General features: G+C 39.9%; 1 protein-coding gene across 1 annotated transcript; it reads right to left on the minus strand.

The window, feature by feature from the left end:
• Nucleotides 1-31,019: 31,019 nt before the first annotated feature.
• Nucleotides 31,020-31,721, minus strand: LOC142550157 (uncharacterized). The gene has a single exon (XM_075659396.1). The coding sequence runs from the start codon at nt 31,719-31,721 to the stop codon at nt 31,020-31,022; it is 702 nt and encodes a 233-aa protein (XP_075515511.1).
• Nucleotides 31,722-144,179: the final 112,458 nt, after the last annotated feature.

Consider the following 144,179-nt stretch of genomic DNA (forward strand, 5'->3'; position numbering starts at 1 on the left):
ATGTTAAATTTGGAATGATTTGGGTCTTCCTTTCAAGGCCTAAGGATAAATAGCAAAGATAAGGTTTCAAGGGCAAAACGATCATTTTACACCTGAAAAATGTTTGACGTCATGACAGTAACTTGAATGCTGTAATAAATGTTAAAATATTTATTTTAAATATTTATGTAATTTTATGATGAAACGTTAATGCTAAAAGACATGTTGCATGCTTGGTTTAAAAGAAAAATGATTTATACATGCATGAATTTCTATAAGTGATGGGAATATGAAAAGTCAAAGGAGGTGAGTTGATTGTGACTAATACAATGATATGATGATATGTAAGGTCAAGGCTCAGTTGACGGCTGAGAGGGTCGCTAATGTCCTCGCCGCCCGGTACCGTGGTAATACGTAGATAGATCCATCGACCTTCAGCTAATACGAAAGTCATAATTGAGGATCTGGATTCAATAAAAATGGAAACATATACGTATATGATTAAAGGAAATATGATATGATATGTTGAAAGGAAAATATTATTTTATGTTCAAGAAAAGCTATTTTAATTAAAAGTATTTTCACTGTTGCTTGTGAATATATATGTATTATTTGTTCTCATGATTAAGGTTTGCTGAGTCAATAGACTCATTAGGTATGATCGATGTATGTGAGCATGAGATTGATGTTAATGGAGGTCTTGATGGTTGATCTTGCTAGATTGAAGGTGCACAAACCCGAGAACTGTCGCTAGTTTTTCGCAAATAAAATAAGTTTAGGATTTATGATTACTTAAAGATTTTATGATTATGATGTTTTTGAGAGATTTTCGAGAGGATTTTATAGTTAAGTTAATTTTTGAAATAATTTTAGTTTAGATTGACGTTTTACAACTTTATGCTTTAAATTACTGTTAAAAATTTTCAAGTTCGCAATCTTGATTTTGATGTTAACAAAATTTCTTATTGTGTTTCTAACATATTTACACAAGTGTGAAGTTATTAAAACAAGAAGCAAGCCGAAACTGAATTCTGCACAAACTGAATTTCTGGCGAGCTTCGGTATTTTGATGATATCTCTCAACTGGATGATCCAAATGACAATCCGCCAACTTAAGTGATTAGAAAACTCAATTTGGAAGAAATCGTATTCACGTCAGTTGGGCAAAATCGGATGTTATCATGGTCTAATGGATCGTTGAAGTACCGAACTATTCACACGAAAACAGCAATCAGTTGGGTTTGAGCAGTTGCGGTTTTTTTGTCATATCTCGCAGCTCAGTTATCCAAATGAGGCAATTCAGTATGCGTTGAAAAGATAAGAAGATGATCTACAAATCATCTTCAGAAGTCAAAGTCTGAATCGAAGTTTAAAATGATGATAAATGACGATGAAGTTACTGGTTTTGCACAAACTAAAATCAGCTAGGCTGATTTCAGCACACCAGCTGAAACTGAACCAACTGAACCAGCTGAAGACCAGTTGAACTAGACCAGCTGAACTGAACCAGCTGCCGACCAGTTGAACTGAACCAGTTGCTGATCAACTGAAACTGAACCAGTTGCTGACCAACTGAAACGAACCAGTTGAACTGAACCAGACCAGCTGAAACTAAACCGAACCAGTTGAACTGAACCAGACCAACAGAACCTGCTGAACTGAACTGAACCAACAGCTGACCAACTAAACTGAACTGAACCAGTTGCTGACCAGTTGAACTGAATGACCAGTTGAGTTGACCATAGTTGACTAGTCGGGAAAATGTCCAGCAAGACGAATGTCACCGTTGCAATTCCAGAAACAGTACAGAAAATTCCCAAACGATCATATTCTTGTGTCTAACGTATATATCAGTGTTAGAGCCTATAAATACAACATCTTGAAGATCAAACAAGAGCTTTGGAAGAGGATTCAAAGCATAGGCAGTTAGCATGAAGAAATCAGCTAGTTGAGAGCACAAGCCCTTGTGTGAAGATACACTTGAGATGTACACTGTAAATGATAAATTTCTCACACACAATCACTCACACATATACAGAGAGTTTGAGCTGAAAAGATTAGTTGAGTGAATCTTGCACAAAGACATTAAACTTGTGTATGTAGTCTTGGCATAAGAGACGTTAAACATTATGCTGATTGTGAGGTGATGCCTACAATCTTGAGTGCTAGGAGTTCAGTTTAGGCAGTGGGTAAGTCCAAGCTGAATGGGTTTGTACAAAGAATTATATAAATCAAAGTCTTCTAGTAAATCCTTCCCAAGGGAAAGAAGGGGTGACGTAGGAGCATTTGAAGTCTCCGAACATCCATAAACAAATTCGTGTCTATTTGTTTATTGCATTTACTTATCATTTTCATAATTTTAAAGAAGCATTGTTGAAGCATTTTATGTGTTCTTCAAATACCAAAATATTGCATCCCAAGTGTTTGAAAAAATGCTTCTACTAAAATATTTTTACTCATTCAACTTGCATATATTTTAAATGGTTTACAAAATATTTAATCGATTTCTACGAAGGATTATTTCGAGTATTTTCCGCTTGATGTGAACATCAAACTCGATTTAATTAATCGATGTTCAATATTTCAAAAACCGAGCTATTGTAGCTCAACGATTACCCCATCATTTGCCAGTTAGGATGACCTCATCAGTTGAGTCTCTGACTGAACACGAATGTTTGTCAAACTGAACTGAGAATCCATATTCGAAAAGAATACAAAATACGTAAGTGTTTATTCAACCCCCTTTCTAAACACTTATCACCTTATAATCGATCCTATCAATTGGTATCAGAGCGTGTGTTCTTGAAAGAACATTGAAACTGATTTTGATGTTTAAAATTCGAAAATTTCAGATTTTCAAACATATACATGCAAAACTGAATTTTCGTGCAACTTGCAGCGACTGTAGGAAAAATTGCATATCTACTTGCTCGATTGTCGAAACGACAAACGAATTTTTGCGTTGCAAACTAGACTTGTAGAGGTTTACAGCGGTATAAAATTTGCAGCCTAATTATGCCCGAGAAAATACAGTTTATTCATTGAAGACAGAGCATATGTGCTGCGGCAGAAAATGAGCCATGGAGAAAATTGGTTAGTTATCCCTCTTCTTTTATAAATTTCAAAATTGCAAAAATATAGGGGGAGAACTCATTATAATTTTAATTAGTTGATTATTTTTAAATATTGAGGGGGAAAAATTTTGTTTAAAATGTTTTGAAAATATGACTTTTTGATTCACACAAAAATGAGGAGAAATATGTTAGTTGATTTGATTGTTTATCCAAGTTTTGTGGTCATCAAAAAGGGGGAGATTGTTGAAACTTTTCAATTTTGCAATCTTGATTTAAATATTAACAAAACTTGTTATTGTATTTCTAATATATTTACTCAAGTATGAAGTTATTAAAACAAGAAGCAAGCCAAAACTGAATTCTGCACAAACTGAATTTCTGGCGAGCTTCGGTATTTTGATGATATCTCTCAATTTAATTATAAAACTCAATTTATAACAAATCATATTTCACGTCAGTTGGGCAAAATTGGATGTTATCATGGTCTAATTGATCGTTGAAGTACCAAACTGATCACACGAAAACAACAATCAGTTGGGTTTGAGCAGTTGCGGTATTTTGGTAATATCTCTCAGCCCAGTTATCCAAATGAGGAGATTTAGTATGCGTTGGAAAGATAAGACGATGATCTACAAATCATCTTGGAAAGTCAAAGTCTGAATAGAAGTTTAAAATGAAGATAAATGACGATAAAGTTACTGGTTCTGCACAAACTGAAATCAGCCTAGCTGATTTCACTACACCAGCTGAAACTGAACCAACTGAACCAGCTGAAGACTAGTTGAACCAGACCAACTGAACTGAACCAGCTGCTGACCAGTTAAGCTGAACCAGTTGCTGACCAACTGAAACTGAACCAGTTGAACTGAACAACTGAAACGAACCAATTGAACTGAACCAGACCAGCTGAAACTGAACCGAAACAGTTGAACTGAACTAGCTGAACTGAATCGAACCAGCAGCTGAACAACTGAACTGAATTGAACCAGCTGTTGACCAGTTGAACAGAATGACCAGTTGAGTTGACCAGAGTTGACCAGTCGAAAATTGTCCAGCAAGACGAATGTGACCGTTGCAATTCCAGAAACAGTACAGAAAATTTCCAAACGGTCATATTCTTGTGTCTGACGTATATATCAGTGTTGGAGCCTATAAATACAACATCTTGAAGATCAAACAAGAGCTTTGGAAGTGGATTCAAAGCATGGGCAGTTAGCATGAAGAAATCAGCTAGTTGATAGCACAAGCCCTTGTGTGCGGATATATTTGAAATGTACACTGTAAATGATAAATTCCTCACACACAATGACTCACACATATACAGAGAGTTTGAGCTGAAAAGATTAGTTGAGTGTGTCTTGCACAAAGACATTAAACTTGTGTATGTAGTCTTGGCATAAGAGACATTAAAACATTATGTTGATTGTGAGATGGCCTACAATCTTGAGTGTTAGGAGTTCAGTTTAGGCAGTGGGTAAGTCCTAGCTGAATGGGTTTGTACAAAGAATTGTATAAATCAAAGTCTTCTAGTGAATCTTTCCCAAGGAGAAGAAGGGGTGACGTAGGAGCATTTGAAGTCTCCGAACATCCATAAACAAATTCGTGTCTATTTGTTTATTGCATTTACTTATCATTTTTATAGTTTTAAAGAAGCATTGTTGAAGCATTTTATGTGTTCCTCAAATACCAAAATATTGCATCCCAAGTGTTTGATAAAATTCTTCAACTAAAATATTTTTACTCATTAAACATGCATATATTTTAAATGGTTTACAAAATATTAAATCGGTTTCTATGAAGGATTATTTCGAGTATTTTCCGCTTGGTTGAACACCAAACTCGATTTAATTCATCGATGTTCAATATTCCAAGAACCGAGCTATTATAGCTCAACGATTACCCCACCGTTTGCCAGTTAGGATGACCTCATCATTTGAGTCTCTGACTGAACACGAATATTTGTCAAACTGAAATGAGAATCCATATTCGAAAAGAATATAAAATACGTAAGTGTTTATTCAACCCCCCCTTCTAAACACTTATTACCTTATAATCGATCCTATCAATTTGTATGAGAGCGAGTGTTTTTGAAAGAACATTGAAACTGATTTTGATGTTTAAAATTCGAAAATTTCAGATTTTCAAACATATACATGCAAAACTGAATTTTCGTGCAGCTTGCAGCGACTGTAGAAAAAATGGCATATCTCCTTGCTCGAGTGTCCAAACGACAAACCGCTTTTTGCGTTGCAAAATAGACTTGTAGAGATTTACAGTGGTATAAAATTTGTAGCCTAGTTATGCTCGAGAAAATACAGTTTATTCGTTGAAAGCAGAGCATATGTGCTACGGCAGAAAATGAGCCATGGAGAAAATTGGATAGTTATCCCTCTTCTTTTATAAATTTCAAAATTGCAAAAATATAGGGGGAGCTCATTATAATTTTAATGAGTTGATTATTTTTAAATATTGAGGGGGAGAAAATTTTGTTTAAAATATTTTGAAAATATGACCTTTTGATTTACACAAAAAGGGGAGAAATATGTTAGTTGATTTGATTGTTTATCCAAGTTTTGTGATCATATAAAAGGGGGAGATTGTTGGAACATTTCAAGTTCGCAATCTTGATTTTGATGTTAACAAAACTTTTTATTGTGTTTCTAACATAATTACTCAAGTGTGAAGTTACTAAAACAAGAAGCAAGCCGAAACTTAATTCTGCACAAACTGAATTTCTGGCGAGCTTTGGTATGTTGATGATATCTCTCAACTGGATGATCCAAATGACAATCCGCCAGTTGAACTGATTAGAAAACTCAATTTGGAACAAATCGTATTTGACGTCGTAAAATCGGATGTTATCATGGTCTAACTGATCGTTGAAGTACCGAACTGATCACACGAAAACTGAAATCAGTTGGGTTTGAGCAGTTACGGTATTTTTGACATATCTCTCATCTCAATTATCCAAATGAGGCGATTCAGTATGCGTTGAAAAGATAAGACAATGATCTACAAATCATTTTCAGAAGTCAAAGTCTAGATCGAAGTTTAAAATGATGATAAATGACGATGAAGTTACTGGTTCTGCACAAACTGAAATCACCTAGGCTGATTTCAGCACACCAGCTGAAACTGAACCAACTGAACCAGACCAACTGAACTGAACCAGCTGCTGAACAGTTGAAGTGAACCAGTTGCTGAACAACTGAAACTGAACCAGTTGATGACTAACTGAAACAAACCAGTTGAACTGAACCAGACCAACTGAAACTGAACCGAACCAGTTGAACTGAACTAGACCAACTGAACCAGCTGAACTGAACCGAACCAGCAGCTGACCAACTGAACTGAACTGAACTAGCTGCTGACCAGTAGAGTTGACCAGAGTTGACCAGTCGGGAAAATGTTCAGCAAGACGAATGTCACCGTTGCAATTCCAGAAACCGTACAGAAAATTCCCAAACGATCATATTCTTGTGTCTAACGTATATATCAGTGTTAGAGCCTATAAATACAACATCTTGAAGATCAAACAAGAGCTTTGCAAGAGGATTCAAAGCATGGGCAGTTAGCATGAAGAAATCAGCTAGTTGAGAGCACAAACCCTTGGGTGAGGATACATTTGAGATGTACACTGTAAATGATAAATTTGTCACACTCAATCACTCACACATATACAGAGAGTTTGAGCTGAAAAGATTAGTTGAGTGAATCTTGCACAAAGACATTAAACTTGTGTATGTAGTCTTGGCATAAGAGACGTTAAACATTATGCTGATTGTGAGGTGATGCCTACAATCTTGAGTACTAGGAGTTCAAATACCAAAATATTGCATCCCAAGTGTTTGATAAAATGCTTCAACTAAAATATTTTTACTCATTCAACTTGCATATATTTTAAATGGTTTACAAAATATTTAATCGGTTTCTACGAAGGACTATTTTGAGTATTTTCCACTTGGTTTTAACACCAAACTCGATTTAATTCATCGGTATTCAATATTTCAAGAACCAAGCTATTGTAGCTTAATGATTACCTCACCTAATCGATCCTATCAATTACTTTATTTTGTATTTCAAATAATAGTCGGTTGATTTATTTTTAAATGGTGCAAATTATTCATATTTTAAATGCTTATTGTTTCGACCGAATAAATTGGAAAGAAAAAAAAATCTATTAATTTTTAAGAAAAACGAGTAGTGGACGTTTAAAAAAAATTCCTTAACAAACAACATTTCCTCAGGAATAGAACAACATGATTTTAGCAGAAAACTGCAACGTTAAAATATCAAACCGAAACACAATTTTTTAGGATAATATGGCATAAAATTAAAATAACAAACAAGACATTTGTCTTCGTAATTGAATTAAATAATTTTTTGGCATAATCCGCATTTGTCGGAATTTTGTAATTGTCCCAACGAAACACGAAGAATTTTCTTAAAATTTTTCTCAATAGAAAATAAAGATACATTTTGATACAACCATGCCTACATTTACAGATTATTAGAATAAGTAACGAATAACAAGTAAATGTTAGTGAATTAATAGATTAAAGACAATACATACTGACCATCAAACCCAATATACAAACATCTAGGTATTTCTTTCGTTCTACTTCAACTCGTCCATAACTGATATGTGCAGTAATTCGCTCGCAAAGGAATCGGTACACAACATCGCACCACGAGTAGTAAAAAAATGATCCATATCATCAAGATACAACATAATAAATCGAGGAGTAGAATAATTTGCAACCGGAAAAAGAACACAATTGGAAAAAAAGAAAGAAAAATAAACATACTCTCAAAGTCCTCAACATATTTTTTTTTCCTCTTTCGTGCTAGTTCAAGAAGTTTTAAACAAATTCTTGACAAGACCCTCTTATATTATCCAGAAAAAAAAACGATTTAAAAAAAGGTTCTATTTTCAAATTAATATTTACCGGTTGTTCAATAGCTTTCAGCCTCATCACAATGGAAAACTATGACGAATTAAAAAGAATTGATATATCATCTCCAAATTTGAATGACAAAAATTGGATGATGTGATCTCGCTGAAATAGATGAGCCGGGTAAGGAGCTCCAATAAATCAAATAAATAATTTTTAGTGTTTAAGAATTTGAGTGAAGATAATGGCTGCGATAACACCTGCGAACAAGAAAAGAAAACTCGTGAATGGGCGCCGGAGGAGTGTCCGGCGTAGCCACTCCGATGCTTAAGTCAGCAGGTGAAGAAGGAAGAACACAAGCAATAAACATGAGAATATATGTGTGCTTTAGAGTTCAAATATTCAGGCTCCATAAATGACATTAATACCTGCTATTTATAGAGTAGGAAAATGGAGTAGGTACCTCGATTCTTGTGCCACCTACAAAGTATGGCAAGTCGGCTGCCCATACTTGTAGCTTCTGATGATTTTTAGGACACTCCAAGCCCAAGTGGTTCTGACAGATTAGACGGCCTGTACCAATCGAACTCGAGTTTGGTGCAATTCTCGAGGTGGCCCGGGTAATAGGGTACCCGGATTTTTGCTTGAGAGCCCGGGCTATGATGATGATTGCCCGGGAAGAGACGTAGTGCCCGGGTATTTGAGGAGAGTACCCGGCACATTGACTTTAATTCGGGCTATCCAAGTAACAAAACAGGTAAAATGATGACCCGGATCCTTATGGTGGTATCACCACCCATCCCAAAAAAGTCGGGTTAGAGTCTTACTCGCTGTCCCGATCAATCATAATGTACTTTGTAATGAACATAATTAAGAATGTGTAAGAACCTCGGGGCTTTCATATATCCCATGGATGGGATGAGATACCTGGGTGTGATACCACCCGGGTTCAAGATAATATGCCGGGGCCTCCCATGGCTTGGGCCTCGAATAAGATGCCGGGGCCTCATATCTCCCGGGCTTTGCATATTTGTCGCTTAATATTCTCGGGCAATCCAAAGGGTGTCATTATGACGTATGCTTTAGCATTAAATTCCCATCGAAAAATCGTTTCATATTCCGAGAATCCGATAAGTCTGATATCTTGATATATGTGCACGTCCTTTCGTATGCCCGGTACAATTTACGAGGCGCATCTTGATCGTCCACGTGTACTTATATCAACGGCCATGCTCTCTCTTCACCGCCTATATATAATAGCCCCCATCTTTTTCGTAAATCACTTTCAAATTCAAAACTGCAGCGAAGCTCTTGCGAATTTTTCTCTCAGCTTTCCGGTGCATAATCTGTCCTATTCCGGCGATCTTCCACCGCTCTTTTCCCCACACTCGTAAGTTTTCTCTCCAATTTTTTTATAAATGTCGAACTCCACCTCTTCCACCTCAGGAGCTAAGGCGCGAGGCTCATCTGCGTATGAGTCCACCGCGCTGCGCTCAGATTCTCCTCCTTCTCCTCTTCGCCGTCGTAGTACCCAAACTTCTAAAAAGCCCTTAGCCCACCAAACCAAACCCTTTTCTCTGAAACCTTCTTCCTCGGGCAGTTCCCTAATCCTGAAAAAGGGTAAGGGCAAGGGCAAAGCCCGGGCTTCCGACCGTCCCCCTACCGAGGCCCCGGAAACTCCTTGGTTCTTCTCTATGAGCAGCACTCTGCGCTCGAGGGCAGACGAGAAAATTCGGGCCCTGGGAACCATTCTTTTTACCTCTTCTATCCTTGTACCCGGCCCCTCTGTCACCCCCTCCCGGGTACACCACCTTCTTCCGGGACCAAGTTAGGAATGGTCTCCGGTTCCCCATTCCTCTATTTTACATCGAGGTAGTCAAATTCTTTGGTGTTCCTATCAATCAACTTCACCCCAATTCTTTTCCTATTATGGCCTCTACCCATGTTTTATTCAAAATGAACAATCTTCTTATCAGCCCCCTCATTCTTCATTATTTATTTTCTTGCAGACTCGGGGATAATGCCTTTTCCCTGACTGCCCGCCTCAATTCCCGATTCCTTGATGATATTCCTTCTTCTCAGAAGAGGTGGAAAGGATGATTTTTCTTTATTCAACTCCCGGGTCCTCTTCCTTGTCTGACCGGGTTTCATCAATCTCTCCCACCACAACCTGCCCTTCCCCAAGCTTACAAATTTGAGGAACCATTCCTCATGAGTCAAGCTCTGGTGGAGGGCCATAAATACTCCTCCTCTGTTCTTATCTCCAACGAGAATTTATTCGCTTATGGGTTGAGTGCCCGGGCAGAGGACCCTTTGGACAGGGTGATTGACGAGGCTGCTGGCTCGAGTACTCAACCTGGTAACATTTTTATCCTTGCTCTTTACTTTATTCTTATTTAAATTTGCAACTTGTATTGATCTTTCCTTCTTCCTGTCTGTGCAGATAACTCGAAAATGCAGGAGGCCTTTGCTAGGAAATGGGCGGCCGATAAGGTAGCCAAAAAGAAAAAACTGGCAGCCCAGAAGGCTGCAGCCGAGAAGAAACAGGCCGAGGAGGAGGCAACCCGGCAAACTACGTCGACCCGGGTAGAAACTCGACAGGAGGAGGAGGCTACTCGAGACACATTCCGGGAGGATTCTGAAGATCATGTCCCTCTCACCCAAAGGAAGTTAAAGGCTGTCACAAGCCCGGAGTAGATCCTGGTCGAGGATAACCGGGAGGGGGGCCAAGGTTCGTCTCAGGCAACTCAATCAACCACCCCCCCTCGTCAACCATCCAACCAACAGCCCCTCCTCATCAAGCAATCTCCCCGAGTCAACATTTTTGAGGAGGGATCCTCGGCAAGGGGGCTTAAGATCTTTGAATAGCTCCTCAATCCTGATGAAGAGGCTTGTTTGAAGAACTCCCGGGCCTCTGCCAAACTTTTTGAAGGCTCGAACAAGCTTTTGGTGGTAAGTTTTTCCGTTAATCTTTCTTGCTCTATTTATCGTTTATTTTTTACTGACTTACTTTTGAACAGGCTGCTCAACTGCTAATCTCGGCCTTTGAGGAGGTTGCTGCAGCTGCCACCATTTCCGGTAACCGAGCCCGGCAATTTCAAGACACTCAGGCCAAGCTGCAAGATGAATTGTCCCGGGATCAAGCCACTCATGCAAAGGAAATGGCCGACTTACGCTCTGCGCTGGATAAAGACAGAGATGACCTTACTGAAGGCTCTATTCGGGAGGAAAATCTGAGAGGTGCCTTATCTGTTTCGAAGTCGAGAAATCACTCTTTATCCGAGCAGGTAGAAGTGCAGCAATCCCGAGTAGAGAAACCCGAGGGCGCCCTGGCCCTTGCTGAGTACAATAAAGGCAAGTGGCAGGCCTCCTTTCTTCAATCTCTCGAGTTCAAGAAAGCCGTTGAAGACCGGGCCTATCCCCTTTTCAAGACCGGTTTTGAAAAGTGCCGGGAACAATCTGAAGAAACCGGGTTTTTACCTGAGGATAGGGGAGACTTCCCGGACTTTGGACGTGCTATAGCATCCCTTCCCAAGGATGGGGAAGAAGAGAAGGAGGCTTCGAAAGAACAGCCAGGGTCAGATCACATAGATATAGATTAGGATTGTATTTTCTTTGTTTATTTCCTATAATTCCTGCCCTTGGGCCTTTTAATGAGATGATATTTCTTTCCATTGTTGTACCTTTAATGCCATTTCATAACTCGGCCAACAACACTACTTGTATGCAAACGATCATAAAAATTTCTAAGTGTTGAAATCTGATCGGTTAATTTCAAATAAATTCCCGGGATCTTGATCCCCATAATGCATAAAAATCACTTATTTAGCAAATGACCGAGATGTGAAAACCATAGAACTAGGTATAAAACCTTTGCATATATAACTAAGTGTGAAAAATGGGTAAAAGAGCATATCTCGGGATTTGGATTGGTCGAGGTGTGGTGCCCCGAGCCAAGGTGTAGTGCCGTGGGCTTTTTAAGAACCAATGTGCGGAGCCTTGGGTCGGGGAGCATGTCCCAGGACTTGGGAATGGTCGAGGTGTGTTGCCCCGAGCCAGTGTGTAGAGCCCTCGGCTTTTTAAGAACCAAGGTGCGGAGCCTTGGGCCAGGGAACAAGTCCCGGGACTTGAGAATGGTCGAGGTGTGGTTCCCTGAGCCAGGGTGTAGTGCCCTAGGCTTTTTAAGAACCAAGGTGCGGAGCCTTGGGCCGCGGATCATTTCCCGGGACTTGGGAATGGTAGAGGTGTGGTTCCCTGAGCTTGGGTGTAGTGCCCTGGGCTTTTTAAGAACCAAGGTGCGGAGTCTTGGGCCGGGGAACATGTCCCGGGACTTGGGAATGGTCGAGGTGTGGTTCCCCGAGCCAGGGTGTAGTGCCCTGGGCTTTTTTAAAACCAAGGTATGGAGCCTTGGGCCGGGGAACATGTCCCGTGACTTGGGAATGATCAAGGTGTGGTGCCCCGAGCCAGGGTGTAGAGCCCTGTGCTTTTTAAGAACCAAGGCGCGGAGCCTTGGGCCGGGGAACATATCCCTGGACTTGGGAATGGTTGAGGTGTGGTTCCCCGAGCCAGGGTGTAATGCATTGGGCTTTTTAAGAACCAAGGTACGGAGCCTTGGGCCGGGGAACATGTCCTGGGACTTGGGAATGGTCGAGGTGTGGTTCCACGAGCCAAGGTGTAGTGCTCTGGGCTTTTTAAGAACCAAGGTGCGGAGCCTTGGGCCAGGGAACATGTCCCGGGACTTGGGAATTGTCGAGATGTGGTTCCCCGAGCCAAGGTGTAGTGCCCTGCGCTTTTTAAGAACCAAGGTGCGGAGCCTTGGGCCGGGGAACATGTCCCGAGACTTTGGAATGATCGAGGTGTGGTTCCCCAAGTCAGGGTGTAGTGCCCTGGGCTTTTTATGTAACTGGGGCTTTGTACCCTCCGGGTTAAGATATAAGAAACATACATTACTCCTTGAGAAAAAAGATCTTTCATTATCTCTTCCATCAAATAATTACATCTGTCAAGCGTAATATTTGTTTAAATTAAATACATTCCAAGGCCTTTTGAGAAGACGGCCCTAGGCATCTTCTAGATAAAAAGATCCAGAACTGACCCTCTGGGTGATCTTGTAGGGTCCTTCCCATCGAGCTTCCAACTTCCCAACATCCCCGACAGGATTGACTTTCTTCATGACTAAATCCCCTACTTGGAAGTCTCGGATTCGGACCTTATTGTTATATGATTTCATAACCCGGCTCCGATATGCTTCCATTCGAATGAATTCTCGGCCTCTTTTTTCTTCTACCAAATCCAATTCCATGGCCCGGCTTTGATATTGTCATCCGGGTAAGATTCTACCCGGGAAGAAGTTTGCCTGATCTCCACTGGAAGGACTGCTTCAGAACCTGTACCAAATTTAAAGGAGTTTCTTGAGTAGGTTCCCGGGGAGTGGTTCTGTACGCCCAGAGAACACTGGATAATTCTTCCACCCAGTCCTTTCCTTTGCCTTGCAGCCTGGTTCTTAGTGCTTGTACAATAATTCTATTCACAACTTCTGTTTGGCCATTAGCTTGAGGGTAGGCAACATAGGTGAGAGATTGTGTGATCTTCATTTCCAGGCACCAGGATGTAATTTATTTGCCATGAAACTGTCTTCCATTATCTGAGATCAGTCTGGGTACTCCAAATCGGCACACTATTTTTTTCCATAGAAATTTCAAAACTTCCTGCTCAGTGATCTTGGCCAAGGGCTCAGCTTTCACCCACTTAGAAAAATAATCTACAGCCACCAGCAAGAATTTCTTCTGAGCCCGGGCAATTGGGAGGGGAACCACAATATCCATGCCCCACTCATCAAAGGGGCAAGATGCCCAAATAGGCTTCATAAGAGTGGCCGGGCTATGTTGAAAATTTGATTGATGTTGACATCCTCTCAAGCCTGGAGCACTCGCGCAGAATCTTGGCTAAAAGTTGGCCACCAGAACCCGGCAAACATTGTCTTCCGGCCAAAGAGATTCCTCCTAGATGCTCAGCTCAGCACCCTTCATGGATCTCTCGGAGGACGTAATCCACTTCTCCCTCAGATAAGCATTTTAATAATGGTCCCTGGAATGATCTCCTGTACAAGACATTATTTATGAGAACAAACCTGGGAGCTTGTCTCTTAATCTTTTGAGCTCGGGCTTTATCTTCGGGCAGTTCATTATTCATAATGAAATTGATCAGTGGTGTCATCCAAGAGTCCTTGGGAAATGATGGTATTTCTTCCTCGGTTGAAAGGACCAACCGAGCAACATGTAAGACTTCCCGGGTGCTAACTTCTGTCAAAGAAGCAGCCATTTTCGCCAGAGTATCTGCTTCTCCATTTTCCTCCCGGGGTATTTGTTCAACACTCCAATCCACAAAAATTTCCGCCTGGTCTTGGATGAGTTGTAAATATTTGATCATCCTGTCATCCTTAGCTTCATAAATGCCCTTTATCTGTTGAGTGATTAGCTGCGAATCAGAGTACAGAATAATCCGGAAGGCTCCAACCTCCTGGGCAGCTCGGATACCAGCAAGGGACAGCTTCATACTCGGCCTCATTATTGGTTACCCGAGAATCAATCCTTAGTGCCAATTTAATCTTTGTCAACACCCAGCAAGGCTAGACGCCCCATCCACAAAAAACTCTCCATACTTCCTTTTGTCAGGCTGAATCATTTCAGATAGAAAATATGACAGGGCTTGGGCTTTGATGGCAAGCCGGGGCTTATATTCAATGTCATACTCGCCCAATTCCACTGTCCACTTGATCATCAGCCCGGACACTTCTGAGTGAGTCATAATCCTCCCAAGAGGACTATTGGTGAGAACAATAATTTGATGCGACAGAAAGTAAGGTCGCAGCTTCCGGGCAGTCATGATCAAGGCCAAAGCAATCTTCTCTACTTCACTGTATCTAAGCTCGGGGCCTCTTAGAGCATGGCTGACATAATAGACAGGCTTTTGTTCAGAGCCTTCCTTTTTTATTAGAACTGAGCTGACAGCATACTCCGTAGTAGACAGATAAACGAATAGCTTCTCCCCGGGCTCCAGCTTCACCAATACAGGGAGCTCTGCAAGATGAATCTTCAAGTCTTGGAAGGCCTGTTCACGTTTCTCATCCCTCCAGAATTGTTGGGCCTTCCTTAGGACCTGAAAGAAAGGATAACTCCTGTGTGCTGACCGGGATATAAATCGAGAAAGGGAAGCAATCCTCTCGGTCAGCTTCTGTGTTTCTTTGACAGATCGGGGAGATGGCATGCATAACACAGATTTGACCTTCTCCTTATTCACCTCAATCCCCCGGTCTGTCACTATGAATCCCAAGAACTTACAACTCATGACGCCAAAAATACACTTGGCATGGTTAAGCTTGATCCCGTAATGCATTAGAGTGGCAAAGATTTCCTCCAAATCAGCAATGAAGTCCGCAACCTCTTTAGACTTGCCCAAAATATCATCTACATACACCTCCACATTCCGGCCCAATTGCTTCTCAAAGACTTTGTTCATGAGACGCTGGTAAGTGGCCCCTGCATTCTTCAACCCGAAAGGCATTACAACATAGCAAAATGTACCTCCCGAGGTGATGAAGCTGGCTTTATCTTGATCACTCTTGGCCAGGGGGATTTGATGATACCCCTGGTAAGCATCCATACAACTCAACAACTCAAAGCTCGAGGTGGAATCAACCAGTTGGTCAATCCTGGGCAGGTGGTAATGGTCTTTGGGGCAAGCTTTGTTGAGGTCGCGGAAATCCACGCACATTCTCCATTTCCCGGTGGACTTATGTACCAGCACAACATTCGAAAGCCACGTAGCAAATCGAATTTCCCTAATGTGGCCGGCCTTCAGCAGATCTTTCACCTGTTCATTAATAATTTTGTTCTTTTCAGGACCAAAGTGCCTTTTCTTCTGCTTCACCGGGTGAGATCTAGGGAGAATATTCAGTTAATCCTCCGATATAAGGGACGATATCCCTGTCAACTCCTGCTGGGACCAGGCAAACACATGAATATTAGCTTTTAAACAATTAATCAAACTAACCCGGGTGGATGCACTGAGGTCCCGAGCCACCCGGATTTGCTGCCCTGGTCCGACTTCTATCATCTCCTATTCTTCCTCTGCCACAAAATGTACTTCCCCCTTCTCCACTACTTCTACTCCCATTTCATCAATCCTTGCTTTTTGCCCCTCCCTCTTTGTTTTGGTTAGATCAGTCCGGACTGCTTCCACATAGCATTTTCGAGAAAATGGCTGGTCTCCCCAGACTTCTCCTACCCGGGCTCCCACAGAAAATTTGATCTTCTGGTGGTAGGTGGATGCCACGGCCTTTAATTCGTTCATAGCCGGCCTCCCCAAAATTATCATGTATGATGATGGGGAGTCCACCACTGTGAAAGAGGTCATCGCCATCTTATTAATATCTGTGAAGCCCAAGGTTAGTTGCAGGACAATCTCCCCTTTAGGGTAAACCACATGGCCAGCAAAGCCAAAAAGGGCAGTCTCTATAGCTTCCAAATGATAACCCTGCAAATCCATCTGTACAAAGGCATCTTTAAAGTTAACATTAACAGAGCTGCCTGAGTCCACGAAGACTCTCAAAATATCATAATTGGCTACCCGGGCTTGGATAACCAAGGCATCATTATGGGGTAAATTTACCCCCTATAAATCTTCCAGGCCGAAATTGATCACCGCCTCATTTCTCCTCACCCCCTCCACTTCCATACAATCCCTCCTACTCCTTGATTTCCTTGCCCGATTGGAGTCTCCATCAGTGGAGCCTCCGGATATCATTTTAATCAACCCCATGGCAGGGGGCGAATTCTTCTTTCTCTCAGGCTCGGGTTCTCTCCTTCTCCCAGGCTCACTCCTTGGATTACTCCTCAAACCTCCTCCCCTTGAACTGGATTCTGGTTACCAGGATGTCTAGAGTGGCAATCTCGGTCTTTTGTTGGTTTGACCAGGTCCCGGGGCGATAGGTAAGGCATAGTCTCCCTTCAATGTTTTGCAGTCCTCAGTGTTGTGATAACATACTTTGTGAAGGATGCAAAATCCTCTCTTCTCAGGCCGGGATAATTGATAATCTGGGGCCAGATCTCTACTGCATTCCTGCGCCTCCCTATCCCGGGCAATATTTAGAGGCACAGGGTGAGAAAAGTGCCCTGGATTACCCCTCATCTGTCCTTTCTCCTCGGGCTTAGACAGCCAGTCCCCTCTCTCCTTCCTTACGGCCTCCCTCTTCTGCTTCAGGGCTTTCTCCATATTGATATATTTTTCTGCCCGTGATAATAAATCCTCGAAGTCCCTGGGCACTTTCTTGGTCAGTGATTTGAAAAATTCACCCTCCCTCAAGCCTTGGGTGAATGCAGTCGTTTTTGTCTCAGTGGCACAAGTAGAAACATTCAGAGCCATTCTATTGAATCTTCTGTTGTAAGCCCTTAAACTCTCCTCCGGGCTCTGTTTTACCTCAAAAAGACTAAAATCAGTCTTCTTATACTTCTTGCTACTGCTGAAATGGTGTGAGAACACCTTCTGAAAATCTTTGAAAGAATGGATGCTTTGAGGAGCCAACCCTCGAACCATCTCTGAGCAGAATCTACTAATGTTTTCAAGAACACCTTACACTTGATTCGATCAGTGTAACAGTGTAACATGGCCATATTCTCAAACCTGGCCAGGTGTTCTTCAGGATCTGCATTGCCATCGTAATTCTTTATTTTGGCAGATTTGAAGTTCCCGGTAAGGGGCTCCCGGACAATAATATCAGCAAATGGGCATACTTTGGCGATTTCCCGGGAAGTACTCCGGCTCTCCAACTGCCTTTCCAGGACCTTCATCTTTTGCCTCAGTTCCAACAATTCTTCCGCCATGTCGGGGATTTGGACCCGGCATTAGACTCACCATCCTCCTCTCTTACTTCCTCCTCTTCCTCTCTTAACTCCTGCTGCTGCTCCTGCTCATTCTCCTACTCTTTTCTTGGAGGAGTGGCCCGACATGAATGATCTCTACGGGCCATAGCCTTATCCACCGCTTCAGAGATCATTCTAGCCAGATCCTCCGGGGACGTGGTAATTAGATTGGGTCCTGTGGGAGGAACACCACCACCTTGTCCCGAAGTACACGCATTGTCCCCATGTACCCGGGAATTATCCTAGTTAGTTCTTCGTGTATGAGCCATATCAACGTCTTAGTCTCAATTTCTCACAGACGGTGCCAATGATGTGATCTCGCTGAAATGGATGAGCTGGGTAAGGAGCTCCAACGGATCAAATCAATAATTTTTAGTGTTTAAGAATTTGAGTGAAGATAATGGCTGCGATAACGCCTGCGAACAAGAAAAGGAAACTCGTGAATGGGCGCCGGAGGAGTGTCCGGCGTAGCCACTCCGAACGTTCTATCATTAATCTCTGAAATACTGAAGCAGAGCAATGACTTGGTGACTTGTACGGCCTTCTGGTATGTAACGTCCAAAAATCCGGTTATGTAAACCGCATACATGAAAATTATTAAATTGCTAAAATATTTTAATTAAATGATTTTGGATGCATGAATGATATATATTTTGAGTGACTAAATGATTATTTATGTAATTTTTCTCGATTGCATAACTTAAATATTTTCAGGTGAATATCGGTAGTTGGCCAGGGACGGAGGATCGGGGATAATTAAGGTGCTAAATATTTAAAGGCTAATTTTTTTTTAGTTAAGAAAATATTTAGTTTTAATAATTTAAGAATTATTGCATTTTTAAGGTCAAATTTAAATTAATTAGTGGGAGCGAGAAAATTATGTATTTTATAAGGGATTTTTTTGAAAATAGATATTTTTAAATCTTTTAATTTGAGGCCTAATAATTTAATTAATCTTAATGGCCTAATTTATTAATTAAAAACTAACGTTAATTAAGCCTATTAATTAATTAATTAGAAAGCCTTTTTGTTTTTTATATATAATTAAAACCTAAACCTAAACTCAGACACACCTAAACACACACACACTTACGTGAAGAGTACAGTGGCGGAAAGAAGTGAAGAACAACGTCCATTCCAAGGGACTTTCAAGGGGAAGTTTTGAGTTTTTTTTCTCATTCGTTTTCGATTTTCTTTCTCATTCTTCCTTCCAACAGCGATCACCCGTCTCCCTTGCATCCCAAGGTGGGTTTCGTCGGGGTTCTGACGAGAAAAAAAGATAGAAATCGTCCTCCGTTCGTCACCGACATTCCGTCGCTTTGGTATTCGTATTTCGAGCGTTTTAAATGCAAAGACACGTTCTTAACCTTTTTTTTTGCTTCATTCAAACAATATTATGTATTTTAATGATACTATGAATGAAAAACATGATGATCAAATTTTATTAACATTTTGAATAATTTATTTTAATGTTTTGAAATTTTTAATGCACATTAGAGTCGCGTTATGATTCCTAGGTACTTGCTGCCATTAGTCAGTCATGGTTCGAGTTTGGGAAAAAAGTTATTAAGTGTTGAGTCAATTTGGGCTACAAACGAGATTACGGTTTAGCGATTAAGTTGAATAAATCGAAAGACGCGAGTTTACGTTGCAGAAAATTAGTAGAAGTAAAAAATAAAGTTATATGATGGTTTGGGATAGGTTGGAGTCAAGAAACGTAGGAAAAGGTAAAAAAACCAGAAAGGGTTTAGGGGTAAAATTGTCATTTTACGTCTCAGGTAGTTCAAATGTTCTGGCAGTGTCTCGAGGGGTCATAATACAGGTTAAATGATTTTAAAAATGATTATGGTGTGTAAGGCCCTAGAATATATTATCCGGTAATTTGACATAATTAGAATAATTATTGAATTGAAAAAATAAAATAATTATTTATGCAAATAATTTTTGAAGGTGTGTTAAAATATTTATTTTAGAATATCGGAGTTAGTACGATAAAAAAAATATAGATATTTAAATAACACACGAGATCAGTTAAATGCAAAACTGGGATAAAAAGGTCACGTGTTACTATTCTTATAAATTAAATAACTCTACATTAGATGCATATACATACACCCAAACTTACCCTATTGGAGAAAGAAGGAAGTAGATAGAAAAGAAGCAACTCTCATTCCCGTAAACCATCACCTTTCCCAATCCTCCTCGAAACCACTGTAGCAACCGTCAAAAAATCGTCGTAACTTCTTTGTCTAAAGTGGAATCTAGAAATTATTGATGGGTTTTGTTCCCCACATCCTAAGCTTCGATTCAAGCTATAAATAAGTCATTTTGAGCAAGGATTCGGTTAGATCAAAGCTGTTGTTATTGTGCTCTGTTCCTGCCCGATTTCTTGACCGATTTGGTGAGCTGTTCTTCTTGTTGCTGAGATTTTTACATATTGATTTTGTAGAAATTACATAAATAAATATTGTAGATCTTCGTGGTGGCTATCATCGAGCACATGAATCATCGAATTTTGGTTAGAAACAGATTTGATATGATTTTTCTACCAAAATGTGTCAACCAGATTTACAATTGAGTTGTGTAGAAAAGATATTGTAATTTGAGGTTATTACCTTCGTACACTTGGAGGGGTTCAAATAAAATGTGTAGATCTATGTGCTACCTTAGAAATCAAAATTGAATCGTTAAAATATATCAAAAATTGAGAGAGTTATGTATTTTTTTGTGAAACTGCTCAGCTACAATGTTATGTCCGAGGAACTTTAAAGTTGTGCATTGATCGTCGTTAGTTGGTACATGTATGTTACAGTTCAGTAACATACAACGGTAACACCTAAATTAAGTTTTAAACATAAATATGTGCTGTTATTGTTGTTTATGTGATTATATTGGTTATATATGTTGCTAAATACCTCGGTGTTTTATATGATCATTATGTGGCATATTCTATGGCATTTAGTATAGGGCATGATATTATGACATTCATGTTGAGCCCTATCGTTCTTGTTAGCCCGTTGTCGATATTCGTTGTTATCTTGCACTGTTGTTCATCTCGGGATCATGGTGTATCTGATATGCCTATATACATTGATACACATGAGACAGTAGATATGATTGAACAATACAGTTGTTAATGCAGCCTTTTGAGGTGAGCGCTGAGATTGTATCATCCAGTTTTTTTAGTCATTCCTGTTATATATCATTAAAGCTGTACGGAGGCTGATTTGGGGGGTGTTGATTTGCACAGCCTGGGATACCTCGTATACTTGGTAGGGCGGTTTAGCTGCATGACAATGTAGCTCCACTGTGTGTTGCTTGAGAATTATTCTTGTTGATCGTATCATTCGTTTGGTTCCGTTTACCCCATTCATATTGAGCCCCGTTCATGAATTTCACATTTCATCTACATATATATTGATGCATGATTTATGTTATTGTTATGTTTGTTGTACTGTTTCATACCCGAATCCTAACCTCAGTTATTTACTGGGGGATGCTGTGGTTGCTTTTGGGCACCATGGTAGATCTCTCGAGTGGTTTTGCAGCACCAAACAGAGGTTCCACTGGCAGAGCTCGTGGTTGAGGTTTGATTGTTTGGTTTTGGTTCATTGGAGTCTCCCATCTAGTCTTTTTGGTTGTCTTGGAGTTTGCATCAGTTCTATGTCATATTTTATTTGCCATGGAGATGGCCCGAGTATCTGTTTGGGGTGTTTGACTTGTTATTGTTTATTCTAGGATCCGTTTTAGTATGTTTAAAGCCTTGCTGGCTTAGTTGAATTGATGCTTAAGAATTGTTGACGTGTGCCTAGCCGATACTTTCATGTGATTGTTTATGATTATCGCAGTTTTAGTTTTGAGTCATTTTACTATTTTCTGATGCTTGAGTTTTTTGGGATGTTTTAATTATGGGGAGGTCATGTCAAAATTTTTCTAGGCCCTGAAATACATTTTAAAGTATTTTAAACCATTTTCCGACTGCAGAATTAAATCAAATCATTATTGTTTGATCGTTAATTGTCATTAGAATAAATGGGCCTTACATCTTGGTATCAGTGCGTGAACTGGGATACGCTCGAACTAAAGTCTAGGACACTTGAGTCTTGGCACTATAATAGTTGTTGCACCTGTGTTTGCTACTTGAAAGTGTGCTATGTGAATATAAAATTTTTTTAATTCTATTCTAATTGTTATATTGTATTGAATGGAAAGAGATGGTTAGATTCCTGTTGGTGAGATTCTTGTTATTAGAGGTCGTGGTCGTGGACTTGGTAGGCCTCGTACCCTTGTGGATGATACTAATTGAGTATCCTTCAGAGCATCGTTTTTACTAGACCGTGCTAAGATGTGGTGGTCAACTACCTTGATGACCTTAGATGCCTAGAGGATTGTTTCTTCGTGAGATATATTTATACTGATGTTTAATGAGAGTTACTGTCCTCCATCGTTTTATAGATCTAAGGCTTTGGAGTTTCATAAATTGAAACAGGGTGATATGTTGGTTGAAGAGTATGCTGATAAGTTCTATGCTAGGATGATATATTCTCCTCATGTTGCTGCAAGTCAGCTAGTTGTTGTTGAAAGTTTTATTGAAGGTTTGAACGACCGTTTGCATCCTTTTGTTTCTACCGGCAAGCCACTGAATTATCTTGAAGCAGTGGAAATAGTAAAAAAAGGCTGAGGCTAATCTAAAGAGGAGTGGTAACCGAGTTTCTACCCAACATCATCAGTCTGGGAGACAAGAATTTAGTTCATCTAGTTCTGCATCTCTTCGTCCGTGTGGCAAGAAATTTAAGAAGTCTGGTTCTACTTCTTCGACTTCAGGGAACCGTGATGGACATCGTTATAGTGGATCTTATTGTGATTACTGTGAGGGCAAGCACTTCAGTAATCAGTGTGTTGGAGTGCCAGTAGTTGTAATATCTGTGGTCGACCAGGTCATTTTGCCAGAGTTTGTCCTAGTCAGACTGGGAAATCAGCTCAACCAGCTAGTGGAACCCAAGGAAACAGATTCCCAGCAGCATCTCAATTTTCCCACCAGCCTAGTCGCTCTTCAATCAGTCCAGAGGGTAGGATGGTCAGCAGAATCAGCCACCTCTGTTCGTGTATTTGCATTGACTGAAGATGAGGCTCAGGCAGCTCCAGGTACTGTCACTACCGGTAACTGTAATTTGTGTGGTTTTACAGCACGAGTGTTATTTGATATTGGAGCATCTCATTCCTTTTTTTCTCATGCATTCGTTGTTTCGCACAATCTTCGCACCACTAATATGAATTACAATCTATCTGTTGCTACTCCGATGGGCAAATGATTATCACTGATAATGTCATGTTCAATGCGGTGTTGTTTCACGATGACAATGTATTGTATCTGAATCTCATAGTCCTATCTATGCATTACTTTGATTGTATCGTTGGTAAGGATGTTTTGACTAAAAATCTTTCCACTGTTGACTGTTATCGAGGAATTGTTCTCTAAGGTCTAGGAAATTCGAACTACATAACCTAACTGCATGCAATCTAGGGTTTTATTAAAAATATGTGTTTAATAATTTTTATGCATTTAATGCATTAATATTGCATGGCTAGCTGGTAATCTTAAAGTTTCATGCATTAGGATTTTAAGTTGTGTTTCGCGCTATAACGAGTAACGAAGATTAGGGATAATCAAGAAAAATATTTTTATTAAATAATTATTTTTAATTATTTAATATACGATGTATTTAAGTGTGATTTTTGAAAATGGATCTTGGTTGGGTATTTTTACTCGTCGGGTCATATTTTTAACATGTATGTAAATTCTAATGAATCGGAGGACTTTTTGAGGTCTCGGACAATATTTTCAAAAATGTATCTAAATGAATTATTTTTCGAGAGTGTTATTGGGCTTGATGAAATTATTTTAGTGCTTAATTGGATCAAAACCCTTTCAACCCCTCTAATTTTAATATTAGGCCCATTAATGAATTATATTATGACTAAAACCTAATAAACTAAACCCTAAACCTAGCTAAGTCACGGCCGCCACCTTCCCTCTCTTCAGCAGCACCAATTCGTATGGTTTTCAGTAGCGAACTCGAAAATCTCTCAAACCTTTCAAGAAAATTTCATCCTCCGCCTCTCCGGTGCACGTTCTACGCAAAGGTTCTTCAAGTTTTCGAGCACGTAAACGTTAAGACACACCTTGTATCTTTCTTCTTCTCATCATTCATGCTTTATATATGCTGATGTGTGTGCCGTGGTTGAAGATTTCATAGATTTTGCATGTTAAACTTTTATGCATTCGGTTTGTCATGAAATCCGCATGTTTTGCTTACAACTCACGTTTTCTTAATTATGTGTAAGGGGCTGTTATACCTAGGTTCTATTGGGCTGGACACATCAAGGTCTCAAAGGTAGAAGGGTCGAGTGCATGATGAGTCATGTCTAATTGAAGAACCGATCGGATCTTGCTTGTGTAGGGAAGCTAGGCTAGATCGGCTAAGGGGTTGAAGCGGCCATGAAAGGGGCTGATCAGGATTGTGGTACAGATCCTGGAGGGTCTAAGACGTGGTCCATAATGGCTGGAGAGTGGCTGTTCTGTGACGTACCGTACTTTTACTACTTAAAATTTGCGGAAAAATTAAAAATTTTCTTTAATATAAACATCCATACAGTCGTCAACCCATCGTTCATAAAAATTTATATCTTTGAAATCATCCATCACCAATAAAAATTTTGCTGAAAGAAAAGCTGGCTCAAAACATCTCGTACCAAAACATAAAATCAGAGTATCAATATTTTCATGCTTAAAATCTTAAAATAACGTGGGCGGTCCTCGTGTCTAGCCTTCCGCTCAGTCCAAGCCTGCTCCTTGGTCCCCACCCCTCGTCTCATCATGATCATCCTCACCTGCATCGATCAAGTCTAGTGAGTCTAAAGACTCAACACGTATAAACTGGAAGTAACGAGTAATACGTAATAAAACCACATGCAACTTCAAAATAGGGCGTACATATTTAAACTTGAACTTGTAATAAACTTGAACGTACATACATAACATAGCCGTGCCATATCGTGAAACTTTTCATGACATGCTTGCATACTTGAACATACATAACTTCATCATTTTGCGTAGAGAATGCTTCAAAGCTAGTGACCCATAACATAATTGCCTGATCAGACTAAACCACAGTACTGAGCTGACAGGGACGTATCCACTGCCACATACATGAGATCCCCGTTCATAATTTAACGGGCTGATTGGTCCACGTTCATGATTTAACGCTTTCCATCACGATCTAAACCCGTTCATGATTTAACGGGGTGGAGAGGTCCTCGGCCACGTTCACCGACTTCCAAACTCATTCATAATATGGTCACAAGACATTTAGCATATCTCAAAAATTTAAAATATTTTCTTTGCACGTCGAACATACTTACTTGGCGTTGAGGGATTCGTTGGACTTCGATCGGGGTCGTTGCAACATACTAACGTGAATTCATAAGCTTAACGGGTGTAACTTAAACGTAACAGTCAAGCTTACCCACGAGTTCATACATTTCCTTAGGACGTTCTAAAATTCCCGTGACTCGACATTGTTAAACATTGCACTAAACCAAGACATCAAACCTCAAAGCATACCATAATATTCCCCAAAACTCAAGTACACGGACCCCGTGCCCAGGTCCGGCTCCGGGTCCGTGTGGGTGCGGTGGAATGACTCGTGAAGAAAAGGGAAGGCACGGACCCCGTGCTGAGGTCCGGGTGGGGGTCCGTGTAGGTGCGCAAAAGTGAAACTCGGGAAGAAGTGAGGACACGGACCCCGTGCTAGGGTCCGTCTAGGGGTCCGTGTAGGCTCGGTTGGTTGACACTTCAAAGGAAGACAAAGGCACGGACTATGAATCGACACCCCGAGACCCATCCTAGCATGCTATAACATCAAACCAATTTCGTACAACATCCAAAGCAACGATGTTCACCCTATGGCACATACAATTCAAAAACGTGGTAATTGACACCAACTCGATTCCTACGACTACTAAGGTGCTCGAGTACCTATCGACACTAAACGACATACAAAATACCAACCCAACATCATAATAATCATAATTAGACGCAACAACGGTTGCTCGTCGATCCCCAACGAAGCCTGCAACAAACAAACTTCAAGAACGCATCAATATCATAATTTTCTGAAAACGCAGTTTGAGCAGTCCCACGAAAAACACCATAACTCACTCAATTTTTATCCAAAAATTTCTAATCTTATATCAAATCGAAGGTATCAAAAAGTTCTACATTTTTTATGTTGAAAGCTATCTCAGATTCTCGACTGAAAAATCACAGTAACTCAAAATACAGTAAAAATGGGATTTTAGATCTAAAAACTATTTCAATACGCATCGATAAATTTCCTGCTCAAACTTCTACACATCATACATGGATTTTACACATAAAAACAACGCAACACATACTATGACATGATCGACGCAGAAAAGAGAGATTATACGTGCCTTTTGATGTTTAACGTTACCGAAACAACGACTCCGACGCGGAACGAGTGCGAGGATTGATCCGGGATGAACATGACACTAATTTCTTGCAATAAAATCACTGAAATTTGCTGGAGAATATGGAGAGGGAGGGGGCGGCTGCTGTGTATCTTAGAACCCTAGGTTTCTTTCTCAAGAAAATGAGATGGAAGAATGTGTGTGTGAAAATGAAATATGTGTGTGTGACTTACATGAGTGGTGTGTGTAATAATGTGTGTGTGCGTGAGTTTAGTAAATTAGGGGAATATAATATGCTAAATTAACAATTAAAAATGCTAATTAAAAGATAATCCTCTCATTTACAAAATCCCCCAATTAAATAAAACACACAACCACTAAACTTTTAAAATTTTGAAGCTTCAAAATCACTTATTAAACAATTTAGGCTTTAAAAGGTTAAATACTAAATAAATTATTTAGAATGCCCCAAACCCAACTTAAAATGAAATACCGCATTGGAAATTTGCCAAACTCGTCACCGATCTCTTTTCCTCGATCCTGCATTGAATAATCGCCTGAAACATGAAACTTGAAAAACATTTTAACATGCATCACATAAACATGAATAATTTAAAATAATGCATTTAAATAATTCATACATGGCTAAAAGCTCATTTTAAACTTTGAATAAACAGATTTAACAATTAAATAAATGCATGGGTTATACGTGTACTGAATTTGGGCACTACAGTTCCTCCCCCACTTATAAAAATTTCGTCCTCGAAATTAAGTCTTACCGAACAACTCCGGGTACCGAGTTCTCATATCTGCCTCTGACTCCCAAGTGGCCTCTTCCACCGATTGGCTTAGCCACCGGACTTTGACTAGCTTAGTCACTTTGTTCCGGAGACTGCGCTCCTGTCTGTCCAGGATTTGAGTCGGTCGCTCCTCATAAGACAGGTTTGGAGCAAGCTGCAACGGCTCATAACTCAGAATATGCGAAGGATTGGCTAGATACTTCCTCAGCATAGAGACGTGGAACACATTGTGTACCCCGGCCAGATTCGGTGGAAGGGCTACACGATAAGCTAATGTTCCAACTCTGTCCAAAATCTCGAATGGTCCAATAAACCTCGGACTCAGCTTTCCACTCTTCCCAAATCTCATAACACCCTTCATGGGTGCAATCTTCACAAAAACGTGATAACCAACGGCGAACTCGAGATCTCTCCTCCTCTTATCAGCGTAGCTCTTCTGACGGCTTTGGGCAGTCTTCATTCTGTCTCGAATCTTGTCCACCACATCTGCTGTCTGCTGAACTATCTATGGACCAAGATCTGCTCTCTCACCGACTTCATCCCAATGAACTGGTGATCTGCACTTCCGTCCATACAACGCCTCATAGGGAGCCATACCAATAGATGATTGGAAACTGTTGTTGTAGGTAAACTCCACTAGCGGTAGCTTAGACTCCCAAGTCCCCTGAAAATCAATCATACAGGCTCTCAGCAAATCCTCTAAAATCTGAATCACTCGCTCAGACTGGCCATCTGTCTGCGGGTGAAAAGCTGTACTGAACAGCAACTTTGTCCCCATGGCTGCATGTAAGCTCTTCAAGAAGGACGACGTAAACCTCGGGTCCCTGTCGGACACAATCGAAACTGGGAACCCATGTAAACGGACTATCTCCCTGATATAAAGCTCCGCATACTGCGTCATGGAGAAAGTCGTCTTCACTGGCAAAAAGTGCGCTGACTTTGTGAGTCGATCCACAATAACCCAAATGGCATTAAAGCCTCTGACTGGTCTAGGCAATCCAACGACGAAGTCCATCGTGATGTTCTCCCATTTCCACTCTGGAATAGGGAGCGGCTTTAGCATTCCTGCTGGCCTCTGATGTTCAACTTTCACATGCTGACAAGTAAGACATTCTGATACGAATCTGCGGATGTCCCTCCTCATCCCTGGCCACCAATATAAAATCAGCAGGTCCTTGTACATCTTGGTACCTCATGGGTGAATTGAATACGGAGATGCATGTGCCTTTGACAAAATATCCTGTCTGATCAAATCAACACTAGGCACCCACATTCTGCCTCTGTATCTCACAATTCCATCTGCCATTGTGTAAAGAACACTGCCCTTGGCTTCGTCTTTCAGTCTCCATTTCAGTAATTGCTCATCTGAGAACTGACTTGTCCGGATACGGTCTAGTAAATCGGACTTGACTGTCAGATTAGATAGTATAGGAGCTCTGTCCTTACGATAAACCTCTAAATTAAACCTCTGAATCTCGGAATGAAGAGGTTTCTGCGTTGACAACTGTGCTACAACTGCCACTTTTCTGCTCAGGGCATCTGTGACAACATTAGCTTTTCCAGGGTGGTAGCTAATTTCGCAATCATAGTCTTTCACTAGCTCTAACCACCGTCTCTGTCTCATATTCAACTCTTTCTTCGTGAAGAAATATTTCAGACTTTTGTGATCAGTGAAAATCTGACACTTCTCGCCATACAAGTAGTGTCTCCAAATCGTCAGCGTAAAGACGACTGCGGCTAATTCAAGATCATGCGTCAGATAGTTCTTCTCATGCACTTTCAACTGCCTGGAAGCATAAGCTATAACCCGACCTTGCTGCATCAACACTGCGCCAAATTCGAGCTTAGATGCATCGGTATAAAGCACAAATTCACCCTGCCCTGTCGGCATCGCTAGCACTGGCGCCGAAATAAGAGCTTGCTTCAAAGTATCAAAGCTCTTCTGACATTCATCACTCCACACGAATTTAGCATTCTTCTTGGTCAGTGAAGTGAGTGGCACTGCTATGGATGAAAATCCCGGAATGAACTTACGGTAGTAACCGGCTAAACCCAGAAAACTGCGGATCTCTGATGCATTCTTTGGCTCAACCCATTCCTTAACGGCTGCTACCTTAGCTGGATCCACTTCAATACCATTGCTAGACACTATATGCCCCAAAAACGCTACTTTTTGCAACCAAAACTCGCACTTACTGAACTTCGCAAATAACTTGCGATTCTGTAAAACCTGCAATACTGTCCTCAAATGCTGGCTATGCTCCTCATTGCTCTTTGAGTATATGAGAATATCGTTAATGAATACTATGACGAACTGATCAAGATAAGGCTGAAATACTCGGTTCATGAGGTCCATGAAAATTGCTGGAGCATTCATCAATCCAAATGGCATTACTAAGAACTCGTAATGCCCATACCTGGTTCTGAAGGCCGTCTTGTAAACGTCTGCATCCTTAACCTTCAACTGGTGATACCCTAATCGAAGTTCTATCTTAGAGAACACTGTAGCTCCCTGCAACTGATCAAACAAGTCCTCGATTCTAGGTAGTGGGTACTTATTCTTGATCGTTACATTGTTCAACTCGCGGTAATCGATCCAGAGTCTCATGCATCCATCCTTCTTTTTCACAAAGAGTACTGGCGCGCCCCACGGTGAGAAACTAGGGCGAATGAATTCCTAGTCGAGAAGCTCCTGAATCTGTTGCTAGAGCCCTAACATCTCAGCTGGAGCTAATCGGTACAGTGCCTTAGAGATTGGCACTGTGCCTGGCAGGAGATCAATAGCAAACTTCACCTCTCTTTCTGGTGGAAGACCTGAAACATCGTCTGGAAAGACATCTGGGAATTCACTAACTACTGGCACATCGGATAAAGATGGAGTGGGCACATCAGGCGCTGAAATAATACTGGCCAAGAAGGCCTGACACCCCTTGGAAATCAGCCTCCTCGCCTGCATGCACGAAATCATGCGAGGGAAGTTTCTCCATCTGTCTGGCTCAAATAGAAACTGTTCCATGCCCAACGGTCTAACCAATACTGATCTTTTCTAGAAGTCAATCAGGACCCTGTTGTTTGTCAGCCAGTCCATTCCCAAAATAATGTCGAACTCTGGCATCGGCAGTATAATCAAATCCGCATATACTAGATGGCCCTGCAATTCTAGATCAATGTCTCTGATCACGCTAGTCGCTAACAGTTCTTCCCCGGATGGGACTGTCACCAAAAAATTCATATCTAGGCCAATGGACTTGATGTCCAGATGATTAGCGAAAGTCTCTGAGATAAAGGAGTGAGTGGCTCCTGAATCTATCAGTGCCGTTGTGGCTAATCTCTTAATGAAAATATTCCCTGAGAGACGTTAGCACAACACAAAACTTACATCCCAAATTACTAACATTAACCTCAGGAATAGAAGGAATCAATACTCCAAGTGACCCAAAAGTATAACTAGCACACTAATAACTCCAAATAAAATTCCACATGCAAGGCAAAATAATACTGAGCTTAGGTAGGAAAAAGGTTACCGATCAGTAGTGTAGTGTCTGGTTTCGCCTCCTGTGCATGCATAGGGAACACCCTGCCCTGAGTTGGTTGCTTCCACTATGGGCACTCTTTCAGCATATGGTCAGTAGCTCCACATTTAAAACATTTCCCAGATCCCCATAGGCACTGTCCGGGATGCTGGCGATTGCACTTCTGACACACTGGGAAGTTACCGGGCTTCTGAGGTGCCCCTTGATGCTGAATTGGACCCTTGCCCTTTAGCGGTCCCTGATATGGTTTCTTCCCTGGAGGCCCCTGAAACGGCCTCTTAAACTGGAGCCTCTGATGCTGCTGCTGTGGGTGTTGTGGTGGTGCCTAATAGGGCCTCTTGCCCTGCCTGTCAGCCTCTATATCCCTCAGATCTTGCTCTGGTGCCAATGCTCTTGACACGGCAATTGCGTAAGTAGTTGGATCAGCAACTCGAACGTCACGGCGCAATATCGGCCGCAACCCATCCATGAAGTGCCTCAGCTTACTCTGTGCATCATTAGCTATGAGGGGCACAAAGTAACAACCCCTCTCGAACTTCCTGACGAAGTCTGCTACGCTGTTGTCTCCCTGTCGAAGCGACATGAAATCTCTGATAAGACGGGATCGTACTTCTTCAGTGAAGTACTTGGCGAAGAACACTTCCTTGAATCCAGTCCTAGACAAAGTCGGCAAATTAATTGCCACTGATGCACTGTCCCACCAACGTCTGGCATCGTCTGCTAAAAGGAATATGGCACAACGGACTCGGTCTGCATCCTGCATCTCCATGTAGTCAAAAATCACTTCGATGAACTTAATCCATCCCTCTGCCACCATCGGGTCAGTAGATCCCGAAAACTCAACCGCCTCTAGTCTAGGCCTTGCCCCTGCATTTGCTGTAGCCTTGTTCCCCGCAAACTGCGTCATACCAGCGAGCATCTGAGCCTGCATATCCGGAGGTGGAGGTGTAGTATTGGCCCTCTCCTCATTTCGGGCCTCTCTGTCCTCTTCCCTCGCTTCATGGTCAACCACACGTCTAGGAGGCATTCTGTCCCAACAATTTACCCAACACGTAAACCCACTATGCAAGAATATAAAATAACAATAGCATAGATGCACGTACTCTGAACTCAAAAATGTAAACATGCTGAAATCATGACAATGCGCTTACTACATAACATACTTCAAAACTTTAGAACTTACAGACTTGAGGTGTGACTTCGTGAGCTTCTTGCGACTGGCAGTAGGCGTAGCCCTTTACAAGAACACCGCTCTGATACCAACTGTGACGTACCGTACTTTTACTACTTAACATTTGCGGAAAAATTAAATATTTTCTTAAATATAAACATCCATACGGTCGTCAACTCATCGTTCATAAAAATTTATATCTTTAAAATCATCCATCACCAATAAAAATTTTGCTGAAAGAAAAGCTGGATTAAAACATCTCGTACCAAAACATAAAATCAGCGTATCAATATTTTCATGCTTAAAATCTTAAAATAACGTGGGCGGTCCTTGGGTCTAGCCTTCCTCTCAGTCCAAGCCTGCTCCTTGGTCCCCACCCCTCGTCTCATCATGATCATCCTCACCTGCATCGATCAAGTCTAGTGAGTCTAAAGACTCAACACGTATAAACTGGAAGTAACGAGTAAAACGTAATAAAACCACATGCAACTTCAAAATAGGGCGTACATACTTAAACTTGAACTTGTAATAAAATTGAACGTACATACATAACATAGACGTGCCATATCGTGAAACTCTTTATGACATGCTTGCATACTTGAATATACTTGAACATACATAACTTTATCATTTTGCGTAGAGAATGTTTCAAAGCTAGTGACCCATAACATAATCGCCTGATCAGACTAAACCACAGTACTGGGCTAATAGGGACGTATCCACTGCCATATACATGAAATCCCCGTTCATAATTTATCGGGCTGATTAGTCCACGTTCATGATTTAACGCTTTCCAATCACGATCTAAACCCGTTCATGATTTAACGCGGTGGAGAGGTCCTCGGCCACGTTCACCGACTTCCAAACCCATTCATAAATTTGTCACAAGACATTTAGCATATCTCAAAAATTTAAAATATTTTCTTTGCACGTCGAACATACTTACTTGGCGTTGAGGGATTCGTTGGACTTCGATCGGGGTCGTTGCTGCAACAAACTAACGTGAATTCATAAGCTTAACGGGTGTAACTTAAACGTAACAGTCAAGCTTACCCACGAGTTCATACATTTCCTCAGGACGTCTAAAATTCCCGTGACTCGACATTGTTAAACATTGCACTAAACCAAGACATCAAACCTCAAAGCATACCATAATATTCACCAAAAATCTAGTACACGGACCCCGTGCCCAGGTCCGGCTCCGGGTCCGTGTGGGTGCGATGGAATGACTCGTGAAGAAAAGGGAAGGCACGGACCCCGTGCTGAGGTCTGGGTGGGGGTCCGTGTAGGTGCGCGAAAGTGAAACTCGAGAAGAAGTGAGGACACGGACCCCGTGCTAGGGTCCGTCTAGGGGTCCGTGTAGGCTCGGTTGGTTGACACTTCAAAGGAATACAAAGGCACGGACTATTAATCGCCACCCCGAGACCCATCCTAGCATGCTATAACATCAAACCAATTTCGTACAACATCCAAAGCAACGATGTTCACCCTATGGCACATACAATTCAAAAACGTGGTAATTGACACCAACTCGATTCCTACGACTACTAAGGTGCTCGAGCACCTATCGACACTAAACGAAATACAAAATACCAACCCATCATCATAATAATCATAACTAGATGCAACAACGATCGCCCGTCGATCCCCAACAAGGCCTGCAACAAATAAACTTCAAGAACGCATCAATATCATAAATTTTTGAAAACGCAGTTTGAGCAGTCCCACGAAAAACGCCATAACTCACCCAATTTTTATCTAAAAATTTTAAATCTTATATCAAATCGAAGGTATCGATAAGTTCTACATTTTTCGTGTTGAAAGCTATCTCAGATTCTCGACTGAAAAATCGCAGTAACTCAAAATACAGTGAAAAACGGGATTTTAAATCTAAAAACTATTTCAATACGTATCGATAAATTTCCTGCTCAAACTTCTACACATCATACATGGATTTTACACATAAAAATAACGCAACACATACTATGACATGATCGACACAGAAAAGAGAGATTATACGTGCCTTTTGATGTTTAACGTTACCGAAACAAAGACTCCGACGCGGAACGAGTGCGAGGATTGATCCGGGACGAACGTAAAACTAATTTCTTGCAATAAAATCACTGAAATTGTCTGGAGAATATGGAGTGGGAGGGGGCGGCTGCTGTGTATCTTAGAACCCTAGGTTTCTTTCTCAAGAAAATGAGATGGAAGAATGTGTGTGTGAAAATGAAATATGTGTGTGTGACTTACGTGAGTGGTGTGTGTAATAATGTGTGTGTGCGTGAGTTTAGTAAATTAGGGGAATATAATATGCTAAATTAACAAAAAAATGCTAATTAAAAGATAATCCCCTCATTTACAAAATCCGCCAATGAAATAAAATACACAACCACTAAACTTTTAAAATTTTGAAGCTTCAAAATCATTTAATAAACAATTTAGGCTTTAAAAGGTTAAATACTAAATAAATTATTTAGAATGCCCCAAATCCAACTTAAAATGAAATACCGCATCTGAAATTTGCCAAACTCGTCACCGGTCTCTTTTCCTCGGTCCCGCATCGAATAATCGCCTGAAACATGAAACTTGAAAAACATTTTAACGTGCATCACATAAACATGAATAATTTAAAATAATGCATTTATTTAATTCATACATGGCTAAAAGCTCATTTTAAACTTTGAATAAGAAGATTTAACAATTAAATAAATGCATGGGTTATACGTGTACTGAATTTGGGCACTACATGTTCAGTCTAGGATAGGATCGAAAGGCTTGGAGGCTAGTAGGCGCGCGAGGAGAGCACCTTGGGTCATGCACATGAAGTCGAGTGAATGGGGTTGTAGGCTTGGGTGAATGGTCTAGAGAAAGGGTCCTAGGCTCGGTCTTGGTCCAAGGTTATGCTGGTTCGAAGTTGGTCCGGCTTAGTGTGGGCCAGAGTTGAAGGTTTGTGGCTTGAAGTGCTAGGGTTTTGTAGTTGGCAAGAGTGGGAAAAATTCCAGCAAGGTTTCAGCGGCTTATGAGGGTCCTAATTGTTCTGGTTTAGGTTAATTAGGTGCTGTTAGGATGTGTTTAAAGTGAGGTAAAAAAATTGGTAATGTTTGGTCCAGTTTCGGGTTGATTCGGGTTAAAACAGAGACTCCGGTCCAAGTTTTAAAACGAATCGTATAAGTTTTACACGGGCTCGAGTTTACATCTAAGAAATGCTTATTATTATGTTTTGAGGTATTTTAAGGAGTTTGGTAGGCTTCGGGTCGAAATTTGAGGTCTAGGCGTAAAATGATCAATTAGAGTGTATAGGGGCAAAATGGAAATTTTGCACACGGGTCGATTTTTTAGTATTGGCAGAGCCCTAAAGTTGATCTTGAAATTTTTTAAATATTTATGTTATCATGTAGATGATTTTTTATGAAATGATGAAAAATACGTTGCATGAGTGATTTTAAGAAAAAATTTCGTATATGCATGATTTTTATAAGCGATGAAAATGATGACATGCTTTGAAGGAAGGTAATTGGTTGTAACTAATATGTATAGTATACGATGAGCTGTAAGGCCAAGGCTCAGTGGATGGGTAAAACTGTCGTCGATGTCCCCGTCGTCGGGTACCACTGTTACACGTAGATGGATCCATCGAATAGAGCCGATATGAAATTCACAACTAATGAACGGAATTCAATTGAAAGAGACGAACACGTATATAATGATATGTTGAGACATGTTTTGACACGTATGCTTTATTATGGTTACGTTTACGCTTTAAAATTCTTGAAATATATTTTTTACGGTATTTTTCACTGTTGCAGGCTATGTATATATACTTGATATAATGTTACAGGTGTGCTGAGTTTTTAGACTCACTAGGTGTGAATCATGCAGGTGAGCCTATTGATCAGGAGATTGGAGGTGCCGAAGACTAAGTAGGCGGAGTTGGTTGTGCGCACGCGAACCCGAAAACCGTATTTTCATCACATCACTTTTATGAGATGGAGTGATTTTGGATATTTTCATACTATGTCTTTTGTTGATGTTTGACAGGGTTTTTACACGTTTCATGTTTGTTTTATTTTTAAAAATGTATGCCGAGGGATGACGTTGTGTCATGAATTTTAACCCCATAGTTTTTACTGATAGTTGAAAACTTTTATTTTTAAAATATGAAATTTTCAACTTTTATCGCATGCATGCTTAAAGATGTATATTTTCGAAAATGAGTTTACAAAAAAAAAGTAATTCCTAGTAGTATTTTAAGTAGTGGACGTTTCATGTTCGTTTCAGACCTGTTTTTGCTCCTAAATGGAATTTTTATGGCCATGGTTCTCAAGCTAAAATTCCTCTAGTTTTTTTATAGAGACGACTAGATTGTTAGATTTTGATCATGAAGGTTTTCTTGTCTACGCTGTTGATCTATTGCAAGATGAACGACATATATTTGATATCCCTGTTGTCTGTGAATTTCCTAGCTTGTTCCAAGAGCAAATTTCTTGTTTTTTCTACTAGAGCGAGAGATTTTGAGTATAGAATTGATTTAATGCCAGGAACTGAGCCAATATCTCGAGAACCATATCGTTTAGCCCCAGTTGAGCTAAAAGAACTAAAAGAACAATTGCAGGATCTCTTGCGTAAATGTTATATCCGTCCGAGTTCTTCGCCGTGGGTACTCCTGTTCTATTTGTCAAGAAGAAAGATGGTACGATGCAGATGTGTATTGACTATCGACAATTGAATAAGTCTACTTGTAATAATAAAGATCCACTACTCACTACAACAATAAATGGCTATTGTGACACTTTTTTGTAGACACTTTTAATTAAATGTTGTTACAAATACTTAATAATGACACTTGTAAAAAATTAATAATGTGGAAAATAAAAAAAACATATTAGATTAGTTATCATGACATTTTTAATTGATGTTATCTTTTATATGGAGGGAAACAATTACTTTTCCCACATCGTAAAAAATCGTTAAAAAACTAAAAAATTTCACTATAAATAAGTGTGAGAATATTTGGGTTAGATAAATATTGGAGGAGGGAAAATAATTGTCTCCCTCCATATAAAAAATGACATCAATTAAAAATGTCAGGATAACTAATCTAATATGTTTTTTTATTATCACATTTATTTTATCTAATTTTCCCTCCTCCTATATTTATCCAACCCAAATATTCCCACATTTGTTATTGTCATTATACATAACATACACGACACTTTTAGTTGTCATTATAAATGATTTTAACTGACATATAAATTTGTCATTATTACTATAATAACAAGACATCTATAAATGTATTTAAACATGAGTTTTCCTGACATTTAAAATTGTCATTATATGAATAATTAGTAACACGTATGAAGTTGTCATTAACATCTTATAATGACATTAAAAAATGTCAGTAAGTTTAAGACGACATTGGAATAGATGACATTTGTTGGAGGTGTCACTAAAACTTAAATGTCACTAAATATTGAATATGATGAAATTTATGAATGTCACCATAAGCATTTATTCTTGTAGTGACTCAGGATTGATGACTTATTCGATCAGTTGCTAGCTTTTCGCACGAGATACAAACAATTTGAAGTTTTGGTTATGCCTTTTGGTTTGACCAATGCTCCTGCTGTGTTCATAGATTTGATGAATCATGTGTTTCGTAAGTATCTCGATCGTTTTGTGATTGTCTTCATCGATGATATTCTTGTTTATTCTAAGTCAGAGGAAGATCTTGCCAAACAAGTTAGGATAGTTCTTCGAATTCTTCAAAATAAGCAGTTGTACGCCAAGCTATCCAAGTGCAGGCTGTTCTGAACTGGCACGACCAACCAATGTGCCAGAGATTCGTAGCTTCATGCGTTTAGCTGGTTATTACCAGAGATTTATCGAGAATTTCTTAAATATTGCTAGACCTATCACTCGGTGGACTCAGAAAAATAAGATATTCATTTGGTATAATGAATGTGAGTCAATTTTTGTTGAGTTGAAGAAGAGATTGACCTCTGCACCAATTTTTACCATTCCAAGTGGTTCCAGTGGATTTTTTGTACTGACGCATCAAATCGAGGACTAGGTTGTGTACTGATGCATCATGGCAGAGTTGTGGCGTATGGTTCTCGTCAGTTGAAACTGCATGAGTCTAAGTATCTTATACATGACTTGGAATTGGCTGCTATCATTTTTGCTCTCAAGATTTAGAGATATTATTTCTTTGGTGAGGAATTTGTAATCTATTCAGATCACAAAAGCTTGAGGTATCTGTTATCTCAGTCAGATCTGAATATGAGACAAAGTCGTTGGATGCATCTTTTAAAAAATTATGATTGTTAGATCCAGTATCAAATGGGGAAAGTGAATGTCATTGCCGATGCTTTGAGTCGTAAGGTTGTTGATGTTAATTTATTCTCGATGCATGTTTTTAAGTTACGTGATGATATTTGTACTTCTGGTTGGGATTTTCAAATCCAAGGTAATGTTGTTTGTGTGTTACAGATTTCTGTTGATCCAGAGTTTATTCAGATTGTCAAATCAGCTCCAGAAACTGATGATCGAGTTTTGAAATCTTCTGAATTAGTATCTCAAGGACATCAATCTGGTGTCTCAATTCATTCAGATGATTTTTTTCGGCTGAATGGTAGATTGGTTGTCCCATATATTCCTGAATTGCGTACGCCATCCTTAAAAAATCTCATCGTACTCTATATAGTATCCATCCAGGAGGTAGAAAGATGTATCATATTCTACGGCCTCAGTTTTGGTGGAAGAATATGAAAAAGGATGTGGCTGAGTTTGTGTCTCGTTGTATGATCTGTTAGTAAGTCAAAGCGAAACATATGAGACCGGGAGGATTAGTGCACAGTCTTTAGGTTCCTCAGTGGAATTGGGAGCACGTGGCTATGGATTTTGTCACGTATTTGCCACGTACTTCTCGCCATTTTGATGCCATTTGGGTGATTGTCGATAGATTATCTAAATCGACACACTTTATTCCATATGAGAGGACGTATTCGTACAAGAAGATGACTCTTCTGTATATTGAAAATGTTGTGAGACTTCAGTTAGTTCCAGTTACAATAGTCTCAGATCGTGACCCTCGTTTTACATCAAAGTTTTGTACTAGTTTTCAAAAATAAATGGATACACGACTTGCGATGAGTACATCGTACCATCCTCAGACAGAGCGTGCGATCTAGACACTTGAAGATTTGCATCAAGCCGTGTTTATGGACTTCAAGGACAGTTGGCAAGAAACTTTACCATTAGTTGAGTTCTCTTATAATAGCAGTTTTCAGGTGACTATTGGTATGATTCCTTTTCAGGCTTTGTATTGACGACGATGTAGATCGCCTCTTTGTTTGGACGAGTTCGGTGAAAAGCAATTAACTGGACCTGAGATGGTTCATGTAATGCATGATAAAGTTCTGTTGATTTGTCAAAGAAGGAAAGCTGCCCAAGATCGGAAAGCTAGTTATGCTAACAATTTTCGTCAACCTTTGAAGTTGGTGATTTTGTGTTTTTTACAATCTCTTTGTTTAGAGGTGGTGTTCTTTTGGAATGAGAAGAAATTTTTCACCTCGTTTCGTTTGTCCCTATGAGATCGTTGAATGTATTGGGACTTTTGTTTATCGGCTAGAGTTGCCATAGTCATTGTCTGGCATCCACGTTTTTCATGTTTCTATGTTTCATAAGTATGAGCCCGATCCAACTCATTTGATTCAGCCTGATGAGGTTGAACTTGACCCTTATCTATGTATAATGAGTATCTTATTTGTATCTTGGATCGTAAAGATAAAGTTTTATGTAATAAATTTATACCACTTGTGCGAGCTCAGTGGTCGAGAGATGGTGTAGAAGAATCAACGTGGGAAATAGAAGAGAATATGAGAGCATCTTATCTATAACTGTTTGATTCTTAGTAATGTGTTGTTGTTTTCGTATCGTGTGTAAGATGTATGTGTATAAACAGGAATTTCAAGGACGAAATTTGTTAAGGGGTGGAGAAATGTAAGGCCCTAGAATATATTATCCGGTAATTTGGTATAATTAAAATAATTATTGAGTTGATAAATTAAAATAATTATTTATGTCAAAAAATTTTGAATGTGTTAAAAATATGTATCTAGAATATCGGAGTTAATACGATATAAAATAAATATAGAGATTTAAATAACACACAAGATCAATAAAATGCAAAACCGGGATAAAAAAGGCATGTATTACTATTATTATAAATTAAATTACTCTACATTATATACATATACATACACCCAAACTTACCCTATTAGAGAGAAAGAAGTAGATAGAAAGGAAACAACCCATTCTTGTAACCCATATCCTTTCCCAATCCTCCCCGAAGCCACTGTAGCAGCCGCCGAAAAATCATCGTAACTTCTTCGTCCAATGTCCAAATCTAGAAATTCTTGATGGGTTTTATTTCCCACATCCTAAAATTCGATTCAAGATATAAATCGGTCATTTTGAGCAACGATTCGGTTAGATCGAAGATGTTGTTCTTTTTCTCTGTTTCTGCATGATTTCTTGATCGATTTGGTGAGCTGTTCTTCTTGTTGCTGCGATTTTTACAGCTTGTGTTTGTATAAATGACATGAATAAATATTTTAGATCTTTGTGTTGACTATCATTGAGCACTAGAATCATTGAATTTTAGTTAGAAATGGATTTGAGATGATTTTTCTACCAAAATGTGTCAAAACCAGATTCGCAATTTAACTGTATTGTATTTCGAGGTTATGATTTTTGTACAGTTGGATTCTGAAATTTTGGTTCAAATAAAAATTTCTATGTGTTATCTTTGAAATGAGACTTGAATTGTTAAAATCTATCAAGAATTGAGAAAGTTATGATTTTTTTGTGAAACTGCTCAGCTGCCATGTTATGTCCGAGAACAGAGTGGATATAGTGTATTCAATGAAATGTTGGGCTTAGTCGATTGGGAATTTGAATATGGTTTCAACTGGACAACATCAAATAAGTGTGTTTCTTTCATTCCAATTGGCGAATATTGATTTGAGTCAATATTGAGGGATATATGAATTTTATGCTATGAAGTGTCGAATCTGGAACTATAACAGAACATAGTTTCATGGTTTTTGTTTTGGGGCATTTAATCACGTCGAAATAATAAAACATATTGTTGATTTTTTTCCGGTGAAATGTGAGATTATTCGGGTTACTGTTATGTGTTTTAGGCCGAGGAGCTTTAAAGTTGTGCATTGATCGTCGTTAGTTGGTACGTGTATGTTACAGTTTAGTAACATACAATGATCACAAAAATTAAGTTTTAAACATAAATACGTGTTCTTATTGTTGTTTACGTGCTTATATTGGTTATATGGTTGTTAAATGCCTAAGTGTTTTATATGATCATTATGTGGCATATTCTATGGCATTTAGTATAGTGTTGGAAACTTAATTTCGGTTGTTTGACAAACTAAGTGATTAATTTATTGAACTAACTGATCAAGTAGTTAACTGACAGTTGCCTAAATGAAGATTATTGCGCATTTTGTCGAAGGCAACTAAAACCAGCTGAACTAAACTATCGAATACAACTGACCGATCAGTTGGAAACTGATCATTTGACATATTCAGTTGTGAGTTTATCAGCTGATCATTCAGCCGTACACGTCATCAGTTGAAAAGGACATTCAACCGACAACAGTACAAAGCAGACTGCAACTCGTAGTGGAACGCCGCATTTCAGAGCTTACAGTGTACGAATGTCAGAAGAATATTGATGTGGAAATCAACGGATATATTGAGTTAAATTATATTTAATGTTACCGTTGAACAGAAGCCTATAAATAGGCGAGAAGAGCAGTTGAGCAAGAATCAATCGATCTATCTATTTTCAAGCTTGTTGTTACCCTGCTGAATTTATAGCTCTTACTCAAGAATCGAAAAGCTCACACTTATTTGATTTATTTTTAGCATTTGAGGCTAACTTTCGAGCTCACAAGCACAAATCGTTGTATTGTTTATTTGATCTTAACTAGATCAGTTGTGCTAAGTTCAGTCGAAGAACTGTGAGAAATTTAGTAAACTAAGAGTTTCAGTTTTGGCAGTGTTAAGTCCAAACTGAAGTGGGTCTGTACAATCTTTGTATTGATCAAAGTCTTTTAGTTCATATCATATCCTTGTGATAGAATGGGTGACGTAGGAGTTATTTCATTCTTGGAACATCCATAAATCTTCGTGTTACTACTTCAGCTATTTATTCTATCTTCCAGTCAGTTTATTTTCGCAACTGTCATCAGTTAAACTGATTGTCATTGACTTACAAGATTCCTAGTTTCAGTTTGTCACAAAACTGACACTTCATTCGAAAAGATTCAAATATCGTGAGTGTTTATTCAACCCTCCTTCTAAACACATCTCAACCTATCAACTAATCCTAACAAGTGGTTTCAGATCAGTTGAATCTTGTCTCGGAATACTCATATTCACAAAACCGATCAACATGTCTTGATTCAATAAAATACCGATGTTTTCCAGAGAATATTTTGACGACTGGAAAATCAGAATGCAGGCTCATTTAGCTGCACAAGATGACGACATGTGGTATGTCATTACTGATAGTCTCATGACTATCCTAAAAGAAAATACAGCAGTTGCCATTACTGTTGGGGCACCTCATCACATAGAAAAGCCAAGAGATGAATGGACAACTGAGGATAAAAGGAAAGCCAACTTAAACAATATGGCTAAGGATATCTTATATAAAATGCTGGATAAAGTCACCTTCAGTAAAATCAAGATGAGCAAAACTGGCAAAGAAATAAGGGAGAAACTGATCCAGCTGTGTGAAGGAAACGAGCAAACAAAAGAGAACAAACTATCAGTTGCTGTTCAGAAATTTGATAACATCAAGATGAAAGCTGGAGAATCCTTGCACGAATATGATGAGAGGATCAGTGGTATTATCAATGAGTTGAATGCACTTGGAAAAGTTTATTCGAACAAAGAAGTGGCACTGAAGGTGGTCAGAGGTCTTCCCAATGAATGAGATGTCAAGACCATGGCAATGAGAGAATCTAAGGACCAGAACAAGGTCGAACTTCATGACTTGTTTGCTGATCTAAAGCCTTACGAGTTTGAACTACAAACCAGAGAAGGAGAACCTTCTACACCTGCTGCCACAACTGCTTTAACTGCTGTCAGTCTGGAACCAACTGGTTCAGTTGAAAAATCTGCTGATCAACTGAGAAATGGTGCTATGTCATTGTTTGTGAAGAAATTTGGAAGGTTTATGAGGAGGAATCAAGGAAACTTCTAGAAGCAGTATCAGAAAAATAAGTCCAAAGAAGAATCCTATGCTTGCTACAACTGTGGCAAATCTATTCATTTCATAGCAGACTGTCCTAATCCAAATAAGGACAGTCGAGTATCAACTGAAAAGGGAAAGAAGCCCTATGAGCACAGGAGAAGGACCAAGGATGACAATAAATTTTTCAAAAAGAAACATGAAGTGCTTTTGGCTGAAGAGAGAAAATCTAAGTGGGCTGAAACTGACAGTGATGAGTCAGAATCAGAAAGCCAAATCAGTTCAAGTGAAGATGAAGAGGAAGTCAAGTGCTTAATGGCAGATGATGCTGAACTGGAGTCTGCAAGTGAACATGTATTTGACTTCAGCTCTTCTGATTTCACTCGTGAGGAACTCATTACCACATTGCATGACATGATAGATGAGTATCACAAACTTGATCAATCATTTCAGAAGGTTAGAACTGAGCAAACTGATCCCAATGACAACAAAACAGAAACTGATAAGTCAGTTGAACTGTTGAGTCTAAAAAGGGAGATTGCACAGCAAAAATCTGAAATGATTGAAAATCAAGCTTTGATATGTCAGTTAAAAACAGAAATTTCAAAACATACTGAACTGATTCAAGCTGGGAACAAGTCTCCAGTTGCACTGACTGAATTGCAGAATTCACAAAAATCAGTTGATGATAAAAATGGTTTAGGCTTTAACAATCATGTTGAAAATTCTGCAAGTGATACACAACCAAAATTGAAAGAAAACAAAGGAAAGTACATTATCTTTGTAAAATCAACCATGGTAAATGAATTCTTAGAACCTAGTAAACCAGCTGTTCAATTGACTGAAAGTAAGAACAAAGGCAAACTGTATGGAATTGGATATAGCTCTAAGAGTTCAACTAATACAAGAAACTGGTTACCTAAACGATTTAGTCACAAAAATCAGTAATCAAGGAATGACTATTACAATTACTACAACTGTAAGCCAGTTCAAACGATATCAAAAGAATAGTCAGTTGAAAAAGGATACAAATCATACTATTTCATCCTTACATCACACACATTGTAAAGGGCCTAAAACTCATTTCTTGAAAATTTGCGGAAAATTAAAAATTTTCTTTTTAAAAGAACTTAAATGGCCTCATTCATAAAATCATTGGTGAATCAAGTTCAATATTTCAAAATATTGCAGCGGAAGAAAATGAAGTTTGCAAAAAATCACAATTTAAAAATATCCAACGACTGATAAAATGTTTGCGGAATAAAATAACAACTGCTGCTCTGAGGTCCTCGGGTGCCACTACTGCCGACCCAAGCTGGCTCACTGGTCCCCGCCCTCGGCCCTGGCCTCATCAGTACCTACAACAATCAAGTCTAGTGAGCCTAAAGACTCAGCATGCATAAATCGCAAGTAACGAGTAAAAATCTGAATTTAAAATATGCATGAGTTAACATATCCTGTCCTGAGGCATACTGAAAATAATCTGTACTGGGCAATTATAATACGTGCATAACTGAACTGATAATCACAGTAAAAATGTTTGCTCCTTGGAGCCTGTACTGAAATAACTGATAAAATTTTCTGTTGAGATTATGTTTTACGCCTGTGGCCACTGCACTAAGCTGAACTGATCGGTAACTGGCTACCGGGGAGGCTGAAAATGAACTGAGGTGGCCGGTCACTGGCGACCGGGTGGTACCATACTGAACTGATCGGTCACTGGCGACCGTATAAAATAACACTCCCACATAGTGAATGAACCACAAGCCATATCGCATAAATCTCAAAAAAATAATCATTTTCTATTTAATGCACGTAAAATAATTAACTGACGTAATGAAAAATTCCTGTAATTTTACCAACTGGATTGGATTGGATCGTTCCCAGGCTCGCTGCAACCTAACTGTGCCATGAAAAATATGCAATAGCTTAAACTTGACCAACTATGCAATTTACGTTCAAAAGATGCGACTATGACGCCTAATGACTTCGCATTTAATCATGACTCCGAGCCAACCTGAACCGACACCGAACCGACGTATAGTCATGATTAAAATACGCTGAAAAATCATAAAATAATCCTCCTAAAAGATAGGGTCGAAATCTAGTTGGAATGGAGGCCAAAACACGAAACGCTCTTTCGAGAGTCAATTTGGCACATCGCACCGTAAATTCTCGTACGACCTCAAAAATGATCCAAATGACGAACGGTCAAAAACATGACCTTCCCATCTCAATGAGGCACTGTCCAATCCAAGGCCATGGGCTAAAAGCCAACCAAGAACTCGAACGAGCCTTCTAAACGACACAACAACTTGCTGTCAATTTCCAGCAGCTGCACACCCGTGTAACTTGTGTTGTTTTCGAGACTACCGGCCATTGGGGCATGAACCACCGACCAGAGACTCTTACCAACATCCCAAGGAATGATTTGAACCATGGCTAAGGGCCCTAGGCCAGCCACAATCCGCATCATACCAAAACTCAACCGAAGGGTCCAACCGAGAGCAACGTGCATGCGTGTGTAGTGTTTATGCTATGATCGATGTCTCGTGTCATTCCAATGGCCATTTGATTGACCATGGAACGATCTAGACATCTAGGAGCATGATATGAACCGTGGCTAAGGGCCATAGGCCAACCAAGATCCACACCAAGCAACCAAAAGAAACGAACCGAAAGCTGTCCAACCGAAGTAACCGAAGGGGTAAAGGGGCTGTTGTGATGTTTTTATTAAAAACCGATGAACCATGGACCAAGCCACCAAAAGGGCAACTTAGTCACGTCTTAGAAATGCTAGGGAGGTGGTCCAACTATGGCTATAGGCCCTTGGGGCAGCCAAGATCAGATCCTTCCTCCTTGACAACCAAACTGAAATTTCGAAACACAAATCTGCGCCTATAGGAACTTGCTGTCATTCTGAATTTCCAGCAAGCATGGGGCTGGTTTGAATGGACCAACATGGTCCTAATGCATCCTACTACATGTATATAAGCCGCCTTGGGAGCCTGGAGTCGATCCAATACCTGAAACTCACAAACCAAAAGAAACCGTGAAGCTTGCCAAGGAAAATCGAAAATTCTGCATGTGTTGTTTCAAAATGTTTTGACCTGGATCTCGATTTTTACTTGAATAAACATGATCATGTACTGAAAAATAAATGATAATATGACTTGATTGAGGTTTAGAAAGAATCTAGACATGCCTTGTTATCGTTTGAAATAGAAACGAAAAGAAAAGAAGAGACGGCGCGGAGGAGACGGAGTGGCTTCCTTTTCTACCTTGCCTAAGCTCTCGATTTTTTTCTTCCCTTCCCTCTAGCTAAGACTCATGATTTTTCTACTGAAAATGAGTGTGAATTCACTCTGAATTTTCGAAAAGGAGAGGGGGGAAAAATGGTTAGGAGGGTGAGGGAAGTGGGTGCAAGATATAAGGAAGATCCAAGACCAAGTCTTCCCATTTTGAATTTTTGAATTATGGTTTGATATCAAATGAGTTGGTGGATGCTTCTAGGAGGTAGTGGCCGATTTTTGCTTATTTTCTAGTCTAGGATATGTCCATTTATTTAATTAAATTGTGCTCCCAAAAATCCTAGAATTATCCTACTAATTACATGCAAAGAATTGGTCAAAGTTGATGAGTTGGAATGAATTGCTTAATAAATCCAAGGGGCCGAAATCATGCTAATAAAATGAGTGGGAAGTGTTGGTTATCTAGTCAACTAATAATCCTTGAAAGCCTTACTAATCCTTTAAATAATTTAGTGAGCTAACCCCTTAATTAAATAACTTAAATGAGTTCATTTCTTAATCACCTCAAATATTTAAATTAAATCCTCAAACCTCCTTTTTAACTTAATGAACTTACTTGCTAGCTAAATTAACTTCTGGAAATATTTCTTGAATCTTAAATTCTATCTCAAAACTCCAACTCCGGTCCGGCCTCACTGAAATAACTGAAATGCTAAAAATCAAACTACTGAACTGAAATAATGAATAATTAACTTCAAATAAATGCATTTAAAATAATTATGCAATGAAGTCAATTAAATTTAAAAAAATCTAGAATTATGCATGGCTTATACGTCTACTGATTTACGGGTTCTACAATCCTCCCCCCCTTAAAATAAATTTCGTCCTCGAAATTAGAACTCACCGAATAACTCAGGGTAACGCTCCCTCATCTCCGACTCAGACTCCCACGTAGCTTCCTCCTCTGAATGGTTGAGCCATTTGACTTTGACTCGCTTAACAAGCTTGTTCCGAAGCTTCTTCTCCTGTCTGTCTAGGATCTGCACGGGTCTCTCCTCATAAGATAAGTTCGGAGTAAGCTGCAACGGCTCGAAATTCAGTACATGCGAAGGATTTGCCAAATACTTCCTCAGCATGGAGACGTGAAAGACATTGTGTACTCCGGCCAGATTCGGCGGAAGAGCCACACGATAAGCAAGCGTCCCAACTCTGTCAAGGATCTCCAACGGTCCAATGAATCTCGGACTGAGCTTCCCTTTCTTGCCAAATCTCATGACACCCTTCATAGGTGCCACTTTCACGAAGACATGATCGCCCACTGCAAACTCTAACTCTCTCCTCCGCTAATCGGCATAACTCTTCTGTCGGCTCTGAGCAGTCCTCATCCTATCACGGATCTTGACTACTACATCTGCTGCCTGCTGAACAATCTCTGGACCCAACTCTGCTCTCTCTCCTACTTCATCCCAATGAACAGGAGATCTACACTTGCGGCCATACAGCGCCTCATACGGAGCCATACCTATAGACGACTGGAAACTGTTGTTATAGGTGAACTCTACCAATGGTAAGTTCGACTCCCAACTCCCAGAGAAATCAATGACGCAAGCACGGAGAAGATCCTCTAAGATCTGAATAACTCGCTCCGACTGTCCATCTGTCTGCGGATGGAAAGCTGTGCTAAACAGCAACTTCGTACCCATAGTCGAATGCAAACTCTTCCAAAACGAGGAAGTGAATCTGGGATCTCTGTCGGATACGATAGAAACTGGAATACCATGGAGTCGGACTATCTCTCAGATATACAGCTCTGCATACTAAACCATGGTGAAAGTCGTCTTAATAGGCAAGAAGTGCGCAGATTTGGTAAGACGATCTACAATCACCCAGATAGCATTCGATCCTCTGGCTGACCTCGGCAATCCGGTCACAAAGTCCATGGTAATGTTCTCCCACTTCCACTCGGGAATAGGAAGAGGCTTGAGCAAACCTGCTGGTCTCTGATGCTCGGCCTTCACTAACTGGCAAGTCAGGCACTCGGATACAAAACGCCTGATGTCCTTCTTCATCCCTGGCCACCAATACAATAGCTGCAGATCTTTGTACATCTTCGTACTCCCAGGGTGAATGGAGTACGGGGACGTATGGGCCTCTGATAAGATGTCTGCTCGGATAGAATCACTGCTAGGAACCCATAATCTTTCTCGGTATCTCACAATACCGTCGCTGACTGTATACAAAACACTGCCCTTGGCTTCATCTCTCTTCTTCCACTGTGCCAACTGCTCATCTGCTGCCTGACCGCTGCGAATACGGTCAATAAGAGATGACTGGATAGTCAAGGTAGATAAACGAGGAACTCTACCTCGAGGGTAAGTCTCAAGATCAAACCTCTGCATCTCAATCTGAAGAGGTTTCTGCCTCGTCAAATGAGCCATCACTGCGACTTTCCTGCTCAAAGCATCCGCAACTACATTAGCTTTACCCGGGTGGTAGCTAATGTCACAATCGTAGTCTTTCACAAGCTCCAACCAACGCCTCTGACGCATGTTCAGCTCCTTCTGCGTAAAGAAATACTTGAGGCTCTTATGGTCGGTAAAGATCTGGCACTTCTCTCCATACAGATAGTGCCTCCAAATCTTCAAAGAAAAAACTACGGCCGCTAACTCCAGATCATGGGTAGGGTAATTCTTCTCGTGGATTTTCAGCTGTCGAGAAGCATACGCTATCACTCTCCCATGCTGCATCAAAACTGCACATAAACCAAGCTTCGAAGCATCGGTATAAAGGACAAACTCGCCGGATCCTGACGGTACAGCCAAAACGGGTGCTGAGATAAGAGCTTGCTTCAAAGTATCGAAGCTCTTCTGACACTCCTTGCTCCACACAAACTTCACATTTTTCTTTGTCAGTGCTGTGAGTGGAACGGCGATAGAGGAAAATCCCTGGATGAATTTTCTGTAATATCCTGCTAGCCCAAGGAAACTGCGGATCTCGGATGCATTCTGAGGCACAACCCAATCTCTGACTGCTACAACTTTTGCGGGGTCTACCTCAATACCACTGCTAGAAACAATGTGGCCCAAGAACGCCACCTTCTCTAACAAGAATTCGCACTTACTGAACTTTGCGAATAATTTGTGCTTCTGCAATGTCTGCAACACTGTGGTCAGATGTCGGCTGTGCTCCTCCCGATTCTTGGAGTAGACGAGAATGTCATCTATGAACACCATCACAAACTGGTCGAGGTACGGCTGAAATACGCGATTCATTAGATCCATGAAGATCGCTGGCGCATTCGTCAGACCGAACGGCATCACAAAGAACTCGTAGTGACCATAACGAGTCCTGAAAGCTGTCTTCGAAACATCAGCATCTATCACCCTCAACTGGTGATAACCAGAACGCAGATCTATCTTGGAGAAAATCGAAGCTCCCTGCAACTGGTCAAACAGATCCTCAATCCTCGGCAGTGGGTATTTATTCTTCACTGTAACCCTGTTCAACTCCCGGTAGTCAATGCAAAGCCTCATCGTGCCATCCTTCTTTTTCACGAATAAGACTGGCGCGCCCCATGGAGAAAAGCTCGGGCGAATGAACTCCTTGTCGAGAAGTTCCTGGATCTGCTTCTTAAGCTCTGCCATCTCTGTCGGTGCTAGTCGGTACGGCGCTTTGGATATCGGAGCCGTACCTGGCATAAGCTCAATGGAAAACTCCACCTGTCTCTCGGGTGGCATACCAGAGACGTCTTAGGGAAAAACGTCTAAGAAATCTCTGACAATCGGAACATCTGAGGCTGACTGGCTGGGTTCCTCGGGGACAGATAAAAAGGTTGCTAGAAATGCCCGACACCCTCTATGCATCAGCTTCCTAGCCTGAACATAAGGAATAATGCGCGGTAAAGGAAAGTACCTGTCCGGCTCAAATAAGAACTGCTCCATTCCAGGCGGTCGGACAAGAACAGATCTCCGCTGGAAGTCTATCAATACTCTGTTCCTCAATAGCCAGTCTATCCCTAGGATGATGTCAAATTCCGGCATCGGTAGCACGATCAGATCTGCATAAACAAGATTACCGTGCAGCTCAAGGTCTATATCTCAGAAAACATTGGTAGCTGCCATCTCCTCGCCTGACGGCAACACTACTGAAAAGGCTGTATCTAGCCCAATGATCTGGATCTTGAGGAAGTTTGCAAAGACCTCCGAAATAAACGAGTGAGTGGCCCCTGAATCTATCAAGGCCTTGGTAGCGGAACCAGATATAAAAATTCTCCCTGAAAGATCGGAGCTCTAAGTTGAATCCCACTACAAGATCTAAACTTATAGACATGCAAAGGTCAAGGTTCCTCTAGCTTAATTTCCCCGAAATAAATCTAAGTAGAGCTTGCAATCCTATAACAGTTCTAAGTTCAAAATCTAAATCCCGATACCCAAAACACGGAAATTCAAATAATAGCTTAAAGTTTAAAGGTACCTGTCAACAACATAGTCTCCGGCTTGGTTTCCGCGGCATGGAGAGCAAAAACTCTGCCTTGGGTAGGCAGATTCCTCTGAGGGCACTGCAGCAACATGTGGTCTGGACTGCCACACTTAAAACACTTTCCTGAGCCCGCCATACATGCTCCAGGATGGCGACGTGAGCACCTGGGACAGACTGGGTGCTCCTGAGTCCTTGGGGCTGGGCGTCCCCGCTGCTGCTGCTGCTGGCCTCGGTTCCTGGGTGGTCCATGAAAAGGCCTCTTATTCTGCTGCTGATGCTGATGAAGAGGAGGGCGGTGCGGTGCCTGGACTGGGCGCTTGCCCTGGCGATCCCTCTCGATATCCTGCATATCCTCCTCTGCGGCTAAGGCCTTGGAGACGGCAACCTCATAAGTAGCAAGGTCAGATACTCTAACATCCCGGCGCAAGATCGGCCGTAAACCCACCAGGAAGTGCATCAGCTTGGCTCTGGCATCATTCGCTATCAGGGGCACAAAGTGACAGCCCCTCTCAAACTTACGGATAAACTCCGTAACCGTCATATCCCCCTGTCTCAGACTCATGAACTCGGTGGTCAGCCTGGTGCGAACCTCCTCAGCAAAATACTTGGAGTAGAAAACCTCCGTAAAGCGGGTCCAAGAAAGTGTAGCCAATGTCAGGGCTACCGAAGCTCCTTCCCACCATAAGCGGGCGTCTCCAGTGAACAGGTAGGTGGCACATCGGACTCTGTCTGCGTCTCCTAGCTCCATAAAATAGAAGATAACCTCGAGGGATTTGATCCATCCCTCGGCAACCATGGGGTCAGATGCCCCAGAGAATTCCTTCGGGCGCATCTTCATGAATCACTCATACACAGCCTCGGGCCCTGTCGGCCTGGCTGCGGCTGCGGCTACGGCTGCGGCATTGCCCCCCGCAAACTGTGCGAAGAACTGTGCCATCCCAGCTAACATCTGGGCACTCATGTCCGGTGGGGGCGGTGGAGGAGGTGGTAGGTCTCCCTCTGGTCTACGCTCCTCCCTGTCTTCTCGGCGAGGCTCCTCCTCTCTGTTGCGCTCTAAAATGTGTCTGGGGGGCATACTGTTCCAACATAACCCACACGTAACTAACATGCTTAATTCCATAATTTATTTTAAATGAACCCTGAAATACTGAAAATCTGGAAGCATGCTGACAAACTAATTCATGCTTTAACTAAAATGCTGAACAAAATGCTGAACTAAAAAACTTACAGACCAAAGGCGTGGCTTCGTGAGCTTCTCGCGGTCAGTAGTAGTGAAACCCTATACAGAACCACCGCTCTGATACCAACTGTAAAGGGCCTAAAACTCCTTTCTTGAAAATTTGCGGAAAATTAAAAATTTTCTTTTTAAAAGAACTTAAATGGCCTCATTCATAAAATCACTGGTGAATCAAGTTCAATATTTCAAAATATTGCAGCGGAAGAAAATGAAGTTTGCCAAAAATCACAATTTAAAAATATCCAACGACTGATAAAATGTTTGCGGAATAAAATAACAACTGCTGCTCTGAGGTCCTCGGGTGCCACTACTGCCGACCCAAGCTGGCTCACTGGTCCCCGCCCTCGGCCCTGGCCTCATCAGTACTTATAACAATCAAGTCTAGTGAGCCTAAAGACTCAGCATGCATAAATCGCAGGTAACGAGTAAAAATCTGAATTTAATATATGCATGATTTAACATATCCTATCCTGAGGCATACTGAAAATAATCTGTACTGAGCAATTATAATACGTGCATAACTGAACTGATAATCACAGTAAAAATGTTTGCTCCTTGGAGCCTGTACTGAAATAACTGATAAAATTTTCTGTTGAGATTATGTTTTACGCCTGTGGCCACTGCACTAAGCTGAACTGATCGGTAACTGGCTACCGGGGAGGCTGAAAATGAACTGAGGTGGCCGGTCACTGGCGACCGGGTGGTACCATACTGAACTGATCGATCACTGGCGACTGTATAAAATAACACTCCCACATAGTGAATGAACCACAAGCCATATCGCATAAATCTCAAAAAAATAATCATTTTCTATTTAATGCACGTAAAATAATTAACTGACGTAATGAAAAATTCCTGTAATTTTACCAACTGGATTGGATTGGATCGTTCCCAGGCTCGCTGCAACCTAACTGTGCCATGAAAAATATGCAATAGCTTAAACTTGACCAACTATGCAATTTACGTTCAAAAGATGCGACTATGACGCCTAATGACTTCGCATTTAATCATGACTCCGAGCCAACCTGAACCGACACCGAACCGGCGTATAGTCATGATTAAAATACGCTGAAAAATCATAAAATAATGCTCCTAAAATGATAGGGTCGAAATCTAGGTGGAATGGAGGCCAAAACACGAAACGCTCTTTCGAGAGTCAATTTGGCACATCGCACCGTAAATTCTCGTACGACATTAAAAAATGATCCAAATGACGAACGGTCAAAAACATGACCTTCCCATCTTAATGAGGCACTGTCCAGTCCAAGGCCATGGGCTAAAAGCCAACCAAGAACTCGAACGAGCCTTCTAAACGACACAGCAACTTGCTGTAAATTTCCAGCAGCTGCACACCCGTGTAACTTGTGTTGTTTTCGAGATTACCGGCCATTGGGGCGTGAACCACCGACCAGAGACTCTTAACAACATCCCAAGGAATGATTTGAACCATGGCTAAGGGCCCTAGGCCAGCCACAATCCACATCATACCAAAACTCAACCGAAGGGTCCAACCGAGAGCAACGTGCATGCGTGTGTAGTGTTTATGCTATGATCGATGTCTCGTGTCGTTCCAATGGCCATTTGATTGGCCATGGCACGATCTAGGCATCTAGAAGCATGATATGAACCGTGGCTAAGGGCCATAGGCCAACCAAGATCCACACCAAGCAACCAAAAGAAACGAACCGAAAGCTGTCCAACCGAAGTAACCGAAGGGGTAAAGGGGCTGTTGTGATATTTTTATTAAAAACCAAAGAACCATGAACCAAGCCACCAAAAGGGCAACTTAGTCACGTCTTAGAAATGCTAGGGAAGTGGTCCAACCATGGCTATAGGCCCTTGGGGCAGCCAAGATCAGATCCTTCCTCCTTGACAACCAAACTGAAATTTCGAAACACAAATCTGCGCCTATAGGAACTTGCTGTCATTCTGAATTTCCAGCAAGCATGGGGCTGGTTTGAATGGACCAACATGGTCCTAATGCATCCTACTACATGTATATAAGCCGCCTTGGGAGCCTGGAGTCGATCCAATACCTGAAACGCACAAACCAAAAGAAACCGTGAAGCTTGCCAAGGAAAATCGAAAATTCTGCATGTGTTGTTTCAAAATGTTTTGACCTGGATCTCGATTTTTACTTGAATAAACATGATCATGTACTGAAAAATAAATGATAATATGACTTGATTGAGGTTTAGAAAGAATCTAGACATGCCTTGTTATCGTTTGAAATAGAAACGAAAAGAAAAGACGAGACGGCGCGGAGGAGACGGAGTGGCTTCCTTTTCTACCTTGCCTAAGCTCTCGATTTTTTTCTTCCCTTCCCTCTAGCTAAGACTCACGATTTTTCTACTGAAAATGAGTGTGAATTCACTCTGAATTTTCGAAAAGGAGAGGGGGGAAAAATGGTTAGGAGGGTGAGGGAAGTGGGTGCAAGATATAAGGAAGATCCAAGACCAAGTCTTCCCATTTTGAATTTTTGAATTATGGTTTGATATCAAATGAGTTGGTGGATGCTTCTAGGAGGTAGTGGCCGATTTTTGCTTATTTTCTAGTCTAGGATATGTCCATTTATTTAATTAAATTGTGCTCCCAAAAATCCTAGAATTATCCTATTAATTACATGCAAAGAATTGGTCAAAGTTGATGAGTTGGAATGAATTGCTTAATAAATCCAAGGGGCCGAAATCATGCTAATAAAATGAGTGGGAAGTGTTGGTTATCTAGTCAACTAACAATCCTTGAAAGCCTTACTAATCCTTTAAATAATTTAGTGAGCTAACCCCTTAATTAAATAACTTAAATGAGTTCATTTCTTAATCACCTCAAATATTTAAATTAAATCCTCAAACCTCCTTTTTAACTTAATGAACTTACTTGCTAGCTAAATTAACTTCTGGAAATATTTCTCGAATCTTAAATTCTATCTCAAAACTCCAACTCCGGTCCGGCCTCACTGAAATAACTGAAATGCTAAAAATCAAACTACTGAACTGAAATAATGAATAATTAACTTCAAATAAATGCATTTAAAATAATTATGCAATGAAGTCAATTAAATTTAAAAAAATCTAGAATTATGCATGGCTTATACGTCTACTGATTTACGGGTTCTACACACATATTGCCAAGTGTTGGAACATTTCATGTTCGCAATCTTAATTTTGATGTTAACAAAATTTGTTTGTTTGTTTTTAATAATCTACCTCAGTGCGCAGATAGATGAAACTAAAATAATCGGTTACGAGCCAAAACTGAAGCTGTCGAAGACGCCAACTGAAAGCATCAAATGATCAACCAAACTAGACCAGTTCAACTGATGTGTCGAAAATGAGTTCAACTGATTGTTCAGTTGATAGGTGGTTCAGAAGAAGAACCTCAGAAGCCTGGCCAGCCGAAGGAGTGTTCAACTGATGAAGAGCCCAAATGAGATCAGCTCAACTGAAAGAAGAGTGAAATCAGTTCAACTGGCAAGTCAACTGATTTCACCAGCCCAACTGAAGATAGTTCAACTGACCAGTTCATAACATCAGTTTGGAGCAATCAGTTGCAGATCAAGACAAGCTGAACTAAGTGGAATACAGCTGTGCACAAAGGTACAATAACTTTTGTCCAATCAAAGGACAAAATGGACGTTGCATCAGAGCTTAAAGACAAAAGTATTTCCGAAATAACAAGACAAATTTCGAGGAACAGATTCAAAATGCAACGAATACAATAATTGAGTCTCACTGTACAATCAAACTTCGCGCCTATAAATAGAAGGTGGAGATCAGTGAAGATATAATAATAACAAGATATATACAACACAAGAGAGAAAAGAGAAGGGCTCGCTTCAAAGTCATATCAGCTTAAGAGAGAAGCATTCAGCCCAGTCGAGAGAATACTTCAATGTGCTATCAGCTTAGATTAGAAGCATATTTTCCTCAGTGTGTGAGAACACTTTTGGGTAATATTCAGAGAACAGTTCTCACAAACACACACACACCACCACCCAAATACAGTCTTGCACAAAGACGTTAAACTTGTGTATGTAGTCTTTCTCACATAGACATTAAAGAAGTGTTGACTGGAAGGTGCTGCCTTCAGTCTAGTCTAGGAGTTCAGTTTAGGCAGTAGTGTAAGTCCTAGTTGAGTGGGTTTGTACAAAGTGTTGTATAGATCAAAGTCTTCTAGTGAATCCTTCCCGAGGTGGTATAAGGGGTGACGTATGAGTAGTTGAAGTCTCTGAACATCCATAAACATATCTTGTGTACTTTAACTGTTAACCCCTTGCTTTAAATTGACTTGATCAGTTCGCGTATTTATCAGTTCAGTTCTCACCGTAACTGAACTGATACATGCGTAAACTGATCCCCCTTTTATTTAGTTAATCAGTTACACGAGATTAAAAGCTTTAAAATTTATCAGTGTTTCTTAACGAAGGATTATTTCGAGTGTTTTCCGCTTGGTTTTAACTCCAAACTCGATCTAATTCATCGGTGAATACATTCTTAGAACACGAGCTATTGCAGCTCTTGGAGAATATTTTGTTTGAAGCACCACAAGGTGCTAGGCAGACGATACTTCAATTGGTAGCAGAGCTATCTGTTCTAAGAAGGACATTTGAAAACTGATATTTTAAAACATATTTTAAAATGTTATTTAAAATGGATTTCAAAATCCTCTTAAATATTTTATGCGTTTGTTATGAGAAGAGAGAAGGTTCTTAACTCTGGAACTAACATTGTAGCTACTTCTCTCGACTCATTAACATTGTTGTTTTTAGTAGCTTGTAGGTTTTTGAGTTCAGTTGACAGCAGTTCAACTAAACTGCTCTTCAGACAAATTTCAGTTGCAAGCCTACTAGTTCAACTGATCATCAGACGAAATCCAACTACTAGCTGAAACTGATGAGTTAAGTGGAGCTTAATCATCAGCAGTACCGCCGCTTAATTGCCATATCAGATCAAATATAGATGATCAATGCGGTTCAACACCAGTTGAGTCCAGTTTGAGTTAGCTCGACCAGTTAGACAGCACAGAGATCAAGTCCAAAGGCAAATTAGCTAATCTTCTGGAAGAAGGAACTCACAATTTTTGCAACAGTCAAAGCATTCAAGGCGACCAGTTGTTAGTATATTCAGTTCTATTATGTGTAAACTAACTGACGGTTGATGTTATTTAAAGTCTGCTAGTGGAGTAGCAATTTCCCTTACATTGGTTGATATGCGTAGATGTATAATATAAGGGACACTTATTTGATTAAATAAACATTTTGTTCATCCAGTTAGCCTTTACATAAATGAACGGCTATTTTAAGATTTGTTGTCTAAAGTGCTTGATTGATGCTAAAACTTCATTAATCGCATAAATAATTATATTTTTGAAGAGGAGTTTTTCATTCAGTTTCTGAGGGGGAGTTTTGTTTAGAATTATCCCTCGAACTGAAAATCTGTTTTAAAATTATTTCATTCGGTTGTTGATGGGGAGCATTTCTTTCTGCAATTCCTCGAACTGAAAAACTTTTCTTTAAAAGCTTTTCTTTATTTTATTAATTCTCTTTTGGGAGAACTTCTTTTAGCTTTAATTGCTAAAGTTTTGTGATCATCAAAAAGGGAGAGATTGTTGGAAAATTTCATGTTCATAATCTTAATTTTGATGTTAACAAAATTTGTTTGTTTGTTTTTAATAATCTACCATAGTGCGCAGATAGCTGAAACTGAAATAATCAGTTACGAGCCAAAAATGAAGCTGTCGAAGTCGCCAACTGAAAGCATCAACTGATCAACCAAACAAGACCAGTTCAACTGATTGTTCAGTTGATAGGTAGTTCAGCAGGAGAACCTCAGAAGCCTGGCCAAACGAAGGAGTGTTCAACTGATGAAGAGCCCAACTGAGATCAGCTCAACTGAACAAGAGTGAAATCAGTTCAACTGACGAGTCAACTGATTTCACCAGCCCAACTGAAGTCAAATCAACTGATCAGTTCAGAACATCAGTTAGGAGCAATCAGTTGCAGATCAAGACAAGCTGAACTAAGTTGAATACAGCTGTACGCAAAGGTACAATAAACTTTTGTCCAGTCAAAGGACAATAATGGATGTTGCATCAGAGCTTAAAGACAAAAGTATTCCAGATAGAACAAGACAAATTTCGAGGAACAGATTCAAAATACAACGAATACAATAATTGAGTCTCACTGTACGATCAAACTTCGTGCCTATAAATAGAAGGTGGAGATCAGTGAAGATATAATAATAACAAGATATATACAACACAAGAGAGAAAAGAGAAGGGCTCGCTTCAAAGTCATATCAGCTTAAGAGAGAAGCATTCAGCCCAGTCGAGAGAATACTTCAACGTGCTATCAGCTTATATTAGAAGCATATTTTCCTCAATGTGTGAGAACACTTTTGGGTAGTGTTCAGAGATCAGCTCTCACACACACACACACCACCACTCAAATACAGTTTTGCATAAAGACGTTAAACTTGTGTATGTAGTCTTTCTCACATAGACATTAAAGAAAAGTTGACTAGAAGGTGTTGCCTTCAGTCTAATCTAGGAGTTCAGTTTAGGTAGTAGTGTAAGTCCTAGTTGGGTGGGTTTGTACAAAGTGTTGTATAGATCAAAGTCTTATAGTGAATCCTACCCGAGGTGGTAGAAGTGGTGACGTAGGAGCATTTGAAGTCTCCGAACATCCATAAACATATCTTGTGTACTCTTACTGTTATCCCCTTGCTTTAAATTGACTTGATCAGTTCGAGTATTTATCAGTTCAGTTCTCACCATAATTGAACTGATACATGCGTAAACTTATTCCCCATTTCTTCAGTTAATCAGTAACACATGATTAAAAGATTTAAAATTTATCAGTGTTTCTTAACGAAGGATTATTTCGAGTGTTTTCCGCTTGGTTTTAACTCCAAACTCGATCTAATTCATCGACGAATACATTCTTAGAACACGAGCTATTGCAGCTCTTGGAGAATATTTTGTTTGAAGCACCACAAGGTGCTAGGCAGACGATCCTTCAATTTTGAGAAAAACCATTTGGAACACATCAATTGGGAAGTCAGTTAGACTAGTCCAAGTTCGGATTCCTAAAGGACTAATCAATTTAGGACCCAAATGAATATGGATACCAAAATTATATATACTGTGTGATTGCAGGTAACAGGTACAAACAAAGAAACAACTTGGTATCTAGACAGTGGTTGTTCACGACATATGACAGGTGATGCAAATTTGCTATCTCAACTGATCAAATATACTGGACCAAACATCAGTTTTGGAGACAACTCCAAAGGTAAAAATTTTGGTAAGGGTAAGCTTATCCATAGTAACTTTACTATTAAATATGTTTTGCTAGTTGAGAATTTGAAGTATAACTTGATAAGCATCTATCTGTTATGCGACAATAATTTCTCAGTTCAGTTTGACAGACACACTTGTTCAGTTAGAGACTCAACTGGTGAGGTCATCCTAACTTGAAATTGTTGTGAAAATACTTACAAAGTCAGTTGGACTGAACAACCTTATGCACTAGTTTGTTTCATTGCTTCCAAGTCTTTTAAAAACTGGTTGTGGCATAAGAGGTTGAACCACTTAAAATTTAAATCTATTGTCTATCTGGGTAACCATGATCTTGTAAATTGTTTGTCCAAAATTGATTTTTCAATAGATAAAGTTTGTTCAGCATGTCAGTTTGATAAACAAGTAAGATCTTCATTCAAAACAGAGGTTGTAAATCATCTTCCCAATTCTTAGAACTGTTACATATGGATCTTTTTGGTCCAATACCAGTCCTTAGTTTAGGGGGAATTAAATACAACCTAGTAGTTGTGGATGTTTTCAAGATTTACTTGGGTTATTTTTCTCAAATCCAAAGACCAAACTGCTGCACAACTGATTAAACTATTCAAAAGACTTTTAAATGAAAAATCAGTTGGGATTGATCGAATAAGGTCTGACAGAGGGACTGAATTCATCAATCAAAATCTTTCAACTTTTCTAGAAAACACTAGAATCAAGCATGAGCTCTCAGCAGCTAGAATACCTCAGCAAAATGGTGTAGCTGAGAGAAGAATCAGACCCTTAAAGAAGCTGCTAGAACAATGCTTGCTGATTCTGGTATTTCTCAAAGGTTTTGGGCTGAAGTAGTAAACACTGCATGTTATACTCAGAACAGATCAATGATTAATAAGAATCATTTGAAAACACCATATGAGATCAGGCATGGAAGAAAAAGTGTGGTTTCTTATTTCAAGATATTTGGCTGCAGATGTTTTATTCTTGATAATGGTAAAAAACATTTAAAAGCCTTTGATGCTAAATCTGCGGAGGGAATATTTTTTAGATATTTTTCAGTTAGCAAAGCATATAGAGTTTTTAATAAAAATTCTTTAAATGTTGAAGAATCCATTCGTGTTGTTTTTGATGAAACTGTATTAACTGATATGCCAACTGATCCAGTTGAGCTAGTTGATCGATTTACAGAGATCAATTTGAAGGATGAAAGTGGAGAAGAAAATCATATCAATGGAGATATCCTTCAAACACCTGAACCAGAAATACTAGATCAATCAGTTGAACAGGAACTTGCTCCTGATAATCAGTTCGTGGAGCAAATAGATGATATTAAGTTGCCAACCTATACAGATCCAACTGAAACTGAAAACATTCAGTTTCCAACAGAAGCAGTTGATGATATGGAAGCAATAAATAGTGAACTCAGATGCAAGAAATCACATCCACCAGAATTGATGATAGGTAATCTGTAGAGCCCAAAATCAGTACACGTAAAACCCATGCATTTATTTAATTGTTAAATCATTTATTTAAATTTATTGATTCTTTGCGATGCATGATTTATTAAATAGCATTATTTTAATGTTTATGTGATGCACGTTAAATATTTTCTTGCGTTTCGTGTCTCATGCGATTATTCGATGCGGGATCAAGGAAAAGAGATCGGTGACGATTTTTGGTAATTTTAAAAATGTGGTATTTTATTTTAAGCTAGGTTTGGGGCATTTTATATAATTTAGTTAGTTTTTAGTATTTTAAAATCCTAATGTAATTATTATGTGGTTTCAGGACTTTAAAGTTTTTAATGTTGTCACGTGTACATTTTGTCTTTAATTAAGGGCTTTCATTTTAAGTAGGGGAAGGTTAACATTTTAATTAGTTCTTAATTATTTAATTAAGCCAAAAATTATTCCCCTAATTTCTATCAAACACACGTACACACACACTTTTACACACACACACCACACGACATAACACACACACATAACTCACTAAGAATTTAATATTTTTAAATGAGAGAAACTTAGGGTTCTTAAGAGAACAACAGCCGTCCCTCCCTTTTGAATTTCCAGCAAGTTTTCGGTGATTTTTATTGCAAGAAAATAGTGCCACGTTCGTCCCGGATCAAGCCTCGGTCCGTCTCCGCTTTAGTATCGCCGTATCGTGAGTTTTAAATATCAAAAGGCATGTATATTCTGTTTTTCCTGCATCGATCTAGTCATATTATGTGTTGCAATGTTTTTATGCAAGAAAATACATGTGTTGATGTGTAGAAGTTTGAGCAATCATGTTTGGATAACTTTTGAAACCATTTTTGAGATCTCAAATCTCGTTTTTATTGATCTTTTAAATACTTTGATTTTTCGATCCAGATTTTGGGAAAACGTTCAACGTAAGAAACGTAGAACTTTTTGATACCTTCGATTTGATATAAAATTCAAAATAATTGGAAGAAAATTTAGAGAGTTATGATCAATTTTGTGGGACTACTCAAACTGCGTTTTTTGAAAAATTTTGTTATTGATGTGTTCTTGAAGTTTTATAGTTGCAGGCTTTGTTGGGGATCAACAGGTGATTGTTGCTGCATTTAGGTATGTTTAGTATGATGTTGGGTTGGTATTTGGTATGCCGGTTAGTGTCGATAGGCATTTGAATTCATTAGAAGTCGTAGGAAATGATTTGGTGTCAATTTTCGTGTTTTTGAGTTGTATTGTGTCGTAGGTTGGATGTCGTTGTTTGGGGGTGTTTCTATGGGTTTCTAACAAGGTAATAGCATCCTAGTATGGGTATCGAGGTGTTGGTTCATTGCCCGTACAATCGAGTGAGGGAGATTAAGCATCATGTGTATTGAGTTTCGTTGGTTTGCACTCACCGCACGTACGCGGACCCCTTCCCGGACCTCTTCATGAGGTCTGTGCCTTTGTTTCCTTGGAAGTGTCAATTTTGCGAGCCTACACGGACCCCTAGACGGACCCTAGCATGGGGTCCATGTCCTTGCTTCTTTTTGAGCATTTCTTTTGCGAACCTACTCGGACCCATACACGGACCCGAGCACGGGGTCCGTGTACTTCATATTTTGGGGAAAAAAATTAGACTTCACATCAGATTTTGTTTTGGGTTTCAAGATAATGGTTAGTACGATGATTAAAAGAGGTCAAGTCCCGAGGGAACTAGAATGTCATAAGCTACTTATTCACTTCTGTGGTGAGCTTGAGTACCTAAGTCTAAGTTATACAAGTTAACTATTTCAACCCATGTTAGTATGTGCAGCAGCGGCCCCAAGCGAGATCCAACGAATCCCTCGACACCAAGTATGTATGTTCGACGTGTAAATGAGAAAATGCTCTATTTTTGAGGTATGCTAAATGTCATGTGACCAATTTATGAATGAGTTTGGAAGTCGGTGAACGTGGCCGAGGACCTCTCCACCGCGTTAAAGCATCAACGAGTTTAGATCAGGATTGGAAAGCGGTAAGGCATGACCAGGGACCAATCCACCCGTTAAAGCATGAACGGGGATCTCATGTATGTGGCAGTGGATTTTCCCTGTCAGCCCAGTACCGTGGTTTAGTCTGATCAGGCATATTATGTATGGGTCACTTGCTTTGAAACATGCCTCTTCGCAAAATGATGAAGTTTATGTATGTTCAAATATGTACAAGTATGCAAGTAAGTTTAAGAAAAGTCTTATGATGATGGCACGTCTATGTTTATGTATGTATGTACAAGTTTCAAGTATGCTACGTTCAAGCTTTTAAGTATGCAAGTTCAAGTTTCAAGTATGTACGCTCTATTTTAAAGTTGCATGTGATTTTATTACGTATTACTCGTTACTTCCAGTTTATACGTGTTGAGTCTTTAGACTCACTAGACTTGATCGATGCAAGTGAGGATGCATTTAAGGAGACGAGGGGTGAGGACCAGTGAGCTGGCTTGGACTGAGCGGGAGGCTAAACCCGAGGACCGCCCACTTTTTAAAAGTTGATGAACTGATCAAAATACTCTGATTTCATGTTATCGATTATGAGTTTTAAACAAGTACTTTTAGTAAACTTCATTTGAGATCTTTTGTTGCAACAATAATTGGGGATGCACAGTTTATTTTATCGAATTTTGAAGGTTTGCCTTTTATTTAAGAAAATTTTTTATTTTTATGCAAATTTTAAGTAGTTAAAGTACGGTACGTTACAGTTGGTATCAGAGCGGTGTTCTTGTAAAGGGTTATGCCTACTGCTAGTCGCAAGAAGCTCACGAAGTCACACCTCAAGTCTGTAAGTTTTTAAGTTTTGAGTTATGTTATGTTCTAAGTATTAAGTCAAGAGTTCAGCATGTCCATGTTTTATGTTCGATTTACGTGCATCTTATACTATTGATATCATGTTCATGCATATGGGGTTTACGTGTTGGGTAAATTTTTGGAACAGTATGCCTCCTAAATGCATAATTAACCGGGAAGCTAGGGATGAAGATAGAGAGGCTCGAGAGAAGGGGAGAGACGCTCCACCTCCTCCACCGCCAGATATACAGGCACAGATGCTTGCAGGAATGACTCAGTTCTTCGCACAGTTTGCAGGAAACCAGGCGACAGTGGATGCAGGGGCTAGGCCCAGACCAGAGGCGGTATACGAGAGGTTCAGGCGGATGAGCCCAAAAGAGTTTTTGGGGACCACTGACCCGATGATAGCTGAAGGATGGATTAAATCCATCGAGGTGATTTTTGCCTTTATGGAGTTGCAAGATGCAGATAGGGTCAGGTGTGCCACATTTCTACTGACCGGGGACGCCAGACTGCGGTGGGAGAGCGCGTCCGTCGCAGCGAACTTGCAGACCCTTTCTTGGGATGGCTTTAAGGAGGTCTTTTACTTCAAGTACTTCACTGAAGAGGTACGATCCTGACTGACAAGGGAGTTCATGACGTTGCATCAAGGGGATAGCAGCGTAGATGAGTTCGTGAGGAAGTTTGAGAGGGGGTGTCATTTTGTGTCCCTAATAGCTAATGATGCCCAGGGGAAGTTGTGACATTTTATGGATGGGTTGCAGCCGATCTTGCGCCGCGATGTGAGGGTAGCTAGTCCTACTACCTATACAGTTGCCGTGTCTAGAGCTTTGGCGGCAGAACAGGATCAGCGAGATATTGAGGTTGACAGGCAGGGCAAGAGGCCCTATCAGGCACCCAGCAACAGCAACAACAACGACCTTAGTTCAAGAGGCCATTCCAGGGGCAGCCAGGGAAGAAGCCATATCAAGGACCGCCGAAAGACAAGGGTCCTGTTCCACAGCAGCAGACCCCTCAGAGGCTAGAGTACCCAGTGTGCCCAAAGTGCAACCGCCAGCACCCGGGACAGTGCTTATATGGATCAGGCAAGTGCTTTAAATGTGGAGCTAGTGATCACATGTTAAAGGACTGTCCACAGTGGAGGCAGCCAACTCAGGGCAGAGTGTTCGCCATGCATGCATAGGAGGCGAACCCAGACACAACTGTTAGAGTAGGTGCCCATCGAGCCAAGTGTTGGCCGAGTGTTCAAAATGAAACTCTATGTATGAACAATCTTTATTTTAATAATATTTGAAATTATTGTTTTGGCACATCTTTATCTGTATACCAATGCTAGTTGCATAGATAAAGTTCTTGAATATACAAATAGTAGAAAGAATATGAGATGCTCATATGATGAGTATCATGAAACTCATATTTGGAATACTGTATATTCTAAACAGTTCCTAGTCGATTCAGCCGCCGCTAAGATGGATATAGGCCGCTCGAGTTTGAGACTAGTATCTGCGATGTGAGTACCATGTTTCATTGGTAGGGGACATTGTGATGTCTGAGCATGCAGATAGGTTCTCCTGGTAGAGTGCACTGAACAACCCTCCATAAAGGACTTTCCAAGTGGTTCTCACTTATCGAGTGGAAACGTCCTAGTTTATGGTTGTACACCATTAGTCCTTATGACCCGGGACAACATTGAGACTTTATATGCTAGCATTGCACTTTGACTTGTTTACCAACTCTCATGGGGTCATCAGGTGGCAAGGTTGGGTGTTTTGTCGAAACATATAGGAGTCGATAGATTGTAGTCGGGGATTCACCGGTTAACTTCGGGTATGGATATCCTATGTGATCTCATGTATATGTAGTATGAAATCTCTGATCAGAGTATGGTGGTAATTATGAAAGGGTTTTCATAGATTACACCATCGATGCAACTACGACATCACACATAGTATCGATTCATTGAAAACTCTCGATATACCAATGGTTGTCGAATCGGTCGGGATATATGAGTTGAAGGGACCGTACTGTACGCTAACCATAATTGAATGGTTCTTGCAGGCACTATCATTTGATACCTAGGGAATCATGTAAGCGATGCTGCTAGGTGTTTAAAATGATTGGTTGGGTACTATCAGACTTGAGTTCTGACGTTCTTATTGTCAAGGAGTTGATAAGTAAGAATGAAGCAATTGGGGTATGCTCGTATAAGGACATGTTTAGTCCGAATCACATGGAGATGTTAACCCACGGCTAGTTGTTTTAATGAACCATTGAGGGTCACACAAGTACTAACTTTTTAGATCCCGTTGAGAACTAAAAATAGTTCAATGTGTTGAACAGCTTATAAAGGAGTTTATAAGCGTAAGAAAAAATAGAAGTATGACTTCTATAAGGAGAATGTAACTTTTTATTTGAGAAATTGTTCCTAAATTAAAAGTTGGCCAAACAAATAATGTATTTGAAAATTGTGATTTTCATAAACATTATTATGGAATAAATTAAATTAATTCAAGTGTTGAATTAATTAAACACTAGTGGGCCTAGTAGAGTCCAAATAATTAAATTAATTCAAGTGTTGAATTAATCAAATAACATTGTGCTTTGTAGAGCCCAATTAGAAATAATTATTAAACTGGTGGGCTTGAGTAAAATCAAGTAAAATTTTAAATGGACTCAAATGTGTTTGAGACATTTAAATAAAAGTGCATGGGCCTTGTAATTGTTACAAGCCCAAATAGAATGTGCATGGGGAGGTGAAGAGTTGGGGGGACAACTTTTTCCATGTCCAAGGCATGGCATGCTTTTGGGATAAAACAACAACTTTTTCACACATCAAGAAAAGTCTCCCCTTCCCTCCCACACATGATGGCCGAAATTTTGAAGGGTGGATATACCTTGTTAGTGGTGGACCTAATTTGAAGAAAGGAGTCCAAAAGAAAGGTGAAGCTTGTAGATTTGTCATCCTTTCAAGAGCCAAGTTGTTTACAACTTGGTTGGAGCCATAACATCAATCCTTGTGATTGATAGGTAAAAATTCTAAACACCCTATGTATGACATTTCGTGTTTTTGTATTTGCTACACACTATAGGTTTAGGGTGCTCGGTTTTGTTTTCTTGTTGAAAAACAAATTTTTGAAACTTCCGTTGCGCATTAGGGCACCTTAATCGATCCCCTTTCAAGTGGTATCAGAGCTAAGGATACAATTTTTTGTAGCATTTACATAATATTGTATTGAGGTTGATTTCTAACTGCATGAGAAGAATTGTTGCAACAAAATCAAGGCCGGTTTTTGGGGATTTTGGGGCAGCAAGGGCAGCCCGAGGGGCTGCCCTAACAACCCCTTATGTTTTAATAAAAAAAACAAATTTTTTTTTGTTGGCCGGCATCCGGCGACGGAGCTCCGGCGACGGCGATGACGACTAGGATTTCCAAAAGTGTTTTGTAATATCAAAGTGTCATGGGCCTTGAAGTTGTTGGGCCATTAGATGGCTAATACAATTTGTTAATTTAAATGGGCCGAAATGTTTTTTTTGAAAAATGATTTTTTGAGCCCTTAAGTTTAAATCTACAAAAGTTGTACATATTATCTCATAAAATAAATAATTGAAGTTGGACTTTAATTATTTATAGTAAATGATGATTTACAAGAAATTCGGTTATAAATAAATTAATTAGAAAGTAGACAAAGGAGTTTGTATACTTTGTTGATTTGGTTTATAATCGTGGCGGTTAGTGATTGGATCAAGATATATAATATTGGATCAATTGATTATTGTGATAATTAATTGATGGTTTATGATATGTGATATTATGCATGAAGGATGATCAAAAGCACAAGCCCAATTTGCTAGGTGTATGCTAGGATATTTTGTGTTGAATGATTGTAATAATTATCAAATTTAAAGTGGGCTTGGTTTATGGCCCGTTCCCACCCCATGAGATGTATCCCTGTTTGCCATGGATATTTATTTGTAAATATTAGTATAGTGGAAGATCAAGATTGGAAGATGGTGGCCTTGATGATTATGAAGATCGAAGACATGTAAATAATGGAAGCTTATGTAATAGTTGCATTTGCATCCCATGCATTTCCCTAGGATTGGACCTAGGCCCGTGCTTAGCTCACACGAGCCATTAGTATTGGGACGATTGATCATCCTTGTTTTATTTACTGTTTATAATATATGCATGATATGTTATAAATAATGACTATGTGCATTATTATTATGATAATAACAAAGTTGCATGAATCCGGCAAACATATGATCAAACATGACGAGCTTTTAAATAAAATTAATGATGAGACATTTCAAAATTAAAAACCCTCATTTTGAATAAGATTCAAAATTAATATCAAGCCCGAAAATGGAATTATAAAGTTGTTTATAATTTCCATGCATTCCATCGACAATGGGTGCATGATGAACTCTACCAGTGCTCGGGGCTCGGCTCATATTATTGGGGGAGCCCTGTGTGCCGGAAAGCTGTGACATCCATTGACATGGTGATGTGAACTACGTGGAACTCCCATGATTTCGGCTCATATTATTGAGGGAACTCATGGCGACCGTCCATTAAGGTTCAACATCGATGGGTAAGGCTTGACACATAAAGATGAACGACGTCATATTATTGGGTCCTAATCAAACGTGAGACAAAAGTTTATGTAGAGGGTTGCATGGAGATGCAATTGGAAACTACCTTTTAAGAATTGTGATTGGCTGATATTATTCGGGACCATAATTCGCTAATTGGACCTTGCGTACCTACTGAGGAAAGGAGTGTCCCGTTTTCACTAGAGGGTAGTGAAAGAAGTAAAAACAGTGGGAGTAAAAAAAATTTATGAAATAAAAGTCCATACTTCATATCTTACTAAATATTTTAAAATAGTCATTAACATTTATCTGTTTTACTTTTCAATACTTTTTGACAATGTCTTCGATTCGCAATCCGCTATCTGTAATACTCGACAAACACGTATTAACCGGACCTAATTACCTCAATTGGCTAAGAAATCTGAAAATCGTCTTTAATTCGGAAAGGATAGCATATACACTTACTAAGTCGTCCCCTGTTGAGGCTTCGAATGACTGCACTCCTGAGGAATTGCAGACTTACAAGGAATGGTGTGACTATGACTTGAAAGCCAAGTGTTATATGCAGGCTTCTATGAAAGATGAGAAGTTGGTTCTTTATGTGGGCTCTTCATCTGGTACGAAGACTGGTCCACCTGGGAGGGAAAGAAGCGTTCTTTCCAACGTCCCAAGAAGAACGTTCCCTTGAAGATGCAAGCTCCGAATCCTGTTGTGGCAGCCACACCAGTAAAGGCTGACAAGACTGCTGATATTAATCATCACTGCAAAATGCCTGGACATTGGAGACGTAACTCCAGAGAATATCTTGCCCAGAAGAGTTCTGGAAACGGTATGTTTTATATTGAAGTAAACATTTCAATTAACTATACTTCTTGGGTATTAGATACCGGCTGCAGCTCACATCTCTGTAAAGATTTACAGAGGATGGGAAGAAGTAGGAGTGTAACACCCCAGATTCGATGACTGTCCTCACTTTACCAAGACGAGTCTTTCCAACGTGCTTATTTCCTCACTCACACGCACCCTAGGAAAACTTCCCAGGAGGTCACCCATCCCAAAATTGCCCCAAGTCAAGCACGCTTAACTTTAGAGTTCTTATGTGATGAGCTACCGAAAAGAAGATGCACCTTCGTGATATGAGTAGTACAAATCAAATCTTTTAAGCGTTCTTCAACTGTACAGTCCATTACATTTAACAGTCTCGGAATCCCTCTCATTCCGGTGTGGGATCTGTTCATTCATGTTCCCTCCATCTAGAAGCCTGCTAGGAGCCGCTCATTGTCCGTGCAACCTCATGGCACCGGCGATCACCCCCCGTCCTCTTCGGCCCCGGGCCTCACATGCCCACCAGCTTCCGCTTGGTTCGTCCCCGAACCACACCGTACTAAGAGAAGTCGGCTCTAATACCAACTGTGACGCCTCAGATTCGATGACTGTCCTCACTGTACCAAGACGAGTCTTTCCAGCGTGCTTATGTTCTCACTCACATGCACCCTAGGAAACTTCCCAGGAGGTCACTCATCCCAAAATTTCCCCAAGTCAAGCACGCTTAACTTTAGAGTTCTTATGTGATGAGCTACCGAAAAGAAGATGCACCTTCGTGATATGAGTAGTACAAATCAAATATTTTAAGCCTTCTTCAACTGTACAGTCCATTACATTGAACAGTCTCGGAATCCCTCTCATTTCGGTGTGGGATCGGTTCATTCATGTTTCCTCCACCTAGAAGCCTGCCAGGAGCCGCTCATTATCCGTGCAACCTCATGGCACCGGCGATCACCCCGCGCCCTCTCCGGCCCCGGGCCTCAGAAGGAGACTTAGAGAAGGTGAGACCTTCTTGAGGTTGGGCAATGGAGCAAGAGTTGCTGCCAAGGCCAAGGGAAATGTTTACCTATTGTTGAACAATGATTTTAAGTTGATTTTAAGAGATGTTTTGTTTGTACCTGATTTGGTGAAAAACATTGTTTCCATTTCTATGCTTGATAAAGATGGATATTCTTGTTCATTTAGCAAAAGTGTTTGCAACATTTACAAGAATGAATGTTTAATTGGTACTGGAGAAATTGAAAATGATCTCTATAACTTAAAATTGAAAGATATTCCACTAAACAATATCCTAGCAATAACAACAACAAACAAGCGAAAGCAAGATACTCTTAATACGGCACAATTATGGCATGCTCGATTAGGACATTTTTTCCTAAGAAGGATGAACAAGCTAGTGGGAGTGGGCATGTTTGATATGTCTGATATTAATGCTCTCACGACTTGTGAATCCTGTCTAAAAGGAAAGATGACCAAAATTCCCTTTAAGGGCCATGTGGAGCGAGCCAAAGGGTTATTGGATTTGATCCATACCAATGTGTGCGTTCCGCTTAGCATCACCACTAAGCATGGACATGCATACTTCATCACCTTTACCGATGACTTTTTGAGGTATGGGTATGTGTATTTGATGAAATACAAGTCTGAAGCCTTTGAAAGGTTCAAAGAATTCAGAAGTGAAGTACAGAAACAGTTGGGACGAAGCATCAAGACACTTTGATCGGATCGAGGTGGTGAGTACTTGAGTGCCGAGTTCCAAGAGTATCTTAGGGAGAATGAGATTCTCTCGCAGTGGACTCCGCCCGCTACAGCACAGTTGAATGGTGTTTTGGAGCGTCGTAACCGGACTTCGATGGACATGGTTCGGTCTATGATGGGGTTCACGGAGTTGCCACCATCCTTTTGGGGATATGAGCCTGAGACAGCGGCACTGTTGTTGAACAATGTCCATTCAAAGGCATTTGATAAGACACCATATGAAATATGGATGGGTAAGCCACCCAAATATTCTTATTGTAGAATATGGGGGTGTCCTGCTTATGTGAAGAAGGTAGTGGGAGATAAATTGGATAGTCGATCCATTTTATGTTACTTTGTGGGATATCCAAGGAATTCTGTTGGATATTATTTCTATCAGCCCCAAGAAACAAAGGTGTTTGTTTCTAGGAATGCAACCATTTTTGAAAAGGAATTTCTATTGGATAGAAAAGGGGAGATGATAGAACTCGAAGAGGTTTGAGAGACACCCACAATTATAGAACCCACACCCGAAGAGCCAAGAGAGGAGATACAAGCTCCTAGAAGATCCGAAAGAGTCTCGAGACCACCTATAAGGTATGGTATGCTACTTGAAGAGAGCCATGATGAGCCTAACCATGGATGTGATCCAAGGACCTTCAAGGAAGCGTTATCTAATGCCGATTCATCCAAGTGGCTTGAAGAAATGGAATCTGAGATGAATTCCATGCATTCAAACCAAGTGTGGAATATCGTGGATCCACCTGAGGGAATTATTCCCATAGGGTGTAAATGGATTTACAAGAGGAAACTTGGGGCCGACGGGAAGGTATTGACCTTCAAGGCGCGATTGGTGGCAAAAGGATATACTCAAAGACAAGGAGTTGACTTTGAGAAAACCTTTTCTCTAGTTGCAATGTTCAAGTCCATAAGGATATTGCTCGCCATAGCTGCATAGTATGACTATGAGATATGGCAGATGGATGTCAAGACAGCCTTTCTTAATGGGGATATTAAGGAAGAGATTTACATGTCACAACCTGAAGGGTTTACATCTGTCGGAAGTGAGCATATGGTATGCAAACTTCAAAGATCTATTCATGGTCTAAAGCAGGCATCTAGGAGTTGGAACCTTAGATTCGATAGTACAATCAAAGAGTTTGGTTTTACTAAGAATCCTGAGGAACCCTGTGTGTATAAGAAGGTCAGTGGGAGTGCTGTGACATTCCTGGTGCTTTATGTTGATGACATTCTACTCATTGGGAATGATGTAGGAATGTTGCAATCAACTAAAATACGGTTAGCGAGTAAGTTCTCTATGCAGGACTTGGCTAAAGCATCTTTTGTATTGGGAATACAGATCTATAGAGATAGATCGAGAAGATTGCTTGCTCTCACCTAGTCCACATACATTGATACAATCGTGAAGCGTTCTCGATGGATGAGTCCAAGAGAGAACATCTACCAATGTGTCAAGGCGTATCCCTATCCAAGTCTATGTCTCCCAATACTGATGCAGAGATAGCGGCGATGACACGCATTCCGTATGCATTTGCAATTGGTAGCATAATGTATGGGATGATATCTACACATCCTGACGTTGGTTTCGCACTAAGTGTAGTGAGTAGATATCAATCGAACCCCGGTCTTCCACATTGGAAAGCTGTGAAAGACATCCTCAAGTATTTGAGAAGGACCAATGAATTGTTCTTGGTCTATGGGGGTGGCGAACTGAAATTGGAAGGCTATACCGACTCTAGCTTCCAAAGCGATATCGATGACTCGAAGTCAACCTCTAGGTTCGTATTCATGCTCAATGTGTTGCTGTCTCTTGGAAGAGTTCCATGCAAGACAGTACTGCGGATTCCACCACTGAGGCCGAATACATTGCTGCATCAGATGCGGCAAAAGAGGCTGTTTCGATAAGGAATTTCGTCCAAGAGTTGGACGTCGTTCCTATGGAGTTGCTCCTGTCTCGGTGTTGTGTGACAACACGGGTGCTATAGCTCAAGCAAAGGATCCAAGGTCTCATCAGAAGTCCAAACATGTATTGAGAAAGTACCACATCCTTCGAGAAATTGTGGAAAGAGGAGAAGTCACAATTGACAAAGTCGGCTCTGCAGATATTGTTGTTGATCCACTAACTAAGATTTTACCTGGACCATTATTCGAGAAGCATCGCGAATCGATGGTTTGAAGCATATGGGTAGTTGGCTCTAGTGCAAATGGGAGATTGTTAGAGTAGGTGCCCGTCGAGCCAAGTGTTGGCCGAGTGTTCACAATTAAACTCTATGTATGCACAATCATTATTTTAATAATATTTGAAATTATTGTTTTGGCACATCTTTATCTGTATACCCATGCTAGTGTCATAGATAAAGTCCTTGAATATACAAATAGTAGAAAGAATATGAGATGCTCATATGATGAGTATCATGAAACTCATATTTGGAATACTGTATATTCTAAACAGTTCCTAGTCGATTCAGCCGCCGCTAAGAAGGATATAGGCCGCTCGAGTTTGAGACTAGTATCTGCGATGTGAGTACCATGTTTCATTGGTAGGGGACATTGTGATGTCCGAGCAAGCAGATAGGTGCTCCTGGTAGAGTGCACTGAACAACCCTCCATAAAGGACTTTCCAAGTGTGTGACACCTCTGACCCATTTTATAAAATAACAGCGGAATTTAAAATTTTTCTTTAAAGGGAGGAAGGATTCAAAATACATTTCCAATATATATACCATCAAAAGAATATACATGACCCAAAAATTGTTGCGTCAAAATACAAAATATCATTTTGATCATGTATAACAAAATAATCTTCCACTTCCTTCCATCTATATATGCATATGACCCCGGCTTCAATCAACGTCCTGGTTCGTCGCTCTTATCTGCATCACATGAATAACTGAAATGAGTGTAAAACTCAACAAGCGGAACTCTTACATAGCAATGTACATAGCATACTCTGTAAAACATGGCTTTAAAAAAAAACATTAAATACCATCAACTCTGAATCATGAATAACATAGCAATAATATAACAATAAGATGGTATTTCTCTTTTCTCTGTTGGATTGATATCTATATAGTATCTCTGTCTCTGTACCTATATCCCATCGATATAAATCGATAACTCTGAGGGATATAAGCCTATGGTCGTTGATCAACTAATTGCATGCAATCTATAACTAAGTATCTATCAATCCATAAATCATTTTAAACTCTCTTTGGGGCATTTAATCAAATACTTTGTAAACTCTTTTCTCTTGTATTCTCTTTTTCACAATTGAGACATTCAATTGTCTCAAATATACAATCAAGTAATTCAATACCTAATATGGATCAAATGGAAGGGAATAACATGTTAAAACCATTGAAACACAATACATATACTATCATGTGAGCACAAGAATGAGATTCCACTTACAACCAACAAGAACACCTTCAACATAAACCCTTGGTACACAACCTACACAATAAATCATATATAACACCATCAACATTTCAATAATCCAACAACAATACCAATAAACCCATAAAATCAACACATTCAACAAACCCAAGATTTCTCCCAACACCAAAACCAAGAATAAGCTAAACCAAAATGCTTACCTTAGCTCCTTGAACCCACAAGAACCTTAATCTCACCACAAAAATCCACCAAGATGCTTGAATCAAGGGCACAAAAGTAAGAAAATGAGAACCCTAGGTCTCCCTTGAAGAGAAGAATCGAGAAGAGTGAAGAAAGAATGAGAGAAATGAGCCAACTCTTCCATTTAAATCACTCAATATCGAAAACACGCTTATACTGTGCTGGGCGCTCGGGCGGTCATAAATTACCACTCGGGCGCCGACGATTCGGCCCAAAACCCAAAGTTCCAGAAGTAGTGGCGCTCGGGCGGTCATAAATTACAGCTCGGGCGCCGCTCTGCGCACCACCACGCTAAAAATTGCTTCAGAAACGCCTCTTTCCTTCCGAATTAGAAAACGTTGTAAACTACAAAGTTGTATCCCTATGTCTTTCCTTGAATCTCTCCAAATTTCAGATCATTTGGAGGTCTGAGTAAAAAGTTATGCTAAATCTCCCAACATGTGCCACTGGAGGAACGACGAAACGCACGACACACTTCGGGGCTCTTTTGGCTTACCTTCCACAATTATTTGAACAAAACTCAAAATAAGAAAGTTACACCTCTATATCTTATCTAATCACTCCAATTGGCCTCATTCCAATTGGCTCAACATACGAATTATCATGAATTTAATCGTAACAACGCTACAATAGCACTACACATCATCTATAACCAACCATACTATAAATCCTAAATCGAAACTCTGAACATCCAAATTATACTTAAACTTGACCAAGTAATCAATAAACATACAAAAACTTAAACCGTACCGTACACCAAGTTTGGTTATTAGAAAGTGGTTCTCACTTATCGAGAGGAAACATCCTAGTTTATAGTTGTACACCATTAGTCCTTATGACCCAGGACAACATTGAGACTCTATATGCTAGCATTGCACTTTGACTTGTTTACCGACTCTCATGGGGTCATCAAGTGGCAAGGTTGGGTGTTTTATCGAAACATATAGGAGTCGATACATTGTAATCGGGGATTCACCGCTTACCTTCGGGTATGGATATCCTATGTGATCTCATGTATATGTAGTATGAAATCTCTAATCAGAGTATGGTGGTAATTATGAAAGGGGTTTCATAGATTTTACCATCGATGCAACTACGACATGACACATAGTATCGATTCATTGACAACTCTCGATATACCAATGGTTGTCGAATCGGTCAAGATATATGAGTTGAAGGGACCTTATTGTATGCTAACCATAATTGAATGGTTCTTGCAGGCACTATCATTTGATACCTAGGGAATCATGTAAGCGATGCTGCTAGGCGTTTAACATGATTAGTTGGGTACTATCAGACTTGATTTCTGACTTTTTTATTGTCAAGGAGTTGATAAGTAAGAATGGAGAAATTGGGGTATGCTCGTATAAGGACATGTTTAGTCCGAATCACATGGAGATGTGAACCCACGGCTAGTTGTATCAATGAACCATTGAGGGTCACACAAGTGCTAACTTTTTAGATCCCGTTGAGAAGTAAAAATAGTTCAATGTCTTGAACGGCTTATAAATGAGTTTATAAGCGTAAGAAAAAACAGAAATATGACTTCAATAAGGAGAATGTAACTTTTAATTTGAGAAAGTATTCCTAAATTAAAAGTTGGCCAAACAAATAATGTATTTGAAAATTGTGATTTTCATAAACATTATTATGGAATAAATTAAATTAATTCAAGTGTTGAATTAATTAAACACTAGTGGGCCTAGTAGAGTCCAAATAATTAAATTAATTCAAGTGTTGAATTAATCAAATAACATTGTGCTTTGTAGAGCCCAATTAAAAATAATTATTAAACTGGTGGGCTTGAGTAAAATCAAGTAAAATTTTAAATGGACTCAAATGTGTTTGAGACATTTAAATAAAAGTGCATGGTCCTTGTAATTGTTACAAGCCCAAATAGAATGTGCATGGGGAGGTGAAGAGTTGGGGGGACAACTTTTTCCATGTCCAAGGCATGGCATGCTTTTGGGATAAAACAACAACTTTTTCACACACCAAGAAAAGTCTCCCCTTCCCTCCCACACATGATGGCCGAAATTTTGAAGGGTGGATATACCTTGTTAGTGGTGGACCTAATTTGAAGAAAGGAGTCCAAAAGAAAGGTGAAGCTTGTAGATTTGTCATCCTTTCAAGAGCCAAGTTGTTTACAACTTGGTTGGAGCCATAACATCAATCCTTGTGATTGATAGGTAAAAATTCTAAACACCCTATGTATGACATTTCGTGTTTTTGTATTTGCAACACACTATAGACTTAGGGTGCTCGGTTTTGTTTTCTTGTTGAAAAACAAATTTTTGAAACTTCCGTTGCGCATTAGTGCACCTTAATCGATCCCCTTTCAACAACACTGTTGATTGGTAACCTATTCAATTCAGTACAGTATTAAATCTTTGCCATGCATGTGTTGGAATTTCATTTGGGTTTATTAGTGTGCTAGTAATATTTTTTTGGTGTCATGGGATATAAACTTCTTCTATTCTTGAGATTAAAGTTAGAATTTTGAGGAGATAAGTTTTGTGTTGTGCTAACGTCTCTCAGAAATATATTCATAATGAGACTAGCCACGAAGGCCCTGATAGACTCAGGAGCCACCCACTCCTTTATTTCGGAGATATTCGCTAGTCACCTGGACGTCAAGTCTATTGGACTCGACGTGAGCTACTCAGTGATAGTCCCATGAGGGGAAGAATTGTCTGCTACTAGCGTGGTCAGAGACATCGATCTGGAACTGCAGGGCCTCCTAGTGTACGCCGATTTGATTGTGTTGCCGACACCAGAATTTGATATCATTCTGGGAATGGACTGGCTGACGAAGAACAGAGTTCTTATCGACTTCCAGAAAAGGTCGGTGTTAGTAAGACCTTTGGGTATGGAGCAGTTTCTCTTTGAGCCGGCTAGATGGAGGAGTTTTCCTCGAGTGATCTCTTGCATGCAGGCGCGGAGACTCATTCACAAAGGGTGTCAGGCTTTCTTGGCCAGCATTGTTGCCGTACCTGACGCACCCACTCCGTCTATAACTAATGTACCAGTGGTCAGGGATTTTCCTGACGTCTTTTAAGATGACGTCACAGGCTTTCCACCAGAAAGAGAGGTGGAGTTCGCCATTGATCTTATACCAGGCACAGTGCCAATCTCCAAGGCACCGTACCGTTTAACTCCACCTGAGATGCTAGAACTCAAACAGCAGATTCAAGAGCTCCTTGACAAGGAATTCATCCGCCCTAGTTTCTCATCATGGGGCGCACCAGTACTCTTCGTAAAGAAGAAAGATGGAAGCATGAGGCTGTGTATCGATTACCGAGAATTGAAAAAGGTAACGATCAAGAATAAATACCCACTTCCAAGGATCGAGGACTTATTTGATCAGTTGCAGGAAGCCACAGTGTTCTCAAAAATAGATCTTCGATCGGGGTATCATCAGCTGAAGGTGAAAGATGCAAATGTTCACAAGACATCCTTTAGGTATGGGCATTACGAGTTCTTGGTGATGCCGTTTGGACTGACGAACGCTCCAGCAATTTTCATGGACCTCATGAACCGAGTATTTCAGTCTTACCTAGACCAGTTCGTCATAGTATTCATCAACGATATTCTAATCTACTCGAAGTGCCATGAGGAGTACAGCCAGTATTTGAGGATAGTTTTGCAGATCCTGCAGAGTCGCAAGTTATTTGCGAAGTTCAGTAAGTGTGAATTCTGGTTGGAGAAGGTAGCGTTTTTGGGTCACATAATATCTAGCAGCAATATTGAGGTGGATCCAGCTAAGGTAGCGGCTGTTAAGGATTGGGTTGAGCCAAAGAATGCATCAGAGATCTGCAGCTTTCTTGGTTTAGCCGGTTACTACCGTAAGTTTATTCATGGATTTTCTTCGATAGCAGTGCCGCTCACTTCACTGACTAAGAAAAATGCTAAATTTGAGTGGAGTGATGAATGTCAGATGAGCTTTGATACCTTGAAGCAAGCTCTCATTTCAGCGCCAGTGTTAGTCATGCCAACAGGACAAGGAGATTTTGTGCTATACACCAATGCATCTAAGCTCGGGTTAGGCGCAATGTTGATGCAGCATGGTCGGGTGATAGCTTATGCTTCAAGACAGTTGAAGGTGCATGAGAAGAATTATGCGACTCATGATTTAGATTTAGCTGCCATGGTCTTTGCATTGAGGATTTGGAGACACTACTTGTACGGCGAGAAATGCCAGATATTTACTGATCACAAGAGTCTCATGTGTTTCTTCACGCAGAAAGAGCTGAACATGAGGCAAAGACAGTGGTTGGAGTTGGTAAAGGGCTACGATTGTGAAATTAGCTACCATCCGGGGAAAGCTAATGTGGTGGCAGATGCCTTGAGCAGGAAGGTTGCAGTCGTAGCTCAGTTGTCAGTACAGAGACCTCTTCAGTCTGAGATTCAAAGGTTTGGGTTAGAGGTTTATCCCAAGGGCACAGCTCCCAGATTATCTAATCTGACAGTCAAATCCGATTTACTAGACCGAATCCGTAGAGGACAACCTTCAGATGAGCAGTTGCAAAAATGGAGGCTGAAAGACGAAGTCAAGGGCAGTGTACTCTACACATTGTCCGATGGTATTGCGAGATACAGAGGTAGAATGTGGGTGCCTAGTGTAAATTCGATCAGAGAATATATTTTGACAGAGGCACATGCATCTCTGGATTCCATTCATCCATGAGGTACCAAAATGTACAAGGATTTGCAGATTTTGTATTGGTGGCCAGGGATGAAGAGAGACATCCGCCGATTTGTGTCTGAATGTCTGACTTGTCAACAAGTGAAGGCAGAACATCAGAGGCCGGCAGGGATGCTTAAACCACTTTCTATCCCCGAGTGGAAATGGGAGAATATCACCATGGACTTCGTGGTTGGGTTGCCGAAGTCAGTCAGAGGATTCAATGCTATTTCGGTTATAGTGGATCGACTTACCAAGTCAGCGCACTTTTTGCCAGTGAAGACGACTTTCTCCATGACGCAGTATGCAGAGCACTATATCAGGGAGATATTCCATTTGCACGGAATCCCAGTTTCTATTGTGTCCGACAGGGACCCGAGATTTACGTTGTCCTTCTGGAAGGGCTTACATGCAGCAATGGGGACGAAGTTGCTTTTCAGTACAGCTTTTCACCTGCAGACAGATGGCCAGTCTGAGCGAGTAATCAGGTGTTGGAAGATTTATTGCTAGCCTGTATAATCGATTTCCAAGGGAGTTGGGAATCAAAACTACCTCTAGTGGAGTTTACCTACAACAACAGTTTCCAAGCATCTATTGGTATGGCTACATACGAGGCATTGTATGGGAGGAAGTGCAAATCTCCGATTCATTAGGATGAAGTCGGAGAGAGGGTAGAACTTGGTCCGGAGATAGTTCAGCAGACTGCAGATGTGGTTGTGAAGATCCGAGACAGAATGAAGACCGCCCAGAGTCGCCAAAAGAGTTATGCAGATAAGAGGAGGAGAGATCTCGAGTTTGCCGTAGTTGAGCACATTTTTATAAAGATAGCACCTATGAAGGGTGTTATGAGATTTGGGAAAAGAGGAAAGCTGATTCTGAGGTTTATTGGACCGTTCGAGATTCTTGACAGAGTTGGAACACTAGCTTATCGTGTTGCCCTCCCGTCGAATCTGGCCAGGGTACACAATGTGTTCCATGTCTCGATGCTGAGAAAGTACCTAGCAAATCCTTCGCATGTGTTGAGCTATGAACCATTACTGCTTGCTCCAGACCTGTCGTATGAGGAAAGACCCCTCCAAATCCTAGATAGACAGGAGCGCAGACTTCGGAACAAGGTAACCAAGTTGGTCAAAGTCCGGTGGCTGAATCAAGCAGTGGAGAAAGCCACTTGGGAGACCGAGGCAGATATGAGAATCCGCTACCCAGAGTTATTTGGTAAGATTTAATTTCGAGGACGAGATTTATATAAGTGGAGGAGGAATTGTAGAGCCCAAAATCAGTACACATAAAACTCATGCATTTTTTTAATTGTTAAATCATTTATTTAAATTTAAAATGATTTTTAGTGATGCATGATTTATTAAATTGCATTATTTTAATGTTTATGTGATACACGTTAAAATATTTTCTTGAGTTTTGTGTTTCAGGCGATTATTCGATGCGGGATCGAGGAAAAGAGACCGGGGACGATTTTTGGAAATTTTAAAAATATGGTATTTTATTTTAAGTTAGGTTTGGGGAATTTTACATAATTTTGTTAGTTTTTTGTATTTTAAAATCCTAATGTAATTATTAGGTTGTTTCAGGACTTTAAAGTTTTTAAGGTTGTCACTTGTACATTTTGTCTTTAATTAAGGGTTTTCATTTTAAGTAGGGGAAGGTTAACGTTTTAATTAGTTGTTAATGATTTTATTAAGCCAAAAATTATTCCCCTAATTTCTATCAAACACACGCACACACACACTTTTACACACACACACCACACGACATAACACACACACATAACTCATTCAGAATTTTATATTTTTAAAAGAGAGAAAATTAGGGTTCTTGAGAGAACAGTAGCCGCCCCTCCCTTTTGAATTTCCAGCAAGTTTTCGGTGATTTTTATTTGCAAGAAAATAGTGCCACGTTCGTCCCGGATCAAGCCTCGCTCCGTCTCTGCTTCGGTATCGCCGTATCGCGAGTTTTAAATATCAAAAGGCATGTATATTCTGTTTTTCCTGCATCGATCTAGTCATATTATGTGTTGCGATGTTTTTATGCAAGAAAATACATGTGAGATGTGTAGAAGTTTGAGCAATCATGTTTGAATCACTTTTGAAACCATTTTTGGGATCTCAAATCTCGTTTTTACTGGTCTTTTAAATACTGCGATTTTTCTGTTGAGATTTTGGGAAAAATTTCAACGTAAAAAACGTAGAAATTTTTGATACCTTCGATTTGATATAAAATTCGAAATATTTGGATGAAAATTGAGAGAGTTATGATCTTTTTTTTGGGACTGCTCAAACTGCGTTTTTTGAAAAATTATGTTATTGATGTGTTCTTGAAGTTTTATAGTTGAAGGCTTTGCTGGGATCGACGAGTGATCGTTGCTGCATTTAATTATGTTTAGTATGATGTTGGGTTGGTATTATGTATGCCGGTTAGTGTCAATAGGCACTTGAATTCATTAGAAGTCGTAGGAAACGATTTGGTGTCAATTTCCGTGTTTTTGAGTTGTATTGTGTCGTATGTTGGATGTCATTGTTTGGGGGTGTTTGTATGGGTTTGGAACAAGGTAATAGCATCCTAGGATGGGTCTCGAGGTGTTGGTTCATTGCCCGTACACTCGAGTGAGGGAGATTAAGCATCATGTGTATTGAGTTTCGTTGGTTTGCACTCACCGCACGTACACGGACCCCTTCCCAGACATCTTCACGGGGTCCTTGCCTTTGTTTCCTTGGAAGTGTAAGTTTTGCGAGCCTACACGGACCCCTAGACAGACCATAGCACGGGTTCTGTGTCCTTACTTCTTTTCGAGCATTTCTTTTGCGAACCTACACGGACCCGGGCACGGGGTCCGTGTACTTCATATTTTTGGGAAAAAAATTAGACTTCACATCAGGTTTTGTTTTGGGGTTCAAGATAATGGTTAGTACGATGATTAAAAGAGGTCAAGTCCTGAGGGAACTAGAATGTCATAAACTACTTATTCACTTCGGTGGTGAGCTTGAGTACCTAAGTCTAAGTTATGCAAGTTAAGTATTTCAACCCATGTTAGTATGTGTAGCAGCGGCCCCAAGCGAGATCCAATGAATCCCTCGACACCAAGTAAGTATGTTAGACGTGCAAATGAGAAAATGTTCTATTTTTGAGGTATGCTAAATTTCATGTGACCAATTTATGAATGGGTTTGGAAGTCGGTGAACATGGCCGAGGACCTCTCCCCCCCGTTAAAGCATGAACGGGTTTAGATCAGGATTGTAAAGCGATAAAGCATGACCAGGGACCAATCCACCGGTTAAAGCATGAACGGGGATCTCATGTATGTGGTAGTGGAATTTCCCTGTAAGCCTAGTACTGTGGTTTAGTCTGATCAGGCATATTATTTATGGGTCACTTGCTTTGTAACATGCCTCTACGCAAAATGATGAAGTTTATGTATGTTCACGTATGTACAAGTATGCAAGCATGTTTAAGAAAAGTCTTATGACGATGGCACGTCTATGTTTATGTATGTATGTACAAGTTTCAAGTATGCTACGTTCAAGCTTTTAAGTATGCAAGTTCAAGTTTCAAGTATGTACGCTCTATTTTAAAGTTGCATGTGATTTTATTATGTATTACTCGTTACTTCCAGTTTATACGTGTTTAGTCTTTAAACTCACTAGACTTGATCGATGCAGGTGAGGATGCATTTGAGGAGATGATGGGTGAGGACCAGTGAGCTGGCTTGGACTGAGCAGGAGGCAAAACCCGAGGACCGCCCAGTTTTTAAAAGTTGATGAACTGTCCAAAATAATCCGATTTCATGTTATCGATTATGAGTTTTAAACAAGTACTTTTAGTAAACTTCATTTGAGATCATTTGTTGCAACAATAATTGGGAATGAACGGTTTATTTTATCGAATTTTGAATGTTCGCCTTTTATTTAAGAAAATTTTTATTTTTTTCTGCAAATTTTAAGTAGTTAAAGTACGGTACGTTACATAATCCATCTTACCCGGTAAGAACAAGAAATCAAATGCTTAATTTGTTCATTTATTCTGCTTTTGTCTCACAACTGGAACCAAAGAAAACTGATGAAGCTATTACTGATCCTAACTGGATAAATGCAATGCAAGAGGATCTAAATCAGTTTACCCATGACAATGTATGGAACTTAGTTCCAAGACCAGTTTGAAAAACTATTATAGGTACAAAATGAGTATTCAGAAATAAACTGAACGAAGATGGTTCAGTTTCACACAACAAAGCAAGACTTGTCGCACAAGGATATAGGCAGGAAGAAGGAATTGACTACGATGAAACGTAGGCACTAGTTGCAAACCTGGAAGCAATCAGAATGTTCCTTGCCTATGCATCATTCAAGAATTTCAAAGTCTATCAAATGGATGTAAAAAGTGCATTTCTGAATGGCCAGTTGCAAGAAGAAGTTTATGTTGAACAACATCCAGGTTTTATCAATCACTCTTTTCTTAATCATGTCTATCATTTGAACAAAGCTTTATATGGTCTTAAACAAACTACAAGAGCTTGGTATGAGACACTTTCAAAATTCTTAACTGGTCATGATTTTACTGTTGGATCAGTTGACAAGACTTTGTTCAAATTTTCTAAGAATGATCACATTTTACTTGTGCAAATATATGTTGATGATATTATATTTGGGTCAACTAACCCCAAATTATGTGAGAAATTTGCCAAGTTAATGCAGGACAAATTTGAGATGATTATGATGGGTGAACTGACATTCTTTCTCGGACTACAAGTGAAGCAACTGGAGACTGGTATTTTTATCAATCAAATCAAATACACGAAGGAATTGCTCAAGAAATTTGGCATGGAAACATGTTCAGCTGCAAGCACTCCCATGAGTTCATCCGTTAAACTGGACAATGATCAAGGGGGAATATCAGTTGAGACGACACTCTAGAGAGGTTTCATAGGTTCATTATTATACCTAACTGCTAGTCGTCCTGATATTGTATTTGCTGTTTGCATGTGTGCTTTCAAGAAAATCCTAAGCAATCACATTTTATAGTTGCTAAAAGAATTTTAAAATATCTAAAAGGCACTCAAAATGTGGAATTATGTTACGCTAAAGACTCTTCTTTCAATTTAGTTGGATATTCTGATCCAGATTATGCAGGATGTAAGCTAGATCGTAAAAGCACTAGTGGATCTTGTCAGTTTCTAGGAGACAGACTAATCTCATGGTTCAGCAAGAAGCAAACATCCATAGCTACTTCTACAACTGAAGCAGAATACCTTACTACTGGAAGCTGCTGTGCCCAACTGCTTTGGATTCAACAACAACTGAAAGATTATGTAGTTGATGCTAAAGAATCTCCCATATTTTGTGATAATAGAAGCACGAATGCAATAATTTATAATCCAGTTCTTCACTCAAGGACCAAGCATATTGATGTCAGGCATTACTTCATCAAAGATCATGCTCTGAAGAAAGCTATGAGATTGGAATACGTATCAACTGAACAACAAGTTGCTGACATCTTCACCAAACCATTGACAGAGACTAAGTTTTCTCACTTTCGCAATATACTTGGTTTAATTGATTTATCATAATTATATCAGTTTTATTGATGGTTTGTCAATAGCTGTTCATTCAGTTTGTCATTTATTATTTAACTGTTTGTCATCTGATGTCAGTTAGTCATTTATCAGTTATTATAATCAGTTCGTTAATTGTTTGTAAACTGATGTCAATGAGTCATTTATCAGTTCTTATATTCAGTTTGTTAACTATTTATCAACTGATGAAAGTTAAGTTTTGCAGAAAGGCAAGGTGGCAACAGAAATGATACAAATCAATATTTTATTAAGAATAAAATCGATACCATACAACATCACTTAGTCCACTTCCTTCGGCATCTTGCCATAACATCAACCAGTTATTCAAGTCATGACTCCTAATATTCATGAAGGCTTCGGCATTTTCAATTCTCTAAAGAAAGTGCCATTCCTTCAACTGCATCATGTGGATCAGCACATCATCCTTGACTAGATCAGGTATATGATCGATTTGAGCAAGCCTTTTAAGCTTCCTTGCAAGTTATCTCTGCTGAGCAGAAGCAAGGAAGTCTCAATCATTGATTGATTGGATGAAGTGAGCATTAGTCCAAACGGACATAACCTTTGTAAAGACGTATTCCTCAGCATCTCTTTTAAACCTTTGAATACGTTGAGGCGTCCATGAAGGAGGGACATGTGTGCTGCTTTCACAATCCATTGGAGTTCAGATGTCATTACAAAATGACAATGATCTCAATTTATAGACAAGAGACAGGAGGAAGACAAAGAGTCATCAGGCTTTAACTGATTCAGACTAAGTTTCTCTTACCCTTATTTATTTGCATTTATTAAGGAGGCATATCGAGCAAAAAGTTAACTGAGAAGACAATAGTCAGTTGGTCTTCAACTGAACTGACTAAGTTTTCAACTGGTCACTCAGTTGCTGACCCAACTGATCTTCTAAAATATGTTAATTGATAAATCGAATAATATTTTATATTAAATGATGTGACTGTTTTTCGAAGCATTAATTCTTGTCTTTCAATGAATAGTATTTTGAAACGTTGACCCACATAATCCATTCATATTCTACACATGTTTTTATCACACGTACACACGTTTTAAATTCAAATTTTCATGGACTGACACGTGTCCAATAATTTGAACAGTCACTTACATCAGTACTATACCCGCTCCAATTCAGTTTTTCTCCTTACGCGCACATTCAGCATTCAGAGCAAATTTCTACTCAAGCATACTCTTTTTCGCAGATTTCACTCAATCAAATGGCAAACCAGATCCCAGCTCATGTCATGAACGCTATGGCGATCGACTTTGATTCAATCTTGACTGTAAAAGACGAAGAAGTCAAGAACGTTTTTCTGAAACTACTAGCAGCTGGACTGAAACAATTTCTGGGATTATCCTCTCAAGAAATTTATACTAAAGAGATTCAAGATCTCTATGCCAGCGGCTATGTCACTAAAGAAGGCAGTATCGCAACTACTGTAAATGGTCAGTTGCTGATCATTGAAGAGGACTTCTTCTGCAATCTATTTCAGCTGCCTACTGATGGTCTAGTTAACTTTTCTGAAGTCAAAGAATCTGATGTTGAAGAGATGCAAACTCTTCTCTGGTGATTGTCGGAAAATCAAAGTTTCCGATCCCAAGAAGGAACTGAAGCCAGAGGTGCAACTGTTGGCAGATATTGTAGCGAAGGGGCTCTTGGCAAAGGCAGGATTCTTTGCTGCACTTACTCTGGAGAAATTTCAAGCTATGACCGCAATCATGGCTGAAAGAAAGATGAACTGGAAGAATATTATTTTCAACATCTTGAGGAACATGCTTCAATCTTCCAAGCAATCCAAGGGCTTTGCGGTGCAGCTCAGCTATGTGGTGAAAGTCAAGGGAATGGTGACTGATGATTCAGAGAAATCATCAAAAATGAAAATCTTCAATGCCAAAAATTTCCAGCCACCAAAGCAGAAACTGGATATGACTCCTGAGAAGTTTATTCAAGTGAAGAAGGAGATTGGGATGGAAGGAGCTCCCAAATCAGTTAAGAAATCTAGGAAGGAGACTCAGAAAAATATGCTTAAAAGCACATTGGTTATCAGTGAAAGTGATTCTGAGAAGACTCCATCTCCCAAAATTTCCAATAAACCCAGGACCAAAAAGACTAAATCAGTGATAGATGTGGGCACTATCCCATTTGATAGGACCATCCATTCTGTAGCTGATCAGCCGATCAAGGCTACTCCACTCAGAACCGTACCAGTTGAGCCTTCAACTGATGATCAGTTACCATTGTCTGCAGTTCTCAAAAAGTCTATCACCGAATCTGGTAAAAAGAAGAAGCTTGCTGGAGTTAAAGCTCCACTTATCACTGTCACCAGATCAACTCCTCTGCCGATCGCCAGACCTAAAGGAGTAGTGATTCGAGAACAGGTGGACGCGACAAGATCAGGACTAAACATTTCTCATGTTCTAACTGAATCTAAGGGCAAAGGGAAAATGGTTGAAGAGCTCAGACCAACCAATATCATTCAGACGCACATTGACCTCATTTGGAAAGAAGTCAATGAATTTTCTGAAGGTAAACTCAAAACTTATGAAGAATGGGTAAAGTTTAGAACTGTTGTGTTTGCCAGGCAATTACGGAAGAAATAAGTTTTAAAGAAATTCATTGCCTTGGAAACACTTATTCTGAAATTGGTCAAAGTTGTCACGGTGGTTCAAGCACTTGAGAGGAAAAAATATTTCTTTGATCAGATACAGGCAAAGAAACTGAGTCAGTTGCTCGGTCAGTTACGTCAGAACTAAGATCCCACAAGCCCAACTGCTATTAATGATAAAGCAGTTCATGACCAACTGAACTTGGACTTGTTAGCTCTGCAAATGGAAATCAAGCATTAGGAAATGGATCAAGAGCTTGTTATTCCAGATAATTCCCAAGATCTTTCTTCAGATGAGCTAGCTGATCAATCAGCTCAAACAGATCAGCCATCCAAGGATCAAAGTGCAGGCTCTGGTGATCAATTGACTGATTCTTTTTCTAAAGATGCACCTCAGCCAACTGATGTTCCTCACTCTTCAACTGCTGAAGCTACACTCTACACAGACGCTCAATTATCATTGGCCAACATTGATGAAGTAATCAAATCAGTTGCCTCTGACGTTCAACTATCCACAACTGAAGCTGTTGAAGAGTTGCTCTCAACTGAAAAACCAATTTTTCAAGCCCCAGATCAACCACTTGAAGAATCAGTTCAGTTGCCCTCCACAACTGAACAAGATATTTTCACAACTGGAGAACCAGTTCAGTTGCCCTCAACAACTGAACAAGAGATTTTGACAACTGAAGAGCCAGTTCAGTCAGTTATCATGATTGAACAGACAGTTTTTGAACCAACTGAAGAGTCTCAGCTGCACTCAGTTGCAACTGAAGAAGTGTCAGCTGATCAGCCTTCTATCTTTCAGCCAACCGAAACATCAGTTGAGCATTCTATCCCAGAAATAACTGCTGTTTCAACTTATCATCCACTTGAAGCATCATCAGACCCTGCTACTGATCCAACTTTTCCTCCACAACCTCAACTTCAAGTCTTACCAGAAGAAACTTCAGAAATGGTCAATACTACAACTGAACCAATTAACGGGACACTGGTCATTTTCAATGAAAAAACAGAGAGCAACCAGAAACTTCCGGAGCCATGTCTCCAGGAAATACAATAGAAACTGATTCTTTGTTTGAAGAAATTACAACTATTCAGAACAACTTCATCGGTATAATGGCTTCCATTTCTGACATCCGATCAACACAATTCTTGCACACTATGAGGATTGATTCTATTAAGGAAAATACCATGGGTAAACTGCAGCAAATCAAGAAGGATGTTTCTTCTTTATTCTTTCAGATGGAAGAGCTCTGCAAAGACAAAGTTTCAACTGAAGCTCATTTCCAGACGCAAGCTTTGGTGAAAAGACGTCTAGACTATTTGGAAAGTACTGTCTCAAAATAAATGGATTTACTGCATGATATCCTAATGAATTCAGTTTCTAATCTCTCTTCAGATGTGCGGAATTTATCAAAAAAGGTTGATGAGTTTGACAAAAAAGGAAAAACATGATAAATAAAAGATCAGAAAGGGGAAGACAAAGGAAAGAAGAAGAAATAAAGATCAGTTGAAGACTTAACCAGGAATTCTTTAATTTTTTATTCTTTGTACGAATCTGTACATTAGAAGAACTATTTTATCTACAATGAATTCGAAAAATATTTTTCAGCTGATCAATTCATACTTTACAAGTTTTGTCAATTACCAAAAAGGGGGAAATTGTTGGAAACTTAATTTCGGTTGTTTGACAAACTAGTTGATTAATTTATTGAACTAACTGATCAAGTAGTTAACTAACAGTTGTCTAACTGAAGATTAATGCACAATTTATCGAAGGCAACTGAAACCAGCTGAACTGAACTATCGAAGACAACTGAGTGATCAGTTGGAAACTGATCAGTTGACATATTCGGTTGTGAGCTTATCAGTTGATCATTCAGCTGTACACGTTATCAATTGAAAAGAACATTCAACCCACAACAGTACAAAGCAGACTGCATGTAGAATCCGTAAATTAGACTACGTATAAGCCATGCATAATTCTAGTATTTTAAATTAAAATGATTTTATTGCATGAGTATTTAAATGCTTTTATTTAAAGTTAATTATTTTATGCAGTAGTTTAAATTTTTATCTTTTCAGTTAATTCAGTGAGGTCGGACTGGAGTTAGAGTTTTGAGATAGAATTTAAGATTTAAGAAATCATTCCCAGAGTTTATTTTAACTAGCTAATAAGTTGATTTAGGTTAAAAGGAGATTTAAGGAATTATTTAAGTTACTTGAGGTAAGTAGGAAATAAGTTCATTTAGGTTTCATAATTTTTGGTGTTAATTTCTTTAAATTATTTAAAGGATAGGTAAGGCTCTTAAGATTTAAAAATTTACTAACTAAACAATATTTTCCTTCATTTTTATTTCAAATTTTCGGCCATCCCATAGTGAGATTATAATCCTTTGCCAACTCACCTTTGACCCTTTCCTTGTCATCCCTTAGCATGATAATCTTTTCAATTATTAATCACCCTTAATTAATTAATATTAGATCAAAATCCTAGCCTTGTATAGCATGTAGGATTCGGTCATATGTTCCCTCCAACAATCATTTGATATCAATCAAATTCAAAATTCAAAAGAGAGGAGACTTGGTCTTGCCATCCCACTTATATTGCAACCCCTTCCCCTCACTCTCCAAACCACCATTTCCCCTCCCCCGTCACCGAAACTGAGAGCATTTCAGTGTAGAAAAACGTGAGCCTCATAGTTAATAACAAGAGGGAAAAATCGAGTAGCAAGCAAGAAAGAAAAACGCTCCGTCTCCTCCACGCCGCGTCGTTGCGTTTCGTTCGTTTTCTTTTAAAAACGAAACCAGGCATGTTTATATTTTTATTGACTCTTCAATCAAGTCGTATTATGATTTTTAAACATTACATGATCATGGTTTGATAGCCAAAACCGAAATTTTATCAAGCTCATTTCGAAAACTTATGTACAAAATTTTTCGGTTTCTCCTATGCCTTCACGGTTCGGTATGTTTTTGATGGTTCAGGATATGGCTCGATTTCCAAGGGCTCAAGGCTTCTTTTAAACATGAACTAGGGTGTGTTAGGGAGGTTCTGGTTCATCGGTTGTAGTCCCTTCGCCGCAAGAAAGACGAAATGGATAGCAACTCCCATAGTGCAGATTTTTGCATGATTTGATTCTTGTTTCCTTGCCTAAGGTGTGGTTTCTGATCTTGTCTGCCCTAGGGGCTGTAGCCATGGTTAGAATCCCTCCTTGACATGTCTAAGACGTGACTAAGTCGCCCTTTTGAGGCTTGGTCCATGGTTGCATCAGTTTTTAAATCAAAACACAAGAACAGCCCCTTCCCCCTTCGGCCTTCTCATTTTACAGCAAGTGTAACATTCGGTTTTGTGGAATGGTGTGGATCTTGGTTGGCCGATGGCCCTTAGCCACGGTTCATACCATACCTCTGGATGTCTAGATCATGCCATGGTCAATCAAATGGCCACTGGAATGAGACAAGACAGCAAATGAAGCAAAACCCCACACGCATGCAAGGGTGCTCTCGGGTGGGACTTTCGGTTGGTTTCGGGTGTGGTGCGAATTGTGGCTGGCCTAGGGCCCTTATCCATGGTTCAAATCATTCCTTAAGATGTTTGTAAGAGGTTTTGGTTGGTGGTTCAAGCCCCAATGGCCATTAGCCTTGCAAACGACGCAAGGAAACCAAAGCACAGCTGCTGTATTTTGTGGACAGCAACTTGCTGCTTCGGTTCAGTGGCTCGTTCGGGTTCTTGGTTGGCTTTTAGCCTAGGGCCTTGGACTGGACCGTGCCTCATCAAGTTGGGAAGGTAATTGTTTTGGCCGTTTGTGATTCGGATCATTTTAGAGGTCGTACGAGAAATTACGGTGCGATGTGCCAAATTGACTCTCGAAAGGGCGTTTCATGTTTTGGACTCCATTCACCAAAATTTCGACTTGCATCACCTTTGGAGCATTATTTCATCATTTTAGGTGTATTTTAATCATGACTAAATGATGGTTCGGTGTTTGTTCGGGTTGGCATGGAGTCATGATTAAATACGAAGTCGTTGGGCGTAATTGCCTTGTTTTTGGATTCAATTACAAAGTTTGGTCAAGAAAATTCATTTGCATATTTTTCATGATAAATTTAGGTCGCTGCGAGCCTGGGAACGATCCAATCCATGTGGGAAAATAATACAGGATATATCATTATGCCAGTTAATTATATTACGTGCATAAAAATATAAAATATTCATTTTTGAGATTTAGGCGATATTGCTTGTGGCCATTTCACTATCATGGGAGCATTGTATTATCCGGTCGCCAGTTACCGGTCAGCTCAGTTAAGTTCCACCCAGTATACTATGGCATTAGTCTGATCAGATGTTCATTATTTCACCCGGTCGCCAGTTACCGATCAGTTCAGTTCAGTTCAGTGCAGGGGCCACTTGCGTAGACCATAATCTCACCAGAAAATTATTTCATGCTATTTCATTACAGGGCTCTATGGATCAAACATTTCACTTATGATTTTCAGTCAGTTATGCACGTATTATAATTGCTCATGACAAGTTATTTTCACGTTATGCCTCATGACATGATATTTTTACTCCCATGCAATTTTACTATATTATTTACTCGTTATTTACGATATATGCATGCTGAGTCTTTAGACTCACTAGACTTGATTGTGGTAGGTACTGATAATGTCGGGGCCGAGGACGGGGACCAGTGAGCCAACTTGGGTTGGCAGTAGTGGAACCCGAGGAACTCATTTACAGCACTTGCCATTTTTATGCTCAAACAGTTTATCAGTTGTTGGTTTACTTTAAACTTGTTATTTTGCGAATAATAATTTCTTCCGCTGCTTTTTTTAAACATTAAAATTGATTAATCAATTTATTTTGTGAATGGGGCATTTTAATTATTTTAAAAAAAAAATTTTTAATTTTTTCGCAAATTTTCAAACACGAATTTTCGGACTATTATAGCTGGTATCAGAGCAATGGTTCTGTAAAGGGTTGTACTACTACTGACCACGAGAAGCTCACGAAGTCACGTCTTCGATCTGTAAGTTTTACATTTACGCATTTTATTCAAAGCATGAATTATTTAAAAGCATGTTTTCATGAATTATTTTTACGTCCAGATTTTTATTGTTCAGTATTAAAATTTAAATAAATTATGGAATTATGCTTTTTGGTTACATATGGGTTATATATGGAACAGTATGCCCCCTAGACGCATTCTCGAGCGCACTAGAAATGATGAGCCTCGCCAAGAGGACAGGGAGGAGCAGAGGCAGGAGAGAGATTTACCACCTCCACCTCCACCGGACATGAATGCCCAGATGCTAGCTGGGATGACTCAGTTCTTTGCACAGTTTGCGGGGAACCATGCTGTGGCGACAAGGCCGACAGGGCCCGAGGCTGTCTATGAGAGATTCATGAAGATGCATCCTAAGGAGTTTTCAGGGACGACAGACCCCATGATTGTCGAGGGATGGATCAAGTCCCTCGAGGTTATTTTCGAGTTCATGGAGCTTGGAGATGCAGACAGAGTTCGATGTGCCACATACTTATTCGGAGGAGATGCCCGTTTATGGTGGGAAGGAGCGTCAGTAGCCCTGAACTTGGCTACGCTGAGCTGGACACGCTTCACGAAGGTATTCTACTCCAAATATTTCACTGAGGAAGTGCGCACCAGATTGACCACAGAATTCATGAGCCTGAGACAGGGAGATATGACTGTTACGGATTTCATCCGTAAGTTTGAGAGGGGTTGTCATTTTGTGCCCCTGATCGCGAATGATGCTAAAGCCAAGTTGATGTATTTCTTGGTGGGTCTACGGCCGATCTTGCGCCGTGATGTTAGGATGTCTGACCCTACTACTTATGAGGTCGCTGTCTCCAAAGCTCTAGCCACAAAGCAGGATCAGCGTGATATCGAGAGAGACCGCCAGGGCAAGCGCCCAGTCCAGGTACCACACCGCCCTCCTCCTCAGCAGCATCAGCAGCAGAACATGAGGCCTTTTCACGGGCCGCCTAGAAATAGAGGTCAGCAGCAGCGGGGACGCCCAGCCCCGAGGACTTTTGAGCACCCAGTTTGCCCTAAATGCTCACGCCGCCATCCTGGAGCATGCATGTTTGGTTCAGGGAAGTGTTATAAGTGAGGGAGTCCAGACCACTTACTTGTGCAGTGCCCTCAGAGGAATCTGCCTACCCAAGGCAGGGTTTTTGCTCTCTATGCCACGGAGACGAACCTGGAGACCATGCTTATGACAGGTACTTTTTAGCATTAAGTTTACATTTGGGATTTAATGTTTTGGGTTAAGATTTTTGAACATAGAATTGCAGTAGGATTGCATGCTCTACTCAGTATTATTTTGGAAATTTAAGTTAAAGGAACTTTGACCTTTGCATGTCTATAAGCTTAGCTCTTGTGATTATTGGGTTCAGCATAGTGTTCTAACCTTTTAGGGAGAATTTTCATAGCTGGCTCAGCTACAAAAGCCCTGATAGATTCAGGGGCTACTCACTCGTTTATTTCAGAGGTCTTTGCGAATTTTCTCAAAGTTAAGACCGTTGGGCTAGATGTAGCCTACTCAGTAGTACTGCCTTCGGGAGAGGAGATGGCAGCCACCAATGTGATCCGAGACATAGATCTGGAGCTTCATGGCAACCTTGTTTATGCGGATCTGATCGTGTTGCCGATGCCAGAGTTTGACATTATCCTAGGGATGGACTGGCTATTGCGGAACAGAGTTTTGATTGACTTCCAGCGGAAATCTATTTTAGTCCGACCGCCTGGAATGACGCAGTACTTATTCGAGCCGGACAGGTACTTTCCTTTACCGCGCATTATTCCTTATGTCAAGGCTAGGAAGCTCATGCATAGAGGGTGCCGGGCGTTTCTAACGACCTTTGTATCTGTCCCCGAGGCACCCACTCAGTCAGCCGCAGATGTTCCGATTGTTAGAGACTTCTTAGACGTTTTTCCGGAGGACGTTTCTGGTATGCCACCCGAGAGAGAGGTGGAGTTTTCTATCGAGCTTATGCCAGGTACGGTTCCGATCTCAAAAGCACCGTACCGACTAGCACCGACAGAGATGGCAGAACTTAAGAAGCAGATTCAGGAACTTCTTGACAAGGAGTTCATTCACCCTAGTTTTTCTCCATGGGGCGCACCAGTCTTATTTTTGAAGAAGAAGGATGGCTCAATGAGGCTTTACATTGATTACCGGGAGTTGAACAGGGTTACAGTGAAGAATAAATACCCACTTCCGAGGATTGAAGATCTATTTGATCAGTTGCAGGGAGCTTCGGTATTCTCCAAGATTGATCTATGTTCCGGTTATCACTAGTTGAGGGTGAAAGACGCCAATGTTTCCAAGACTGCTTTCAGGACTCGTTATGGACACTATGAGTTCCTTGTGATGCCGTTCGGTATGACGAATGCGCCAGCGATCTTCATGGATCTCATGAATCGCGTATTTCAGCCGTATCTTGACCAGTTTGTGATAGTATTCATAGACGACATTCTCGTCTGCTCGAAGAATCAGGAGGATCACAGCAGACATCGGACCACAGTGCTGGAGACCTTGCAGAAGCACAAATTATTCGCAAAGTTCAGTAAATGCGAATTTTGGTTAGAGAATGTGGCATTCTTAGGCCACATTGTTTCTAGCAGTGGCATTGAGGTAGACCCAGCGAAAGTTGCCGCATTCAGAGATTGGGTTGTGCCGCAGAATGCATCAGAGATCCGCAGTTTTCTTGGGCTAGCAGGATATTATCGGAAGTTCATTAAGGGATTCTCCTCTATTGCCGTTCCACTCACATCATTGACCAAGAAGAATGCTAAATTTGTGTGGAGCGAGGAGTGTCAGAAGAGCTTCGATACTTTGAAGCAAGCTCTTATCTCAGCGCTAGTTTTGGCCGTGCCGTCAGGGCCCGGTGAGTTTGTTCTATATACCGATGCTTCGAAGCTCGGTTTGGGCGCAGTATTGATGCAGTATGGGAAGGTGATAGCGTATGCTTCTTGACAGCTGAAAATCCATGAGAAGAACTACCCTACCCATGATCTAGAGTTGGCAGCCGTAGTATTTGCCCTGAAGATTTGGAAGCATTATTTGTATGGATTGAAGTGCCAGATCTTTACCGACCACAAGAGCCTCAAGTATTTCTTTACGCAGAAGGAGCTGAACATGCGTCAGAGGCGTTGGTTTGAGCTTCTGAAGGATTATCACTGTGACATTAGCTACCACCCGGGTAAAGCCAATGTAGTTGCGGATGCATTGAGCAGAAAAGTCGCAGTGATGGCTCATTTGACGATTCAGAGACCTCTTCAGATTATGATGCAGAGGTTTGATCTAGAGTCATATCCTCGAGGTAGAGTTCCCCGTCTATCTACCTTGACTATTCAGTACTCTCTTCTTGACCGTATTCGCAGTGGTCAGTCAGCAGATGAGCAGTTAGCAAAGTGGAAGCAGAGAGATGAAGCCAAGGGCAGTGTCTAGTATTCAGTTAGCGACGGTATTGTGAAATACCGAAACAGGATGTGGGTTCCCAGCAGTGGTTTTATCCGAGCAGATATTTTGTCAGAGGCCCACATGTCGCCGTACTCTATTCATCCAGGGAGTACGAAAATGTTCCGAGATCTGCAGTCATTGTATTGGTGGCTTGGGATGAAGAAAGACATCAGACGATTTGTATCCGAGTGTCTGACTTGCCAGTTAGTGAAGGCGGAGCATCAGAGACTAGCAGGTTTGCTCAAGCCTCTTCCTATTCCTGAGTGGAAGTGGGAGAATGTTACCCTGGACTTTGTGACCGGATTGCCGAAGTCAGTCAGAGGCTCAAATGCTATCTGGGTGATTGTAGATCGTCTTACCAAATCAGCGCACTTCTTGCCTATTAAGACGAATTTCACCATGATTCAGTATGCAGAGTTGTATATCCGGGAGATAGTCCGACTTCATGGTATTCCAGTTTCTATCGTATCTGACAGAGACCCCAGATTCACTTCCTCATTTTGGAAGAGTTTGCATTCGACTATGGGTACGAAGTTGCTGTTTAGCACAGCTTTCCACCCTCAGACAGATGGTCAGTCAGAGCGAGTTATTCAGATCTTGGAGGATCTTCTCTGTGCTTGTGTGATGGATTTTTCAGGGAGTTGGGAGTCGAACTTGCCATTAGTAGAGTTCACCTATAACAACAGCTTCCAGTCGTTTATTTGTATGGCTCCGTATGAAGCACTATATGGCCGCAAGTGTAGATCTCCTGTTCATTGGGACGAAGTAGGAGAGAGAGCAGAGTTGGGTCCGGAGATCATCCAGCAGGCTGCCGATGTAGTAGTCAAGATCCGTGATAGGATGAGGACTGCTCAGAGCCGACAGAAGAGCTATGCAGATCAGAGGAGGAGAGATCTAGAGTTTGCCGTTGGCGACCTTGTCTTTGTAAAGGTAGCACCTATGAAGGGTGTCATGCGATTTGGAAACAAAGGGAAGCTCAGTCCGAGATTCATTAGACCATTTGAGATCCTCGACAGAGTTGGGACGCTAGCTTATCGTGTGGCTCTTCCGTCGAATCTGGCCGGAGTACACAATGTGTTCCACGTCTCTATGCTGAGGAAGTACATGGCAAATCCTTCGCATGTCTTGAACTTTGAGCCGTTGCAGCTTACTCCGAACCTGTCTTATGAGGAGAGACCAGTGCAGATCTTAGACAGACAGGAGAAGAAGCTTCGGAACAAGCTGGTTAAGCGAGTCAAGGTCAAATGGCTTAACCATTCAGAGGAGGAAGCTACGTGGGAATCTGAGCCAGAGATGAGGAGTCGCTATCCGTAGTTATTCGGTGAGTTCTAATTTCGAGGACGAAATTTCTTTAAGGGGGGAGGAATGTAGAACCCGTAAATTAGACTACGTATAAGCCATGCATAATTCTAGTATTTTAAATTAAAATAATTTTATTGCATGTGTATTTAAATGATTTTCCTTTAAGTTAATAATTTTATGCAGTAGTTTAAATTTTTATCTTTTCAGTTAATTCAGTGAGGTCGGACTGGAGTTAGAGTTTTGAGATAGAATTTAAGATTTAAGAAATCATTCTCAGAGTTTATTTTAACTAGCTAATAAGTTGATTTAAGTTAAAAGGAGGTTTAAGGAATTATTTAAATTACTTGAGGTAAGTAGGAAATAAGTTCATTTAGGTTCCATAATTTTTGGTGTTAATTCCTTAAATTATTTAAAGGATAGGTAAGGCTCTTAAGGTTTAAAAATTTACTAACTAAACAATATTTTCCTTCATTTTTATTTCAAATTTTCGGCCATCCCATAGTGAGACCATAATCCTTTGCCAACTCACCTTTGACCCTTTCCTTGTCATCCCTTAGCATGATAATCTTTTCAATTATTAATCACCCTTAATTAATTAATATTAGATCAACATCCTAGCCTTGTATAGCATGTAGGATTCGGTCATATGATCCCTCCAACAATCATTTGATATCAATCAAATTCAAAATTCAAAAGAGAGGAGACTTGGTCTTGCCATCCCACTTATATTGCAACCCCTTCCCCTCACTCTCCTAACCACCATTTCCCCTCCCACATCACCGAAACTGAGAGCATTTCAGAGTAGAAAAACATGAGCCTCATAGCGAATAACAACAGGGAAAAATCGAGTAGCAAGCAAAAAAGAAAAACGCTCCGTCTCCTCCGCGCCGCGTCGTTGCGATTCGTTCGTTTTCTTTTCAAAAAGAAACCAGGCATGTTTATATTTTTATTGACTCTTCAATCAAGTCGTATTATGATTTTTAAACATTACATGATCATGGTTTGATAGCCAAAACCGAAATTTTATCAAGCTCATTTCGAAAACTTATGTACAAAATTTTTTGGTTTCTCCTATGCCTTCACGGTTTGGTATGTTTTTGATGGTTCAGGATATGGCTCGATTTCTAGGGGCTCAAGGCTGCTTTTAAACATGAACTAGGGTGTGTTAGGGAGGTGCTGGTTCATTGGTTGTTGTCCCTTCGCCGCAAGCAAGAAGAAATGGACAGCAACTCCCATAGTGCAGATTTTTGCATGATTCGATTCTTGTTTCCTTGCCTAAGGTGTGGTTTCTGATCTTGGCTGGCCTAGGGGATGTAGCCATGGTTAAAATCCCTCCTTGACATGTCTAAGACGTGACCAAGTCACCCTTTTGAGGCTTGGTCCATGGATGCATCGGTTTTTAAATCAAAACACAAGAACAGCCTCTTCCCCCTTGGGCCTTCTCATTTTACAGCAAGTGTAACATTCGGTTTTGTGGAATGGTGTGGATCTTGGTTGGCCGATGGCCCTTAGCCACGGTTCATACCATACCTCTGGATGTCTAGATCATGCCATGGTCAATCAAATGGCCACTGGAATGAGACAAGACAGCAAATGAAGCAAAACCCCACACGCATGCAAGGGTGCTCTCGGGTGGGACTTTCGGTTGGTTTCGGGTGTGGTGCGAATTGTGGCTGGCCTAGGGCCTTTAGCCATGGTTCAAATCATTCCTTAGGATTTTTGTAAGAGGTTTGGTCGGTGGTTCAAGCCCCAATGGCCATTAGCCTCGCAAACGACGCAAGGAAACCAAAGCACAGCTGCTGTATTTTGTGGACAGCAACTTGCTGCTTCGGTTCAGTGGCTCGTTTGTGTTCTTAGTTGGCTTTTAGCCTATGGCCTTGGACTGGACCGTGCCTCATCAAGTTGGGAAGGTCATGTTTTTGGCCGTTTGTGATTCGGATCATTTTAGAGGTCGTACGAGAAATTACGGTGCGATGTGCCAAATTGACTCTCGAAAGAGCGTTTCATGTTTTGGCCTCCATTAGCCAAAATTTCGACTTGCATCACCTTTGGAGCATTATTTCATCATTTTAGGTGTATTTTAATCATGTCTAAATGATGGTTTGGTGTTGGTTATGAAAGAGGATCGGTTACGGTGACCGGAAACGCAACAGAAGTTAAAAATTTTGATTTTTCATGAAGAAATTTTCGGCCACCTCATGATATTGTGTAGCAAATACAATAAAACACCAAAAATCATACATATGGTGTTTTAGAATTTACCTATCAATCTCAAGAGATTGATGAATGGCACCAACCAAGTTGTAAACAACTTGGCTCTTCAAAGATGACAAATCTACAAGCTCTCCTTCCTTCAAAAATTAGGTCCACCACTTGCTAGGTAAATCCCCTCTTAATTTGCACTAGAAAATTAAGAGGATTTTTCAAAGAGAAGTGAGTGTTTTCAACAATTGAAGAACACAAAAAAAATGAGAGAAAAAGTTGCAAAATTCGGCCAAGGTGGTGTTGAATGAGGGAGGATGAGTTGTCTTGGTAGTGCAAAAAGTTGATTCAAAAAGGTTGCATGCCATGCATTATTTTAGTCAAAAGTATTCCCCAACTCTTCACCTCCCAATCATGCAATGTGACTTAGGCTTGTAACTATTATAAGGCCCATGGACTATTTAAATTGTCTCAAACATATTTGAGCCCAATTAGACTTTACTTGATTTTACTCAAGCCCACTAGTTAAATAATTATTTCCAATTGGGCTCTACATGGCCCAATGTTATTTAATTAATTCAACACTTGAATTAATTTAATTATTTGGACTCTACTAGACCTACTAGTGTTTAGTTAATTCAACACTTGAATTAATTTAATTTAGTCTATAATAATGTATATGAAAATCACAATTTTCAAATACATTATTTACTTGGCCTATTTTTAATTTAGGAACACATTCATAAATTAAAAATTATATTTCTCTCATATAAGTCATACTTCTATTTTTCTCAACGCTTATAAACTCATTTATAAGCCGTTCAACACATTGAACTATTTTTACTTCTGAACGGGATCTAAAAAGCTAGTACTTGTGTGGCCCTCAATGGTTCATTGATACAACTAGCCGTGGGTTCACATCTCCATGTGATTCAGACTAAACATGTCCTTATTTGAGCATACCCCAATTGCTCCATTCTTACTTATCAACTCCTTGATAACAAGAACGTCAGAACTTAAGTCTGATAGTACCCAACCAATCATGTTAAACGCCTAGCAGCATCGCTTACATGATTCCCTAGGTATCAAATGATAGTGCCTGCAAGAACCATTCTATTATGGTTAACGTATAGTACGGTCCCTTCAACTCATATATCCCGACCGATTCGACAACCATTGGTTATCGAGAGTTGTCAATGAATCGATACTATGTGTCATGTCGTAGTTGCATCGATGGTGTAATCTATGAAACCCCTTTCATAATTACCACCATACTCTGATCAGAGATTTCAACCTACATACACATGATAACACATAGGATATCCATACCCGAAGGTAAGCGGTGAATTCCCGACTACAATGCATCGACTCCTCTATGTTTCGACAGAACACCCAACCTTGCCACCTGATGACCCCATGAGAGTCGGTAAACAAGTCAAAGTGTAATTCTAGCACATAGAGTCTCAATGTTGTCCCGGGTCATAAGGACTAATGGTGTACAACCATAAACTAGGACGTTTCCACTCGATAAGTGAGAACCACTTGGAAAGTCCTTTATGGACGGTTGTTCAGTCACTCTACCAGGAGCACCTATCTGCATGCTCGGACATCACAATGTCCCCTACCAATGAAACATGGTACTCACATCGCAGACACTAGTCTCGAACTCTAGCGGCCTATATCCTTCTTAGTGGCGGCTGAATCGACTAGGAACTGTTTAGAATATACAGTATTCCAAATATGAGTTTCATGATACTCATCATATGAGCATCTCATATTCTTTCTACTATTTGTATATTCAAGGGCTTTATCTATGCAACTAGCATGGGTATACAGATAAAGATTTGCCAAAACAATAATTTCAAATATTATTAAAATAAAGAGTGCTTATACATAGAGTTTCATTGTGAACACTCGGCCAACACTTGGCTCGACGGGCACCTTCTCTAACAATCTCCCACTTGCACTAGAGCCAACTACCCATATGCTTCAAACCCATTGATTCGCGATGCATCTCGAATAATGGTCCAGGTAAAGGCTTAGCTAGTGGATCAACAACATTATCCGCGGAGCCGACTATGTCAATCGACAATTCTCCTCTTTCCACAATCTCTCGGAGGATGTGGTACTTTCTCAATACGTGTTTGGACTTCTGACGAGACCTCGGCTCCTTTGCTTGAGCAATGGCTCCCGTGTTGTCACAAAACACCGGGACATGAGCAACTCCATTAGGAATGACGCCCAACTCTTGGACGAAATTCCTTATCCAAACAGCCTCCTTTGCTGCAGCTGATGCAGCAATATATTCTGCCTCAGTGGTGGAATCCGCTGTACTGTCTTGCTTGGAACTCTTCCAAGAGACAGCAGCACCATTGAGCATGAATATGAATCCAGAGGTTGACTTCGAGTCATCGATATCGCTTTAGAAGCTAGAGTCGGTATAGCCTTCCAATTTCAGTTCTCCACCCCCATAGACCAAGAACAATTTATTGGTCCTTCTCAAATACTTGAGGATATCTTTCACAGCTTTCCAGTGTGGAAGACCAGGGTTGGATTGATATCTACTCACTACACTTAGTGCAAAAGCCACGTCAGGACGTGTAGATATCATCCCATACATGATGCTACCAATCGCAGATGCATAAGGAATGCTGGTCATCGCCGCTATCTCTGCATCAGTCTTGGGAGACATAGACTTGGATAGGGACACGCCATGACACATTGGTAGATGTCCTCTCTTGGACTCATCCATCAAGAACCGCTTCACGATGGTATAAATGTATGTGGACTGGGTGAGACCAAGCAATCCTTTTGATCTATCTCTATAGATCTGTATTCCCAATACAAAAGATGCTTCACCCAAGTCCTGCATCGAGAACTTACTCGCTAACCATATCTTCGTTGATTGCAACATTCCTACATCATTCCCAATGAGTAGAATGTCATCAACATACAACACCAGGAATGTCACAGCACTCCCACTAACCTTCTTATACACACAGGGTTCCTCAGGATTCTTAGTAAAACAAAACTCTTTGATTGTACTGTCGAATCTGAGGTTCCAACTCCTAGATGCCTGCTTTAGACCATAAATAGATCTTTGAAGTTTGCATACCATATGCTCACTTCCGACAGATGTAAACCCTTCAGGTTGTGACATGTAAATCTCTTCCTTAATATCCCCATTAAGAAAGGCTGTCTTAACATCCATCTGCCATATCTCATAGTCATACCATGAAGCTATGGCTAGCAAAATCCTTATGGACTTGAACATTGCAACTGGAGAAAAGGTTTCCTCAAAGTCAACTCCTTGTCTTTGAGTATATCTTTTTGCCACCAATCGCGCCTTGAAGGTCAATGCCTTCCCATCTGCCCCAAGTTTACTCTTGTAAATCCATTTACACCCTATGGGAACAATTCCCTCAGGTGTATCCACGAGATTCCACACTTGGTTCGAATGCATGGAATTCATCTCAGATTCCATCGCTTCAAGCCACTTGGATGAATCGGCATCAGATAATGCTTCCTTGAAGGTCCTTGGATCACATCCATGGTTAGGCTCATCATGGCCCTCTTCAAGAAGCAGACCATACCTCATAGGTGGTCTCGAGACTCTCTCGAATCTTCTAGGAGCTTGTATCTCCTCTCTTGGCTCTTCGGGTGTGGGTTCTACAATTGTGGGTGTCTCTCGAACCTCTTCGAGTTCTATCATCTCGCCTTTTCTATCTAATAGAAATTCTTTTTCCAAAAAGGTTGCATTCCTAAAAACAAACACCTTAGTTTCTTGGGGATGATAGAAGTAGTATCCAACCGAATTCTTTGGATATCCCACAAAGTAACATAAAATGGATCGACTATCCAATTTATCTCCCACTACCTGCTTCACATAAGCAGGGCACCCCCATATTCTAAGACAAGAATATTTGGGTGGCTTACCCATCCATATCTTATATGGTGTCTGCCTTTGAATGGACATTTAATGGAATATCTTTCAATTTTAAGTTATAGAGATCGTTTTCAAGTTTACCAGTACCAATCAAACATTCATTCATGTAAATGTTGCAAACACCTTTGCAAAATAAACAAGAATATCCATTTTTATCAGCATAGAAATGAAACAATGTTTTTCACAAAATTAGGTACAAACAAAACATCTCAAAAATGAACTTAAAACTATTGTTCAACAATAAGTAAACATCTTCAACAGCCTTGGCAGCAACTCTTGCTCCACTGCCCATCCTTAAGAAGGTCACACCTTCCCTAAGCTTTCTACTTCTTCCCATCGCCTGCAAATCAATACAGAGATGTGAGCCACATCCGGTATCCAATACCCAAGAAGTAGAGTTAATTGAAATGTTTACTTCGATATAGAACATACCGTTTCCAGAACTCTTCTGGGCCAGATATTCCTTGCAATTTCGCCTCCAATGTCCAGGCTTCTTGCAGTGATGACAAACATCACTAGTCTTGTCAGCCTTAACTGGTGTGGCTGCCACAACGGGATTCAGAGATTGCCTCAACAAGGACACGTTCTTCTTGGGACGTTGGAAAGAACGCTTCTTTCTCTTCTCATGTGGATCAATCTTCATACTAGATGAAGAACCCACATAAAGAACCAACTTCTCTTTCCTGATGGTTGATTCAAACGTAACAAGCATATTCACCAACTCCTCAAGGGTCGGATCCATCTTGTTCATGTTGAAGGTCACCACAAAAGGATCAAATGAGCTAGGCAGCGATAAGAGCAACACGTCGGTGGTCAACTCCGAAGTCAAGATCAGATCCATGCCAACGAGCTTGTCCACGAGCCCAATCAACTTCAGGCCATGCTCATGGACCGAGGCCCCATCTCGCATGCGTAAAGTGATCAGCTCCTTGACGGTAGCATGCCTAAGAGGCCGTGTTTGCTCACCAAAGAGCTCCTTGAGATGCAAATGAATGTCAGCAGCACTCTTTGCATCCTCAAAACGCCTCTGCAGCTCATCATTCATAGAAGTCAGCATATAACACCTGGCTATCAAGTCATGGTCACACCATTCCTTGTAAGTTTGCAATTCCTCAGGAGTGCAGTCAGTCGGAGCCTCAACAGGGGGCGACTCAGTCAGTGTATATGCTACCCTTTACGAATTCAAGACGATTTTCAGGTTTCTTAGCCAAGTGAGGTAATTAGGTCCAGTTAATATGTGTTTTTCGAGTATTACGGATATCGGATTGCGAATCGAAGACATTGTCAATTTGTACTGAAAAGTAAAAACAGATAAATGTTGATGACTATTTTAAAATATTTAGTAAGATATGAAGTTTGGACTTTTACTTCATAAATATTTGCTCCCACTGTTTTGACATCTTTCACTACCCTCTAGTGAAAACGGGAAACTCCTTTCCTCAGTAGAGACGTAAGGTCCAATTAGCGAATTATGATCCCGAATAATATCAGCCAATCATAATTCCTAAAAGGTAGTTTCCAATTGCATCACAATGCAACCCTCTACGTAAACTTTTGTCTCACGTTTGATTAGGACCCAATAATATGACGTCGTTCATCTTCACGTGTCAAGCCTTACCCATCGATGTTGAACCTTAATGGACGGTCGCCATGAGTTCCCTCAATAATATGAGCCGAAATCATGGGAGTTCCACGTAGTTCACATCACCATGTCAATGGATGTCACAGCTTTCCGGCACCCAGAGCTCCCCCAATAATATGAGCCGAGCCCCGAGTACGGGTAGCGTTCATCATGCACCCATTGTCGATGGAAGACAAGGAAATTATAAACAAATTTATAATTCCCCTTTTCGGGCTTGATATTAATTTTGAATCTTATTCAAAATGAGGGTTTTTAATTTTGAAATGTCTCATCATTAATTTTATTTAAAAGCTCGCCATGTTTGATCGTATGTTTGCCAGATTCATGCAACTTTGTTATTATCATAATAATAACGCACATACTCATTATTTATAACATATCATGAATATATTATAAACAATAAACAAACAAGGATGATCAATCGCCCTAATACTAATGGCCCGTGTGAGCTAAACACGGGCCTAGGTCCAATCCTAGGGAAATGCATGGGATGCAAATGCAACTATTAAATTATCTTTCAATATTTACATGTCTTCGATCTTCATAATCATCATGGCCACCATCTCAGCAAAATGGTGTAGCTGAGAGAAGAAATCGGACCCTTAAAGAAGCTGCTAGAACGATGCTCGCTGATTCTGGTATTTCTCAAAGATTTTGGGCAGAGGTAGTAAACACTGCGTGTTACACTCAGAACAGATCAATGATTAATAAAAATCATATGAAAACACCATATGAGATCTGGCATGGAAGAAAAAGTATAATTACTTATTTCAAAATATTCGGCTGCAGATGTTTTATTCTTGATAATGGTAAAAATTATTTAAAAGCGTTTGATGCTAAATCTGCAGAAGGAATATTTCTTGGATACTCATCAGTTAGCATAGCTTATAGAGTCTTCAACAAGAAAACCATGAATGTTGAATCTGCTCATGTTGATTTCGATGAAACTGAACTAACTGATAAGCCAACTGATCAAGTTGATCTAGTTGATCGATTTACAGATATCAGTTTGGAAGATGATGACAAAAATGAAAGTCATGGCAATCAAAACATACTTCAAACACCTAAACCAGAAGTACTGGACCAATCAGATGTGCAGGAAGTCGTTGCTGATGATCAGTTGATAGAGCATAATGATAACATTCAAATACCAGTTGACGAAGCACCAACTGAGACTGAAAACTATGTTCAGTTACCAACTGAAGAAATTGCTGATACAACAAATACTAAGTACAGATGGAGAAAATCACATCCACCTGAACTGGTAATAGGAAATCCATCTGATCCAGTAAGAACTCGCAATCAAATGCTAAATTTATTTATCTATTCAGCTTTTGTTTCACAACTATAACCGAAGAAAACTGATGAAGCTCTTGCTGATCCTAACTGGGTAAATGCAATACAAGAAGAGCTAAATCAGTTCACTTATAACAATATCTGGAACTTAGTTACAAGACCAATTTCAAAAACTATTATAGGTACAAAATGGGTATACAAAAATAAACTGAACGAGGATGGTTCAGTTGTGTGCAATAAAGCAAAACTCGTAGCACAAGGATATAGGCAAGAGGAAGGAATTGATTACGATGAAACATATGCACCAGTTGCAAGACTGGAGACAATCAGAATATTCATTGCCTATGCTTCATTCAAGAACTTCAAAGTCTACCAAATGGATGTAAAAAGTGCATTCCTAAATGGCCAGTTGCAAGAGGAAGTATATGTTGAACAACCTCCAGGTTTTGTCAATCACAACTTTCCTGATCATGTATATCATTTGAACAAAGCCTTATATGGTCTTAAACAAGCTCCCAGAGCTTGGTACGAAACTCTTTCAAAATTTCTAACTGATCATGATTTTTCTGTTGGATCAGTTGATAAGACATTGTTCAAATTTTCCAAGAATGATCACATTTTATTAGTTCAAATTTATGTTGATGATAGCATATTCGGGTCAACTAATCCCAAATTATGCGAAAAGTTTGCTAAGCTAATGCAGGATAAGTTTGAAATGAGTATGATGGGTGAACTGACATTCTTTCTTGGACTGCAAGTGAAGCAACTGGAGACTGGTATATTTATCAGTCAAACTAAATATACAAAGGAGCTGCTGAAGAAATTTGGCATGGAATCATGTTCAGCTGCAAATACTCCCATGAGCTCATCAGTAAAATTGGACACTGATCAAGGGGGAATATCAGTTGAGGCAACATTATATCGAGGTTTAATAGGTTCATTGTTGTACCTAACGGCCAGTCGTCCTGATATTGTATTTGCTGTCAGTATGTGTGCTAGATTTCAAGCAAATCCTAAACAATCACATTTCTCAGCTGCTAAAAGTTGCTGGGCACAACTGATTTTGATCCAGCAACAACTGAGAGATTATGGAATAATTACAAATGAATCGCCCATATTTTGTGACAATACGAGCACAATTGCCGTCACCTATAATCCAGTTCTTCACACAAGGACCAAGCATATAGATGTCAGGCACCACTTCATTAGAGATCATGCTTTGAAGAAGGACATTAGACTGGAGTATATTTCAATTGAGCAACAAGCAGCTGACATCTTCACCAAACCATTACCCGAGACTAAGTTTTCTTACTTTCGCAATATTCTTGGTTTAATTGACTTGTCTTAAAATTATTATTGATGCTGTTTTACTAACAAAATTCTTTGCAGAAAATAAGAACACAACAACAAATTGGAAATGATACTTTATTAAGAATAAAATCGATTCCATCTTACAGAAGATAACTTAGAACCAACTGAATCTTTCCATTCTCTAATCCAATTATTCAACTCATAAATTTGGATTCTAGAAAATGATTCAGTTGTAGAAATCTTCTCAATCACATGCCATTCCTTCCATAGCATTGCTTGTAACAGAACATTGTCATCAACCAGGTCTGTAACATGCCTGACTTTAAAACGATCAATGTATTTTCTTGCTGTTGCTGCTTGAGCACGATAAGGAGCAGCACCACTACTACTTATCCTCTGCAAATCATGAATTTTGAACCATGTTGACATCACTTTCGTCAAGACATATTCCTCTATCGTTTTCTTCAACTCTTCTAAATAAGGACTTAATTGTTCAGTAACTTGAATATGCGTACTGCTGCATGCATCAGAATTACTTGAATCCGACATATTAAACTGTTATTGTCTCACATTTTATCTCTCTCATCTTGTTTATAGACAGATGACATTAAATGTTGAAGAAACCAAAGAGTCTCAAGTCAACCAAAGCGTTTTTCTTATTTACCCAGGCTTCTTATTTATCAGTTGTTCATTATCAACTGATATCAGTTTGTCATTTATTACTTAATGCTTAACTGATTTCAGTTCATAGTCAACTTATATAAGTTAGTCTTTCATCGGTTCATCTGCTTAAGTTCGCAATTCATATATAACAACTGATGAAATTTATCATTTGCAGGAAAGAGAAAAACAAAATAAGCTTATATAAATACATCATTCAACCATAAACGTTTGCACGGATTACATCATCATATTTTTCCTCTACAACAATTATCCACATTTTCAACCAAGTGGATAAAGGTGCGGTAGATGTCTTGACAAAGTTCTGAGAAACAGCTATGCGCTTAAGGATTTTCAGTTCCTTTCGAAGCATTAGCTGATAGATATGACCATCCTTAAAGATGTCCACCCACACAGCTATGTTCAAGTGCTCCCGCACTCTTTTCAACTCTGCCACCAGTTCGGGAGTGGTAGCCTCTCCAGTATTATACAGAAACTCAAGCTTCTGTAACTTTTCCAAGTAGTGAAGACTCTTATAGAAGACTTCATCTTCAATAACAGCCTTCCTGGTCTCCAGAGCAAACGGCGAAGCACTTGAGCTACTCGTATCTGCCATTCTTTTTGTCTTGAATATTTTCACAAATATGATTGAAACTAACCGTGGTACTTCTATTTATAGCCGAAAATCATGGAAGCTGAAGGGCCATCAACGTTTCAGCAAACGATAATCTTTCTGACCTTTAAATATATTTTTATATCGTCATTTTAATTATTCTATGCACCGATTAAGGGGGAATATCAGTTTTTAAGAGGTTAACTGAGAAGACAAATGTTAGTAAACTCTCAACTGAAAGGACACAGTCTTACAACTGATCGTTCAGTTGAGAATTTCACTAATCTTCTCACATAAGTTAACTTATTAATCATATTATATTCCAAATCAACTGACGTGACTGCAGTTTCATATCGTGGCCTATTTTAAACCGCTCATTTTTTTTTTGCACACACGCTTACAGCACACGTACAATATTTTTATTCAAATTTTTTCATGGACTGACACGTGTCCCGAATTTGAACAGTCACGTACAAATGTACTATGCCCGTTTCAATTCAGTTTTCTTTCTTACGAATACAATCAGTTCCTAAAAGCATACTAATTCCAGAGCTTATCTTTTACGAATTTCAGATCGTTTTATCTTTCGAAATGGCGAATCAAATCCCAGCTCACGTCTTGAACGCTATGGCCATTGATTTTGACTCAGTTTTATCAGTTCAAGAAGCTGAAATTAAGAATGTCTTTCTGAAAATTGAATCTGCTGGTCTCAGGATGTTTTTGTGACAATCTTCGCAGGAGATATACCCCAAGGAAGTAAATGAATTCTATCTGAAGGGGTTTGTCACTACTGATGGAAGTATCTCTGTAACTGTCAATTTTCTCTTTGCCAACTGATGGGTATGTCAACTTCTATGAAGTCAAAACATCTGACATTGAGGAAATGCAATATTTACTGTCTGCTGATGGGCGAAAAATCAAAGTTTCCGATCCAAAGAAAGAGCTAAAATCAGAAATTCAGTTATTAGCCGACATTGTGGCGAAGGGCATATTGGCTAAGGCCTTAGGCTCTTATGCTGCCCTTACTCTTGAAAAATTCCAAGTGATGACCATCATCATGGGAGAGAAGAAAGCTAACTGGAGGCATCTTATTTTGAATATTCTGAAGAACATGTATCAATCTACCAAACAATCAAGAGGCTTTGCTATTCCAATCAGTTAAATTCTGAAACTAAAGGGATTGGTAGCTGACAATGCTGAAAAATCATCAAAGTTCAAGGTATTCACTGCCAAGAACATCTCGCCGTCAAATACCAAACTGGACATTTCTCCCAAACAGTTTTTGAAGATCAAGAAGGAGATTGGGACGCAACCACCTGCTCCAACACCAGTCAAGAAGGCCAAAAATTTGGCCCAACTGAAGACTGCAAAACGAAAACTGATTATCAGTGAATCAGATTTGGAGAAAAATCCTTCTCCTAAGCTTGTCAAGAGACCGAGGATGCAAAGAACTAAACCAATAACAACGGTGGAATTCATTCCAACTGAGAGTTGACTCAATCACCTGCCCAATAGCCTACACAGGCTATCCCTTTGCAGGTTGTTCCACCTGATGATTCAGTTACTGTAGAAAAGGCACCCACTAAAGTAAGAGCTCCCTTGACTCATGTAAATCGCCCTACCATTTTGCCTCCGTCCAGATCTAAAGGCATTATATTAAGGGAACAAGTGGACACCACTCACTCTGGTTTGGATATTCCTCACATTCTCACTACTGAAAAAGGAAAGGGCACGCTAGTTGAAGAGCCAAGACCATCTAATGCTATTCAAACTCACATTGACCTGGTTTGGGAACAGGTAAATGCATTTGCCACATCGAAACTAAAATCTTTTGATAGTTGGAAGAGTTTTTGAACTGAGATTTTTGCCAAAGAGCTGAAGAACAAATCCCAACTGAAAAAGTTTATTAAACTTGAAGCGATTGTGTTGAATATAGTCAAAGCTGCTACTATTGCCCAGGCATTGGAGAGGCAAAAATATTTCTTTGATCAAATTTGAGCCAAAAAGCTGAATAGAATGGCTGAAAAGTTGAAATCCAACTACAATCCCATAGGTCCAACTGCATATCATGATAGAGCTGTGTTCACCCAACTGGACTCAGATCTTAGTGGCTTACAAAGGGAAATTAGATTTTGGAAACTGGATCAGGAGTTAGTTCTTCCTGAGGAAGCCTCTGAAGAAGAAGAAGAAGAACCCTCCTCTCAGCAGAAAGAGCCATCCTTAGAACAAACTATTGTTACAACTGAAGAAACAGTTCAGGATGTGTCACAATCATCTGCTGAACATGTATTCCGAGGCTGAATTAACTTTTGCCAATATTGATGAAATCATTCAGACAGTAGCCCTGGAAGCTCAGCTAGAAGCAATAAATTCTGAATCAGTTGCTCCTTCAACTGAGAAACCAGAACAAGAGGTTCAGATATCATCTGAAGAACCAGTTGAGTCTCTTGTTGCTGAAGAATTAATTCAGCAAGAAATATGTAATAGCCAAGCCTGGTGTACGGTACGGTTTAAGTTTTCATAAGTTTATTGACTACTTGGTCAAGTTTAGGTATAGTTTGGATGTTAAGAGTTTCGATTTATGATTTATAGTATGGTTGGTTATAGATGATGTGTAGTGCTTTTGTAGCGGCGTTACGATTAAATTCATGATAAATTGTATATTGATCCAAATGAGGTGAGGCCTTTTCCATTAGAAAGATAAGACATAGAGGTGTAACTTTCTTATTTTGAGTTTTGTTCAAATCATTGTGGAAGGTAAGCCAAAAGTGCCCCGAAGTGTTTCGTGTGTTTCGAAGTTCCTCCAGTGACACATGTTGGAAGAATGGGCATAACCTTTTACTCCGACGTCAAATTGATCTGAAATTTTAAGGGATTCAAGATAAGACATAGAGCTACAACTTTGTAGTTTACCACGTTTCCAAATTATGAAGGAAAGAGGCATTTCAGAAGCGATCGTTGGAGTGGCAGTGTGCAAAGTGCGCGCCCGAGCGGGAATAAATGTCTGCCCGGGCGAGCCTTGTTCGAAAATATTGTGTTTTGGCCGTGAGTTCCGCGCCCGAGCGGAAAAATATGTTCGCCCGAGCGGCCAGCGATTTTTTAAAAACGTGTTTTCGGATATTAAGTGTTTTAATGCAAGAGTTGGTCTCATTTTTCCTCATTTCTACTCCTCCTTTTCGTTTCTTCTTCTCTTGGGAGACTAGGGTTCCAATTTCTCTCCTTTCTTTTCTTTAATGCTTCTTGTTAGTTATTTGTGTTGAGAGCAAGGTTATTTTGGGATCAAGGAAGCTAAGGTAAGCTTTTGGTTTGGTTATCTCTTAGTTTTTGGTGTTGGAGATGTTATGGGTTTGTGATGGTGTTGATTCTTTGGATTTTACGGTATTGTTGTTGGGTTATTGGGTTATCGATGGTGCAAATTATGGTTTATTGTTGTAGGATTGCTACCAAGATTATAGATTCAAGGTGTTCTTGTGGTTTGTAAGTGGAATTTCATTCTTCTGCTCACATGATTATATATGTATTGTGTTTCAAAGGTTTTATTGTGTTATTCCCTTCATTTGATTCACTATTATGTATTGATACCTTTGTTGTATATTGTGGAGCCAATTGATGTCTCAACTTTGAGAAGGGAATACAAAAGAGAAAGAATATCAAAGTGTTTGATGAAATGTCCCAAAGAAAGAGTTTAAATGTTTTATGGATTGATAGATACATAGTCAGAGATTGCATGCAATTAGTTGATCAACGACCATAGGCTTATATCCCTCAGAGTTGTCGATTTATATCGATGGGATAAGAGCACCACAGACAGAGTTATTATTGATATCAATCCACCATAGTAAAGAGAAATACCATCTCATTGTTATGCTATTGCTACGATATACATGTTTCAGAGTTGATGGTATTTTATGTTTTCAAAGCCATGTTTCATTGCTATGTAAGAGTTCCACTTGCTGAGTTTTATACTCATTTCAGTTATTTCATGTGATGCAGATAAGAGCGACGGACCAGGACGTTGATTGTGGCCCGGAGTCATATGCATACGAAGTTGGAAGGAAGATGTTATTTTGCAAGTATTTTTGGATCATGATCATAGGAATGATATTTTGTATTTTGTTATATCATTTGAATGATCATTTATTTACTTTTAAACATTTCATGGTGATGTATTTTGAAATCTTCCTTCATTTTATAAGAAAATTTTAAATTCCGCTGCTATTTTTATTGTAAACGGGTCGAGGTGTCACAAAATATCTGCTGAGACTGAAAAACAAACTGAAGTGCCCATCCAAACTTCAAAAAAAAAACTAACTGAATCGGAGGAAACTCAATTAATCGTTGAAAATTTTCAAACTGAAGAGCAAGCCCCAGATTTGATGCAAGAACAACAAGAGACACAAATTTTTGTAGTTACAACTCAGACTACAGAAGAAGTCATTGAATCAGAAGTCCCTGATCTTACAACAGCTGAAACTGAAGTCCAGAACATGATTCTAGTAATTTCTGATCAAGCTTCTAAAGATCAAACACAGGGAACATCTGATCAGTCACCTCATCTTCAATCCAAGAAATGGATATTGCCCTTGAAGAAATCCAGAATATGCAGCGCAATATGCAGCAGATGATTACTGAAATCAAGAAAATTCAATCCACATAATTGTCTCATATTGTCAAATTGGATTCTTCAATTGAATTTGATTCAGCAAAACTGAAAGCCATTCAAGCAAACATGGAGTCTCTTACCCGAACTGTGCTTGAGATGAAAAATAACAGAGGTTTGGCTGAGAGTCTCTCCATCACTCAAGATGTTATCAGCAAACGAGTTGAGCGATTGGAAACTTCTGTTTCTAATAAAATGGAATTGCTGCAGACTCTTTTACAATCTGCTGTCTCAAGTATCTCCTTAGATGTCAAAATTCTTTCCACTGACGTTCGAAGAGTATCTGAGAAGATGGATTTGTTTGACAAAAAAGAGGAAGAGATCAAAGAGATTCTAGAACAACAAAAGAAATCTTCTCGTTGAAGAAAAATCTCTACAGATTTGTGTAGTCCATTATTCAGTTGATCAATCTCTTATTTTATCTACAATGAGTTCAGACGTTCAGTTATTATTTACTTAGTTTTGTCAAACACCATAAAGGAGAAAATTGTTGGAAACTAAATTCCGGCATTTGACAAAATATGAACCAACTGATACGCGCGATTATATTCAGCAACTGGACTTAACAACTGAAATCAGCTGATCTAATAAAGAAAACTGATTAGTTGGAATCCGATCAGTTGATACATTCAGCCGTATGCTTTTAAACTAATCAACCAACTGATACGCGCGATTATATTTAGCAACTTGACTTAACAACTGAAATCAGCTGATCGGATAAAGAAAACTGATCAGTTGGAAACCGATCAGTTGATACATTCAGCCGTATGCTTTTAAGCTAAGCATCCTTCAACTGAACATGTCTTGGAAAAGAACACTCGACCGACAAAGAGACATAGAAGACTGCAACTGAATATGAAACGCCGCACTTCAATCAATACAGCTTAGAACAACGCATTTAGGCTAAAGCAGTTAAGACGCCGCATTACAACAAATGAAGCAAACAATGCCCAAGAAATAATGAAGTGGCAATCAACGGATACAAAGATTCAAATATATCTCAAGTTACCGTTGGAAGGGAAGCTTATAAATATGACAGAAGAACAGCTGAAAAAAAGAGAGAGAGATCACTCTATTCAAAGCTTGCTGTTACTCTGCCAAAATCCTAGCTCACTCTTACTTGATTTATTCGTAGCTGTCAAGGCTACAATTTGAGCTCACTAGCACTTTTTAATAATCGTTAAATTCGATAGTGCTAAGATCAGTTACGCACTGAGAACATTTTGTAATACTAAGAGTTTCAGTTTTTGGCAATGATAAGTCCAAACTGAAGTAGGTCAGTACAAATCTTGTATTCGATCAAAGTCTTTTAGTGGAAATCCTATCCTTGAGATAGAAGAGGTGATGTAGGAGTAATTGAAATCTCCGAACATCCAGAAACAATCCTTGTGTATTTTATTTTCGTATTTTATTTTTCAGTCAGTTACTTTCCGCAACTACTTTAGTTTAACTGATTGTCATTGACCAACAAGATTCCGAGAATCAGTTTTTCACCAAACTGAACTCAAAATTCGAAAAGATCATTTTTAATTGTGAGTGTTTATTCAACCCCCCTTCTAAACACTCTTGATACGTTAATCGATCCTATCAAACTCTCTTGTATATGTGTGAGTGATTGTGTGTGAGGAATTTATCCTTTACAGTGTAACTCTCAAATGTATCCTCACACAAGGGCTTGTGCTCTCAACTAGCTGATATCTTCATGCTAACTGCCCATGCTTTGAATCCTTCTCAAAAGCTCTTGTTTGATCTTCAAGATATTGTATTTACAAGTCCCAACAATGATATATACGTTAGACACAATAATATGACCGTTTGGAATGTTTCTGTACTGTTTCTGAAATTGTAATGATCAAATTCGTCTTGCTGGGCATTTTCTAGAATGGTCAACTATGGTCAATTGGTCAACTCTGGTCAATTCAGCTGTTCGTTCAGTTCAACTGGTCAGCAGCTGGTTCAGTTCAGTTGGTCAGCTGCTGGTTCGATTTAGTTCAGCTGGTTCAGTTGGTCTGGTTCAGTTCAACTGGTTCGGTTTAGTTCAGCTGGTCTGGTTCAACTGGTCTTCAGTTGGTCTGGTTTAGTTCAGTTGGTTCAGTTCAACCGATCTGGTTCAACTGGTCTTCAGCTGGTCTGGTTCAGTTCAACTGGTTCGGTTCAGTTCAGTTTCATCTGGTGTGCTGAAATCAGCCTAGCTGATTTCAGTTTGTGCAGAACAAGTAACTTCATCGTCATTTATCAACATCTTACGTTTCGATTTAGACTTTGACTTCTAAAGATGATTTGTAGATCATCGTCTTATCTTTACAACGCATATTGAATCGCTTCATTTCGATAACCGAACTGAGATATATGACCAAAATACCGCAACTGCTCATACCCAACTGATTGCTGTTTTCGTGCAATCAGTTCGGTAATTCAGCGATCAGTTAGACCATGATGACATCCGAATTTGCCCAACTGACGTGAAACACGACTTTTTCCAAATTGCGTTTTCTGATCAGTAAAGTTGGGGTATTGTGATTTGGATCATCTAGCCAGAAATTCAGTATGTGCAGAATTCGGTTTCAATTTGCTTCTTGTGTTAGAAACTTCACACTTGAGTAAATATGTTAGAAACACAATAACAAGTTTTTTTAATATCAAAATCAAGATTGCGAACTTGAAAAGTTCCAACAGCCTCCCAGACCTAAGATTGTGCGTGGAGCAGGCGATGAGGATAGAGAGTCGCAGGATGGGGAGAGGGCCACTCCTCCTCATCAACCCCCAGATATGCAGGCTCAGATGCTTGCAGGGACGACTCAGTTCTTCGCACATTTTGCGGGGAACCAGACTTCATTGGATACAAGGGCGAGGCCCAGACCAGAGGGTGTTTATGAGAAGTTTAGGAGAATGGATCCGAAAGAGTTCTCGGGGACTACTGACCCGATGATAGCTGAAGGATGAATTAAGTCCATTGAGGTGATCTTTGCATTTATGGAGCTGCAGGATGTAGAGAGGGTCAAGTGTGCCACATTCTTTCTGACCGGAGACGCCAGACTGTGGTGGGAGAGCGCATGTGTGTTAGTGAACTAGAAAACACTGACATGGACTGGTTTCAAGGAGTTTTTCTACTCCAAGTACTTAACTGAGAAAGTACGCGACAGGGAGACAGCAGCGTGGCAGAATTTGTCAGGAAATTTAAGACGGGTGTCACTTTGGGCCCCTCATTGCGAATGATGCCCGGGAGAAGCTGAGGCATTTTATTGATGGGTTACGACCGATCTTCCGCCATGATGTGAGAGTTGCAAGTCCTACTGTCACACCCTTACTCTATACTTGACATGATTAACATAATAAAAATAGGATTTGACTGATATATCTGTATTAATGAAGCAATTCCAAACAAGGGCATCGATTTAACGGTTTTTAAAATTTTTGGTATGATGTCCCAAAATTTTGTAAAATCTAAACTCAAGCAACAATATCTATACATACATATAATCATACTCAAACATACACTGTATCGTTATACATATAATCATAAACTTCGTTAAACTTTTTTCAAACCCTGCCCTGACACACAATCCACTATAATACATATGCGGAAATTATACAATAAGACGTCCAGGTTCTTGTCGAGGTGAGGCACGTCACAAGCATCCATTGGTGAACCGGCATCTTATGTATCTTCATTACCTGATCGCGTAATACATGAGCTACGTAAGTTTATAAAACTCAATAAGTTGGCACTTATATGTATCAATATGCGTAGAAAGAATATACATATCAAGTCGTGAACAACAATGAATCTTTAAACCATATCATATCATAGCATATATTCATGTTCTTTTTTATACTTAAGCCTCATTAGTTGACCTGTACTACCGTGCTTGCTCTATTATATAGTTACTACTGTGTTGGACGTCGGGGAGCAACCTTTAGCAACCCCACGCCCCATGAACATATATTGGCCAATAGGTTTGGTGGACTTAAAACCACCAACGATGCCAACAAGCTCTATATCATGTAAAAATCAATCTTTTTCCTTTCATGTTCCTAACTTAGCACCCATCTTGAATAGTCATGAATTTCTTTCATATTTAATACATAACAATGGAATATGGTGCTATGTTTTCATCAATAAGATACTAACAATGTACAAATAGCAATAATCAATGGGAAGTATTTGAAATCATAATATTACTCATGTTTACTTCAAGAACATGCCAATTTACTGTCCAAGCATAAGAACACTGGTTTGAGACGATGTTTATCAGTCCTATACTATCAATAAACCAATAGTTCAGTCACTATGTCTCTAGTAGGTGAAAGCTACTCCTTTACATGTATAACAACTAAAAGAGAAGAAAACATACACCCTTATGGAGTTCTTGAGATGGAGAACTAAGTTCTAACCTCAAAATGAGGAAGAAAAAGAAGAAAGGAGCTTTTTGGAGGAAGAGTTCTTGCGTTCTTTCGAGTTTTGCTGTGAAAAAGGTGAGAAAAATGATAAAGAAGCTCAAGGAAGTCGAAACCTATCTTTTCCTATGAAAGGCGGCGCTCGGGCGGTAGTTTTCTACCGCTCGAGCGTAGAAAATTCTGTCCAAGAGATGAAAATTTCATGCACCGGCGCTCGGGCCGTCATTTTCTACCGCTCGAGCGCCACATGTTCTGCCTCTGTGCACTACTTCACAAATGATCGCTCCAGAAACAGCTCTTCCTTCATAATTTGAAAAAGTGGTAAACATGAAAGTTGTAGCCCTATGTCTTGGCTTGAATCTCCAACTGGTTTCATGTCATTTGGAGGTCTGAGTAAAACGGTATGCTTATTCTCTCAGCATGTGTCACTGAAGGAATGACGATACACACGACACATTTCGGGGCAAATTTGGCTAGTCTTCCACAATAATTTGGACAAAACCCAAGACATGAAAGTTGTAGCATTATATCTTAGCTTTCTAATGGTTATGGCCTCACACAATTTGGATCAATATTCCAATGATAATGCTAAAACCCGTAAAAACTACCATATTTTCATCTCATTTCCTATCAACTTCATTACATTACTTCTACCTACACATATTACTATCACTATTTAAACACATATTCATTCTAAATACACCATGGACAATCTAGAAGTCATGTTCAATCTCGATATTGAAACCTCAATCATCACGTGGAATCTAATGAGCTAAATAACTACATAATAAAGGACATAAACGCATTATTATCATTTGTACGAGTAACCGAGCATTACAATTCTCCCATCCTTCAAAGAATTTTGTCCTCGAAATTTGACGTACCATATAGTTCCGGATATCTCTGCTGAATCTCGTCTTCTCATTCCCAAGTTTCTTCTTCAATTGCATGATTGTGCCATAACAATTTTACCAAGGATATTTCCTTGCCTCGTAACACTTTTGATTTCCTATCGAGGATTTGGACCGGCCATTCTTCATACAAGAGATTCGATGCAAGCTCCAATGGTTCGTAATGAAGAACGTGATAAGGATTGGCCAAATATTTCCATAGCAAGGAAACATGAAAAATGTTATGAACATTTCATAAGTTCGGTGGTAAAGCAACTCGGTAGGCCATGTCTCCTATTCTTTCCAAGATTTTAAATGGACCGATATATCTTGGACTCAATTTTCCATTCTTACCAAAACGCAAAATGCCCTTCAATGGTGATATCTTTACAAATACATGGTCACCAGCCTGAAATTCCAATCGACGACGTCGCACATCAGCATAGCTTTTCTGTCGGCTCTAGGCAGTATGCAATTTTCTCTGATCTTGGTTACTAATTCGGCTGTCTATTGTACCAATTCAGGGCCTAATAATTTTCTTTCTCCTACTTCATCCCAATGTACCGGAGAGCGACATTTTCTACCATATAATGCAGTATATGGTGCCATTCCAATACTTGACTGATAGCTATTGTTACATGTAAACTCAGCCAATGGTAGTTTACTGTACCAATTACCTGGGAAGTCAATAGTACAGGCCCTCAACATATCTTCTAAGATCTGATTTATCGTTTTGATTGTATATCAGTTTGAGGGTGGAATGATGGACTAAATGCCAATCGAGTTCCCATAGCATGATGTAAACTCTTCCAAAATGCAGACGTAAATTTAGGATCTCTATAAGATTGTAATGCCCTAGATTGTATGTGGATAAAATGAAAAGATGAAGTGTTGCTTGAAGAAAGGGACCGCACCCGCGCCTAGAGAAGCACCGCACCCGCAGTGCATGGACAGAAAGATGGCCATTTTACAGTAGGGTCACCGCACCCGCGGTCCAAGAAAGAGTACACCTGCGGTTGATGGACAGAGAGTTGGAAAGTATTTACAGAAATGACACCGCACCCGCGGTTCAAACGTGACCGCACCTGCGTTGATGTTACCGCACCCGCGGTGAAGAGTGACCGCACCCGCGGTGCTGCATGCGAGAAATCCACCTTTGTTTCTTAAGTTGACACATGGCATGGTATATATATAATTCAAGCATGAGTCATTCTTCCTTCACTTCAGCAGCTGAGAATAAGAATAAGGAGAGAGTTCCTTCAAGCTTCTTTGTGGGAAATGTGAATTGTGAAAGAATTACATGTCCAAAGTGTGAACCAAGTGGAGATTCTTATTCCTTGCATCAAGGGCTTCAAAAGGGTATATGTTTTATTAAGTTCAGCTTGTTTTGAAGTTGAGCTGTTAAAGGAAATCAGATTTGGTTTCTATTTTGTGTTCTTATGATTGTTGTGAACATACAGTGGAAAAAGAGATAGAAGAAATAATACTATATGTGATTGTTATGATTTTCCAGCATGTATGGAATTGAGATGGTGCAGATTTCAGAATAGTACATGTGATTCATGAAGATTTTGGATTATGGTTATTGATTACCGTTATATGAGTTGATCGGTATATCGAGAATCCGCCGTTATGCCGTCGAAATTGCATTGAAATGAAATATTGAATCTCATGTGTATTGAGGTATACTAGAGCTTGATAGAATGTACATTGATGATGCCATTTCAGATTTGTATTGGCGACTTTGACATCGAGACTTCGATATCGACAGAGATTGTGCGACGAAAGGTATAATGCATGTTTTGTTTGGGTAAGACACAACTCAAATGAGATTCAATTTGAGTTTCCCAACAAAATCACATACTAGAATTATTGTTTATATTTTGATATGATTGCGATTTGTTTATAGATTTATATTCAAATCTCTTGATATGATGATGTCTTGTTTATAGATTTATATTCAAGCCTTTGAGATAGGAGAGTCATTGGCAGACTTGCCAAACTAGATGTTCGGTGGTATCGACGCTTCGGATCAGATTCACTCCGATTGTAGACACTCGATACAGACTTGACCGAAGTCTAGGAATAAGACGTACAGTTACCCCGATTGGGAGGGTAGGTGACAGACAGTGACGTTTTATTCACACCGGGATCCCTAGAGTAGAGTCGATTCGAGTCAAGACATGATTTGATTTGGGTTGCATGTTTAGATAGATCGGTTTCATAGACTATGGAGCCATTGTTATTGCTTTCATGCATGATTTATGATTTCGTATCAGCATGTATACATGTTTTATACTGGGATTTGTTCTCATCGGAGTTTCCGGCTGTTGTTATGTCTGTATGTGTGCATAACAACAGGTGGGGCAGGATCAGGGTCGCGACAGAGATGAGAGATGGACATAGTGTGGTGATCACGGGCGTAGCAGATGAACTAGTAGTTGTACTTTTGATATGGACTGTATTTAATTACTGATTTGTAGAATATGAATAAAACGAGGCATGTATATTATGTTTGTTGTAATGAAATGAATATAGAATTATCTTGTGCTTGAGTGATAAACATTTGATTTAATGTTAAAAGCAAAATTTTGACCCGTATTTTTTTGAACAAGGATCCGATTAATCCCGAAAAGAATTGAGTTAGAGCCCGGGTCCCCACAACAGGTGGTATCAGAGCAGTAGGTTCTGTAGACTGAGATAGAATAGAATGAGCGGGGTAGATCGAGTCTTCTTCCTTGCTTTTGATGTGCTAGCATGATTTAATGCTTTCCCTATTATATGTTGTATTGTATCTGAGTTGATTTACAGCATATACTTGTAAAGACTGAATCAGAACCGATTCTGGATCAGAGGTATATGATCAGAGGAGGGCTGAGACAGATTGTATAGATTGTATCCTAATATGTTTGATAATCAGATATGCCGCCTAGAAGGATACCGCAACCAGCTGCAAGACAAGTGCCAGAACAGGGGAGTACATCAGATACCCAAATGGACGTAACCGCTACCCCGATGGAGACTCTGTTGAAAAGGTTTCAGTCATTCCGACCTCCGACTTTGAAAGGCACTGAGAATGCAGCGGATTGCGAAAGCTGGTTGGATGATATAGAGATGTTAATTGAATCACTTGCCTATACAGATGAACGTAGAGTGAAGCTGGTTGGGCATCAATTGCAAGAAGTGGCCAAGAGTTGTTGGCTAACGGCGAAACGAGCCTTAGAACATCGAGGTATTGATATTACTTGGAAAGTATTTAAAGATGAATTTTATCAACGTTTCTTTCCAGTGTCATACCGAAAGGACAAAGGGGCCGAATTCGCCAACTTGAGACAGGGGCAATGGAACATAGAGGAGTATGTTGCCAAATTCTCGTCCTTGCTTCGATTTGCACCTCATATAGCAGGGAATGATAAGGCAGTTGCCGATCAGTTCATAAATGGTTTGAATCCGGACATCTTTACCCCAGTGAACACGGGGCGACCCAACACTTTTTCTGAGGCGCTGAATCGAGCGAAGGGAGCAGAGGCTGGCTTGATTAGGCAGTGAGGAGCTTCCTATAGTGTTCAGGGTCAGAGACCGCCACCGTTCGCCACACAGTTTCCACCACCTCCTCCTCGATTTGATAGTGGAATCAGTAGTAAAGGGAAGAAAGATTCTTTGAAAGCTAAGGGTAAGCAGTTCAAGAGAGCAGGGAGCAGTTCATCGAGCTCCAGTGGGTCAAGACAGAGAGGTCCTGGCCAGAGTACAGATGTGACAGGTGTATATTGTACTACTTGTGGAGGCCGACATGCCACAGAGCAGTGTCAGGGAGTGATGGGCAGATGTAACATATGCAGGCAACAGGGACACTTTGCCAAAGTCTGTCCCCAGATAGGTGCACAGAGATTTCAGAGTGCAGGGTCATCAGCATCAGTGACTCATCCTGAGAGACAAGCTTCGTCTGTCCATTCTTTCCAGCCCACGCCTACACAGTCTCAACCTAGAGCCAGAGGTGGCCAGACAGTGAGCCAACCTCCCAGACAACAGGCTAGGGTGTTTGCACTGACCGAGGAGCAAGCCCAGGATGCGCCAGACGATGTGATTGCAGGTAACTGTTTTCTTTGCGGTTATCATGCATATGTATTGATAGATACAGGTGCATCACATACATTCATATCAGAACGTTTTGCATTGACACATGCATTGCCTGTAGAGTCATTGTCTACTGTAGTGTCTATTTCTTCTCCGTTGGGAAGTGGTCTGATATCTGTGACTTCAGTTAGACATTGTGTACTACAGTTTGAAGGGCATGAGATCGATTTAGAATGTGTTGTACTTGGGTTATCTGATTTTGATTGTATTGTCGGGATTGACATGTTGACTAAGTACAGAGCCACCGTAGACTGTTTTCACAAGATTGTCAGATTCAGACCTGAAATGACAGAGGAGTGGAAATTTTATGGTAAGGGTTCCAGATCTCGGATTCCCTTAGTATCTGCTCTGGCTATGAGTAGATTGTTGCAGCAAGGAGCAGAAGGGTTCCTTATTTATTCAGTAGATTTACTGAAATCGAGCCCGACATTGACAGATTTTCCAGTAGTACGGGAGTTTGCAGATGTATTTCCTGACGAGATTCCAGGGTTACCTCCAGCCCGAGAGGTAGATTTTAGTATTGATCTTATTCCAGGTACCGTTCCTATTTCGAGAGCTCCGTACAGGATGGCGCCAATAGAATTGAAGGAATTGAAAGCACAACTAGAAGATCTTCTAGCCAAGGGATATATCAGACCTAGTGTATCTCCTTGGGGCGCACCAGTGCTATTTGTGCGAAAGAAAGACGGTTCTATGAGATTGTGTATAGATTACAGGCAACTAAACAAGGCAACGATAAAGAATAAATATCCTTTGCCTCGTATCGACGACTTATTTGATCAGTTGCAGGGATCATCTATCTATTCCAAGATCGATCTGAGATCTGGATATCACCAGCTGCGAGTACGAGATATTGATATACCAAAGACAGCATTCCGAACCAGGTATGGACATTACGAATTTATTGTCATGCCTTTTGGATTAACGAATGCTCCAGCGGTGTTTATGGGACTAATGAACCGTGTCTTTCAGAGGTATTTAGATGAGTTTGTGATTGTTTTTATTGATGATATTTTGGTGTATTCAAAGAATCTGAATGAGCATGCCAATCATTTAAGAATTGTGTTGCAAACATTGAGAAATGAAAGATTATTTGCTAAACTGTCAAAGTGTGAGTTTTGGCTGAGACAGATTGTCTTCTTGGGTCATATCATATCTGGAGATGGTATTTCCGTGGATCCGAGTAAAGTTGAAGCTGTGATCGGTTGGCCAAGATCGACTTCTGTGCCAGAGATACGCAGTTTCATGGGTCTAGCAGGGTACTATAGACGATTCATCAAAGATTTCTCCAGTATTGCGAAGCCGATTACCCAGTTAACGCAAAAGAATACACCATTTGTGTGGTCGGAGGATTGCGAGTCTAGCTTCCTAGAGTTGAAGAAGAGGCTGACCAGTGCACCTGTCTTGATGATTCCTTCGGGTACTGGCGATTTCGTTGTATATTGTGATGCATCTCACAGAGGGCTGGGATGGGTTCTTATGCAGCGAGGTCATGTGATCGCATATGCCTCTAGATAGCTGAAGCCACACGAGAGTCGATACCCCATTCATGATCTTGAATTGGCGGCTATCGTATTTGCCTTGAAGATCTGGCGTCACTATCTTTATGGTGAGAAATTTGAGATTTACTCTGACCATAAAAGCCTGAAGTATCTGTTTTCTCAGTCAGAGTTGAACATGAGACAGCGTAGATGGCTTGATCTACTGAGAGATTTTGATTGCGAGATCAAGTACTATCCAGGGAAGTCAAATGCAGCAGCAGATGCCTTGAGTCGAAAGGTTTGTGCCATATCCTTATCGACGATAGGTGTTTCGAATTTAGTTGAAGATTGTTGTTTGTGTGGTTTAGCATTTAACACAGATAGTAGACCGCTGAGATTTGCTTCGATTCAAGTTGAGTTAGATTTGATTATGAGGATTAAAGAGGCACAAAGAACAGATCAGAATATACAGCAATCAATTCAGATGGTCTGATCAGGACATCAGTCTGAATATCAGGTACGTGAGTTTGTTCTGTATGTGAATAACCGTATTGTAGTGCCAGATGTTTCAGAGTTGAAACAACAAATATTGTCAGCAGCGCACTGTAGTCGGTTTAGTATTCATCCTGGTGGCAGGAAGATGTATAACGATCTAAAGACACAGTTCTAGTGGAAACAAATGAAATCAGATATTGCCGAATATGTGTCTAAGTGCTTAAATTGCCAACAGGTGAAGGCCGAAAGAAAGAAGCCCCGAGGTTTACTTCAGAGTTTGTCTATTCCTGAATGGAAATGGGATCACATTTCCATGGATTTCGTGACAAAGTTACCTCGATCATCCCGGGGCTGTGATGCGATTTGGGTCATTATTGACAGATTGACCAAATCAGCGTGTTTTATTCCATACAGAATGACATATCGACACGATCAGATGGCAGAATTGTATGTCAGAGAGGTAGTTAGATTACATGGTGTGCCGAAGTCTATCGTATCAGATCGTGATCCACGATTCACTTCTCACTTTTGGCACAGTCTGCAGCAGGCTTTAGGTACGACATTGCACCTGAGCACTGCTTATCATCCCCAGACAGACGGACAGTCAGAGCGGACTATCCAGACTTTAGAGGACATGTTGAGAGCTGTAGTTCTAGATTTCGGCACTAGTTGGCAAGATTCACTACCGTTGTGTGAATTCTCGTACAACAACAGCTATCAAACGAGCATAGAGATGGCACCGTTTGAGGCGTTGTATGGCAAGAAATGCAGATCTCCTCTATATTGGGATGATATCTCGGAGGCACCAGGACTTGGGCCTGATATGATTCGGGAAATGACTGAGAAGGTGAAGATCATTCAAAATCGAATGAAGATGGCACAGGATAGACAGGCCAAGTATGCCAATATCAGACGTAGACCGTTAGTATTTGAACAGGGAGACAGAGTATTCTTGAAGATTTCTCCTTTCAGAGGCGTTGTCAGATTTGGCAAACGCGGGAAATTGTCTCCTAGATACATCAGTCCATGCGAGATTCTTGAAAAGATTGGCGATCGAGCATATCGACTGGCTCTTCCTCCTTCTCTATCCGGGATACATGACGTTTTTCATGTATCGATGCTGCGTAGATACATGCCAGATTGTTCTCATGTCATTGGGCCTGACGAAGCTGAGATGGATCAGACATTGAGTTATGTTGAACAACCGATACAGATTCTTGATCGGAAAGAGAAACAGCTCAGAACGAAGACTATTCCACTAGTGAAAGTCCAGTGGAGTCGTCATGGCACCGAGGAAGCGACTTGGGAGACAGAAGCAGATACGAGTGATTCTCGTGACGTGAGTATTTATTCAGCTTTTGATTTTACTGCTGTTTGTACATAATTTGATTAGTTAATTTCACGTTCGAGGACGAACTAATATCTAAGAGGGGGAGAAATGTAATGCCCTAGATTGTATGTGGATAAAATGAAAAGATGAAGTGTTGCTTGAAGAAAGGGACCGCACCCGCGCCTAGAGAAGCACCGCACCCGCGGTGCATGGACAGAAAGATGGCCATTTTACAGTAGGGTCACCGCACCCGCGGTCCAAGAAAGAGTGCACCCGCGGTTGATGGACAGAGAGTTGGAAAGTATTTACAGAAATGACACCGCACCCGCGGTTCAAACGTGACCGCACCTGCGTTGATGTTACCGCACCCGTGGTCTTATATGTAGCGCACCCGCGGCCGTTTAATTTCAGAAAATGAAAGGCATGCCGTGGGCACAGCGCACCCGCGGTGAAGAGTGACCGCACCCGCGGTGCTGCATGCGAGAAATCCACATTTGTTTCTTAAGTTGACACATGGCATGGTATATATATAATTCAAGCATGAGTCATTCTTCCTGCACTTCAGCAGCCGAGAATAAGAACAAGGAGAGAGTTCCTTCAAGCTTCTTTGTGGGAAATGTGAATTGTGAAAGAATTACATGTCCAAAGTGTGAACCAAGTGGAGATTCTTATTCCTTGCATCAAGGGCTTCAAAAGGGTATATGTTTTATTAAGTTCAGCTTGTTTTGAAGTTGAGCTGTTAAAGGAAATCAGATTTGGTTTCTATTTTGTGTTCTTATGATTGTTGTGAACATATAGTGGAAAAAGAGACAGAAGAAATAATACTATATGTGATTGTTATGATTTTCCAGCATGTATGGAATTGAGATGGTGCAGATTTCAGAATAGTACATGTGATTCATGAAGATTTTGGATTATGGTTATTGATTACTGTTATATGAGTTGATCGGTATATCGAGAATCCGCCGTTATGCCGTCGAAATTGCATTGAAATGAAATATTGAATCTCATGTGTATTGAGGTATACTAGAGCTTGATAGAATGTACATTGATGATGCCATTTCAGATTTGTATTGGCGACTTTGACATCGAGACTTCGATATCGACAGAGATTGTGCGACGAAAGGTATAATGCATGTTTTGTTTGGGGAAGACACAACTCAAATGAGATTCAATTTGAGTTTCCCAACAAAATCACATACTAGAATTATTGTTTATCTTTTGATATGATTGCGATTTGTTTATAGATTTATATTCAAATCTCTTGATATGATGATGTCTTGTTTATAGATTTATATTCAAGCATTTGAGATAGGAGAGTCATTGGCAGACTTGCCAAACTAGATGTTCGGTGGTATCGACGCTTCGGATCAGATTCACTCCGATTGTAGACACTCGATACAGACTTGACCGAAGTCTAGGAATAAGACGTACAGTTACCCCGATTGGGAGGGTAGGTGACAGACAGTGACGTCTTATTCACACCGGGATCCCTAGAGTAGAGTCGATTCGAGTCAAGACATGATTTGATTTGGGTTGCATGTTTAGATAGATCGGTTTCATAGACTATGGAGCCATTGTTATTGCTTTCATGCATGATTTATGATTTCGTATCAGCATGTATACATGTTTTATACTGGGATTTGTTCTCATCGGAGTTTCCGGCTGTTGTTATGTCTATATGTGTGCATAACAACAGGTGGGGCAGGATCAGGGTCGCGACAGAGATGAGAGATGGACATAGTGTGGTGATCACGGGCGTAGCAGATGAACTAGTAGTTGTACTTTTGATATGGACTGTATTTAATTACTGGTTTGTAGAATATGAATAAAACGAGGCATGTATATTATGTTTGTTGTAATGAAATGAATATAGAATTATCTTGTGCTTGAGTGATAAACATTTGATTTAATGTTAAAAGCAAAATTTTGACCCGTATTTTTTTGAACAAGGATCCGATTAATCCCGAAAAGAATTGAGTTAGAGCCCGGGTCCCCACAACAGGTGGTATCAGAGCAGTAGGTTCTGTAGACTGAGATAGAATAGAATGGGCGGGGTAGATCGAGTCTTCTTCCTTGCTTTTGATGTGCTAGCATGATTTAATGCTTTCTCTATTATATGTTGTATTGTATCTGAGTTGATTTACAACATATACTTGTAAAGACTGAATCAGAACCGATTCTGGATCAGAGGTATATGATCAGAGGAGGGCTGAGACTGATTGTATAGATTGTATCCTAATATGTTTGATAATCAGATATGCCGCCTAGAAGGATACCGCAACCAGCTGCAAGACAAGTGCCAGAACAGGGGAGTACATCAGGTACTCAGATGGACGTAATCGCTACCCCGATGGAGACTCTGTTGAAAAGGTTTCAGTCATTCCGACCTCCGACTTTGAAAGGCACTGAGAATGCAGCGGATTGCGAAAGCTGGTTGGATGATATAGAGATGTTATTTGAATCACTTGCCTATACAGATGAACGTAGAGTGAAGCTGGTTGGGCATCAATTGCAAGAAGTGGCCAAGAGTTGGTGGCTAAGGGCGAAACGAGCCTTAGAACATCGAGGTATTGATATTACTTGGAAAGTATTTAAAGATGAATTTTATCAACGTTTCTTTCCAGTGTCATACCGAAAGGACAAAGGGGCCGAATTCGCCAACTTGAGACAGGGGCAGTGGAACATAGAGGAGTATGTTGCCAAATTCTCGTCCTTGCTTCGATTTGCACCTCATGTAGCAGGGAATGATGAGGCAGTTGCCGATCAGTTCATAAATGGTTTGAATCCGGACATCTTTACTTTAGTGAACACGGGGCGACCCAACACTTTTTCTGAGGCGCTGAATCGAGCGAAGGGAGCAGGGGCTGGCTTGATTAGGCAGCGAGGAGCTTCCTATAGTGTTCAGGGTCAGAGACCGCCACCGTTCGCCACACAGTTTCCACCACCTCCTCCTCGATTTGATAGTGGAATCAGTAGTAGTGGGAAGAAAGATTCTTTGAAAGCTAAGGGTAAGCAGTTCAAGAGAGCAGGGAGCAGTTCATCGAGCTCCATTGGGTCAAGACAGAGAGGTCCTGGACAGAGTACAGATGTGACAGGTGTATATTGTACTACTTGTGGAGGCCGACATGCCACAGAGCAGTGTCAGGGAGTGATGGGCAGATGTAACATACGCAGGCAACAGGGACACTTTGCCAAAGTCTGTCCCCAGAGAGGTGCACAGAGATTTCAGAGTTCAGGGTCATCAGCATCAGTGACTCATCCTGAGAGACAAGCTTCGTCTGTCCATTCTTTCCAGCCCACGCCTACAAAGTCTCAACGAAGAGCCAGAGGTGGCCAGACAGTGAGCCAACCTCCCAGACAACAGGCTAGGGTGTTTGCACTGACCGAGGAGCAAGCCCAGGATGCGCCAGACGATGTGATTGCAGGTAACTGTTTTCTTTGCGGTTATCCTGCATATGTATTGATAGATACAGGTGCATCACATACATTCATATCAGAACGTTTTGCATTGACACATGCATTGCATGTAGAGTCATTGTCTACTGTAGTGTCTATTTCTTCTCCGTTGGGAAGTGGTCTGATATCTGTGACTTCAGTTAGACATTGTGTACTACAGTTTGAAGGGCATGAGATCGATTTAGAATGTGTTGTACTTGGGTTATCTGATTTTTATTGTATTGTCGGGATTGACATGTTGACTAAGTACAGAGCCACCGTAGACTGTTTTCACAAGATTGTCAGATTCAGACCTGAAATGACAGAGGAGTGGAAATTTTATGGTAAGGGTTCCAGATCTCGGATTCCCTTAGTATCTGCTCTGGCTATGAGTAGATTGTTGCAGCAAGGAGCAGAAGGGTTCCTTATTTATTCAGTAGATTTACTGAAATCGTGCCCGACATTGGCAGATTTTCCAGTAGTACGGGAGTTCGCAGATGTATTTCCTGACGAGATTCCAGGGTTACCTCCAGCTCGAGAGGTAGATTTTAGTATTGATCTTATTTCAGGTACCGTTCCTATTTCGAGAGCTCCGTACAGGATGGCGCCAATAGAATTGAAGGAATTGAAAGCACAACTAGAAGATCTTCTAGCCAAGGGATATATCAGACCTAGTGTATCTCCTTGGGGCGCACCAGTGCTATTTGTGCGAAAGAAAGACGGTTCTATGAGATTGTGTTTAGATTACAGGCAACTGAACAAGGCAACGATAAAGAATAAATATCCTTTGCCTCGTATCGACGACTTATTTGAATAGTTGCAGGGATCATCTATCTATTCCAAGATCGATCTGAGATCTGGATATCACTAGCTGCGAGTACGAGATATTGATATACCAAAGACACCATTCTGAACCAGGTATGGACATTACGAATTTATTGTCATGCCTTTTGGATTAACGAATGCTCCAGCGGTGTTTATGGGACTAATGAACCGTGTCTTTCAGAGGTATTTAGATGAGTTTGTGATTGTTTTTATTGATGATATTTTGGTGTATTCAAAGAATCTGAATGAGCATGCCAATCATTTAAGAATTGTGTTGCAAACATTGAGAAATGAAAGATTATTTGCTAAACTGTCAAAGTGTGAGTTTTGGCTGAGACAGGTTGTCTTCTTGGGTCATATCATATCTGGAGATGGTATTTCCGTGGATCCGACTAAAGTTGAAGCTGTGATCGGTTGGCCAAGATCGACTTCTGTGCCAGAGATACGCAGTTTCATGGGTCTAGCAGGGTACTATAGACGATTCATCAAAGATTTCTCCAGTATTGCGAAGCCGATTACCCAGTTAACGCAAAAGAATACACCATTTGTGTGGTCGGAGGATTGCGAGTCTAGCTTCCTAGAGTTGAAGAAGAGGCTGACCAGTGCACCTGTCTTGATGATTCCTTCGGGTACTGGCGATTTCGTTGTATATTGTGATGCATCTCACAGAGGGCTGGGATGTGTTCTTATGCAGCGAGGTCATGTGATCGCATATGCCTCTAGACAGCTGAAGCCACACGAGAGTCGATACCCCATTCATGATCTTGAACCTGTCAATCCAATCTGAAATGACAATGTTGAGATGCACAATATCAAATCACAACTCAAACTAATACTAGTACGGTTCAATATCAAATCTTGATACAATTCGACGTTATAACGGCATAATTTCTCGGTACCGATCAATTCAAATCTCAACATATACATCCTCACCTCATAGTCAATAACATAACCATTTCAAACTCTAAAAAATTTGCATAATCTCATGCACATATATGCTGGAATTTCATAACAATTGTATATGACATCCGATAATCGATCCGTTTACGATTCTACGACGTCTATGATATCAAGAACATATAATCAAAAACATATCTGAATTTCCTCCACATGTCAACTTCAAAACATGCTGAAAAGATATAGAAAGTATACCCTTTTGAAGCCCTTGTCAAGAGGAACAAGAATCTCAACTTGGGATTAAAGTTTGGATGGCTAATTCTTGCACAAGCTCAATTCTAAAATGAAAGAAGCCTTTCACCTCTTTTTGGAATAGCTCTCGGTTCTCTCCTCAGGAAAATGAAGAAGAATGACTCAGCCCAAGTGTGTATATATATATGCCATGTGTCAACATAAGAATCAAGGGTGGCTTTCTCGCACAGGGTACCGCGGGTGCGCTTCTCCCAGGCTGCGGGTGCGCTTAACTCTCGACAACCCTATCAATATCCTAGCATCGCCGACCGCGGGTGCGGTCTGGTTTGCACCACGGGTGCAGTAGTACTACTGTAGCAGCACCGCGGGTGCGCTGCTTCCGAATATCACATCAATGAAGACTAATAAATCTCAAGCCTTACATTTCTCCCCCTCTAAGAAATGATTTCGTCCTCGAAATCGCAAGTAATCAATTCAGACATATCAGAAGGAATGTATACAGAGTTTAAATCAAAACTCATCTCAATGAATCCATTCTGAAATCTTAATCTCATATCAGATTCTGTCTTTCAAGGAATATTTCTAATGCTCTGTCGACTTTACGGTATATGCAACAGTAGAATATTTTTCGTTCTAAATTTTCTTCCTTTCACGGATCTCTGATTCCAGACCGGAGTAGTCATTCAAGAAGCATAAAATCATAATACCACTCGAAATCATTTTAATCGAATCAATCGCAAATACTGGCTATACAATATTCGTATATACCAATCAACAGCTCATACCAAATCAATATCATTCGCTGATATCAGATCTGTTTATCCCAGTCAAGGATATATTAAATATTCGGCCCCAAATAACAATCGTCATCATCCGACGTTGGCGTATTAAATCTGTCTGATCTGAGCTATCTTCATTCTCTTCTGAATTAGCTACATTTTCTTTGTCATATCTCTGATTAATTTAGATTAAAGTTCATATACCTCAAAGATATCATCTGTATATGAAAGAAATCTTTGGTACTCACTGTACAATATTTTATCTGCAACTATCTCATTACTCTTGTAAGGCTCGAGATTATTAGTCTTCATTGATGTGAGATTCGGAAGATATGAGTATGCATGACATGTAATGAGAGGCACTGAATGAGATTATGAAGGGTTGCATAAAGTCTAGACCGCATCCGCGCTACGAACAAGACCGCGCCCGCGGTTGATGGACAGAGAGTTGGAGATTATTTACAGAAGTGACACCGCACCCGCGGTGAAGAAGTACCGCACCCGCGGTGCATGGCCAGTAGGGTATGAAAGTTGCTACGGGAGATTGAGCGCACCCGCGGTGCTAGACAGACCGCACCCGCGGTGTTGTACCAGTAGGGTTAGCGCACCCGCGTTAAAAGACAGAGCGCACCCGCGGTCGAAGCTTTCGGAAAAGTTGATGTATATTGTAAGGCTCGAGATTTATTAGTCTTCATTGATGTGATATTCGGAAGATATGAGTATGCATGACATGTAATGAGAAGCACTAAATGAGATTATGAAGTGGTGCATGAAATATAGACCGCACCCGCGGTAAGGAAAGGACCGCACCCACGGTTGAGCTCATTAAATGTGGAAGAATTTCAGTAGCATGAGCGCACCCGCGCTACGAACAAGACCGCACCCGCGGTTGATGGACAAAGAGTTGGAGATTAATTACGGAAGTGACACCGCACCCGCGGTGCTAGACAGACCGTACCCGCGGTGTTGTACCAGTGAGGTCAGCGCACCCGCGTTACAGGACTGAGCGCACCCGCGGTCGAAGCTTTCGGAAAAGTTGATGTATATCATTACACTGAGCGCACCCGCGGTTATTGAATGAGCACACCCGCGGTGTGACGTGCAACATGAAAAATAAGCCACGTTTCCTGGTGTTGCATGCCGTATATATATATGAATTGCACGCTTCTCCTTATCGAAATTCAGAAAAGGGATAAAGCTTTTGAGAGGAAATCCTTACGCCTTTGTAGATTTGTGATTGTGAAAGATCAGCCCGTTAGATTTTCAATCCGACTTCAGCACCGAGTTCCTATCAACGCAGGCTATAACTGGACGTAAGTTTTGTTACGTTTAGACACGATTTGAAGTTATGATATTGTCAGAATTGAATATGAATCAGATATGATGTTTCTACTACAGTAGACATTGTATAATTGAAGTCTGATTAAAGAATAGACTATTTATGAAATTTGTAACGCTCTGACCCATTTTAATAAAATAACAGCGGAATTTAAATAAACATTTCTTTGAAGGAAGGAAGGATTTAAAAATTTTCTTGACAACCACATAAATTCACTTTTTACAAACAAAAGTATATACATGATCAATCAAATGATGAAACCAAAATACAAAATATCATTTGTATGATCATGTCCAAAATGCCATCAAAATATCTTCTTCCTTCCGTCTATGATATGCATATGACCCCGGCCCACAATCAACGTCCCGGCCCGTCGCTCTTATCTGCATCACATGAAATAACTGAAATGAGTATAAAACTCAGCAAGTGGAACTCTTACATAACAATGGATACATAGCATACTCTGTAAAACATGGCTTTGAAAACATTAAATACCATCAACTCTGAAACATGAATATTCTGAAAATGAATATCATAGCAATAATAACAATAACGATGGTATTTCTCTTTACTCTGGTTGGATTGATATCTATATAGTATCTCTATCTCTGTACCTATATCCCATCGATATAAATCGACAACTCTGAGGGATATAAGCCTATGGTCGTTGATCAACTAATTGCATGCAATCTCTGACTATGTATCTATCAATCCATAAAACATTTGAACTCTCTCTTGGGCATTTTATTAAACACTTTGCATACTCTTTCTCTTGTATTCCCTTTTTCACAATTGAGACATAAAATGCCTCCAATATATATAACAAGTGTATCAATACATAATCATGAATCAAATGAAGGGAATAGCACATTAAAACCATTGAAATACCATACATATATTATCATGTGAGCACAAGAATGAAATTCCACTTACTACCAACAAGAACACCTTCAATCTAAACCCTTGGTTGAATTCCTACAACAATAAACCATATATAATACCATCAATATCTCAATAATCAAAAACCCATATCAATTAATCCATAAACCAACACCATCAACAAACCCATATCATCTCCAACACCAAAAACTAAGAATAAACTAGACCAAAAGCTTACCTTAGCTTCCTTGAACCCAAAACTATCTTGATCTCACTTCAATAATCCAACAAAATGCTTGAATCAAAGGAAGAAAATGAAAGGAAAAGGAACCCTAGCTTCCTTGCTCTGAAGAAACCGAGAGAATGGGAAAGAAATGAGAGAAAAGTGAAGTCTCCACCTATTTTATACCTTAAAACACCAAAAACACGACTTTACTGTTCACAGACCGCGGGTGCGCTAGCCCATGAACCGCGGGTGTGTTATGCCTTCGGCAACTCATCCAAAAATTTGAAACAGTAGACCGCGGGTGCGGTCATCTTTTAGAGCGCGGCTGCGCTCTCCACTCTGCGCACAGCTTATCCAAAGATTGCCTCCGAAACGCCTTGTCCCGTCATAATTTGGAAAAATGTTAAACTACAAATTTGTAGCCCTATGTCTTTTCTTGAACCTCTCAAAATTTCAGATCATTTGGAGGTCTGAGTAAAACGTTATGCTAAATCGCCTAACATGTGTCACTGGAGGAACGTCGAAACACACGACACACTTCGGGGCACTTTTGGCTTACCTTTTACAATGATTTGAACAAAACTTAAAATAAGAAAGTTACACCTCTATGTCTTATCTAACCACTCCAATTGGCGTCATACCAATTGGCTCAACATACGAATTATCATGAATTTAATCGTAATGACGCTACAATCAAACTACACAACATCTATCATCAACAATACTATAAATCATAAATCGCCATCCTTAACATCAAAACTATACTTAAACTTACCCAAATAGCCAATAATCATACGAAACCTTAAACCATACCGTTCACCAGGCTTGGCTATTACAAAATTGTTATGAATTTCAGAGTTGATTTAGTTGAGATTCTATTTCAGAGTTGTGTTATTATTCAGATTGTGTGTTTTACTGAATTCTGGTATTATATCTGTGATGTTGAGATAGACGGGGTTATCGTGACTGTATTGCTATGCCGTCGAAACATCAGTAGATTGATATTGATCAGATTCAGTAATGATTTCGATTGTATCGTGATATTATTGATATGAATTAAATTGTACCTTGTTCAGATATGGATCAGATTATATACTGAATTGAGTATTGATCGGAACAGATTTTGAATCAAATTATATACTGATATTGTATTTATGCGATTGTCATTGCCAGACTGATATGGACAGATTGGAATACAAGACTTCGTCTTCGTCAGACTGGGAAGACAAAGGTACGATTCATGTTTTGTTTTGGGGAAGACACAACTCAAATGAGATTCAATTTGAGTTGCCCAACAAAATCACATACTAGGGTTGTTGTTTACCTTTTGATATAATTGAATTGTTTATGGAATTATATTCAAATATCTTGATATGACGATGCCTTGTTTATAGATTTATATTCAAGCATTTGACATAGGAGAGTCATTGGCAGACTTGCCAAACTAGATGTTCGGTGGTATCGACGCTTCAGATCTGATTCACTCCGATTGTAGACATTCGATACAGACATGACCGAAGTCTAGGAATAAGACGTACAGTTACCCCGATTGGGAGGGTAGGTGACAGACAGTGACGTCTTATTCACACCGGGATCCCTAGAGTTAGAGTCGAGTCGAGTCAAGATATGAATTGAGTTGAGTTGCATGCTTATTTTATTTTGATTTCAGAGATTATGGAATCCATTGTTATTGCATGCTTATTTTGATTTAGTTTCATATACTATGAAACCTATTCTTATAAATTTTATGCATGATAGTATGCTTTATGAGTTATATTGTGTATATGCATGTATACATGTTTTATACTGGGATTTATTCTCACCGAAGTATCCGGCTGTTGTCTTGTTTTGTATGTGTGCATGACAACAGGTGGGACAAGATCGGGGTCAAGAAGATGATGAGAGATCGAGATTAGAGTGGTGATTCCGGACTTGGATGTAGACTTGGTTTAATACTTGAAATTTAGTAGTGAAACCTTCGATTAGTTTGAACTAGAAGCAGGTTGTACAAGATTTGTATTATTATACTGGTTTGTATAATAGATTGATTCCATTACCTTCCGCATTTGAAAGAAAAATTTTTGGACCCTGTTTATCTTAATTGATAATTAAATCCCAAAGATGATTAAGAAGATGATTAGCATCCGGGTCCCCACAACAGGTGGTATCAGAGCGATAGATCCTTTAGACTGAGATAGAAGAGAATGAGCGGGGTAGATTGAGTTTTCTTTCCTTGCATGTGATTGCTGGCATGAGATTTATTTTAATGTTGACTTACATTGTGTGTGCTACCATGATATTATGCTTTACTGCTTTGAAATACATGTTTACCTGATTATCTTATTTGAGTGGGTATTATGTAATATTGAGTATGAATTAAATCTGATTCATGATCAGCAGTAAGATGATTAGAGAAAGATTGGAACAGATTTGTAGTATTTGAGTACTAATGGTTTGATAAGCATATATACCTCCACGAAGAATTCCAGAAAGGGGTAGTGCTTCTACTGAACAGATAGATGTATCAGAAACTCAGATGGAGATACAGTTGAAAGAATTTCAGTTATTTCAGCCGCCGATTCTGAGAGGGGTCGAGACGTCTGAAGATTGTGAGAACTGGTTTGATGATATAGAAATACTGTTTGATTTACTTGATTTTTCAGATGAACAGAGAATTAAACTGATATTCCACCAGTTACGAGAGACCGCTAGAAGTTAGTGGATTACAAGTAAAAGAATGCTAGAACAGAGAGGTACAGCGATTTCGTGGGAAATATTCAGAACTGAATTTTATCGAAGATTTTTCTCAGTTTCGTACCGGGAGGACAAGAAAGCAGAATTTGAGAATTTGAGACAAGGCCAACTGAATATTGAATGATATGTTGCTTAATTCTCTACTCTACTGCGTTTTGTTCCTCATGTAATTGAGAATAATGAAGCTGTAGCGGATTAGTTCATCAGAGGATTGAACTCGGAGATAGTTGCATTGATGAATATGCAGCGACCTTATCATTTTGCTGATGCCTTGAGTAAAGCGAAGAGAGCGGAGGCGAGTCTGATTAGACAACTAAAAAGGGTGTGTGCGATGCAACCCCAGACACAGCAATCCCCTCTCCGATTTGATAAAGGCAGTACGAGTGGAAAGCAAGATTTGCTGAAAGCTCGAAAGAAACCATTCAAGAAGTTAGGGAGTGGACTGAGCGGTTCAACTAGCTCCAGTGGTTCCAGCCCAAGTTATACTGGAGTGTATTGCAGGATTTGTGGAGGGAGACATTCCACAGAGCAATCCCAGGGAGTGACTGGTAGTTGCCATATTTGTAGACAGCCGGGACACTTTGCTAGAGTTTGTCCTCAGAGAAGTTCCCGAAGATTTTAGGGAACAGAAGACCGAAGAACAGACACCGGACACACCTGATGATAGAGTGGCAGGTATTGTTCTTTTATGATTATATTGCATATGTATTGATATATACTAATGCATTCCCTACGATTACCTTTGACGGAGTTGCATTGAGATATGCTGTATCTGTTGAGTCTTATTGTACTGTAGTATTGATTCTCTTACTTGTTGGAAAAGAAAGATTGATATCAGAGATTTCTGTGAAATATTGTATACTACAGTAAGATGAGAATGAGGTCGAGTTAGATTATGATGTACTTGTATTTCTGAGTTGACCGCATTATTGATATTAATATGTTGAACAAGTACAACATTATTATAGATTCTTGTCAGGAGAGTATAAGATTCAGACCAGATATGGCTGATGAGTAGAGATTTCACAGTAAGGATTCTAGATTCAGAATTCCTTTGATATTTGTGTTGTCTAGGGACTCGATTGTTACAGAAAGGAGCAGATGGCATCCTTTTGTATTCAGTAGACATACTGAAATCGAGTATAGCCTTGGCAGATTTGCCAATGATGTACGAGTTGGCTGATGTTTGCCCAGATAAGATTTTAGATTTGCTTTATATCAGAAAGATAGATTTCAGAATTGAATTGATACCAGGTACTGGTTGTGTTTTAGAATTCAGTACAGAATGATATTGAATGTACAGAATGACACCGAAAGAATTGAAAGATCAGTAGAAGAGTACCAACCAGGAGTTACATCTGATGTAATGTTTCTCTTTGGCATATTTCAGTATGTTCAGAGATATTCTGATGATTTCATGCTTGTTGTATCTATGATAGCTTGATATACTTACAGCATCTGAGTGATTGAATCGAATATCTGAAGATTGTATTTAATACTCTGAGAACTGTGATTATTGTATACAGAAATTATTCAGATAAGAATCTTGCTTGAAACAGATTGTATTCAGAATAAGCTGTATCTGAAGTTAATATACCGATTGATTTTGACACAGTTGAGATTGTGATCAGTGACTGAGAATGATACCGATATCAAAAAGATCAGAAATTTCAGAAATGTCAGAAATTTATTTTTGGTCTGAGTTGGCAGAATATCTTATACGATTGTTATTTTGTGTCTGCCTGAGTATTGTTATATTTCTACAGCTGTATTTGATACCGATCAATGTGAACCGTTGAGATTATATATAGTTCATTCCGAATCAGAGTTGAATTCGAAAATTTTAGTAGATCAGAAATATAATCAGAATGTTCAGAGCTTAATTTCAATAATCAGAACAGAACATCGATCAGAGTGACAGATATGTGATTTTACGGTATGAGAATGATTATCTTATGATGTCAAATGTTTCAGAATTGTACAACAGAATTTGATATCGACAATAAGAACCGAATACCAGGTAGGTATTTTTCTTAAATTTATATTATTAACTGATTTGTTTGTACCAAATAGTTCGAATCTGAATTGACAGATAGTGTCCGAAACGCACCGTAGTGGATTCAGTTTTCATTTTGGTGACTGAGAATGTATGATATTCGAACAGATAGTTCTGACCTGGACAGATTAAACCAGTTGTGACAGAATTTGTATTGAAATGTTGGCAGAATTTGTACTGAAATATCTAAATCGCCAATAAATGAAGATAGAAAGATAGAAATTAGAAGAGTTATTACAGAATTTGTATATTATTGACTTGACATGGGGAGTATATTTCGATGAATTTCATAATAAGACCACTGCAATACTTTCCAGATTGTGATATGATATGATTGTGATTGACAGATTATTCAATCTATATCTATTAGTTTGTACAAGATGACGTACAAACATGACCAAATGACACAGATCGATGTCAAAGAAATGGTCAGATTGATCAGAATGTAGAACTAGACTATATCAGATTGTTATTTTGATTGAGTTTGTAATTGTGGCAGAACGTACCATGAACTCATTCATATATTATCCACCGACTGACAGATAGCCAGAGCGTATTATCCGGATATTGAGAGATATCCAGAGAGTTGCAGTGCTGGATGCTAACACCAGTTGACATGACATATTGTCACTATATGAATTATTGTATAATGATAGCTATCAAACGAGCATTGAAATAGCCGCAAATGAGACATTGTACAGTAAGTACTGCAGATTTCTTTGCTATAAGAATAATATCTCGGAGATACCTGAGATAGAAGCTGATACAGTCAGAGATATGACAAAGAAAATGTAGCTAATTCAGAAGAAAATGAAGATAGCTCAGACCAGACAGACTGAATACGCCAACGTTGAATGATGACGATTGGTATTTGGGGCCGAAGATTGAATATATCCTTGACTGGGATAAACAGATTTGATAACAGCTGATGATATTGATTTGGTATGAGCCGTTGATTGATATATACGGATGTTGTATAGAAAGGATGGTGAGATTGATTCTGTCAGAGTTATTTCGAAGCAATTATGATATTATGCTCTTGAATTATTATTCCAATTTAGAATCACAGATCCATACAAGAAAGATATTTCAGAATGAAGACTATTCTATTATTGAAAATACAGTAAGTGACAGGGCCTCAAAGAGACTATCTGAAAGACAGAACTAGTCTTGAGATTAAGATTTCAGAATGGATTCATTGAGATGAATTTTGATTTAAACTTTGTATACATTTCTTCTGATATATCTGAATTGATTACTTGTGATTTCGAGGACGAAATCATTTCTTAGAGAGAGAGAAATGTAAGGCTCGAGATTTATTAGTCTTCATTGAAGTGATATTCGGAAGATATGAGTATGCATGACATGTAATGAGAAGCACTAAATGAGATTATGAAGTGGTGCATGAAATATAGGCTGCACCCGCAGTTGAGCTCATGAATTGTGGAAGAATTACAGTAGCATGAGCGCACCCGCGCTACGAACAAGACCGCACCCGCGGTTGATGGACAAAGAGTTGGAGATTAATTACGGAAGTGACACCGCACCCGCGGTCCTAGACAGACCGCACCCGCGGTGTTGTACCAGTGAGGTCAGTGCACCCGCGTTACAGGACTGAGCGCACCCGCGGTCGAAGCTTTCGGAAAAGTTGATGTATATCATTACACTGAGCGCACCCGCGGTTATTGAATGAGCGCACCCGCGGTGTGACGTGCAACATGAAAAATAAGCCACGTTTCCTGGTGTTGCATGCAGTATATATATAAGAATTACACGCTTCTCCATATCAAAATTCAGAAAAGGGATAAAGCTTTTGAGAGAAAATCCTTACGCCTTTGTAGATTTGTGATTGTGAAAGATTAGCCCGTTAGATTTTCAATCCGACTTCATCACCGAGTTCCTATCAACGCAGGCTATAACTGGACGTAAGTTTTGTTACGTTTAGACACGATTTGAAGTTATGATATTGTCAGAATTGAATATGAATCAGATATGATGTTTCTGCTACAATAGACATTGTTTAACTGAAGTCAGATTAAAGAATAGACTGTTTATGAAATTGTTATGAATTTCAGAGTTGATTTAGTTGAGATTCTATATCAGAGTTGTGTTATTATTCAGATTGTGAGTTGTACTGAATTCTGGTATTATATCTGTGATGTTGAGATAGACGGGGTTATCGTGACTGTATTGCTATGCCGTCGAAACATCAGTAGATTGATATTGATCAGATTCAGTAATGATTTCGATTGTATCGTGATATTAATGATATGAATTAGATTGTACCTTGTTCAGATATGGATCAGATTATATACTGAATTGAGTATTTATCGGAACAGGTTTTGAATTGAATTATATACTGATATTGTACTTATGCGATTATCATTGCCAGACTGATATAGACAGATTGGAATACAAGACTTCATCTTCGTCAGACCGGGAAGACAAAGGTATAATTCATGTTTTGTTTTGGGGAAGACACAACTCAAATGAGATTCAATTTGAGTTGCCCAACAAAATCACATACTAGGGTTGTTGTTTACCTTTTGATATAATTGATTTGTTTATGGAATTATATTCAAATCTATTGATATGAAGATGCCTTGTTTATAGATTTATATTCAAGCATTTGACATAGGAGAGTCATTGGCAGACTTGCCAAACTAGATGTTCGGTGGTATCGACGCTTCGGATCAGATTCACTCCGATTGTAGACATTCGATACAGACATGACCGAAGTCTAGGAATAAGACGTACAGTTATCCCGATTGGGAGGGTAGGTGACAGACAGTGACGTCTTATTCACACCGGGATCCCTAGAGTTAGAGTCGAGTCGAGTCAAGATATGAATTGAGTTGAGTTGCATGCTTATTTTATTTTGATTTCAGAGATTATGGAATCCATTGTTATTGCATGCTTATTTTGATTTAGTTTCATAGACTATGAAACCTATTCTTATAAATTTTATGCATGATAGTATGCTTTATGAGTTATATTGTGTATATGCATGTATACATGTTTTATACTGGGATTTATTCTCACCGGAGTATCCGGCTGTTGTCTTGTTTTGTATGTGTGCATGACAACAGGTGGGACAAGATCGGGGTCAAGAAGATGATGAGAGATCGAGATTAGAGTGGTGATTCCGGACTTGGATGTAGACTTGGTTTAATACTTGAAATTTAGTAGTGAAACCTTCGATTAGTTTGAACTAGAAGCAGGTTGTACAAGATTTGTATTATTATACTGGTTTGTATAATAGATTGATTCCATTACCTTCCGCATTTTAAAGAAAAATTTTTAGACCCTGTTTATCTTAATTGATAATTAAATCCCAAAGATGATTAAGAAGATGATTAGCGTCCGGGTCCCCACATATATCATTACACTGAGCGCACCCGCGGTTATGGAATGAGCGCACCCGCGGTGCGACGTGCAGCATGAAAAATAAGCCACGTTTCCTGGTGTTTCATGCAGTATATATATAAGAATTGCATGCCTTTCCTTCAAAAAATTCAGAAAAAGGTCGAAGCTTTTGAGAAATCCGTCTGTCTGTTTTTGAATCCGACTTCAGTACTGTGTTCCTATCGACGTAGGCTACAACTGGACGTAAGTTTCGTTACGTTTAGACATGATTTGAATTTATGATATTGTCAGAATTGAATATGAATCAGATATGATGTTTCTGCTGCAGTAGACATTGTATAACTGAAGTCAGATTAAAGAATAGACTGTTTATGAAATTGTTATGAATTTCAGAGTTGATTTAGTTGAGATTCTATATCAGAGTTGTGTTATTATTCAGATTTTGAGTTGTACTGATACTGGTTATGAATTCTGGTATTGTATCTGTGATGTTGAGATAGACGGGGTTATCGTGACTGTATTATTATGCCGTCCAAACATCAGTAGATTGATATTGATCAGATTCAGTAATGATTTCGATTGTATCGTGATATCACTGATATGAATTAGATTGTACCTTGTTCAGATATGGATCAGATTATATACTGATTTGAGTATTGATCAGAACATGTCTTGAATTGAGTTATATACTGATATGATATTTATATGATCGTCATTATCAGATTTGGATATGGACAGATTGGAATACAAGACTTCGTCTTCATCAGACCGAGAAGAGAAAGGTATAAATGGATGTCAATTGGGAGATCGACTTGAGTTAGATTTAACTCGAGTTTCCCTAAACCACATACTTGTATGGTATTGTTTTTATACCTTTGTGTTTTAATGAGTATTTTTATTCTATTGAATTAGAAGTAGAAAGCAGAGAGCTATTAAGTAAGAGTCACTGACAGAGGGGTTAGATTTTGAAAGACTTGTCACTGACCCATTGCACATTGTCAGAATAGGCTTAGTCTTGGTAGATACGCCAAGGCACTCGACGTTTGGTATATCGTTATGCTTCAGATACAGATAGCATTCTATTCGATATAGATTAGACCAAAGTCCAGAAATAAGAACGTACCGCCACTGCGACTGG

This window comes from Primulina tabacum, chromosome 6 (assembly GCF_025594145.1).
Source record: "Primulina tabacum isolate GXHZ01 chromosome 6, ASM2559414v2, whole genome shotgun sequence".
Classification (NCBI taxonomy): Eukaryota; Viridiplantae; Streptophyta; class Magnoliopsida; order Lamiales; family Gesneriaceae; genus Primulina; species Primulina tabacum.

Excerpts from the sequence above, each read along its gene's own strand:
- LOC142550157 (XM_075659396.1), bottom strand. The coding sequence starts at position 31,721 with ATGCCTCCTAGACGTGTGGTTGACCATGAAGCGAGGGAAGAGGACAGA.